Raw genomic sequence first — 114,758 nt, 5'->3', positions numbered from 1 at the left:
GAAAACAAACTTGACTAGTATGCCTAAACAAATGAATACTATTTTCATTGGTTGGAAGCGACCTCGAGAGGGTTGGGTAAAACTCACTGAGCTTTTGTGTGTGCCATCAAGTTCAGTTAACCATTCAGGGTGTGGAGTTCTTCTCCGAGATAGTAGCAGGGTTTGTCTAGTTAGTTATGTCTGCAAACTTGGAACTTGTAATACGCTCCATGCGAAAATGTGGGGAATGTATATCAGTATGGATTTGGCTATGAGACAAATAATTACGCACCTTCAAGTTGATAGTGACGCAAAGATGCTAGTCCACATGGTAAAAGTAAATTGCACCATTAAAGGAAACATTTCTACCTTGGTTCGGCATATTCGTGATCTAAAAAAATATGAACTGGCAGGTTCATATAAACCGTACTTGGCGTGAATGAAACAGATCGGCGGATTGACTAGCTAACTTTAGTCTATCTCTAAACTTTTTTGATTTGCATGTTTTGGAGGCTCCCCTAGAAATCTTTAGAGACTTCTTTTTGATGACATATCTGGCTCTTGCATGCCTCGGAATGTTCATTTAACTTTCTAATTTTCCGTTTTTCTTTTATCCCCTTTGTACACAAAAAAAAATTTAAAAAAATAGCAAAAAAAATAAATTGACACAAAAGAGAAATTTGAACCCTTGACCACTAGTTAACAAAGCATACAACATGCCAACAAGACAAACAATCACTTTATTACTTCATACCATTTGTTATTATTTTATATTAATATTTTGTTATATATTGTTTAAAAAAAAAAAGCCTAAACCTTAAACCTAAACAAAAGAGTTAAAGTATCCAACAGTAAATTTTATACCACATGTTTTGTGGGACTTTGCAGTCTTATAATTTCTTTTAGGGAAATGCTACTTTTTACGGAAGTGCCAAGAGAAGAAAAGCAAGAACAAATCATGGCCATACACGTATACAATCAACTCCCCCATGATTTCTGTTCAAGAGGGACTGTATAACAATTTTGGTTTTAAAATAAAACACACACATGTTTCTTGCTTTTCGTGTGTTACTCTTCCGTAACATATAGCACTGCTCTTTCTTTTAATGTTCTGACTTATTTAGGATGGATGGTTGACTAGTTTCTATTTTTTGGATATCTTATTTTGACTTTACTTATTCAGTTTCTACCAATATGGATGATTGATTATTTAATAAATTTTTTGATAACTTATTATGTTTCCACCAATATGGATGGTTGACTAGTGTGATGAATGGATTTTTTTTATATCTTTTTTTTTTTACTTATGTCTTTGCAAGCTAGTGTGATGAATTGATTTTTATTTTGATCATGAGAATCATGTGTGAGATTGGTTGGATTTTTGTTTTGTTTAGTGAACCGATCATCATATATATGAAGTGTTATTGGTGTGTGATACTGTTAGATTATGGCATGCTTTGACCAAGTAAAGGGTATCATGGTGAAGAATGTAGGCTATAAGTTGTTTGGTAACAGGAGGAAATGGTTGGCATTTGAAGCTTAATTGGATGATCTTTTGTATGGTATATAAATTCATGTATTTGTTATTCTGGTGTATTTTCTGTGAAATCATGTTATAGGCCTTGTTTAGATCTCTTATGGCCTTTATGTGATTAGTCAAATGCCTGGATTTTGGCCTGCCATAAATCATGTTATATGGCAGTGATCAGTGATCTGCAATGTTCACAATTGATCAGTGAGAACATGGAATTCCTTCGCGTTCAAACAAACTACAGTCACATGAAAATATATTTTCCACCTTATCAAGACGAACTGAAATATTCAAATTTGGATTGCAAAATCGATTCATCTTCAACATGACATTATTACCAAGCTCAGTCCGTTCAATGACATTCAATGCACCTGCCCCTTCTATCCGTTTTTTAACTTCCCTAAACTTATTTCTTGTAAAGACCTTGGAAGCATCGATCTCAATCCCTTCTAAAGCATTTGTCAATACAGGCTCATAATATAACGAGTTGAAATCAGACAATAATTCATTATGTCTGTATTCTTTCACTGCTCTTTTAAAATTATGAATGAATTAAACAAGACTGTTTTTCTTTTCCACATACCCCTTGATAAATGAATTGATACCTTCACAACGAGATGTAGTCCTTATACCACAAACAAATTTGTCTCGCATGTACGCACTTGCCCACATTGTCTTCATCTCGTAAACTTTTTTAACCCACTTGTGGTTTGATACATCACAATCATCGGTGATCCTCTTGCACTCAGTTTCAAATTTCTCAGGGAAATAATCAGCATACATCAATGAGTTAAACTCTTCCACAAACTTTGGACTCTTGACATTTTGAATAGTGTTTTGATGTAAATGCCAAGAACAAAGGCGATGAAATGCATTTGGAAATTCAACTCTAATAGCTTCCCTCATTGCACCATCGCCATCAGTAACAACTACTCTGGGATGTTTTTTAAACATTGCATCTGACAAGGTATTTAAAAGCCACTTATATGTCTCAGTCGTTTCATCAGAAATTAAAGCACACCCAAAAATTGTAGTTTCACCATGATGATTCAACCCACTGAAAATAACAAACGGCTTGTTGTACCTGTTCCTTTTGTAGGTTGTGTCAAATGCAAGCACGTCACCAAAACATTCAAAGTCAAATCGGCTAGTTCCATCTGACCAAAATAAATTTTGTAGACGACCATTGTCTATTGTAAACTTCGAATAAAACATCGGTTCATTATCAGCTTTAGACTGGAAATAACACAAAGCAGCAATAGCATCCCCATTTTCCCTTCTAGCCTTAGCTCCATTACTAAAGTAGTTATATAGGTCTTTCTTGATGAATCTCAAACCTTCGTGACCACCTTTCTGAGCCATCATAAAACCCAAGATATGACATGTTCTAACTCCACATGTATGCAAGCCATCAGCGAGCGCTTTATCAGCTTCACAAAGGAAAATCAAACAGTTAAAGAACAAGAAACTTTCTTTGGTCAAGGTCATTTGGAATCAAGCTACAGGAGATGCTACATGGGAATTGGAAGATAAGATGAGGGAGCAGCACCCAGAACTCTTTTCTAGTGTCAGTTTCAACGACGAAACTAATTTAGGTGGGTAGAATGTAAGACCCGAGTATTTTCTTTCTACTACTTTGACATTTAATAAAATTAATATTTAGTAATATGTGTGTGTTCTGATTATTATTATTATTATTATTATTATTATTATTATTATTACATTATAATACTCACAAATAAAGTCTTGGCTAACACGTGTTAGATAGAAGTCAGTCTTTTATAGGTAAAAATTAGATGACTGGTAGTAGCTCAAAATTAGGAGTAGTGGATTCAATAATAGCTGACTCGGCTTGGGAAGTAAAACAATAATCTTCCACCAGTCTCTATTATTTAGGAGGGAGTTATTATAGGAGTTATTAGTACTGGTAAGTTCCCCGTTACTTCACACTTTTGGGAGAAACAAATATTCATACAGAAAACACAGAGAGAGCATAGAAAGAAGGGGGTGAATCAAGGAAAGATCAAATTGTAGGAGTCATCATCTAAGTTTCTCACCACAAGTAAGAACACAACTCATACTCTTAATGTCCCTTTGGATTTAGTGCTATTAAACCGATGGAGTTATATATTTAAATCACTGTAGGTTGATGTCAAACATACCTCCTAATTGTTGGTAACCTTAATTTAGGAAATATAAATGTGCCGAGATAATTTTCTCTCGTTTGAACCCAATCCATGGCCAGGATAATTGTTAGTTTCTAACTAAGCATCAAGGGAATAAGCCTTGTATTAATTGTTATCTTGTTGTTTTAGATATAGTTAAGTGTGGATTAATTGAGTTATTTTTACAAACTAGTAGTTTTAGTGCAGGCTGATGTTAGTGGTTGTGTTAACAGTGAAGCAGTGTTGTATCTCAGCTCATCAAATTGATCGGTTTGTGTTTTAAAATAAGGGAACAGTTGATTTATTGGCTAAACTACCTGCACTTAATTTTATTTACAAACCTATAAAATTAACTAGTGCACTTGTACTGTTAAAAATTGGAGTATATGGCCCTGTTTTAGAAGTAGTACTCTTATATTGTTTAGGGATATTTTAAGAATGTTGGATATTTGGAACATTAAGTAGTAGACTAATAGCAGACTATAATCTAGTAAAGCCCAAGTTTTGAGTCAAAATCTAGAGTTAATGAGATATGAAACTAAGTGAGTTAATATTTAATTATGAAGGTTAATTGAGAGGTAGTGGAGTGAAGACCGCTGTGTTAAGAATTAAGAGCTGCTGCTGCGAAGGTAAGGGACTCCATGCACTTTCCTTACTTGCAATATATAATTTCTTTTGTGTTGTTATGGTGCGGTGGTCATCTTTATTGCGAGTGATTATGTGATTGCTATTTATTGATTACTTGTGCTTAAGGGGATATCTTATGTAAATAGATTAAGGTAGTATTTACGATTGGAACCGATGGTTACCAAAGGTGTTAAATTAGTCTCTTAATCGGGTAGATTTAGAGAGGTTTCAATTATGGAAAATCCTGGTGTGATTAACGGAGAGGTGCATTCATTCATTGGTGTCTGTGTGGTTCGAGATAATATCCAACGGCGGGATATCGAACCTAAAACTCTTCGGAATAATACCCAACGGTGGGGTATTGTGTCCAATGGTGGGACACTGTCCAATGGTGGGACATTTTATTTCACTCGGTGGAGCTGTGATATCCGGATCATTTAGCATGCATTAGTTGTCATGTAGACTGAAAACTAGGACTTGGTGAGTTATTTTTTTTATGTTACTTGTTGATAACAAATAGTCTGAATGCTTGGTTAACTATACCTTTTTCTTGTGTTACAATTATAAATCTATACATGCCTGTCTATATTTATATTATGACTGTTAGCTGGAGATAACCCTTATTTTGGATCAGATGATGACCCAAATTCACCTTCCCGAGATGGTTCTCCTGGTGGGGACTTGGCATGACAGTCTGGGCGGAGATTATGTTGATGTCAGTCATGAAGTATCTTAGAAGAAGCTTTGAGTCTGATGTTAGAATAGAATTTAGATTTGATTAGCTTTAGGATTTGTTTATTTTACGGATTTGACTTAGCTAATTTTCTTCTATCGGAGCCTATGTGCTGGTTTTATTTTTTTTTATGGTGTTAAGACTTAAGTTGTCATTGGTTTTTGGCAAATTCTCTTTTGGATTTTGGACTTAAAACTTGATTCGTCACTCATTGTGTTGGAAGTTGACATGTTCTTTATTATATGCATTCTGACGAAATAATGTGGAGGAAATAACTAAATGTATTAGTTGTGATTAGTAGTTATGTAATGAAAATGCCTTGCATTTTAACAAACATTTTATAAGGTAAAGTTCAAAAAAAAAATATAAAAAGAAAAAGTAGGGATGTTATAATCCAAATATTCTAAATCATCGTATTTAGAATACACCTACTCATGATAAATCATTATTTATCATCATCAATAAATTGAACATCCTAGTTATATTCATGAACAATCACACCTCGTCATTGTGCATAAGCACGAAAACACCGTCATGGTGCATACGCACGAACACATCGCTAATACACCAATAAAATTCATCATTTAGTACACGAATAGAATTCATCAATAATCCACGTCAATGAAACTTCATCAATAAACTCACAAATAAAGTTTATCAATTAAATACATTAACTAACACATCAATTTAGTTTCATTCATATATTCATCGCCATTATCTTTTTGAAGATTAGATAAAATAATTTAGCTAATCTTAACTCCACTCAACTACATTCTCTATATTTCCCAAAATTCTTAATTATTCTTTACTAACTTCGTTTTATTTTCAAAACAACTTTTTCTAATTAACTACTAAGTTTAATTATGAAAAATATAGTGATTTAAACTCCCCTACATTCATCTAATAGTTAGGATTAAATAGTCTAAAGACTAGGGATCAAAAAGGATCAACGAAACTGCACAACAACACAAAACAACACAAAGAAAGGCCCCCTAAGCTGCCAAATTTGCCTCGGCCGAAAATGACAGTCGGCAGAATTTTGCATGTTTTTACTTGCTCACTGCACAAACCATAAATTGAGCTACAAGCATTCAATTGAGACGTGTAAATATGATTTGGAAAGCTGGGGGAAATAGCTACAACTCTCATGTTGAAGCAAAATGTCAATTCAAAACGCAAAGGGGTGAAAAATCACGTTTTCTCTTCAAATTCTATAAAAAAGATAGCTTTTCTTAAACTACAAAAATTCAATCTTTGTTTTTCCAAAAACCCAACTTGAAACTCATTAGTCTTGAGACTTCACTAATCAACACTCATGATATTTGAACCTCAACAAATATCATTCCATCAACAATCAACACCAAATCATCAAGATTCATCATCATTAATTCATTAAATCATATAAAAACACATTTTTCTCAAAAACAACAGACAAATGAACAACACAACAGGATATCAGGAATTTTCTCATATATGATTCAAACATGAATTCTAAAAGTATCAATAAAATTATTCACAACAACAAAAGCAATAACCTACACCCCAAGAGTTTTATCACAAAACCCAAATCTAATGAGAGGGATGAAGGATCTTGGGAGATGAGAATGAATTTCATTCTCTCTTTCAATCAACCAACCTCTACCCATAAACAAAATTCTCCTTACCTCATAAAAGAAGAAGAAGGAAGGTGGAATGGTTTCTTGACTAAGTTACTAGCTACTCTTCATCTTTCCCTTGCTTTTCTCTTTTCTCCACTTTCTCTTCTCTACAAATATTTCTCTTTTCTTCTCGTTCTTTCTTTCTTTCCTCTCTTTCTTTCTAATCTTAGGTCATGAGAAATGACTCAATCCCTCAAAATCAATCTTATATACTCTCAAATCTCAATTAAATTTTCACCAAATTACCAAACTATCCTTAATTTTAATTGGACTTACCATCTACACCTCCCCCACTTAGGTCAAACCACACCAACTCATAAATTCTAATTAATTAATATTCTTATTAACAATTAAAACACTCACCCACACACATAACCACACAACATTATCGATTTCCATCAAAATTAGAATTTGTAGAAATCGGGATGTTACAACTCTCCCCCACTTAAAAAGTTTTCGCCCTCGAAAATTACCATAAAGATACAACTCCAAATTCTATCAATATCGTAATTCTCCTGATAGGTGAACTAGGTATCAGAGTCTGGTTTCAACTCTTTATTTAAGGTACTAACGGTAAACTCTACCGATAACACTCATTCCCTCTAAACCGCACTACTCCTGTTTCCTCCAAAAACAATTCAAGCACAAATTCATTCCAATCAAAAAATCAATTCATCACAAAAGAACTATTTTACATATACCAACTCTACAAACGTAAGTCTAACATTCTATTTGCATAACTAGTTAAGAACATCCATAAACACTATAGAATTCATGCATAATAAAAATATATAGTGCACACTTATGAAAATAGAACATCTAGAATTTAGATCTAACAATCACACGGAAGAAAACAGCAAATATAACAACATACAACAAGAACAACACATTTAGTAAGTGATCTATAGGAAGGAACAAGACATAAGGCCGAGATCAACTTCATAAAATCACAAACTCACATACTAATAACACAGACATCAATAAATTCGTACACACTCACACAACTAGCATATCCGTAAACATGTTTTAGTATCAAACAACAAAGCAACACAAAATTATTTATAACATTATATACAATCACCACAAAATTTTGAATTCACAAAACACAATGAATACGTTTTACAAAATCACATTTTCCATAACCAATCATTTCTTATTTCATAGCAAACTCTACATGCTACTAAAGTTTGACAAAATTAGTTTACTTCAGTCAACATGATTCCGTCTACTATTAACAACAGATTAAGGGTGATCAGATCCTTAATTTGCTAATAGGCTACCGATAATCATGATTGTGGCATAACTCTCTTTATCAAACTAACATACTCATAACAAAACGTTGTATTCAAAATCATATGATGACTAAAAAGAACACTTAAGAAAATGAATCACTCACATTTAAATTCACATTACTTTTCAAAATCCGTCAAAAGAAAGACAACATCATTTATCAACTTTTCGGAAAACATGACGACGTATATCATGCACATTCTAAAGCTCACTTAATTTCCCTATTAATATTTTACTCTTCCTAATTTTATACACAAATTAGTATTCAATTATTCAAGAGAAAAGGTCGACGGCTTTGACTTTGTTGGTTTCGACTGAGATGCCTGTGTAGCACAAGTGTTAGAAAATTCAGGGCCTTAAAACGCACGGTTTTACTTACTTTACAGGGCCATAAAACGCACGGTTTTACTTACTTTACTACTCAAAATAAACAAATGGACGAACCCACTTTCAATCCAACCTTACACTTGACCGGCCCTGCTCACACACCAGTGGCACAAGTGTAAGAAAATTCAGGGCCATGAAACCGCATGAATTTACTTACTTTACTACTCAAAATAAACAAATGGACGAACCCACTTTCGATCCAACCTGATTAAATCACATTAAGCAGACATCATGTATAACAACACTAAACAATCTGAACTGCAAATGCATACTTCATAGCAACAACATGAAGTCATGAACACACAAAAATGGATAACATACAACATCTAGAGAAAGCACACAATGTAACATTCCAACATAATCAGAACAATAACTATTCAGAGCAAGCAAACCGAATAGAATCGAAATTCAAATACAGTTATATAGCCCACAGAAATATTCAAATACAGTTGGTTAATTTGAGCATCCCTAAGCAGCATCACTTAGAACAACAAATTTGCCATAAAATGTACGGGGCATATCAAGACAAGTTATATACATTTCACTTTTCTTCAACAAACATGGATGAAATGGGAAACAACTCATCACTGCATTCAGAAACAAAGAAATAAGCACAAAAGCCTAGATGACCATGAAATTTAAAAAAACAAAAAGGAAATTATTCTTCTCTCATTTGTTTAAACTGAAATTAAACATACCATTCTCTTTCTTTTAACCTTTCTCTTTCTTTTAGCCCAGATAGCTTTGACGTGATCGTCGGAATGCGTAAATTTCTTGTTTACCCACAGCCCCTTATTTACTCTTGGTCCAGTTACAAGATATGATGTAGGAGTCGCCATGCCAGGTCTACAGCGTTTGCGATGCCCCACATTCTCCCCCGCATTTTCCCCGGCTGCATATATCACATTATTTAAACCCGGCAAATCAAGAATATTTTCATAATTAAGAATGTAACTAAAAACATAACATAGTTAAGTATTTTACCTTCACTAGTGTCAAACATAACATGGTCTGATGGTGGAGAAGAATGCACATCACCGTCGGAGAGATGCGGGGAATTGGTTGGAGTAACTTCCAATGTGGCATTATGCGCGGGAGTGGGTGAATGGTGAGTGACTTCTAGCTCAAAAGTGGGTGTTTGGTGAGCAGCTTCTGGCTCGGGAGTGGATTGTTGAGCAGGCTGGAAGTTTTTTGCTAACCGATGCCCAAGGCAAATCAAGAATATTTTCATAATTAAGAATGTAACTAAAAACATAACATAGTTAAATATTGGCTAAATTGCAGTTTTGGCCCCCCACGTTTCATAATTGTGCGATTTTGGCCCCCCACGTCTCATATGTGCGATTTTGGCCCCCCACATTTCATAATTGTGCGATTTTGGCCCCCCACGTTTCAAATGTGTGATTTTGGCCCCCAGGTTTGCCCCCTTTTGCATTTCTTGGTCCCCGTTGACTATTTTGACCAAAACTTACTGACATGAAATATTTTTGACACGTGTCTTAATTGTATTGGCCAACCAAAATTTATTATTATTATTTTTTTAAAAAAAAAAAATTAAGAAAGGTCACTTGACTTTTTTTTTGGGGGGTTAATTATTATTTTTTTGACAAAATAGGTGCAAAAAATGGAACCAAGAAATGCAAAATGGGGCAAACGTGGAGGGCCAAAATCGCACATGTGAAACGTGAGGGGCCAAAATCGCACAATTATGAAATGTGGGGGGCCAAAATCGCACATGTGAAACGTGGGGGGCCAAAATCGCACAATTATGAAACGTGGGGGGCCAAAATCGCACAATTATGAAACGTGGGGGGCCAAAACTGCAATTTAGCCTTAAATATTTTACCTTCACTAGTGTCAACCTGTAACTAAAAACATAACATAGTTAAATATTTTACCTTCACTAGTGTCAAACATAACATGGTCTGATGGTGGAGAAGAATGCACATCACCGTCGGAGAGATGCGGGGAATTGGTTGGAGTAACTTCCAATGTGGCATTATGCGCGGGAGTGGGTGAATGGTGAGTGACTTCTAGCTCAAAAGTGGGTGTTTGGTGAGCAGCTTCTGGCTCGGGAGTGGATTGTTGAGCAGGCTGGAAGTTTTCTGCTAACCGATGCCCAAGGCAAATCAAGAATATTTTCATAATTAAGAATGTAACTAAAAACATAACATAGTTAAATATTTTACCTTCACTAGTGTCAACCTGTTCGGAGAGATGCGGGGAATTGGTTGGACTAACTTCAAAAGTGGGTGTTTGGTGAGCAGCTTCTGGCTCGGGAGTGGATTGTTGAGCAGGCTGGAAGTTTTCTGCTAACCGACTACCAATTTCATCCCATTGTACCACCTCTTTTTTATAATGATCTCGGAAATTGATTGAACAATTTCCTCTATTTGCTTTGAATTTTATCGTTTTCATATCAGATCCAACATCTTGTAATTCAACTCCATCAAGGACCTCAAACTGTTTTGCTACAACATGTGGACAATGACGCTCCACATAGTTGTAGCAAAATAAAGGGGCGACGACTGTACGATATTGGATTTGATCGTGTAGGTGGGGGGGCAACATTTCCAAATTGTATGGATGCCAAGTAATGGGTCTCACATCTGCTTCTATATTATATGTTATACAAAAAAAAAAGATAAAGATTAAAAAATAAAGATATAATTAGTGTTATATCATAATGGTTTGTAAAATTCTTACCTCCTCCTGTCTCAGGAGCTCATGTACCAAATTCAACTGCAACTGTAATGCGCTGTTGATCTTCTTGTGGTGGTTTGCGTCGGTTCTCCCAAGTGACTCTATCAAATATGCCAGTTTTGGCTTATTATGAGCCTGATTTTCCTCCGCAGTAATATTGAAGATCGTATAAAGACCTCTAAAATGGGAAAAGAAGAAGCCCTATGAAAAAAAAAAGTTGGTGAAAAAATTATCAAAAAAAGAGATAAGGAAAAAAAAATGATAAGAAAAAAAATGCTCTTACCATTACAAGCCATGTGAAGCCGTCAATTGCCTTATCTTTGGTCTTCCATTCCTTCATACCTTGATACAAGTATGCTAACATTGCAGCTCCCCAAGCATAAGAGTTTACTTCGTCCAATTTTTCGATAAATTGGACGTAAGAAGTTTTGCAGTTTTGTCCGTTCCCATTTGGAGCAATTAGGCATGTCACAATCATGAGAAGGACAGCCTTGATCCTCTCATCACTATTTCTATTTGTATCGCAACAAATATTTCTCAACTTGACTAGGCTAAGTAAAGATGTCCTTTCTGAAAAAAGTCGATAGAAAGCATCTTGATCTCTATTGTCAGTGGGGACAATGGGCCGGCCTATAATAGGCAAATTAGTCAAAAATAAAACGTCCTCCAATGTGACGTTCATGTGTTGTTGACCACAGACCCTAAAATAAAAATCATTTTCTGTATGTTCATAAAGTGTCATGAACTCTTGCAACAAAAATGTTGAAATTTCCACACGTTTACCGGGGATAAGTCTCAAGAGGGTCAACAGAGAACTTCCATCACCATTATTATCAGTTCTGTTGTTAATTAAGAGTTTAAAGTCTTCATCTAATTCTGACCACAATTTGTACAAACTCATCAGTTTTGAACTTCCTTTAGCTTTTGTTGCCATTTCCTGCATTCATATACCATTCACATAAGAATGAATACTATGAGACATACTCCTAGCATAAAATTAGGTCAGCGTTGAAGAGCAACCGATAAATAAAAATTAAGAGATGATTAGTAAATAAAATTTACAAGTACACAATAAATAAAATTACCAATTAAGAGAATATGTAAAAGTTATAATTCTAAAAAAATCAACAAAATCCTTTACTGTAAAACAAAAAAAAATCAACAAAATCCTTATTTAGTATGAAATGAAGCAGCAACAAGTAAGCAACCATTGGATTCGTACAACAACATCAACATTCAACAACAACGTCATCAATAAAGTATGAAGCATTGAAGCATCACCAACAACAAATTGGACAATAAACAATGAATAAAGGAATTAAGGAAAAGAAGAAATTACCAATTAGAAAAGAAAAACTGAACAACTAACCTAGAACTTTGATTTTTCCTTTTTAGGGTTCTATTTTTCCCTTTTGTTTGAGAGAGAGGGAGAGAGAGACAATCACTGTGTTAGACTAGGCGGTGGCTATGGTTATCACCGGAGAAGCGACGGCGCGGTGGCGTAGCAGTGGAGGGAAGGTTTGCGACTTGCGAGAATCAGAAGGGAGATGATGGTGAAAAGTGAGAATGTGAAAGCGTGAGATGGTCTTGCGTGGAGTGGAGTGGATTTTTTTTTTGTTAGACAATTTTTACTTTGCTGGGCTGTTATTGACTGGGCCTGGTTGAACTGGGTCACATAACTACCAAAATAAAAAAAATTGAGGCCCCTCTTTTTTGGAGGCCCTGGGCTGTGGGCCTGGTTGCCCTGGCCCAAGGCCGGCCCTGCTTACATGCATTTTTTAGAGGAGAAGGAAACTATGAAGTATATGACGGTCGTTTGATAGAGTTGGTAATGGTGATTGCACCGATGAAGAATATGACGGTGATTGCGCCGAAAACTAGCGGCGGTTGAAGTATAGAAAGAAACGAAGGAACGAAGGAAATGAGTGAGTGAGGGTCAAAGGAGTATGCTAACAACAAATTAACAAATAATAGAGGGATTAAAAACACTCAAAAACACTATCAAAATAGAGGGTTCAAACTTCAAACACACTATCAAAATTCACAAACACTACCAAAACCTAGAAAATTAGCAATAGTAAATTAGACATTAAATTTCCGCCATTTTCATCTTCTTTCTCTTTTCTCACTCGTTTCTCTCCACACCGAACCATGAACATTGAACCCAAAATCAAACCCGGTTCACCACCGTGGTCCATTCCCATGAACCCTAACAGGTGTACCCCGTTGAAGAAAACCCTCGTGTTAAAGGACTGTAAAACCGCGTGGTTTATCTGTTGGACTGTAAACCACCGCGGTTTTACTGTTTATTTTCAATAGGTTCATAAACAATGGCGAGAGCTCTCGTAATTTTCCAATTTTTGCAATCACCAGAAGCATCAACACTCAACAAAAAGATAACATCATTCATAATAGAGTGAGGAAGAAGAAGATGAAAACGATGTCGTATCGAAGACAAATGGGACAAAAATGAACATTTTTATATTATTATACAATTAAAGATATTAATCGTCAAAATTATGTATTGGCATGCGTAAAATAGTTAACTGGGTCACACATTGTAAATCAGAAGGAGTACATCTCAATAAAACTGTGGGCTCTCTCTGATCAATAAATGACAATATGATCATTAGAGTTCTAACCATCTAAAGGATTAGTTCGATTCAGTCATATAAATATTTTATGCATGTTATTATTGTTTTACTAACTATTTAATTTTGTTGCAAAAAATTTGATGAAAATATTTGTGATTAATCATTAAATTCATAATACATATAAGAGTAGATCAATCTAAATTTCAATTATTCTTTGATGCATTGTCTACCATTCTTTCTTTCTTTTGTTACTTTCTCTTTTTCCAGAAGAGGCAATATTTTTTCTTTACATTCAACAAGGTTTTATAAATTCTAATCTCATTACCAATTAAAACACAACATTGAGAATCGAGTGAAGTAACATGTCATGTAAAAAATAACAACGAACTTCATAAAGCAATTCACCAACTTGCAAGATAACTAAATGACTAAGGTGCAAGTGTAAACAACAATCAACTCATAAAAAGATCAACCGATAAACAAATACAACCGACTCAATGCACACTTAGCCTGACTCAACAGACCTGCTCTGATCGACACATAACACACACCTAGACCACATAGTCTGATTGGACCAACGGGGCTCTGATACTAACCTTAATACTCGTATTATTCTAGTTTTATAAGAGGATTGTTTTAAAATTTTCGCATTGAATAAAAATAAAACTTTATTGATTAATAGTTAAAGATGGAGATAGAGGAATATTATGAATTAGGGTATTACTATTCCCAAATTACATTGCTATAAATTTAATTAGTATACACGTGCATTAGATGAAAATCTTTTACTAGTGACTTATACATTTTTATGTCTTAACCTAGACAATATAAATAAAATTGAAATACTATACACCCTCCCTATGTGTCCAAATCAGAGCGAGGCTAGACCGGAACACGAACACCAAAACGCAACACCTGAGAAGCTGAGCTCCCAAGTGCCCAGTCAAATAACAAATAACAGGGTGAGTTTATGTAATAGGCAAAGAAAATAGGAAATATACAACAAGGTATAAACATGATTATATCACATTCATAATTCATGCAACATTTATACCATTTAATCAATACCTCAATTTACACATCACTAATCAAATAATTAAATAATCATACAACATGAGTTACTTGGAATATCAGAGATATATTACTAAATATTCAACTCACCATTACACATCATTTAGCACCTGCCAATTAACACACAAATTATCACTTATCATTTAGTGTGCAATTATGCAAACATCAATTAACAATTTATCAGTCACACAACATTTCATCTATTGAAATTAAGTATGCAATGTCTCCTTAAACACGACCTATATGCATGTGGTACCCATCATCATAATTTTGGAAAACTTATTCCAAATGTTTTAGATCATCGTCTCTAAAACAACAGTAAACTAGATCATCGTCTCTATAATACTCATCAATAAACACAACTTATGAATGCATGAATGTGCATATACCAAACATATGGTTTTATCTCAACTATAATATCAACATAATATGGATAACATAATCCAAATATTCTAAATCATCGTCTTTAGAATACACCTACTCATGATAAATCATTATTTATCATCATCAATAAATTGAACATCCTAGTTATATTCATGAACAATCACACCTCGTCATTGTGCATAAGCACAAAAACACCGTCATTGTGCATACGCACGAACACATCACTAATACGCCAATAAAATTCATCATTTAGTACACGAATAGAATTCATCAATAATCCACGTCAATGAAACTTCATCAATAAACTCACAAATAAAGTTTATCAATTAAATACATTAACTAACACATCAATTTAGTTTCATTCATATATTCATCACCATTATCTTTTTGAAGATTAGATCAAATAATTTAGCTAATCCTAACTCCACTCAACTACATTCTCTATATTTCCCAAAATTCTTAATTATTCTTTACTAACTTCGTTTTATTTTCAAAACAACTTTCCTAATTAACTACTAAGTTTAATTTTGAAAAATAGTGATTTAAACTCCCCTACACTCATCTAATAGTTAAGATTAAATAGTCTAAAGACTAGGGATCAAAAAGGATCAACGAAACTGCACAACAACACAAAACAACACAGAGAAAGGCCCCCTAAGCTGTCAAATTTGCCTCGGCCGAAAATGACAGTCGGCAGAATTTTGCATGTTTTTACTTGCTAACTGCACAGACCATAAATTGAGCTACAAGCATCCAATTGAGATGTGTAAATATGATTTGGAAAGCTGGGGAAAATAGCTACAACTCTCATGTTGAAGAAAAATGTCAATTCAAAATGCAAAGGGGTGAAAAATCACGTTTTCTCTTCAAATTCTATAAAAAGATAGCTTTTCTTAAACTACAAAAATTCAATCTTTGTTTTTCCAAAAACCCAACTTGAAACCCATTAGTCCTAAGACTTCACTAATCAACACTCATGATATTTGAACCTCAACAAATATCATTCCATCAACAATCAACACCAATTCATCAAGATTCATCATCATTAATTCATTAAATTATATAAAAACCCATTTTTCTCAAAAACAACACACAAATGAACAACACAACAGGATAGCATGGATTTTCTTATATATGATTCAAACATGAATTTTAAAAGTATCAATAAAATTATTCACAACAACAAAAGCAATAACCTACACCCAAGAGTTTTATCACAAAACCCAAATCTAATGAGAGGGATGAAGGATCTTGGGAGATGAGAATGAATTTCATTCTCTACCTTCATCAACCAACCTCTACCCATAAACAAAACTCTTCTTACCTCATAAAAGAAGAAGAAGGAAGGTGGAATGGTTTCATGACTAAGTTACTAGCTACTCTTCATCTTTCCCTTGCTCTTCTCTTTTCTCCACTTTCTCTTCTCTACAAATTTTTCTCTTCTCTTCTCGTTCTTTCTTTCTTTCCTCTCTTTCTTTCTAATCTTAGGTCATAAGAAATGACTCAATCCCCTCAAAATCAATCTTATATACTCTCAAGTCTCAATTAGATTTTCACCAAATTACCAAACTACCCTTAATTTTAATTGGGCTTACCATCTACACCTCCCCCACTTAGGCCAAACCACACCAACTCCTAAATTCTAATTAATTAATATTCTTATTAACAATTAAAACACTCACCCACACATATAACCACACAACATCACTGATTTCCATCAAAATTAGAATTTGTAGAAATCGGGGTGTTACAATTTACGGCTGCAACAACTTCCTAGGACACATCAATGGAAGCCATAACGAACAGACGATTACCATTAGAGGGATTGCTCCCGCCAACGCCAACAACGTCAAAGCACTTGAAGCACCTGAAAATGAAAGCAAATCGATGGAAGAAGAGTTAGTGGAAGAAGCTGGGTTAGTGGAACAGACCTGCATTATTGATCGCTCCTCTTACTCTCTTGTGTAGTAATTATTGATCCCATCAATATTCTTTATGTTAATTTTAAAAAAAATCATTTGTCACAAAAAGACACTCTTTTCAATATATTCCCCATAGTAGTTAATATAAGAAAAAATTTACTTTTTAGATACATATTAGATTGATGTACCTAGAGTGTATCTAATAATTATTTCTTTTCAATATACTCTCTATATGTTTTGATCGCCCACATAGAAGTCTATCACCTCATTTCAAATCAATTTTCCTCATTTCTTCTTCATCTTGTTTGTTCTTCTTTTGGTTCCACTCCTTCTTCATCTTCCTTAGATTTGCAAATTATACCTTATAAAACTTCAATGGCTGCAACAAAATCTATAATAGGATATAAATTTGACCCAACTGATGAAGAACTTGTAAATTACTACTTGAAACACAATTTTTGGCGATGATTTTATGTTCAGCAACATAGATCATATTCATCTTCTCAACTTTGCATCATCGGAATTATCAGGTATATATCATTAATTTTCTACCACCTCAAAGCAAAAAAAAAAAAAAAGTATTGTTTTTTCTTGTTTAATGGGGTTATATATGAAATGGTGTTTTTTTTTTCTTTTCTTTTTCTCATTCTTGTGTTTCTATAAATGTGATATGTTATAGCAAAGTTGAAGATGAAATCAGATGAGAAAGAAGGATTTTTCTTTACTTGTCTTGATTTGATATCAATATTCTTTATTTTAATTTTTAAAAAAATCCTTTGTCACTCTTTGATTAGGGTTAAAAACCTAATTTTTAACATGTTTGAATAGAAAATAGATTTGTTTACATATTTTTTGATGAAATAGAATGGAAAATTAATTCTAATTATGATTAAACAATTATACAACTCTCTTGAAAATTGACATTTTTATTTCTTAGTCTTTATATCTACCTTTTACTCCCTCTTTTGGGATCGCTGTGACATAAGTTTTGGTGAGTTAAGAAACAACTTGTGACAATTTTCATTAGTGATTTTAACTTACTTTGATAAGTTATCTGATATATCTTATCAAAATAGTTGTAGCATATATAAAAACAATTTATCATTATTTTATTTTTTGTTATAGAATCGTGGCAGTGTGTTTGACAACTAGCACTTGGACCTCAGTTCATAACTTAAGCTACATGTGTTTGACTCTTAATTTTGTTGATGATGAGTGAAAAATACATAAGAAAATCATAAACTTTAATTTATCAAAATCATCGGCCACACGAGAGATATGATTGGTCGATATGTTAATGGTTACTTAAAGAGTTGGGGTTAAGTAAAATCTTGAGTATAACGGTAGACAATTCTATGACAAACATGACTATGATGAAATATCTAAAGACAAGAATGAGATCTTGGTACGTACAATCATGTCTTGAATGGAGATTTTATACACATGCGTTGTTGCACACATGTCTTGAACTTGATTGTGAAATTATGTATGAAAAATGGCAAAGACTTAATTTCAAAAGTTCGTGATGCAGTTAAATATGTCAAATCCTCTCCATCTAGATTGGTTTATTTAATGGACTGTGCAGTGGATGAAAATGTTTCATATAAAGGTGTTGTTGTACTCGATGTTGAAACCCGATGGAATTCAACTTATTTGATGTCAAAGGTTGCAATAGAGTATAAAAGAGCTTTTGACTTGCTTTATACACGAGATGGCTCATTTCAGCATGAAATGCTCCTTAAATTAGTAGATTGATTACAGGAACATGATTGAGATTATGTTATATCGGTGCTTCCCTTGCTTAAGTTGTATTATAAATCCACAACTCGTTTGTCTGGATTTTTATACTATTGTTTCCTATATAAAAGAGGTATTACATTGGTATCAATAAGCACTTAGAGAGTGATGATGCGAACATCGGGGAAAAGATGAAGAAGATGAAAACTAAATTTGACAACTATTTAGGAGATCCTAGTAAAATAAATATCTTCATGTTGATTGCTTTTGTTCTTGATCCAAAGGTGAAAAAGGTCGTAGCGAAATCTTATATTAGCCTTTTGTATGGCTAAAAGGGTGATGATCTAAATAAAATACTAGACTATTTCCTTAAAAAACTTTATGCTCAAATATTCGGTGGCATTTAGTATGAGACAGTTGGAGTTTTTCCCACCATGAAAAAGTTGAGGTTTTAACCATACATATGTTAAATAAAATAATCAACGGTTCAGATCACCTACTAGTTTTTTTAAAGGGTCACCTACTAGTTACTTTTGGATCTTCTACATAAAAAAAAAAAAAAAAAAAGACTCCACTGCCTCCTATATTATATATTATTTATTTATTTTGTTTGAAAAATGTAATAACTAAGACCATTCAAAGCTTACGGTGTCTTCAATTAGAACTAAGGTGTTAACTCGTGTTGATAATATAAATCAATTTATTTAACATCAAACCGCTTAAGACTAGCTTCACAACACTTTATCACACATTCAGGGGCACCTTTTACTCCAAAAATCATCCTGTTAGATATAGTAATACCAAACTTCGTAGCCAACTGAATTTTTTTTACCAGAAAATTCTTTTAATGACTATGACAAAAGAAAAAAGTCACGTATAAGTTTGTTTTTCCACAAAAGATGATAGTGTAAACAAACCTATATTTATACCATGTTAAATGATAGCGTACAACATATAAGTACATGACATTGGTCACATCTAAAGAGTTATGTATTTGTGAATCGGCTGTGCAAAATATTTAATCAAATTATTTCAAATGTGGAGAACGAACTTATATAAATATTATTACTTGACGACAAAATTGGTGCACTTGCCAAGGGTCAATCAGTAACTTAAAATTAGTTTCATTCTGAATAAAAAATCTGACTTCTATCATTAACGGTACAAACACATAATTGTATAATCCATTAAACATCAACAACACAACCTTCTAAACGGATGCACAAACATATAATTGCATAATCAGCCAAAACTTTAAGATACGATGTTGATATATGATGAAGACCACAACATCATCTATCATCTATATATATAAATCATAGATAGTTGTCCAATTGCCTATCTAAACCATAATCTACAAACCAATGAAAACCTTTCATTTAGCCACATCACCCACTTACACCATTTAATGTGTGGTACTAATTTTACTTATTATTGTTATTATTATTACTAGTCCCACACCCGTGCGATGCACGGGTGTTATGCGGTACTTTATATTATAATGTTGAAAAATCATTCGTATAAATTAAAACAATAAATATTGTGAAAATTATAATAATAACATCAACAACAACAAAATAATAATAATAAAAAAGTGATGTAAATATAATATAAATATTAAAGATGTGTTTATACATTTCGAAAAGATTACAATGGATCATATTGCATCTACCAAAATAAGTTGGTAATCCATAAATTATCATGCTACTATGAAAACGGTTTGTAGTCATACTCATACACTGTGGTTAGATAAGTGGTTGCACAATTATTTAGGAATTATATATATAGATGTTTATACATTTAAAAAATTTATTTATACATCACATTTGAAGTTATTTTAGTATCTTCTTCGTTAACATTGATTAGCAATATCTTTAACTCATTCTTCAAAATAACTACGGAAATGACAACATATATTTGACCATGGAAAACAATCGATGTTGAAACATAAGTTTTTTATTTATATTATAAATCTCATTGGAGGATTCTGAGTTGGATAAACTACTTCATTATCTCTTACCAAAAAACTACTGTATTACCGAATTTGACATTTATATTAATTTGAAACTTATTGGAGCAAAGATAAACCAACTTAACTCATACTCAAATATCGAATATGATAAAAATCATACGGGGCATAACAACCATTAGTAAATTTTATTTTATCTTTTTTTTTTACGAACATTAGAAAGTAGTCCTGACAATCGACCAACTTCTTATATTTACAAAGATTGGACAAAAGACTATTAACAAAAACATTAACTTTTTTTGAAAAAAAAAAAAACAATAAAATACATCACAAAATAATAAAATGAACAAAAAAATTTAAAATGAATAATAACTCAAAACAACAACAACAACAATAATAATAATAATAAGAATAATAATAATAATAATAATAATAATAATAATAATAATAATAATAATAATAATAATTACAATTAGTATCCCACATTAAATGAATGTAAGTGGATGATGTGGCTAAATGAAATGTTTTCATTGGTTTGTGGATTAGGGTTTAGATAGCCAATTCCACAACTATCTAGGATTTATATATATAGATTATTGTTGTTGTTGTTGTTGTTTTGGGTTATTATTCATTTTAATTTTTTTGTTCATTTTATTTTGTGTATTTTATTATTTTTTGTTCAAAATAGTTAATGTTTTTGCTAATAATCTTTTGTCCAATCTCTGTGTATATAAGGAGTTGGTCGATTTTCAAAAAAAGGAGTTGGTCGATTGTAATAAAATTTACTAATGGTTGATATGCCGTGCATGATTTTTATCATATTTGATTTTGAGTATGGGTTATATTTAACATCTAAATCACATTTAGATAACTTCTATTATTACTATTATTTTGATAATACCAATTGTTTCAATTTTAAAGTTACTATTTATACAAATAATATTTTGACGTTATAGTATAAAATAGCGCATAAGACTCGTGCACTACACGGGTAAGTGTCTAGTTTAACAATATTCTCAATTATATTCAATGCTCCTAACAACAAATCAACAATAACTCATTTTAATTTCAAAGTATTCAACAACAAATTGATCTGAAACTTCCTAATCACGACAAAATTATCTCAACAACTGAAGAGATAAAGAAGAATGAACTGTCTTTATTGTTTGTTATGACATGTATTTGTAAAGGTAGGTTATCTCTCCCTTTATGATTATTTCGGAATTTTTGGGTAATCAAAAGTTAGGATTCTCTCGTGCTGGTTTTAAATATGACTTTAAGTAATAGGGTTCTAAATTTGGATCAAATAAGAACGAAAAGAGAGAAAGAAGGAACAAAACAAAGAAAAGGGTTGGGTCAAAGGTGATGACGTATTAGGGAGCGAAGAGTTGACCAAGAGAGAGAAACTCACGAGGTTAAATAAGGGTGAATTTACAATTATTAAAAGTTGTATGGTCACAATTGAAAACTAATCATATTTTAATATTATTATAAGTGACATTTTTTCAACCACTATATTTAAAACACATAAGATGGGTAACTGACCCAATTTTATGAAATGGGCAGCTAAGTTGCCATCAATTATTTAATATCATATGTTTTGCATTCATTTTGTGTAAAATCATTAATGATTCAATTATAAATATATTCTATTGCGTTTTTTTTTATTGAAAGAAATTAAAGTGTGTTTATTTTTCTTTCTTTATGTAGATTATTCTGGAAGTTATGGTTTCTTTTTCATTTTTTTCTTTACTTTAGCTTTGTAACCAAATCATGATTATTGAATTTTAATTAAATATATGTTTGGCTCACAAAAAAAGTGAAATCTATAACAATAATAAAGGGAAAACGTTTGTTTGGTGTAGCCTATTTTCTTTCCTATTCTACCCCTTGGGTTATTTGTAATTATTCAAAACCAAAAAGAGAAACTAAAAAGTGGAAATTGAAGTCATATATTTCAAAAACAAAAAGTAACAACAATATGAAATTAAAACACCCGCATCATTATGAGACGGTTAATGGATTTGGAGGAATGACATGAGAAATAAATAGGAACATGATGCATTGCAACCACAATTTTGTATAATGCACTTTTTTTGATTGATTTTTTTTCCCTGTTTTGAGTGATTTTTCTTATTTGCTTTTATGTGTTTTAAATTGCATGGTAACATAAGTGTTATTCTTTATTTTTCAGGGTGAAATTAAAGCATTTGGTTTGCATGGATCAATGAATAATTCTTTTGCTGTATTGGCTATTTTATTTTTTACTTGGTCAATTGTAATTGTTATACATTATATATTTCTATTGATGGTTTATATGCACAACGTGTGTAGTGGGAGATCAAATGAAGGATTGAAATTTTGTTTAAGGTGTAGAGATCAAATTAAAAGTTCATAACAGATCAAAAGAGAGAGGGCATCAGAGGAAAATCACAGGAAGAAAATTACACAAACATAGACAGTTACAAAGGTATGTCATTTGATTTTCGAAATTCTTTTCTATGAGTGCAATGTTGGGATTTTTGTGTGTTACAGTGTGAGTGAAATTGTTTTGCCAATCTTTGTCTACCGTAAAGCGTCACAACCATAACCCTCATGTGGAAGTGGTTATTCCTTTGTCAAATATAGTAACTACAATGTATTAATGTAATGTAACCAAACCATTCTTTATATATTACAAAAAAATTACTTCATTCCATGGATTAGAAACCAAGACATAATGGGATACTGGGTGATGTTTGTCTTGCATGGTTCATAAGATATTATGAAACATACATGGGAGAACTTCTACCATTTTCTCTTTCTTTAACCAACTTATCATCTTCTAATTCTATTGTTTTCTAATTTGTTATTTTATTTTAAACTTTACCTTGCACTTAAATCGACAACTTTACCCGATTGATTAATGTGGTCACCAATTGTTTATGAAAACTGTGTGCAAATCAAACAAGCCATCGCAAGGAAAAAGAGAAAATACGAGGGGGAGATGGAAAATGGTCAATCAAACCATCACAGGGAAAGGGGAAACAGTGATTAATTGTCATCATTGGTAAAACACTTTATATTCTCTCATTTCATTTCCTTCTAAGTGTTTTTTCAGTTTAGATTCAAAACTATCAATTTTGATTTGAATCTGATTTTCTTTTCTTTGCATTTTGTATACTTATATATTCACCTTTCCTTAAATCTTATAAATTTTAATATTATAATTTTTTTTTACTTTTTTTATGGTCGCTTTGTTTAAGGTCCTCATTGAAGCCAAGAGTCGAGAACAAATACAACAAGGGGAATATAAAAAGGATGGCCAAGTTGTGATCCTTTTTCTTTATAGTTTATCAGATTTCATTATAAGTAATGTGCTTACAATTTTTAAGAATATAGGATAAAGTGTTTCATTGTTTCAAGAATCGTGGATTAATAGAAGGGAATATTTGAGAGTTCATATGCCTTGAATATTTGGCCACTAGTAATTTTAAAACTAATATACATTTTTACCCTTAAGAGCAAGAACCAGACAAATTTTACCGCCTCATCATAGAGGTGATAAATTTTGCAAACAAAAGCTTTGTTTGGGAACACAAATAAGCTAATTTATAGCGTATAGCTTATAAGCTAAATGATTTGTTTGATAACAATTTTTTTAAAAAATAGCTTATAGCTTATTTTTCAAACACTATTTCAAGTAGCTTACAAGTTTATAGCTTATCATTTTTTCTTCCAATTTTACCATTTTCATCTTACTTGAAATAAATTAAATATTAATTAAACTTTTTTTATGTCATTTCATACATACGAAGATAATGAGAAATTCCCAAAAGTTCTGCATTAAATACATAACAAGTACCAACCTTTTTGCTGCATATTCAAATATAAACTCTCTCATTGCCTCTAGAGAAACCTCTACATAATGCGTATAACGCAACCCAGTCATTGCCCCCATTTGATTTCAAAGCAACTTCAAATGTATTAAACGACTTCCACTTAATATGATCATAGTTCTTAACACTCTCATGCATTACATCAAGAATTAAAAGTAATAATTTATAAAATTACAGAGACTAAATCCAAACAAAATAATTTATAGGGACAAAAACCAAAAAAACACTATAGTTTACGAGACTAATATATTTTTAACGCCAAAAATCATCAACTAGTTTTTAAACTAGTCAGCTTATTAAAATTTATGTGTTTGGTCAAATTATTATCGAATTAACTTAGAAATGTATAATAATAATAATAATAATAATAATAATAATAATAATAATAATAATAATAATAATAGAAGTTGTTGTGGTGTAGTGGTTATCACGTCAGTCTTGATATAACATGTGTTTGAAATAGTCATGTTTTTCATTTATCCATCCATATTTGTAGGAAGACCGCATTGTGGCTTGATATACTTCATAGTTGTATTTTGTCGGGCTTTTTCTTGGTAGATTATGTCATTATGGTTGAATCCTTTTTGTTCAAAAAAGTTGGTTTTATGATGACTCGTGGTCATCTTCGTAAACTAAATTTCGCCGATAACAAGTTCCCATACATTTCATATGCGTTATTTTTTCCAGCTCATATTATTCACCAAACAAAGCTCTCATCTTTATTATTTTGTTCAACTTGGGTCATCCTTTAGTTTAGCAGAATCCAAAACACAAACAAGAAGAGAGATTTGAATGTTTGGATATTCAACTTGTAACTCTGACTAAGTCACTGTCTTTCACAATTCTAGTCAAACCACGTTTTTTCTCACTTTGATTTAACGTGGAGATAATAAGTAAAAATGAATAAGCAGATCATGGAGGAGTTTGGTGAGGCCATAAAGTGGTTGGGGAGGGGCGTTGATGTTGAGATAAGAAGAAGAAGAGCATAATTCCAGATCGAATTTTTCTAGTAAAATGCATTCTCGTATCCATTTTTTCAAAGTAGTAGGGTGCATTTTCAGATCAATTTTTATCTCCATATAAAAAATATGAAACTTATCAGGTAGAGATAGTAAATCATATGCTTCAGGATTGCGAAGATGTTTAAGAATATTAGAATCGATTCATCACTAAAGACTATTGGGCTAAATTCTTCAGACTTGGTTTACATAATTAGCTCGAGTGGAACATCACAACTAAGAACCTTGGAGATAGTAACACCGATTGACCTACCTTTTTTGGTGTGTCAGTTTGTACTCTTTGGAAAGATCGTAACAACCTAGTTTTTTCTAGAGAGGCTAAACTTGGGAACCACCTTACTTCCAATGTGGTAAATATGGCTTATCAAATCGAGAAAGAGATAAAATGCCCTCTTGCATCTCGGAATGAGAATACATCTAAGAGAAATATTCATTGGATAAGACCTCCTGCTGGTTTTGTTAAAATAAACACCGACGGCTCTTACGAAAATGGAAATTCAGCTTGTGGCGGCCTCATTAGAGATCATCATGGTCATTTTGTGAAGGGTTTTTTTTACGTAATCTCGGAACAGGAAATGTATTGCTTGCCGAGTTATGTGATATTCTATTTGGTTGTCAAATGACTCGAGATATGCGTTTGACTCATGTTATCTTATAAACTGATTCAACTCATGTCGTCAAAATGATTATAAATCGGTTTTCCTCCACATTTTTTTTTACCGGCTAAACTAGAGTTGTGGAGGAAAAAAAAATGTAGTTTTCTTTTTAAAAAAAAAAAAAATGTAGTTAACCTAAGTATAATTGTTTAAAAAACTAATTAATTAATTAATCCGTGGATGAATACAAGTACAGTAGAGAAGTAAAGAATATGAATATCTGAGTAAATAACAGAAACGGTAGTTGCCTTTTGTGTTGTTTGGGTTTTAGGTGTGACGTAGAAGAGAAGAGAAGAAAAGAAAAGATGGACTTAATTGAATTATGGGCAATTTTCGGACCCGGAGTCGCCGGAGCCGTCTTCGGTGCGGGCTGGTGGATCTGGCTCGACGCCGTCGTATGCAGCTCAACCACCGTTCCATTTCTTCACTACCTTCCTGGTGAGTCTCATACATATCTGTCCCTCTTTTAGTATTATTAGGGTTTCGATTAATCGATTCTGCTTTTGATTTTTATTTTCAAAGGAATTTTTGCATCTCTCGCTGGTTTGATGTTCAATTGCGTTAGAAAAGAAGACATTGATTATTCTCCTTATGATGAAGGAGAGTGGAGGTACTTTATTGCTTAATTCCTTGATTTTTTGTTGATTATTTATGCTGATTAATATCGTTTGATTTAGAAATCGGTAAAGAATTTCTATATTTATGATTATGATTACAAGACATGAAGTAAGTAGTAGTGACTACTATTTTGAATTACTCTACTTCGCAAAAGAGTAATGAACTTAGAAGCCCGGGAATGAGTTCATTCTCGAAATAATGCATTCATGAACCGCGCCTTTTGTTATTTTTTACCAACACACGACTCGAGTGTCAATATTTTGAACAGCTTTGTAAAGAATGATGTCCTTGTATCGTATTTGTATGTATGTAAGCTGTCTGTATGTCCAAATTATCGAGTTTAAAGAACAACTATGTTGGTCTTTGAACACTACCGAATTATGTTAAACTCAAAATAGTGTTGCAAAACTTTGTGTTCACCTGAAGGAGAATCCCATTTTAAATGATTTTTCGATATACTTATATATAACCACACCGTAAATTAGCTGAACTGCTATACACAAAACTTTGCTGGCTTTAAACGATCAGCTGGTTAATCAGTTAATGTTTATGAGATATGAGTTTTGCTAGTTTTAAATGACCGAAGGATTTTCCAATAAATTCTATTTATATCTCCCCTCAAATTGATGCTTGTAAGTCTACAAACATCATCATGCTAACTAGGAAAATGTGGTACTAACATTGTTTCGTGCATTTCCATGATTTTAGAGCATTGCTAGAAACATATTCCAGCCACCATAGATTTCCTTGTATCTAGACATCCATCCCAATCAGTATCATTTGATGTTTTGATCTCATAAGACAAACCAGCAGTGAAGAGTAAGCCACACTTGGAGGTGCCAAGGAGGTAATGATTGATGTGGTGCATTGCTAAGAGGGAGATACAGTGAAGGTAATGCATGTACTTGCAAGCTAACTATGCTGAGAGCAAAAGGAATTTCCGGTCAAGCAATGTGTAGGCAGAAGGGATTGCCACCTAGCTTGCACTATGAAGCGGGGATGGCAACAAGGTCACCTTCATTTTGTCATTATTTTCTTTTGGGGCGATAAAAAAGGAATATAATCGTGTTGTTTTATAAATGTTTATAGGCTGGTAATGCACGTCTAACCCCAATAACCAGGTTCTTTCTTCTGAAAGTTGAAAGCGTCAGTTGATTCATTGCTAAAAGGTACATGACAAAACATTCCCACCTTAACAACACTATCATCCACATAAACATGTGATCATACCAGGTCACCACCACAATGCCTTAGAAGTCCTTTGTAGAAAAGTATATCATACAATTGGTGCCTTGATTTGGCTATATAAGTGTTAGTTTGTGGAATGCATTAGGTGATGTTTTGATATTCCAATTTGTAAGCTTCCTTAATCCTCCTCGAATTCACCACCGAACAATGTGTTTTGGACATCTATTTGATGTAATGGCCAGGATTTGAATGTTCCAAGGGAAAGAATCATGCATGCAATAGCCGCCTTGGAAGTAAGTACAAAATTTCGTCGTAATCAAGTCCACACTTATTGATAGAGCACTAGGTTATGGACATGATGCATGCAGTGGAATTGAGCAAAGTATGCACTAGTTATTGTACCGGAGTCTGAGAAAGTTCATGATTTAGAAGGTCTATACTCGCTAGCAAAAAAAGGTGTGGGGGGTAGAGAATTACCTTTCTGAGTTGGCATGTTAATTGTTCCAAACAACATGATTTTAAGGAGAGGATTAGTTGTGGGATATAGGAGGTTAGTCATAAGTATTTCTCTAAGCCGAGGCTTTGGTTTTTTTACTTGTAAGAGCTTAGGCTCTCTTTTCTGTTTATGTAACGGTCTTGCATCAATTTCTTATTTCAAGTGCTGCATCAATTGGTTAGACTTGCCAAATATGGGTCCAATCTGTAGGTTTCAAAATGTCTTTTTATGCCATTATTGATGATAAATCTTACTTTCACTTTACTTTAAAATGTCATGCACATCAAAGCAAGGAGGTGGATAGAGTTTGATCATTGGAAACTAATTTTGCTTTTTTGGAAAACCATCTCGGCCACAAGAAATGAATCAAATGTTGGAAAAACAAACAATTAAGGTTATGTTTGCCTGGTGTATTTTGGTCAAACAATGTGGTTCTAAGGGAGAGTGGTAGTGAGAGAGGAGATTAGTCATTTAGTTGTTTTTAGACAAAGGAAATCTTTCTGAGGAGCTGTGTGGTCTGATCTTGCCTGAGAAAGTTTTTCTAGGAGCTGTGTGGTCTTTCTGAGGAAGTTTTTAGACGAAGGAAGTCTTTCTTGATTATTACCAAGTTAGTATGTTGAATGTTTACTAAGCACATGGTATTGAATTGTGTTTAAGATGCTTTGATTTATTTTTTAAACATCATTTTTATATTAAATAAACTCTTAAAATTTTACGAGTGGAGTTATGGAGATTCCATGAGTTTATGTAGACTCACAAGTTTGACAATTTAGGAGTAGTTATTGAATATGAACCCCAGACAGCCCACGATTTGGAAGATCTATACTCAATAAATTAGAAAACAAAGGCGGGGGTGCAGGCGGGGATATTTTTTTTTTTACATGGGTGGGGAATTAGTTACATTTCTAAGCTGGGAAGTTAGTTAGGCCAAGCAGCATGGTTATAGGGAGGGGAGTAGCGGTGAGAGGGGAGGTTAGTCATGAGTTGTTGTTAGACAAAGGAAGTATTTAGTTGAGTTCTCTCTCTCAACTCAACTATAAGCTTCCCTCAAATTGCCAAAATTGAGTGGTGCCTTCAACACGTTGTTCTGCATCAATTGGAGATACATCAAACCCTCACCATTTCTGCTCATAACCTGGCAAGTTGGTTGATGTATTAAATTTCTTGCTGAATTTCTTACTGAACAATCATATTCAAAGCACAATCAGATTCTTCAAACCTAGCAATTTGTTTATGCAAAAAACTAGGTTGTGATTTTTGAACCCAGTCACATTCAAAACAATTTGTTTATTTCATGGAAACTGTTATTTAGCCTTTGGTTAAACCATTTGCATGGTTATTCTATTTTGTTGATTTTGTCCTGTTTTTATGGTAAATTCTAATATGGACCATTTCATCAAGTGGTCCATGGTGGACCAGTTACGAATAACATTATAACGAATACGAATTTTACAAAATCCACCGTTGAATTGAGTTGAATTGAAAGTTTAAATCATATAGATCATCCATAGAAAAATTTAGAAAAATTGAAAACCATTTGATATGTTATTGAGACACATCAAGATTAACGGTTTATTAAATAACGTAAATCTTGATGTGTCTCAATAACACATCAAATGATTTTCAAAAAAATTTAAAAAATTTATGGATGATCTATACGATATAAACTTTCAATCCAATAGTGAATTTTGTAAAATTCATATTCGGTAGATCACTTGTCCACGGTGGACCACTTGTGAAGGTGGTCCACCATAGCATTAGCCTGTTTTTATACGTTTTGAATTGAAGGATTGTTAAATACATATTACGTATTATTGTTGTTGTTAAAGTGTTATACAACAAATTTAATAACCAGTTTCTGTTGCTTGAGCATTTTCCCCACCATTAGAGTTAACTCTAATGAGTTTATAATTTAAGTGTATGGATGCACCACGAGTTTTGGTAGATTTTTGAGTTGGACAGCTCCACATATATCTATCAACTGGACTATCCCAATTCAAGATGGGATAACAGATTTACAAATTTACAACTGTATATATTTTGCTGACTTTTAATGTCCTGCTGTACCATGCTATGGATTTGGTGGTTTCAATGACCAGTAATTTTTCTAATCTGTTTTCTTGACAAGTTATTGGTCTGACTCTGTATCTTTATTTTCCTAGTTTATTACTTCAATGTTGCACCTTGCTTCAACTCAACTAGACAAAATCCCAGGATTTTTATTCCCCTTAGCTCAAGGCCTTAATAGTCACATGGCTCTCTATTATGTGTTGTCTCTAGAATATATTTTAACCTTTTACTCTTGTTAACAGACTGAAGCTGTGGCTCTTCATTGCATATGTTGTGTCCTTTGTTTCTTTAGCTGGATCAGCGGGTATGCTGATCCAAGATTCACTTGACAAATCTGCCCCATCAGTGTGGACCGGAGTTGCAGGTGTTTTGCAGTGTGTTTTTGTCTTGATCAGGTAAGAATTACAAGCTTATTACCTAATGACAACTTTTTTTTTCCCTTCAGTTGTTATGCAAAAGTGCCTTGAGTTTATTAAAAAGGGAAAATTTTGAATAACCAATAATGTTAGCAAATATTTAAATATCTGTTTGAAAATGATTTTCAAACAGCTAGCATTTCAAATTTCGGTGGAAATATGTCCCTAATTTTTATTTCAAAAAAATGTTGCTCTTGGATAACCTGAAATCATTATTGTACTGATTTCTCAAAGACATTGCTGTAATTCAATACTAATTTTTTTCCATATGGTTTAAAAATGTGACCAAATATACCTTCTCCTAATGTCCTTCTGGCAAATTGAAATTTTAAACCATTCTCAAATGTCTTTCTTTCTTCTAATAATTCCATCACATAAGTCAAAAGCTTGAAAAATATTGACACTTCCCCTTATGTCAGTCAATCATGAAAATTGTTAACATTATACTGCCTACTTGTTTGATTATGGGTTGATGATGACTTGTAATTGAAAACAATATTTTGTTGCTTGCAGTGGACTGATCTATTGGACTGCTCATCCCGAATAAGATGAACTAAGATATTTTTTTTGAACAAAGATGAACTAAGATATGACTTGGCGTTTCAAATTAACCAGGTTATGCTACCCATGTACCATTTTCTTTATTTGATGTGGTGATAAATAGCTGCCTTTGTGTAAATCAGTAAATGTAAATTGTCTTAACAATCTTGAGCCACTGGGTAGATTACATGTTTCACATGATTGATCAAGATCTGCTATCCAAAGTAATTTATTCGTGTGATGTTTAAAAGATGGTTTTCTTCTTCATTTTCTTTATATTTTGAACTCAGAAGAGCACACCAGAACCGAAAAGCTCTACTCAATCCGCAGTTGGCAATATCTAAGAAAAAAATGTGTATTATTCTTGTGATATTAAAAATAAATTTTAAAAAATTGATCTTTTAAAAGTTTTTTTGCAGGCTCTTTTAAACGTCAGGAACATCAATTTAGTGTTCATTTAAACTTTTGGAGAATTAAATTTGATGTCACAAATATTGACAAGAGAAAATCAAGTTTTATTTGCAGAATTTATATTACTCAATGTTTTTTTGGATAACCAATTATAATGCATTAATGCTAATTTACTCTAATAATAAAATCAAGTTTTATTTGCACCTCCTGTATAGGCATATGACGGGGACGGTTTAAAAACGCACATCGTTGTTAATACAACAAATATTGATTCATTTTATGGTCAAATGGTCACAAAGCAAAATTTCGATATCTGCATTATCCGTCAATTTCTTTTTAAGATTTATTATGTATATAGGGTCCGTTTAGATTTGACTTATTTTTGAGCTTACGAAAATTATTTCCATAATTCTTTAACTGCAACTACCTTATCCCTATTATTATATAAATGATTTCCTTTGGATATTTGGGCATAATTCTTCATAAGTCAGATTAAAATATATACCCCTTCTTCTACCAAAATATATATATATATATATATATACCCCTTCTCTCTCTCAAGATTATTTGCTATATATTTTACGAAGAACTAAAAGTTTAAAGCATTTTGAAAGATTGCTCAAAGAAAATGAATTTTTTTTATCATTGTTTATAAAATTCATTTCCATAGTTCTTGAAGAACTTGAAATATAATATTAAAGCGTCTATATAAGCTACTACATTATTACAATTCATAAACGAACAAAAGAAATGAAAGTGGAAATGCTCGCCTAGAGGTGGTGAGCAAAGGCCCTCAGGTTAGCCCACGCCTCCGACATGCACGGGGCAGCAACAACGTCCTCATTCACCCTTACCAGGTCGGTCACAAAGCATGTTGAGGACTTTGCGAGTCTCAAAAATATTGAAAGTGCAGCGCTGGATGTCCCCTTGTAATTCATTTCTTTTTCAATAGTTGGAAGAGCTTCCCTTTCACACGATGAATCTCATCCTCAAGTACAGCCTCGTTGCCCACTGAAATGGCAAGGTCAGCCTCTAACATGGATAAATCATCCCCAACAGCATAATATCGATCAGACACATCATAAAGCGCATTTTGAACTTTATGGTTTGTGTCACCAGTGGACTTAATAAAAGGGAGATATGAAACTAAAAATCTCTCAAACATTTTGGCATGGTTTAGAAACCCTTGTTGCATAGGCGACAGTTACTCGACAAACTTCTCCAAGTCGCCAGTTATTTCATGAAAATCATCGACTAGCCAAGGATTATAATTTATAACAATCCACGATTTTCAAGCACTTCACCCCACTAAAGGCTTCATGCTTGGGGGCAAGAGATGGAGTGCCATATGCCATAGGCAGAAAAGAAAAGGAAAATAAAACATAAACGTAAAATAATTGAAAACAGGAAATCATTAATGCCAAAGTCCAGAAAGCTCATTACAAATCAAGTACGAGGTAGATTGCACTCCAAAATAAAAACAGCCAACATAATTAATCTGCCTACTCGTCGTCGGCGGCAGTCTTGGGTTGATTGGGAATAGGCTCAGGTTAATCGCCAGCAGAGGTATCCTTTTGATAGACCAACTTCCCATCCAAAACCACTTTAACAGGATCAACATCCTCCATAAGCTTATGATCAGCATTAGTTTCGTTTTAATTGCGACAGGTGGGAAGCCTCCGCCCATGAAAAATTGTTCATTAAGCGTCTCATGCTCGAGAATAATCGGTCTCAACGCTTGGGGGCAGAGGGACATGTTAGGAACGAAATCTGTCAAAATCTGAATAAAATAAAGAAGGTTGGTGAGTAAACCAATCACGACGAGTAACACTCTCACAAAATAAAAGAAAATACGGCGAGTAACACTCTCACCTCAACACAATCAATACATACAGTGAAGAATAGTGAACAAGGATAATTCTGTAAAGTAGAGGTACTTCCGAAATATATTCAATAAAGATAACGGCAAGGTGCCTACATAAGTTGTTCTTATCTTGTCACTATCCTATCTTACACACTAAACGAACTCTAATATGCATCAAAATAATCATTTTGCAGTTGGAACGTGTTGCCCTTTTTATTTTCTATCATTTTGCATGTTACAACATAATTGAGTTTCTAAAATACTCCCACACAGATCTATATATTTCAGGATCGGGGTGTTTCTTTCTATTTTTAGAAAAATAATAAATAAGCATTCTGCTATACTTTATGGTGTTCACATTTGATTTTTAAAAAACATACATATTCAACGAATCTATTGTGTTGTGATAAACTATTTCTATAAAAAAAATTCGAAAGAGAGAAGCCAAGACAATCACGTTCTTTACATTTTGGGGATAGATAGTGGTACAATGAACTATGTTTATTTCTCTTTCTCATACCCCACTAGATGTACGTAAACAGTGCATATATGACTAAACGAGTAATTAACGGTACACAGAATTATTATTATTATACCATAATGCTAGGAGGGGGCCTATAGTATAGTGTGTACAGCTATAACTATTGCATTATCCATTTCATGACCATAAAATAGGAATGATTTTTCTAAAGAATAAAACAGAAAACCAAGTTGTATAGAACAGAGTTTATTATCTAGTCCCATCGTTGAAATGAGAGCATGTTTGTAGTGTTTGGGGTAATGACGTTGTAAAACCGAAGACATTTTGACACGTCTAAATCCTAATGTTTATACAATTATATCTATCTTGCTGCTAAAATGTAAAACTTATACAATTATATATCATTGTCTTTTAGAAAAAGAAATGTAGAAAATGACAAAAAGGAAGTGATAGCAAACAGATTTTATTAGACTTATAATATGCATGATGATGTTGTTTGTGTATCAATTTTATTATAGAGAATTTCTACACTGCTAAGGTAAATGAAAGCAATAAAAAAGAGAGCCGATGATAGCAAAAAAGAAAAAAAGAACGCATCCACAAGCACTAAAATTAGATGTAAGCTTTTAATTTCATTTTTTTTTTTTATGTTGTAAATTTACCAAAAACGTCATAAACTTTATCATTTAAAATCAACAAACCCTCTTGAAAGGAAAAACGTATATGAAAATACCCCCAAAGATGCAATTGCCCAGCACCTTCCTGCAGACAAAATAACCCCTAAGCTACTAACCCTACCCAACCAAGCTATTACCTTTATCCCGCCTCAGAACAAAAAAAATTCCCCTGTTAAGCAGGCAGGCTTGAGGCACCTGTACCTTATTGCAATATTTGCAAATGCATGGTTCCAAACAAAACCCAACCTCTTGTTTACCTCCCAAATCACCAGCCTTCTATAAAAAACAAAAGAGAAGAAGAATGTTACTAGCCATCTGCATTGAAAAATGCAACTTGGATCTATCCATGATACAACCCAACATCAAACTTCAGATCCAGAGTCAGAAGAACTCGATCCAGCAGAAGCTCCATTCAAGTTAGTCGCATAAGATTCAAAAAATTTGGACAACTTTGGCTGAATTCCCGGGCATAGCTTTAATTTGGTGGTGCCCAATTTTACGCACTACAAAACATAAGTCAACAAAGAATAAGTTATACTTCTGCCCAACATGATGAATTGATAACACTATTAAATTTAACCAGAGCAAAATCAATCAGAGCAAGTTACTAGAAAATGCCTTTTGCTCAAAAGCATCTAATTTGCTATTATTTATTACAAATCAATTAAGCCTTGATTGACAGAAAGGGTAGTTTTGTACCCATTTCATTCAATGAAGAGAACACGGTCACCTTCAAATGGTCAAAATGTTGATATTAGATGAATCACAAAACTTAGGTGCAATTACTTGAGTGCTGTTTTTACTTTCGCCATCACACTTAACATATGGACTGTGTATCTAATAATATAAAAGTAGTCATAATTTTATCCACATGACATATTATAATTGGTGAACGGCACAAACATCATACAAGGAGGCAAGGAGCAATACCCAAGTTTTTCCTTAGATATTATGCAGAGATTTTAAGCAAATTCCAATTCATAATGATCTCACAATCAATAGAAAACTAGATAAAAGTAGAGTAGATGCTCACCTCCTGATAGAATGCATTGATCTCCTCTTCTGTAAGGCCTTCATCCTCACCAGAATCCTCCTCCCAGCCGAGAGAACGAAGAAATGCAACTTCTTCCTCGTCAGAAGTTGAATCTTTCCATCTGATGTCGGGATGTCTGTGAACCTCGACGTGGGCATTTCCATTGCTAGTCACGTCAGTACTATTTCCAAGATCTTGAGGGATTGCAGGGGATCCAACTGATTCCATATTCACTTCACCAGCTTCTTTGTCAGACGTGGCAGATGAAACAACAGGGCTAGAATCTGGAAGAACTGAGGAGTTAAGAGTTTTCCTCTTAATGAGTTTGAAGAAATCGTGTCGGCTCTGCACTTGAGAAGCAAGCTGTTTCTTATCCACAGTGGAACCTAATTTCAGGTCCAAAGAAGCTGGCTTCCGCTCTGTGGTGGATTTAAGGTTATTGGGATTCCTCAAAGGTGCAGAAGCAACTGCTGAAGCAACAGCCAGATGATTTCCTGGTTTGCTGTTAGAATAATTTGTTGGAGTTGAAGCTTCTTTCGCCGTAGGAGAACCACCATTTTCCCACACCACAGATTTAAGATCAGTAAACTTCCCAGATGTCTTCGGAGCATCACCTTTGGCATTTCCATTGCGAACAGAATGATTAGCAATTAGCAATGCAGAGGGTTGCTGTGGCACACTCTTGGCAGCCATATTCATCTCAGCATTTCTGTGTGTTGTCTTTGGCTTTGATTTTTCAGAATTATTAACCTGAGAAAAAATAACAATACATCACCAAAGATTCAAGAAAAAATCAATCATTTATTAAATAGAAGACAAAACAAAAATGTTCTTATAAATATAACAACTTCCAGTAATTCTGACATACAAAGAAGGCCTGAGAAATATTTTAATGTCATCCACAGACTAAGAACAAAAGGAAAGTATCATATTACATAATCAAATGATATAGGAGACATATCTCACAGTACAAGTGTTGTTTTCTGTTATGTAAGTAGAAGAAAATACAACAAGGAATTATAAATGGTAAATTTCAGCTCAACTAAAAAGATGGAACAAAAAAGAATACAATACAACAGGCTATCTGGTTTCATTTGTTCTGTCAAAACTCAACTCAAAACTCATGCTACTATAATGCTATTAATGTAGTATAAAAGAGGAAATCATGTAGCATTTGTAGTATTAACTACACATTCATAAACATCTGCACATTATACACGCAAGAATTGCTGAAGCAAGAAACCATATGGTTATACAAAACATCGGTTAGTGCACATTATACACCACCAAAAATACAAGTGTTATGCACCGTGATTCAAATTCAGGCAACAAAACCACACCTAAGAAAGAAAATCCTGCAAAACTATCTTGAAATCACTTGCATAGCTAATGAGTCACTTTTAATGCTGCTAAGTTAGTACTAACAATCAAATAGTTAAAGCTTACAAACTGCAATTGTGATTTTACATTCCTGTTGGGATAAAAGTATAACAGTTTAATGAAACAATAAAAAAACAAAGAGCGATGTGAAAATGCCAAACACGTGCCACCGATAGAGGGAGAGCTAAGAGAGAGAGGGTAATAAATAGTAAACAACTTCTGGCTTCTATATATACCAATCTAATCTAATAATAGGAAAAAGCAATAATTAGCAAACAAATAAAAGAGACAGACTATTGAATCATCATGTTGATAAGTTATTTGCGTTTCCAACATGCATTATACACACAGTAAGAAATAAACACTAACTAAAATTAATGTTGTTAGTTCCTTGAGATATTTTGTGTATAAGTCTAATGTCCTCTCTAGAAACCCATTCTCAGTAAAGCATCAATTTTAATATTTCAACTCAGTTGTTTCCCATTTAAAAACACCCCATTAGTCCATAACAAGAAAAGGGAAACATTGAACACAAGTGCAAAATCATATTAGGAATTATGTGCCCTGGTAAAGCCTAATACACAATTTTAACAATTCAAACCAGTAATATAATATTTCAAAAGGCAATTTACTCACCAAAGCCTTAGGCATTGATGGTGTCACTGGAATCAACTGTCTTGACTGCTTAATAGCAAGTTCTTCGAGCCTCTGGGTTTTGACCGAAACCTAAAATTGATATACACATTATAAGTTGGTCATGAAAATAAATAAGATCATTATATTTACAAAAATGATTATATGAAAAAAAAAAAAAAAAAAAAAAAACACACACACACACACACACACAGTTAGCTTGACTACCTGAGGAATTGACTGAGATCGAGATGGAGTCTGCACCAAAGCTTCAGCCATGTTAAGACCAGCTGATGTGCTTGAAAGTACAGGCCCAGAGGTTGGAGTAACAGTTTGTTGCACGGTTAGAGACCCAGTACTACTGCTTCCCATCATAGAAGGTACCTCTGCGAGTGCAGAAGTCCATCCCTCTCCACCAATCATAGGTGAACTGCCAACAGGTAGAGATTGACTAGCAGTAGCACCCAAACCAGGAGATGCAACTCTTCCTATTTCAGCTGACCTTGGCCTTTCATCTCCTCCAAGTGATGGGAAATCCTTATCGAAAACAGATTTCTGAAAGCTGCTAACTATACTACCCCCAGAAAGTATATCGTTGCCGTTGCTCTGGTTGCAGTTGCCACCAGATTTTGTATCTACACCTCTGTGGTTCACAAGCTCACTCTGCTTCCTGGAGACCAATGAATGAGAACGCCGTAGAGTATCCCTCTCTGTCCTTCCAGGGAAGAGGTCAGCTAATGGTTCAGAACAGTTACGATCCCAGTGGTCTAAAAAATTGGATCTATCTTTATCCCTATCTCTATCGCGGTCCTTATCACGATGATTTCTGTTGAAACTACTATATGCATGCTTTGCAGAGCCATTGATAGCGGCCCTCCGAGCATTTGGCCGTTCAGGAAACACAGAACGAGGACTATCAAAATCACTAGTTGTCTTAGAAGATCTATTCCTTGTCTGATGGGATACAGAATGAGAATCTACACAACAATGTTAAACCTATTAATTTATGATTGTTTCCCCTATCTCATGTAGATAACCAAGTTACATAAACAAATAAACATATAAATAAATTCCGAAATTCTAAATCTCTTAAGACATATGAATGCACAAATAAAGAAAAACGATTCTAACTCTACTGAAGAAACATGCATAATATTCTCAATTGACGAACATAAAACATTAAAAACTACGGAAACAAGTGATGACATCCAAATTACCGGTGTGATTAGATGAAGATGCAAAATGGGGGGCTGAACTGGCAACACTTCCAGCACTTCTCAACCATTGTGGAACTAAAGCAGGTTCACTTTTTTCCATAATGAACACTGAACATGATCAGAATCAACCAAATAAAGCAAAACCACCTTCACCAGCCCCAACCCTAGAACAGCACTGTTATTATACTCTGAATACTAAACTAAACTACTCAATCCAATTCTCATCTCATTTTCCTCTGTCTAACCCTAAAAAATTAATCACAAATTCAAGACTCCAACAATGCCGAACTGAAATCAGCACCTTAACAAACCCCAATCTTGTAACAAAAGACAATGCCGTAAAGGAAAAGCTTCTCTAAACCTCCATCTTCAATTAGAAAGATGGATTCAAACAAAACCTTGAAAACTCAGAACGGCATAATCTCTCTCAAAAGAGAAAAGGTATATTCACGAAAACAATCGATTAACCAAACCAAACAAAACCATCCAAGAATTAAGCACGATTGAAAAATCCCCCAAAAAAAAAAAAAGAAAAAATTATCGCTATCGCCCTATATAGGGCGAAGAATGTTTATCGAGAACAGAAACCCTAGAAGTATATACGCACGTGCAATAAAACTATTCCAAAACCTAGGGTTCCAGAGAGAGAGAAATTTGGGAATTGGAAATTGAAAATTGAAAAGAAAAAAAAAAGAGAAAACAGAAAATAATAACCCTAGCCGATGATGATGATAAGGATTAAGGATTAATCGATAATAAGGATTAAGGAAACGCAACCGTTTTCTTAAACAACGTAACAGTGATGATGATGATGATGATGATGATGTTGTGAAATTATTATGATGATTAAGATTTATGATTATGAAGAATGCACAAGAGTTTTAGGCAAAGTGTTGTTGAATTTGAGAGTGTGTGTTTTGGGAATGAGAGATTGAAAAATAACGAAGAGAAGAGAGAAAGAGAGTGTTGTTGGAGAGAGTGGGAAGTTAGAAAAATAGGGTTTTGTTTTTTGATTTGTTTTGTGAGGAGTGGTGTGCGGTGTGTGTGTGTGTGTGTGAGAGAGAGAGAGAGAGAGAGAGAGAGAGAGAGAGAGAGAGAATGCAAAATTTTCTGTTAGTTTGGGTTTGGTTTTAGGATACTCTTTTCTCTCCTCTCAGAATGAAAGAAACGTATCAAGAACAAACACTCTCTTCTCTCTAATGCATACAAATAAATTATTATATATTAATTTTTATTTATATGTGGAAATAATATATTTGTGTTTATTCTTATTTATCTCTTTTTTATTATGACTTTTTTTTATTTTATAGCTGAGCCTCTCAAAATTCTAACCCTGATCTTTCTTTGAAATTTCGGTTTTTTTTTTTTTTGTTGAAAAAAAGTAAAATATGTTGTTTGTTATGTGCGATCGTCTTTTTTCCTGAATGCGGAAATTTTGTTGTATGGTTGTGATATTTGTTGACTACGGATGGACGGTGGGGGTGAGAAGCATCCAAGTAAAATCTCTGGGTTTCCTCTTCTACTTCTATAGTTCTATGTCTACTAGTAACAAACCCGTGCTTCCGCATGGGTCGGGCGGAACGCGCGTCTATTTTTGAGGGGTTCTTGGATCGTGGGGTGTTATGAAGTCTTTTTTTTGGAGATAATAAAGTTAAGCGAAAAACAACAACTTTTTTCCCGTATATAGTAGTTAATTTAATTTTTTTTATCATAAACAACTTGTTCCCCGTATTATTTAATTTTTTTATCAGTTTTCCCATATACAATAGTTAATGTAAATTTTTTCATCAACGACAACTTTGTTTTCCGTATATAGTAGTTCATTTAAATTTTTTACCGAAAACAACTTGTTTCCCATATTATTTAATTTTTTTATCAATCTAATATTCATCCGGTTCTTTTTATAAGGAACATTTTGAGAAAAAAAAATGGTCTTTTTTTATAAGAAACTTTGACATATCCTCGTGAGCTTAGCTCAGTTGGTAGGGACATTGCACTATATGTGCAGGAGTCCGGGTTCGAACCCAGGATACTCCACTTATTCACCTTTAAGGTGAATTTTCTAACTACAAGGCTGCCTGACAAAAAAAAACTTGGACCTATTTTTAAATGTTTAATTTCACTTATGCACTTATTTATGAAATAGAATATTAAAAATAAGTAAATTGGTTGAATTAAGAATAATAAAATAAGGGTATACATGAAATAAATTTAAATATATAAAAGTATTAAATGAAAATAACAATCTAATCTATATAAGAAAGTTAATTGTTTTGGATAAATCTAAACTACTCTTGCTTAAGGTGTTGCCATGTGTCCCAAATCAGGATAATTGATGTCCAAAAATTTGATGATTGAACTAAAAATAACCGAGCCATATGAGCCATTTGGGGCATTTGTGAGTGGAAAAATGTTTTATCAAACCAGATTTTACATCGTAATCAAGCCTCTGAGCCATTTATGTCATTTTCAGTTTGAATGAAACTAAGTCATCTAAGTCACAAACACATGTGACATCTTTTTGCTTCTCCCAATGTCTCACCAAATTTCAAATTCAAATTTTTTTCTGTCATCACTTATTCAAAATCATATATATCTTCACTCATTTCCATATCATTCACTTCTTTCTTCTTTCTAATCTGCATTTTTTTATAGCATTCATCTGAAATTCTAATTGATAAAATTTTTAAAATAATTATCATACGTGAGAAAGTTGTAACCAATTACAATTTTTCTTTTAAAAAAAAAACTATCTTATACGGAATAAGTTTTAACTTATATAAATTTCAAATAACTATCATATACGAGACAATTTCTAACTGATAAAAATTTCAAAATAATTATCAAACGTGAGAAAACTTCTAAATTATAAAAATTTAGAAAAAAAAATTTTATACTGGATAAGTTCTAACTTATATAAATTTCAAATTAATGATCATATACTGGACAAATTCTAACTTATAAAGATTTAAAAATAATTATCATATGTGAGATAAGTTCTAAATTATAAAAATTTCAAATAACTTATTTTATACGGGATAAGTTATAACTTAAATAAATTCCAAATTAACTATCTGTATAGGATAAATTCTAACTGAAAAAATTGAGAAATATTTATTAAACATGAGACAAGTTATAAATTATAATTTTTTTTTTTAAAAAAAAACCTACTTTGTACGGGATAATTTCGAACTTATATAAATTTAAAATTAATTATCATATACGAGACAAATTATAACTTATAAAAATTTCAAAAAACTTATTTTATGCGGGATAAGTTCTAACTTTGTTTTCCGATGTTCTTTTGGTTAACAATAATTATGTAACTATTTAAAATCTTATGTCCTTTAGGTGCATGTTCAAAGTGAATCTTATATCTTTTCACAATTTTACACCATATAATTATTTTTACCTTTAGAACTAATTAAAATTCATGGGTGCGTTTGATTTGCTAAAAAACAGGGGACTGGACAGGACAACTTTTGTTGTACTCTGATTGATTTGAAATTGGTTATTGGACTGGACAAATTAGATAATAAGGGACAGGACAAAAACAAGATTTTTTGTCCTCCACTAAACCACGGGACAACTTTTTGTCCACAGTACAACTATAAAAAATACGAAAATATCCATTTTATTTTCGAATATAAAATTATTATCGTCTTATATTTTTCTGGTACAAGTTTGTCCTGTCCTGTATTATCTTGTTTTGTCTTGTACTGTTCTGTCCAGTCCTTGCTGTTTTACGAATCAAACGCAAATTAACACTTTGCAAAAAATATATTTGTCTGCATATTTCCAACAAAATTCTAAATACTTATTAACTACATCTAAATTTTAAAAACATTTGCTTCCAATTTTGATTACCAAACTATAACTTAAATCGCACGTGTCTATTACTAGTTTATAATGTGTTTCCTTTGTAATTTTTTCAAGATGTTACTTATAAAAAAACCGAATAGAGTAATATAATAAAATCGTGTATCGTCTAATCTACTTCTATCGTTTATTAATTTATCCTTCTGTTGAGTTGGGGTTGAGTTTTTGGAGAAGGGGGAAGGTTTTGATGGTTGAGATTGGAGTCATGGCCAAAGGGATGACGATTGGTGGGGTAATCTGACATGGTGGAGTGTTGGTGTAGGTGGAAGATATAGAGGCTGGGTAAGGAAAACTAGGATAGTGGGTTTTCTAAGGAACAGTAAAAATATCACTAAAATTGGTTAATTAATCGCCACAGTTCATATATATATTGAGTCATTTTTCCTTTGAATCTTGGCAAGTCTAACATGCACAGGTGCAGAAAGTATTCCATAGTGTACAAGTTAGTAATTATATTATAACGAATACGAATTTTATAAAATTCATCGTTAGATTGAAAATTTATATCTTATAGATCATCCATAAAATTTTTGAAAAAAAATTGAAAATCATTTGAAATTTTTTTTTATTGACTACCGTTAATATTAATGGGTCTCAATGACATATCAAATAATTTTCAATTGTTTTATGGATGATCTATATGAGATAAACTTTCAATCCAACGGTGAATTTTCTAAAATTCGTATTCGTTATAGTATAATTGCTAACTTATGTAACGTGGAGGACTTTCTCCAGTTACGCATGTTAGTATAAACCTTGAATCCTAATACATATCATTAGTGCCACTAAAATATGCTACAGGACTTTCGTTGAAAATTTCACCATTTACGGTGCTTGTTTTGTTTGTTTAGAATTTGCAAAATATTTACGAATTTGGCATTACTGAAAATTAGCTCTTCTCCGCTTGTTTTTACTTTTTACCATTAGGAATGGAAAGTGAAATTTCAAAACTGGGAACCAAAACATGTGTGAGCAGTTTTGATTTTATAGTTTTCAAAACAGGATAATTAAAAACAATTTTCAGAACTGCTAATCGAAAATCAATTGAAAATAAATAATATATTAATTTTTTTATATTTTCTATAATTAATATTCATCACACTTAAATTTTTAGATTAAAAATAAAATTCTTAATATCAGAGATATATGTGACATAAATTCTATGAGTTTACGAGTCGAGTTTACGTTTCGATTTCACTTAAACTAAATGAGTTGACGTAAAAACTCGATTCTGACAACCTTATTTGTGTGATAATATGCAGCACTGCCATCATGTTGCTATATTATGGTTGTCCAGAGATAAGCATAAACATATTATAAATATAAACAAATAAACAAACAACTTTATATTAATGGTTATCAATCTGCAACAACCTGTACACGGGCACACATATGACTATTGGCGATGAGAACTAGTTTCTCCAAGTGCCTCTTGTCATTCAGTATAGCTCAAAGTACTCTGTGGTTCATTTCATCTAGTATTTAACAAATTCAAGTTTGACTAAAATAGCATTCACCAAACGACTAATTGAAAAACATTACAAAAAGTTACTCATCATACAAAATGTTAGATTTAATTCTCAATCGGCAATCTCATCTATCTTGGCTTCTATAAGCCTGGTACGTGCAGAACCTGATAAACATCTGTTTCCACCATTTAGCTTCCCCTCTAGGATATTAAAGAATATCCTAGTCGGATGATAATGTTGCATGCCTTGGATTGCGGCGACCGAAGGAGCAAGATTCTCCAAGGTACCAACTACAATAGCAGCATATAACTACACAAAATAGTTATAAAAGAACTTAAATAAAGCTTCATTGTGTAAATTGGCTAATGTGTTTTTGTCAAAGTTGTTAAAATCTCGTTTTAAAATGCAAATTCTATCGATTCTACGTTTTTATGCATAACTAGTTTTGAGTGAAATCACATGTCAAAACAAGTTTATATGCTTTCACTCTATGTAAAATCAGTAAAATCATCTAAACTCGCACGTTTTTACCTACATTAAAATCATTTTTTTAACGCGCAGTAAAATCATTTAAATTCACATGTTTTTACATACTTGAATGATTCAAAATCTCAAAAGACTTTATTATTTTTAATAATAGTATATGTTAATAATATATATAGAGGTGTAACAATTTTTGACACATACTTTTTATAATAATATACTTCATTTGTTTCTTTCTTATAAAGTTAAATGAATAACTATTAATGTATATAGTCTATTTTATAGATCAGTACATCAATTATTCTAAAAGTGAATTTTCGCATATAACGGGGAATACAGGGAGTATGTTAGAAAAATAAGAATTTTTAGTACTCGTGTGTTTTTTTTTTTTCTTTATATCATTTTATAATATATTAAACTAGTAGTACTCGTGTGTTTCGAAAAATATGTCTTATTTTTATGCATGTGTGCCAAAATAAGAAATTAAAAAAAAAATACAAAAGAATATATGAAAAATGTGACATTGAAACATATAAGTAATTATATTTTGATAAAATAAACAATATTATAAAATTTTATGCAATCTAAATATAATAAGTTATTTAATAAATAATAGATACATTTGTGTCAAAAAAAAAATAGATACATAAATGTAATAGGGGTTTTATAAAAATAAAATAACGCGGGTTAAAATTTACAATACAATCACTTTATATTTTTATCATACATAATAGTCATTTTTACATGACATGCATGATTTAAAGAGTCATATTTAATACATAAAAAAAAATTATTCTTTACAAGATATATTGATGGGTATGTAGTTTTTTTTTTTTGACGAAATGATGGGTATATAGTTGTTGGTGGTATTTGTTGAGAAAATCATGACTTTTTGACATGTATATTTTCAACCAATACCAACTATATTAAACATTGAAATGCATGACTATTGTCATAATTAATTCATAAGAATGAGAGAAAATCAATTGAATGTGAATTATCTAATATTTAAAATAGATTTTTTAATTGAAAATAAATAATATATTAATTTTTTTATATTTTCTTTAATTAATATTCATTACACTTAAATTTTTAGACTAAAAATACAATTCTTAATATCAGAGATATATATGACGTAAACTCTATGAGTTTACGAGTCGAGTTTACTTTTCAACTTCACTTAGACTAAATGAGTTGACGTAAAAACTCGATTATGACAACCTTATTTATGTGATAATATGTTGTTTATGTGATAATATGCAGCATCATGTTGCTATGTTATGGTGTCCAGAGGTAAGCATAAACATATTATAAATATAAACAAATAAACAAACAACTCTATATTAATGGTTATCATTTATCAATCTGCAACATTAATATGTTTGTACCTATACACAGACACACGAGTGACTATTGGCGATGAGAACTAGTTTTTCCAAGTGCCTCTTGTCATTCAGTGTGAATTATTAAATTTTTACATCCACTAAAATGCTTAATTGCATGAATTAGTATAGCTCAAAGTACTATGTAGTTCATGTCATCCAGCGATTTGAGTAAAAGTAATGCAGTTGTCTCAAAGTGATTGATTAATCACGCCCTGTGGTAGCAAAATGGATGAGAGAAATCATCATAATATGAGTGAAATTATTAGCATCATCATAAGTAATTTTTTTTTTTTTTTTTAGATAAAGGCTAGTGTAGTGCAAAGGCATCAGTTGTAGAAACTTGACATCCCAACTATGTTGGCACCCCAAGCACCACCAATCATTTGCAGCACCAAAAATCAAAATAATAATGAAAATCATTTTCGGACATTGTGTATACACATAATCATTTTTTATACGCAACTCCGGCCAAAAATCTTTTATGAAATCGAAATTGATTCCATCCGGTCCCGGACTCTTGTAACTCTCGCAGTCCCATACCGCGTCCTTAACTTCTGTAGTTTGACTTTCGCTATCTATCGGGCTCAACCTTTTGAACTGAAGATTATCCACCCTAGGTAATTTCCTGATGACTAGTCTGAAAGTGGGTTGCAAAATGCGAGACAACCGCATGACGGATAGGAAGCACACCCTCCGTAATGACGTCATCCACTTGAATGGAAGAAATAGCGTTTCCCCGTCTCCGACTTGCTAAAACCGAATGAAAGTACTTAGAATTTGCATCCCACTCCTTCGGCCACCGAGAGCGGGACTACTATCAACAGATGCTAGCATTCAACCGAGATAGCGAGTGAATATCAGCTGAGATCCCACACCCTTCCTCAATCCCGGCTTCCGACAAAACCGCATCTTCCCCGTTGTTGTCTAAAGCAGATAACTGTAATTTCAAAGACTCAATCTTACTCGGCAGGACCTTGTTAAGTTGTTTTTCTTGCTTTGGGGATTTTAAATTGAACCATGGTGTTTATCTTCGAGACCTTGGTAATTTGAATTTTCGGTCATTATAGTTTTAGTTTTATGAGTTACTTCCGCTAAATTATTATTAATTAGTTGATGTGTAGTAGCGTGACACTCCTCGTAACAGAGACATTTTATAAATAAAATTAAAGGGTAAAATTAAGAGTGTTACATTAGTTGTTATGTTAGATCGAGTTACTATTTTATTAGAGTGAGGGTAATTTTCCCTTTTTGAAATATTATTAAAATTGACGAAGACAAATTATGTTTTTTTAGTAGTTGTTCCTTTTAATATATTGTTATAGTAATTTTTTTTTTCTTCCCATTTTTATGCATAAGATTCATTTGTAATCTTAATTATTTTTTTCTTATTTTTCTGCATAGATTCATATATAATTTTTTTTTGTATTTATCTTATTCTTTCTATATTTTGTTCTATAATTTTTTTTAGTGAAATTATAATGAAGAATACAAAATTTAGAATATTAGTATTAAAAGTGATAAGGACAAATTAGTAAATTTGGTAGTAATAATTAATTTTATTATATTAGAATTAGAATTAGAAAATTATAGGGCCCGTTTGATGGTCAGAATAAGATAATGACATGAGGGCCCGTTTGGTGCACAAGATAAGAAACAAGATAAGATAACTGCATCATATCCCGCCGCAATCCAGTGTTTGGTGATACAACATGATATGATAAACTAACCCTGAAGCTTATCCTATTCTGTCTCTCTAGTTATAATTCTTATCCTGAATTTGAGTTGAGTTACCAGTAGGATAAGATAAGAAAAAAAAATTACTGATTTATTTTATAAAATATATTTTAAAATACATAAAATAAAATTAATAAAATATAAATAATAAAATAATTAATTTTTAAATATATGTGATTTTCTCACATGGGTAATTTGTAATTTATATATTCTAAAAAATCAAAATTTTACTAAAATTACAATATTTTAAATTGAAATGATTATTAAAAAAATTGACAAATAGGGATATTAATTTAAATTTTATAAAAAATTAAATATAATTTTTTTGCAATAGTAGTTTTATTATCTACGTATGAGATATATCATATATTTATTTAGCTTATCTAACATGTATATATTATTGAGTTATTTATTTGATCATGATTCATATAAAAAATTAAAATTGATTATTTTCTCATGATTTTTATTTTAAATTATATAAAGTTATTTGATTACTTATTTATATTTTTTATTTATAAAATTCAAAGTATTACAAAATAATTTTTTAAAAAATAACAATTGTTTTACAAGAGTAATTTTGTCAATTAAATATGTTATATATCTTATCATATTATTATGACCAAATATGTATTGAAAACAAAATATAATAGTTATCATGTTTGTTATCCTGTGTGCACCAAACACAAGATATGATAACTGAGTATAACTGTTATACTGCTGTTATCCTATCCTGTTTTATATCTTATTCTGTCACTATACTATCCTCCGCACCAAACGAGCTCTGATAGGATACAAAGTTGGATAGAGACATGATATGATATAAACATGATAATCATTTATCATGTCATGTGTTCAATGTGCATATATGGTAACAAATAAAACATGATATATATTATAATTAAATGACAAAACAATCCTTGTAATTCAATTTATTTTTTTTAAAGTGCAGTGATTTTTTTTTCTTTCAAATTAACTTGTGTTATTAATTTATTATTATTATTTTTTACTAAAACATGTATTATTTTTTTTTTTTTTTTGACTAAATAAAAGATATTCATTCATTCAAATTGATAAGAGTACATCGATGCAATACAAATCAAAATCGCTAAAAACAAAAAGGATGAATCTGAAACAAACTCACATCATCCGTGTTAATAGCATCAAACGACATATTGCAAAAGCCTACATATTTGACTATATTGAAGTTTCCGGAACATTCATGTCGCCGGATCTGTAGCGTTGATGGTACAAAAGTCATTGATTGGATCTGCACTGGATCAACCTTAATCTTCAAACCTGAAATAAATTAACACCGCACAAAGACGGGACAACAATACTCCGCACTAAAACGGGACAACAATACTCCGCACTAAGACGGGACAACAATACTGAAAATCAAAACAAAGGATAAAATCGCAAAGATAAAAACAAAACTATAAGACTTAAACTATGTGAAAATCACTTATTTGTATTAAAAAGCAAGAAGAAAAAAATGTAAAGGGGTGATTTTAGGCCAAAAATTGACCTAAAACCACCCCTCTATGGGTGAGAGAAGAAGAAGAAAATCAAAAAGAGTTTTAGGGCCGGCGGTGGTTAAAGACCTCTACTCTAAACATGTATTATTTTTTAATCAACGTAAAAATGTAAACTTGTAACCCAACACCACCATTAACATCAGCTACCATAAAATTGAAACCCTCAAACACCATTACTAACAAACAATTCCAAACAAATTTTCTCGGAACTCTTCCTTATACGGTGGACCATAGCTATTCCGCCACCAAGTCGCAGATCCAGGTATGAAATTAAGTTTGGAATTAGGTTTGAGTGGTGAAATTGAAGATTGAGGAAGGAAGATTCGAATCGAAAGAGAAGTGAAAGGATCGATGTGAATATTTTGAATGTAACCCTGAATATTTGAATTCATTATATGGTTTTTGATTGAAGAAAGTGGGGATGGAAAATGGGTTTCAATTTTATGGGGGTGTTGGTTGAAGTTTTGAGATTGGGATTTTGATTGGATTGGAAAAAGGGTTTATGTAAAAGAGAAATTTGTTTGCTTGAATCCGTGAAGGGTGGTGGTTGAATTAGATGAAAAAGAAACTTGTGAGAGAGATATGAAATAGAAGAAAAGGTTATGAGTTGTGCTAAAGAGGGTGAAATAGGAAAAACAGTTGTTAATTACGTGGGTGTGTTTGTTTCAAGGTTTGTAATGTTATTTCTGGGAATATGAGATATGGATTGTAACATTGCTATGTTTGTTTCAAGTTTTGAAAATTTGTTCCCAGGAATTTTTTAATCCCAGGAATGTTAATTACACATAACTTCTACACTTGTTATTCCCATACTAATAGGGTGGGAATATAACATTCCCATGGGAATAAAACTCAACTTCCTATAACTTCTCATAACTTCTCACTACCACTCACATTTATTTGCATTTTTATTTTTTTGAATTTTTTATTTTATATAAATTTTAAAAACATTCCCAGGAAATCTAAATTTTAACCAAACACATGAGTAGGAATGTTATTCCCGAAAATAATATTCCTAAAAATATCATTTCAAGAAATGCAATTTCATACCTTGAAACAAATACACCCGTAGGTTATTTTTAACCCAGCCTATACTCAGGATAGAAAATACAAATGCCGGTCAGAATAAGATTAAAAATAGAATTAAAATATCATATCCAATTGGTGCATTAAATGAAAATTACGAGGAGAATTTAGAAGAATTAGATGTAACGTAAAAATGTAAAAAAAAAAATATAACATAGAAAAAACCAAAATAAATAAAATAAAATAAAATAAAAAGCCCCGGAGTAATGCATATGCGTTGGTTTGGTCGTCCATATATGGCAATGGCACCGCGTTTTGTCATCCCTTACCTGTTCAACCTTGCTTTCTATTTCTATCAAACCAAGACTCCTTCACTTCTCTTTCTTTATTTATTCATTCTCCTCTGGTCAGCCCCGTTTACTTTTCTTTTCACACCCCCTCAAACCCATTTCCAATACTACAAAAATCTCCTTCTAAGTTCTAACTTCCACCTTCTGTTATTACTGTTTTAGATTAGATAGATGGATCAACGTTTAAATGATTTTCGATTATTATAGCAACATAACTAACGCCATGGATTCTAAGAAGCTTAGAAGAAAACCTAAACTCGAGCGTCGTAATGCTCTCAAGTACTTCGATTACGACGCTGGATCGTCTTCTTCTTCTTCTTCGTTTGATGATTCTTCTGGTTCACTTTATACTCGTTCCATGGAGTTGTATGATCGTACTAGCTTCCGTATTGAAGGAATTGAAGGCGAGTTAGATCGAATTTGTAAGAGTTTAGGACTTTCTGGACCTGAAGATTTTGCAATTCCTGCTGCTGCTTGGGAAGCTATGAAGTTTCGATCGTCTTCAGATATTCTTCCCAGTTTGAAGATCGAGGAGCTGAAGGAGGAGGATGAATTGAGTGAGAAATGTGAAGATAGGGATAGTGTTAGGGTTAATGATGAGGTTGCTGAGACTGTTGTTGTTGGTAGTGGTGGTGGTGGTATCAATGGAATTCGTCCACCTATGATTAAGCCGCCACCGGGGATGAGAGTTCGGGTTGTTGATAACACGTGTTCAACTTGGGACCTTTTGAAGGAATTGGCTCCAGTGGTGGAAGGGGAAGAAGGGGTTTTCAACAGGGAAATGGTGGAGAAAGAAAGTGAGGAAGTTGATAGGGTAAGTCCTAAGAGAGAGGAGGAAGATGTGGTGGTGGATAATGTGGCAATGATTGCTGAGATTGTTGATGGTCTTTCGGATTTTAGTACTTCGAATGAAGATGATTCTTCTAGCACTGGCACGGAACCTAGGTCTAATAATGTATCTCCTAATGGGAGAATTAAGCGGATTATTACCCCTGGATGCTGGCAAAAGGGCGAGTTTTTAGGGGGTGGTTCGTTTGGATCTGTTTATGAAGGAATTTCTGAGTAAGTGTCATCATTGATCAATCCCTTTTCCTGTCAACTTTACTTTAGTAGTTGTGTTTGTGGATTTTGATTCCTATTTTATTTGTTATAATTTAGCACATGTCACATGCCAGTTAGGAAAATTCCATATTCGAATCATGAATGATAGGTGGATAGAATTAGAGACGAGTTTAATGCTTAAGTAGTTGAGGAATTTATGACCGGGAATATTATTTCGTTTCAAGAATATTGCTGGGTGGGTTTTTTGGATATGAAAACAAAATAGGCAAACGCTTTGCTGTTGTCAGTTGCTACCTCTTTCAATATTCTGGAATGATCATTTTCAGTAAAAGGAGGAGGTAAGAAATACTCTCATTTTTAAGGGTAGGTAACCGTTATAATGTGTAGAATAATAAGAAAGGGAATGAGCTAGTTGAATCTGACAGGACAATATATGTTGACTAATTACTTAGAAATCCTCAGTTTGTGTCCTGTAATAGAACTGTTTTTATTTTTTCGGGGGTGGGGGTTGCTCTGAATTTGCAGCACATAGGATTACACTGTCTATTATTTCATTTCTTTGTCTTTTATAACAGTTTATTTGTTGGCCATAATAAGGGTTTTTGAACCCTACATATTCTGGTGCTAACCGGGCACACCATGGATATCCAGACTAACAATTTTGGCGTTTGCCGGTTGAGCTAGGACTTACGAATCTGGATACCAGCTTCTATCAGCACTGTTTTAATAAACTTTTCTTTTAGGCTTTTATTGACAAAGATAATTTCTGAAGTGAAATTACATTAATGTCCATTCGTTCATCCTGATTAGGAAATGTATTTGAGCTTTAACACCCCTTAACTGAATGGTGAATTAGGCTGTCCCTGCACAAAATAGATTCAGTGATACAGACGGCTTCCGTTAAATAGGCAATATAGATGTATTTAAAAACCATAGTAAAGGAAAACTTTAGGAAAATGTAATATGGTTAGGAGCTACATTTAATGCCAGTTTTTTTTGTCAATATTAATTAAGTCTCAAAAGATAATTTTAAATTCGGCACCTTCCTTAGCTGCTTATAATAGGGCATAAGCTATCATTCAATAGTTTTCAATCAAGTTGAAAGGGAGCCGTGATGCAATGATTAAAGTTACTGCCTGCCTCTGTGACTAAGATGCCACAAATTTGAGTTGTGAAATCACTCTATGGCAAATGGGCTTGACCCTTCTTTGAATCCCACCATGGTGGGAGCTTTATTGCTCCAAGTTGCCCTGCCCCCATTTTCATTTGAGTTGCTGCTTCTTTTGGATTTTTTCTGTATAAAAATCAAGAACAGAGCTTTTTTCAGTGTGATGATTGTACTGATTATTTAATCGTCTATTTTATATTATGAAAACTATTAACGTGTTATTCATATCTTCTGATTCACTGCAGCGATGGAATCTTTTTTGCGGTAAAAGAAGTTTCACTGCTTGATCAAGGGGATCAGGGAAAACAAAGTGTCTATCAACTAGAGCAGGTGACAGGCTTACACTTATTGCTTTATCACATTATACTTTACTTTTCCAATGTTGACCATTCTTTGATGAAGAATAAATAAGAAGTTTTCTTACATAAATATAATATGCTATTTTATGCAATATGTCAAATTGTTTGAGAAGTTGTTGTCTCCTTTATGTTTCTCTTACTATATTTATTTTCTCTCATTATTCATTCTCTTTTCTCTCAGGAAATTGCACTTTTGAGTCGTTTTGAACATGACAATATAGTTCAATACTATGGCACTGAAATGGTACTTTCTTCTTTTCCGGTCTTTTCTTTTACTTATATGTCCAATTTGATTTTTTTTTCTTTCAAAGGCTTATTCGTTCATGCTCATTTTTGTATTTTCTTGTAGTTAACCATTGTTGAATTGAATATGTATTGAGCCATCACATCACACATTAATTTAAACTTAAAAAGGTCCTTTATGCATCTCAAACCTTTTGTATTATTTTCAACACGTAAGTAAAATGTTTGTGGACAGATACATGGCGCCATGATAGGTATGGCCGTCAAATACTTAACTCATGGAGTTAAATGAGTTTATGACACTAGACATTAAAATCGAGTTAACACGTTTGCAAATCGTTTCTATGTAAACTTGAGTAGACTCATGTACATGAGTTTGGGGACAATTGTACACAACAAAATGGTTATTTTCCCTCAGGCATGACTAGACAATGGTTCAGTGTCAAAAACAACCGAAAATGAAACAGCTGAGTGATAAGGCTCTATAGTGCACAAAATATTAACATCACAGTTATTTCACTCTACTTATGCATCTATTTGCCCAACTTAAACCCATCTGCGAAAGACATGAAAGATGTTGTATTGAGTCTTGAACCCATAGCTCCTAGAATAATAAAATAATTAGTTAGAAAATGTCAACAAACAAACCCATCATTGTTGAATGAACCCAACATGCTAACACAGTGAATGAATCCAACTCTAAGGAGTTGAAACCTAACTATACCAAGCTGAATCCAGATCCAACAAAGAAAGTCCATTCCCATCATCCTTCTTAAGTGATTTTGAACCTCGTGATATCAATATGTGTATTGATTTTGAACTTGTTGTACTCTATTTCTTACCTAAATTGCGAACATATATTGTGATTTATGAATTTGTTCATCAATTTTAAATTGTGATGCTATGTTTGTGGTTGGTCTGGACCTATTGCACTATCTTAGTTTAATTTACACGCTGCCGTTGCGTACAAAATATTTAAATTTTGTATTAAGTAAACTCTTACAAGTTACAAATTTATGAGTCAAATTTATAGAGATTCCACAGGTTTACGAAGACTTTTGAGTTTGACAACCTAGATAATAGGCAGGGAATTGTGGTCTGGACTAGAGCTATGTGCCCATCTTAATTTAGCTTATAGTTATCCTACAAAATATTTAAATTATGTATTGAATAAATTCTTGAGTTTGACAACCTTGATGGTAGTTAATGAAATGTAGTTTATTATTTGTCCCACAAAAGATCCACATGATGACAAGCTATGAAGCCCTGATACGTGACCCGATACGATACGACACCGATACGGCGATACGGGAAAATTTTCAAAAATCCCGATACGATACGGCCGGGATACGTTATTTAAAAATTAAATATATATAAATGCACAATATATAAATATAACTAAAATCGATAATGATAAAAAAAAAAATTAACATTCAAATTACTCAAATTGAGCAAACAAGTGACAATTACATATCTTTAAGTTAAGTACTACCCAAAAAGGGGAAGAGATGGGTAGCTCAACTGGTTAAGCTAGTTGAGCTAAAGGTTATGGAGTTGGAGATCCAGAGTTCAAGTCCTGGTAAGGAGAAAAACTAACATAACAATATAATATACTAACAATTTGCTTATAAAAAAAATATGTACTATCCAAAAAAGATATAGTTGGTAACATCATACTCTAACATTCAATACTTAGAGGAAACACGAATTGTATCAGTCTCATTTCCTTCATTTCTATGATCAAAGAACATTAATTGCCCGATATTTTTCCGATACACGTATCAGAGAAGTATCGGACACGTATAGGTTATTTTTTTTTTAAAAAAATAATATTAATTGCCGATACTTCTCCGATACGTGTATCGGAAAGTATCGGACGAGTATCGGTATCGAATATGTATCGGACACGATACTTTGCCATTTTTGGAGTATCGGGGCTTCACAGATGACAAGGCTGCAATAATTAGTACCATGAAACTTGAGACCAGACACTAAACCATTTTTGCAACATCTTAACCCCTTATCATTATTATCATTTTGCAACATGTTAGGAAAAATGGATGTTAGCATGGCTGCAAATCCCTAGCCCAGTATCCAATGGGTTTGTGCTAGAACTAGAAGGACTAGGAAATAGGTTAGTGGGTTTGTTGTTAGGATTATCCACGTGGCAGAGAGCCAGAGGGAAAGACAAACAGTGCAGTAGGATTCTGTTTTATGGGTGCTGAGTAGAGAGAGGTATGGATAAGAATCATTCAGTTTGTTAGGGCAGAAAACAATAAGATCTGTAGACAATAAGATCTTCAGTATTGCTGTAGTCTCTTATTTTTTCAGTATTGCTGTTAATTTCATCTTTTCTGCATTTTATGATGTTGGGTTCGCATCAGTAATTGTACATCCAATAGAGTAAGCTCATCATTCAAAATTAGATTTTTACTTTACACCTGCTTGATGTTAATGTAGGATGAATCCAAGCTGTATATCTTTATTGAGCTTGTGACCAAAGGTTCTCTTAGAAACCTCTATCAGAGGTATACTCTTCGAGATTCCCAAGTATCTGCCTATACAAGACAAATTCTGCATGGTTTGAAGTATCTTCATGATCAAAATGTAGTTCACAGGTGACTCCAGTTTTTTTTCTTCTTAATATACTTTTGCTTTCCTTTATGCATATATGATTACTGAGATTCTGTGTTAATTCTGGTCTTGCATAATATGGCATGGTTCCCATTTCTGGAACAATGCTTTCAAGAGTCCTGTCTATGGTTCTTGCTTTCCTTGTTTCAAATGAACTTTCACTTTTGATTGCTGTCCCATCATTTTAATAAAGATATTCTTTGTAAACATTTCAGTTTTGTTGCTCTCTCGTAATTGCAATACAAATATTCTTTGCAAATAACTTGCTGTATTTGTTTGTTTTTTTCTTGTTATTTGGATGTGTCTTCCCCCACCCCCTTTTGGGCAATATTGCTTCATTTTCATTGCTCATTATGCATTTAGCTTACTTTGAGCGTAAAGTTTCTAATGATTAAAGAAGGAAAATTATGTTCATCAATATCAGATTTAGGTAAGGTTAAGACGTTGAATGGTTACAATGAAATTAGGATTTTCAGTTTTGGAAAGTTTAATTGGTATTTTTCTTTGGGTTAACCCCATGATGTCTTTAACATCTTCTCTGCATTCCTGTATCAATAAAATTCCTGTATTAATCTAATGTAATTATATCTCTCTCCAATTTAAGGGACATCAAATGTGCAAATATATTGGTGCACGCAAGTGGATCTGTCAAACTTGCAGATTTTGGGTTAGCAAAGGTATTCCTCAGTTTATACTTCTCTTTCTGGTGCTTATATTTCTTCAACATTTAATTTCAGTTATAGTTATCTGAACAATATGCAATTACTTACACTTCCCATTTTATGATATTGCTCTGTGAATTGCTTTTCAGGCAACCAAATTGAATGATGTTAAATCGTGCAAGGGGACAGCATTCTGGATGGCGCCTGAGGTTTGCCTTCAATTTTAACCTATGAGCGGAAATACTGAATAACGGTTCAACTGTTTACTAAATAATTTAATCATCAGTAATTATATTAATATCCTTGATGCAAGAATCTAGCTTCAGTTCTACTCTTTTGTCAGCTGAGGACTGAACATATTAAATGAAATTTAATTGTCTTACAATTGTCATAAACTATGAGCATCTATTGTACTACTTATCTAAAACAGTAAATGCTTCTACTTACCTGTGAAGTTGGTGGTATCCCTATGTAGAATTCAAGGAACTTATTAGAGCGCCACAAAAATAAACTGCATAGCAACATGAGATCGTGTTGCACTCAGTTAATAGGTTACTAGATAAGTTGAAACAATGAAACTTTTGAGTGTTGAATTTATACAATTCTCTCTTGCTTTGTCCCATTTATTTGCAACGAGACTTGATCAGTGTGATGAACAGATTGATATAATTAGTGATAGTGATGTAGTGATCACGCATTAAGATATTCCTGCCATTTTAAACCAATAGAAAATGAAATTAAGGGCTACCTTTCAAAACTAGAACCATATACTTGTTAAAGTTCTCTGACTTTTGGTGTTTAATCTTTTAATTTTTTGGCAGTATAGCTATTGATTATTGTATATAGTGAAACTAGGGTTTTAGAGAAGTGTATTTAACACGGACGTTTTGTTTATATATACATGATTGATATATTAGCATAGTAACCACATTCTATCCACCATCAATGCAATGCTCACGCGAAGAATGAGTTTCTATTCTAACACTTCTCCACAAGGTGGAACATGTATGTCATATGCACCAAGTTTGTTAAATAAATTCAATCTGAGATCCCCTATGAGACTTAGTGAATATACCCACTAATTGGTCGTTGAAGTTGACAACTAATTTTGATTTCTCTTGAATTTGAAGGACCCTTTTTATCATAAAATTTCACCGACTTTCTATGTTTGGTATTTTCGTTAAGAACAAAGTTGGGAGCAATATGTAGAGAATATTGATTATCACAAATTAATTTCATACTCATTATGACTCCTAGTTGAAGTTCTTGAAATAACTATTTTAGCCGCACAATGTTTTCCTCATGGCACTGTATTCTACCTCGACACAAGATATACTAATCTTTTGCTAGGATTCTTGAGATTGTAACATGAAGAATGTGCTTATATTCTAACGATTACTAATTATTGATCGGGAATATGCAGGTTGTGAAAGGAAAAAACAAAGGTTACGGGCTTCCAGCTGATGTTTGGAGTCTGGGATGCACTGTGCTGGAGATGCTTACAGGCGAAATTCCATACTCCAATTTAGAATGTGTACGTCTCATATTATTTCTATTTTTCTTCCCATTACCATTGGCTGCTATCTGTAAGGGTGATTATGTAACACCTGATTATGTTTCTCTTTTCTGTCTCAAGGGAGAGCTCTTCAATTTTCATAATTTCAGTTAAGATTTTAGTTCCACTCCTTAGTATTTTTAGGTTCACGTGTTTGCCTCTACAGAAGTTCTAGCTTTTTGCAGTTTTGTTAACAATTATTGAACAGTTCAGGCTACCCATTCTGATCCAAATACCCAGTTTTTCATGCTATTTATTTGTAAATTAAATTGTGGCTTTTGTTCATGTTCTATGTCGTGTGTTTCCTATAACATAGAAATGTTGGTTGATTCATATAGTTATATAAACAAAATGTATGCTTTTCCATGAAATTTTGAAATATATTCATAATACCTATCAAAATTGTATTAATGCTGTTTATGACTTTCGGTTTTTTGATTGATCTCTTCTAACAACAGATGCAGGCAATATTTAGAATTGGAAAAGGTGAGCCACCTCCTATTCCTGACACTCTTTCAAGAGATGCAAAGGATTTTATCTTGCAGTGCCTTCAAGTTAATCCCGATAATCGTCCTACTGCTGCTCAACTCTTAAACCATCCATTTCTCCAAAGGCCACTTTCCCAGTCTTCATCTCCTTACGTTCATGGCAGAAGAGGTTAAACTTTGCCATCTTCAACTATGAAACAATGAAGGTGAATATGGTTACATGGCATCTCACTTTGATACACTGTTTTCCTCTTTATCATCATGACACTGGAATCATATAGAAAACTTTTTTCATAGCTTTCATAAGAATTCCCATTGATAACTAATGTGGACGAAAAAACAGCTAAGATGCTTAAAATGCCAATTTTGGTTTCCAGGTTGCACATAATTTTTCTATATTCAAATTGGGTGGGGTTCAAGTGTGATTTCACTCTTATTTGAGGGTAGATTTTCTTGCAATCATAACTGACAAACTATGAAACAGGAAATGTTTTAACTTTTAAGAAGTCTGTGGCAGAATTCTGAAATGATAAACTATATTATTGGCATTGCATCCATTTGGGAAAATCATTGTAACTAGGGTTGACTTTCTTGTTCAAAAACTAGGGTTGACTTTACCTATTTCAGCGGTTTATTTGATTATTTTAATCTTGCATATTATATTTAGTCAAAAAAAAAAAAATCTTGCAAATTATATTACATGTAACAATGTAATATTTCAAATTTTCACTCTTAAAATTGCTGAAGTTGATCCGGGTCCATTTTTGCAGCAATTTTTCCCCATGTTGTGGCATTCAGAGTTTGCTTGTTTGTAACTCAAGTAGATTTTTAAGCACTGCTTCGGATCATGTGATATGGAGCTGCACAGAACCAAGTTATCAACTTGGCAATGTGGTTTTGGATAATTATTATGCTCAATAATAGTCTATTTACTCCATGATGATTTCTCCAATGTAGCAAAGACAAATTATCAACGTCAAGCTGAAAAAAGTTACCCCTGCCTTCTCCTCAAATGAGCTAACTGGTGAAAAAATATACAGGGCTTAGCTTTCGAAACAATAGTAGCACGGATCCAATAACCATTCTTATTGTACATATTTATTAGCATGCCATTATTTGTGTATATTTATATTTCAAAGTTGTGATTTTTATATATATATTTTTTCCTTTTTGAATCTATGTTTCATGTTTCTCTGTGAAAATTTGGTCTTTGGTTGAATCTAATGAAATGTTGAACTCATATGAATATGATGGACTCATGTAGCAAGAAAAATCTCGGTTGTTTTTGGGTAATTTGTGTAATGCTTTATCACTTCGTGGGACCTCTTAGACTGTAGTTGTAATTCTGTTTATATAAATAAAGCTTTTAAATGCACTCCATTGACATGTTGTCTTTGCCTTGACTTTGAATATTTGCCTTGACTTTGAATATTAGTTTCTGCCTTTTTTGAATTTCTGGTCGATAAACTCAATATTCTTCAGTAACATAAAAAAAAACCTTCATAGTTTCACTGAGTGATCAGGTTTAGATTTTGAAAGTGGGGTGTTACGTTGAAGTGAAATACGAGAGTGTGAATCGAGATTGAATTCAAGTTTATATTTAAAATTTGTAATTAATTGATTTTATATTTTTTTAAATGTTTTTTTTTTGTTGTTGTGAATTTTGTTAATTTTCAATGAATTATTTTAATTCTCTAATATCCAACTTGGCCATACTACGTCATAAAAAGTCACCTTGCAAAATTAGATCCAGAAACAAGTAAATTTGGGGTTAAAATTTACTCGAGAAACTAGAGGCTAAAATCGAACAATATAAAAACTAGATGGGACAAAAGTTTAATTAAACTTATATTAGAATACACGAATTCAATTTGCATACAGGCGAATGTAATTCTTTCTTTATACATGCATTGTAATTCGAAACCCGACCTCTATATATATAATATAATTTCCTTAAAGGCTAAATTCGTGAGATGAAATATTTCATTTTTTGAATCAGTCATGTTAACTTTTTCCTTTATTTATTTATTGAAGAATTTTTTGTTTTTTGGCTGCAATATGCGGAGATCTTATTTTCAAAATGTTGTCATGACGTGAGAGTTTCTTGGCAATGGCAATGGCAGTGGCACCGCGTTTTCCTGTCCCTGTTCAACTACAAGTCTACCAGTCAACTTCCATTGCATTGCATTGCAATTTACCTAATTTGGAGCAGTCTTCTTCTTCTTTCACATCTTCCATTATAAGAAGCAAACAGCATCACACAAACACAACACCATGCTTTTCCTGTTTCCAACGCCATGGATTCCAAAAAGCTTCCAACAAAACCTAAACACGAACGCCGTGATGCTCTCAAGCTCTTCAATTACGACGCTCAATCATCGTCTTTCTCTTCGTTCGATTCATCTAGTTCAGTCTACACTTGTTCCACCGACTTATACGACCGCACTACTAGCTTCCGAATTGATGGAATCGAAGACGAGTTCGATATAATTTGTAGGAGTTTAGGACTTTCTGGACCTGAAGATTTTGCAATTCCTGCTGCTGCTTGGGAAGCTATGAAGTTTCGATCGGCTTCAGATATTCTTCCCAGTTTGAAGATGATAGAAACATGGATCAAGAGTTGGGCCTTGACAGTGGGCCTAAAGCCTAAAGTTTGGAGAGTGCATACAAGGAAAAAGAAGAAGCATGACGTGTCTAATTGAGGGGAGGAATGCATGTGTGTGCATGAGAAGCATGAGTCAGTGCTATATATGTGGCTAGAAGGAATGAGAAAGAATCATTGAGGAATTCTGTTATTGAGTGGGATCACTTTTAGTGATTTGGGGCACTTAGTGCTTTGGGGCTAGTAGACTCTCTACTAGTTTGTTATTTCCTTTATTCTGTTATCTTCTATCTTGTAATTGAAACTCCATTAATAGCAATTGCAAGCTTTTCTTCCATTCTACTTCATTATTACTGTTACATTCATTTTCATAATTCATAAACCCATCAATTGGTCCGACCTGCCGGATCAGCATAGCCTTACCAGAAATTGTTGATGCCACGAAAACCTGCAAAACCTAAGATGGGTGAACGCATTGATGTTTTAGAAACTCAGATGGAATCAGTTAACACAACTCTTGAGGGACTGGTTCGCCAGATGCAGCTGCACGCTGATCAAATGAAACAACAGAGTCTGGTTCTTGCTGAATTGAGTAAGATTGTTGGTAAGAAAGCAATAGACGATGGTGGTGGAGAATCATCTGCTGGAAATTCTTCGCAAAATGAATCTTGCTTGGCTAGTAAGAAGGTGAAATTACCGGTGTTTGAAGGTGAAGATCCAGTTGCTTGGATCACAAGAGCTGAGATCTATTTTGATGTTCAAAACACACCGGATGATTTACGAGTAAAGCTGTCACGATTGAGCATGGATGGTCCAACTATCCATTGGTTTAATCTTCTCATGGAAACAGAGGATGATTTATCTTGGGAGAAATTGAAGCGTGCGTTGATTGCACGCTATGGAGGACGACGCTTGGAAAATCCGTTTGAAGAGTTGTCGACGTTGAGACAAAAGGGAACGGTGGAGGAATTTGTTGAGTCGTTTGAGTTACTGTCTTCCCAAGTGGGAAGGCTTCCTGAAGAACAGTACCTTGGGTACTTTATGAGTGGACTCAAACCTCAGATCCGGAGACGCGTCCGTACCTTGAATCCACGCAATCGCATGGAGATGATGCGAATAGCGAAGGATGTAGAAGATGAAGTGAATGAAGAAGACGGTGAGGTTGAGAAGCGTAGCAATACTAAGAAGAATGGGTATGAGAGATTGGGCCTAAGTGATTGGGCTTCAAAAAATGGACCAAACTCTAAAGATCTAACCCGTTTCTCCAAACCGGGTGGGTCTTACCCGAATCAGAAAACGGGTATCGGTGGATCTAACTCAAAACCTACATCTTCTATGGCTTCAACGGCGCGAAAACAGGACAATGATCAGCGCAACAATTCGTATGAGAAATGGAAGGGAGTACGCAGTTTTCACAGTGATGAGGTAGAAGAAAGAAGAGCAAAAGGATTGTGTTTCAAGTGTGGTGGAAAGTGGCATCCTACCAACCACAAATGTCCTGAACGTGCGTTGAGAATCCTCATTCTTGGTGATGGAGAAGTGCTAAATGAAGAAGGAGAAATTGTGATGTTGGAAGAGGTAGATGAGGAGGCGAAGGAAGAGGAGGTGGAATGTAGATCCATGGGTGTTCTGGGTAGTATGGGGGAGTATCAAACTATGAAGGTGGAAGGAAAAATTGCTCATGTCGATTTGTTAGTGTTAATTGATAGTGGAGCAAGTCATAATTTTATCTCACCTAAAGTCACCACTGCTTTAGGTCTTGCTATCACACCTATGCCTAGCAAGAGCATTAAATTGGGAGATGGTCACAAAGTAAGCACAAAAGGAGTTTGTGAAGGTGTGAAAATGAAGATGGGAATGTTAGAAATCGTGGTTGATGCCATGGTCTTGGAGCTAGGAGGGTTAGATATGGTGTTGGGAGTATCATGGTTGAGTACTCTTGGAGAGGTGGTCATGGATTGGAAGTTACTGACTATGCAATTTGTTCATAATGGACAACATGTGAAATTGCAAGGGATAGGAAATAAAGGCAGCAACAACAGCTACTTGAATGCTTTTTTGAGAAATTGGCAGGGAAGGGAAGGAGTGGAATGGTGGTCACAATTTCAATCTATTACAGCTGACAAAATTATAGTGTCTCACGACATCAATGCTTTGTTAGCAAAATTTCATGACGTATTCAAAGATCAAATTCAACTTCCTCCCAAGAGGTCTAAGGTGCATCAGATTAAGTTGAAACCAGATCATGGAAGTATAAATGTTAGGCCTTATAGGTATCCTCACCACCAAAAAGAAGAGATTGAAAGGCAAGTTACTGAGTTGCTGGAAGCAGGCATCATCAGACCAAGTATGAGTGATTATTCTAGTCCTGTGATTTTGGTCAAAAAGAAGGATAAGAGCTGGCGCATGTGTGTGGATTATAGAGCCTTGAACAAAGCAACAATACCAGATAAGTATCCTATACCTATTGTTGATGAGCTGTTGGATGAATTGAATGGAGCTTCTTTATTTTCTAAAATAGATTTAAAATCAGGATATCATCAAATTAGGGTTCATGAAGATGACATTCCTAAAACTGCTTTTCGTACCCACAACGGCCATTATGAATATCTTGTTATGCCTTTTGGTCTAATGAATGCACCAGCTACTTTTCAAGGTATTATGAATGATATTTTCAGACCTTATCTGAGAAAATTTGTATTGGTTTTTTTTGATGACATTCTAGTCTATAGCAAAAATATCCAACAACATCTGCAACATTTAGAGGTAGTTTTGAATGTGCTGACCTCAAACTGTTTTGTTGCCAATCAAGCTAAGTGTAAGTTTGGATGCACTCAAATTGATTATTTGGGTCACATCATTTCTGGAGAAGGGGTTTCTGTTGACCCTGAGAAAGTGAAATGTATTCTAGCATGGCCTGAACCAAAAAATGTCAAAGGCGTGAGAGGTTTTCTTGGTCTTACTGGGTACTACAGAAAGTTTATTAAGGATTATGGTAAACTAGCTAAACCACGTACTGAACTCACAAAAAAAGATAACTTTGCATGGGGTGTTGAAGCTAACAATGCTTTCCAGCACTTGAAGAAAGTTATGACATCTCCTCCAGCACTAATCCTCCCTAATTTTAACATCTCTTTTGAGGTTGAATGTGATGCAGCGGGGAGAGGAATTGGTGCTGTTCTGATGCAACAAAGACAACCAGTTGCATTTTTCAGTAAAGCTCTGTCTGATGGAAATCTCACGAAATCTGTGTACGAGAAGGAGCTGATGGCCTTAGTGTTGTGTATACAACATTGGAGGCATTATTTACTGGGAAAGGAATTTGTAGTGTACACAGATCACAAAAGTCTCAAACATTTTCTACAGCAGAGGATCTCTTCACCTGATCAACAATGTTGGTTGGCTAAACTTCTTGGCTACCAATTTGAAGTGAGATACAAACCTGGATTAGAGAACAAGGCAGCTGATGCGTTGTCTAGATGTTATGATGAAACAGAGTTGAATTCTATTGTGTCTTATCCTACATGGGATGAGAAGCAGAAATTACTTGATGAGATTGCTACAGATCCTTACATACAAAACATGATCAAAAAAGTTCAAGATAATCCTAACGACAAGCCAGGTTTTGTGGTAAAGCAGGGAGTACTTTTATACCATGACAGGTTGGTGATCTCTCCACATTCACCCTCTATTCCTTGGTTACTAGAGGAATTTCATTGTACTCCTGCTGGAGGGCACTCTGGGTTTTTGAGGACATACAGAAGATTAGCAGATTCCTTATATTGGGTGGGAATGCAGAGGAGCATAAGGAATTTTGTTCAATCTTGTGATGTCTGCCAAAGACAGAAGTATAATGCTACTAGTCCGGGTGGGTTACTTCAGCCACTTCCCATCCCTAATGCCATATGGGAAGAATTATCTTTAGACTTCATCACAGGTTTGGTTCTGTTTTTGAAGGAATTTCTGAGTAAGTGTAATCATTGATCAATCGCTTTTGCTTTTCTGTAAACTTTACTTTAGTATTTATCCGTGTTTGTGGATTTTGATTCCTATTTTATTTGTTATGCTTGTTTGCTGTAATAGTAGTAATTTAGCACATGGCACATGCTAGTTAGAAAATTCCACATTTGAATCATGAATGATAGGTGGATAGTATTAGAGACAAGTATAATGCTTAGGTAGTTGAGGAATTTATGATTGGGAATATTATTTCATTTTCAAGAATATCGCTGGGTGGGTTTTTTGGATATGAAAACAAAATAGGTAATGCTTTGCTGATGTCAGTTGCTATCTCTTTCGATATTCTGGAATGATCATTTTCAGTAAAAGGAGGATGTAAGAAATACTCTCAATTTTGTAGCTTTACTAACATTTATTCTCTTGAATTGTCATTTTCGAAATTAAGGGTAGCTAACCATTATAATGTGTAGAATAATAAGAAAGGGAATGAGGCAGTTGACTCTGAAAGTTCAATGTATGTTGACTAATTACACAGAAATCCTCAGTCTGTATCATTTAATAGAACTGTTTTATTTTTTCTGGAGGGTGGGGGTTGCTCCGAATTTGCAGCACATAGGATTTCAGTGTCTATTATTTCATTTCCTTGCCTTTTAAAACAGTTTATTTGTTGGTCATAATAAGGTCGCAAACCAGGGACACCACAGATATCCAAACTAACAATTTCGGCATTAACCAGGGACTCACGGATCTTGATACCAGCTTTTATTGACAAAGATAATCTCTGAATTGCATTTACATTAATGTCCATTTGTTCATCCTGATTAGGAAATGTATTTGAGCTTTAACACCCCTTAACTGAATGGTGAATTAGGCTCTTCCTGCACGAAATAGATTCAGTGATACAGACGACTTCCGTTAAATAGGCAATATAGATGTATTTAAAAACCACAGTAAAGGAAAACTTTAGGAAAATGTAATGTGGTTAGGAGCTACATTTAATGCCAGTTTTTTTGTCAATATTAACAAAGTCTCAAAAGATAATTTTAAATTTGGCATCTTCCTTAGCTGCTTATAATAGAGCATAAGTTAACATTCAATAGTTTTCACTCAAGTTTAAAGGGAGCTGTGATGCAATGATTGAAGTTACTGCCTCTGTGACTAAGATGACACAAATTGCCCTGCCCCTATTTTCATTTGAATTGCTGCTTCTTTCGGATTTTTTCTGTATAAAACTCAAGAACAAAGCTTTTCTCGTTGTGTGATGATTGTACTGATTATTTAATCGCCTATTTTATATTATGAAAACTATTAATGTGTTACTCATATCTTCTGAATCACTGCAGCGATGGAATCATTTTTGCTGTAAAAGAAGTTTCACTGCTTGATCAAGGGGATCAGGGAAAACAAAGTGTCTATCAACTGGAGCAGGTGACAGGCTTACACTTATTGCTTTATCACATTATACTTTACATTTCCAATGTTGACCATTCTTTGATGAAGAATAAATAAGAAGTTTTCTTACATAAATATAATTCTATTTTATGCAACATGTCAAATTGTTTGAGAAGTTGTTGCCCCCTGTATGTTTCTCCTACTATATTTATTTTCTCTCATTATTCATTCTCTTTTCTCTCAGGAAATTGCACTTTTGAGTCGTTTTGAACATGACAATATAGTTCAATACTATGGCACTGAAATGGTACTTTTTTCCAGTCTTTTCTTTTACTTATATTATATATCCAATTTGATTTTTCTTTTTCTTCAAAGTCTTCTTTCATGCTCACTTTTTTATTTTCTTGTAGTTAACCATCGTTGAATATGTGTTGAGCAATGACATCACACATTAACTTAAACTTAAAAAGTTCCTTTATGCATCTCAAACATTTTATATTATTTTCAACACGTAAGTAAAATGTTTGTAGGCAGATACATGGCGTCATGATAGGTATATGGCTGTCAAATACTTAACTCATGAAGTTAAATGAGTTTATGACACTATACACTAAAATCAAGTTACCACCTATGCAAATCGTTTCTATGTAAACTTTAGTGGACTCATGTACATGAGTTTGGGGACAATTGTACACAACAAAATGGTTATTTTCCCTAAGGCATGACTAGACAATGGTTCAGTGTTAAAAACAACCGAAAATGAAATAGCTCAGTGATAAGGCTCTATAGTGCACAAAACATTAACATCACAGTTATTTTACTCGACTCTACTTATGCATCTATTATCCCAACTTAAACCCATCTGCGAAGGACATGAAGATGTTGTATTGAGTCTTGAACACATAGCTCCTAGAATAATAAAATAATTAGTTAGAAAATGTCAACAAACAAACCCATCATTGTTGAATGTACCCAACAGGCCAACACAGTGAATGAATCCAACTCTAATGAGTTGAAACCTAACTTTACCAAGCTGAATCCAGATCCAACAAAGAAAATCCATTCCCATCATCCTTCTTAAGTAATTTTGAACCTCGTGATTTATCAATATGTGTATTGATTTTGAACTTGTTGTACTCTATTTCTTACCTATATTGTGATATATGAATTTGTTCATCAATTTTAAATTGTGATGCTATGTTTGTGGTCCGGTCTGTACTTATTGCACCATGTTAGTTTAATTGATAGGTTGCCATTGCTTACAAAATATTTAAATTTTGTATTAAGTAAACCCTTACAAGTTACGAATTTACGGGTCAAATTTATAGAGATACCACAGGTTTACGAAGTTTTTTGAGTTTGAAAACCTATATGATAGGCAGTGAATGTGGTCTGGACTGGAGCTATATGAACCCATCTTAATTTAGCTTATAATTTGCCTACAAAATATTTAAATTATGTTACATTTGAGTAAATTCTTGAGTTTGACAACCTTGATGATAGTTAATGAAATGTAGTTTATTATTTTTCCTACAAAAGATCCACATGATGACAAGGCTGCAATAATTAGCAACATGAAACTTCAGACCAGATACTAAACCATTTTTGCAACATCCTAGCCCCTTATCATTATTATCATTTTCATTTGGAGGTGTTCATTGCCTGTATTTGTTAGGACCCCATATGAGAGATGTGGGCCAAATGGGCTGTTAGCACAGCTGCTAATCCCTCGCCCAGTATCCAATGGGTTTGTGCTAGAACTAGACAGAATAGGAAATAGGTGAGTGGGTTTGTTGTTAGGATTATCCACGTGGCAGAGAACGAGAGGGAAAGGCAAACAGTGCAGTAGGATTGTGTTTTATGGGTGCTGAGAAGAGAGAGGTATGGATAAGAATCATTCAGTTTGTCAGGGCAGAAAACAATAAGATCTGTGGACAATAAGATCTTCATTCTATTTTATTTTCTTTTGATTTCTATAAATAATACTGTACACTCTTATTCTTCCATTATGCTGTTAATTTCATCTTTTCTGCATTTTTTGATGCTGGGTGCACATCAGTATCAAATTGAGTAAGCTCATGATTCAAAATGAGATTTTTACTTTACACCTGCTTGATGTTAATGTAGGATGAATCCAAGCTGTATATCTTTATTGAGCTTGTGACCATAGGTTCTCTTAGAAACCTCTATCAGAGGTATACTCTCTGAGATTCCCAAGTATCTGCCTATACGAGACAAATTCTGTATGGTTTGAAGTTTCTTCATGATCAAAATGTAGTTCACAGGTGACTCCAGTTTTTTTTCTTCTTAATATACTTTTGCTTTCCTTTATGCATATATGATTACTGATATTCTGTGTTAATTCTGATCTTCCATAATATGGTATGGTTCCCATTTCTGGAACAATGCTGTCAAGAGTCCTGTCTATGGTTCTTGCTTTCCTTGTTTCAAATGAACTTTCACTTTTGATTACTCTCCCATCATTGCAATAAAGATATTCTTTGTGAACATATCAGTTTTGCTAGCTCTCTCGTAATCGCAATACAAATATTCTTTGCAAATAACTTGCTGTATTTGTTTGTTTTTTCTTCTTGTTATTTGGATGTGTCTTCCCCCACCCCCTTTTGGGCAATATTGCTTCATTTTCATTGCTCGTTATGCATTTAGCTTATTTTGAATACCGTGAACTGTTCCACATATTGGGGAAAATATGACAGTTGAGGAATGAAGAAAAAGTATCCAAGGGAAAAAAAGGATGGTTTTTCATCTAATGATTGCCATTGCCATTCCTTTCTTGCCCCAAACAAATGCGTTTTGATACTACTATGAAGTCTCGTATTTGTGGAAAACTTATTAGGTTTTTTAAGTTTTTGATTACTTTGAGCTCTGAGTGTAAATTTTCTAATGATTAAAGAAGGAAAATATTGTTTTTTTTTTAAAAAGTAAGGAAAATAATGTTCATCAATATCAGCTCAAGGTAAGGTTAAGACATTGAATAGTTACAATGAAATTGGGATTTGCAGTTTTGTAAAGTTTAATTGGTATTTTTCTTTGGATTTAAGCCCATCATGTCTTTAACATCTCTGCATTCTTGTATCAATGAAAGTCCTGTATTAATATAATGTAATTATATCTCTCCAATTTAAGGGACATCAAATGTGCAAATATATTGATGGACGCAAATGGATCTGTCAAACTTGATTTTGGGTTAGCAATGGTATTCCTCAGTTTATACTTCTGTTTCTGGTGCTTACATTTGAACAATATGCAATTGCTTACACTTTCCATTTTATTATATTGCTACATAAATTTCTTTCCAGGCAACCAAATTGACTGATGTTAAATCATGGGAGGGGACAGCGTTCTGGATGGCCCCTGAGGTTTGCCTTCAATCTTATGAGCGGAAATACTGAATAATGGTTCAACTTTTTTCATCAGTAATTATGTTAATAGCCTGGATGCAGACTCTAGCTTGAGTTCTACTCTTTTTTCAACCAAGAATGATCATATTAAATGAAATTAAATTGTCTTACAATTGTCATAAACTGTGTGCATTTATTGTACTACTGATCTAAAACACTAAATGTTTCTATTTACCTGTGAAGTTGGTGGTATCCCTATGTAGAATTCATGGAAATTATTAAACCGCAACTAAAATGAACTGCATAGCAACATGAGATCTTGTTGCACTCTGTTAATAGGTTCCTGGATAAGTTGAAATAATTAAACGATTGAGTGTTGAATTTATACAATTATCTCTTGCTTTATCCCATTTATTTGCCATGAGACTTGATCAGTGTGATGTAGTGATCAAGCATAAAGACATTCCTGCCATTTTAAACCAATAGAAAATGAAATTAAGGCTACCTTTGGAGTGGGACATTATATTGTGTCGATGTAGCGATTAGATGCTTTCACAACTAGGATCTTAAACTGTCTAAAGTTCTCTTAGTGTTTAACCTTTTCATTTCTTGATAGTATAGGTATTGGTTATTGTATATAGTTAAAATAGGGTTTTAGAGAAGTTTATTTAACAGAGTCACAGATGTTTTGTTTAGATATACATGATTGGTATATAAGTATAGTAACCACATTCTATCCAATGTGAAGAATGAGTTTCTATTCTAACACTTTCCACAAGTTAGGAAATGTATGTCATATGCACCAAGTTGGTTAAAATAAATTCAACCTGAGGTCCCCTATAGAGATTTAGTGAATAGGAGATTTAGTGAATATACCCACTAATTGGTCGTTGAAGTTGACAATCAATTTTGATTTCTCTTGAATTAAAAGGACCCTTTATATCATAAAATGTTACCTAATTTCTATGTTTGGTATTTTCATCAAAAACAAAGTTGGAGCAATATGTAGAGAATATTGATTATCACAAATTAAGTTGAATTTCTTAGTTCTTGAAATAACTATTTTAGCCACACATGCTTTATTGTTTTCCTCATGGCACTGTGTTTTACCTTGACAGAAGATATAATAATCTTTTGATAGGATTTTTGAGATTGCACACATGAAGAATGAACTTCTATTCTAATTGATTATTAATTATTGATCTGGAATATACAGGTTTTTGTTAGAACTATGAACAATGAATGGATGAATGTGAATGAACTAATTGTGAGAAAGAATGAGAGAAAAAAGGGGTTAATTTCATTAATGATCAATTGGTGTATCTTTACAATGGTGTAGTATGGTTTTTATACACAAAACCAATGAGTTAGCATTAACCAACTATGGTTACTTATTAACATAGCAGTTAACTCAACTAACTAACCTACACACTAACTAATTCTGTTTTACTTGTAAAGCAAGTAACAGCTTTTGCAACAACCAAACTAACTCAATTTTAACTAACTTTGAATTATTCTTAACACACCCCTTTAATTCAAAGTCTCAAGGCTTTGAACATTCATCATTCTTCTTAAATCCTTGAATCTATCAATCTTCAATGGCTTAGTGAGCACATCTGCCATTTGCTTTTCTGTGTTGCAGTAAGTCATTTTGATCTTCCCCTTTGTAACTTGATCTCTCAAAAAATGAAACTTTGTTTCTATATGTTTGCTTCTTCCATGAGCTATAGGGTTTTTGGCCAGATTAATGGCTGATTTGTTGTCAACCATTAGCTCTACTTCCTGTTCAATATCAATCTTCATTTCCTGCAGTAATGCTAGCAACCAAATTCCTTGGCAAGCAGCATTGCAGGCAGAGATGTATTCTGCTTCACATGTGGATAAGGCAACTACACTTTGCTTTTTTGAACTCCATGAGATTGGACAATTGAACAATGTGAAGATGTATCCCATTGTGCTTCTTCTTTCCACTTTATCACCTGACCAGTCAGAGTCACAATAACCAACAAGCTTCTTTTGGTTCTCATCTGTTTTGGTGTACAAGACACCATAGTCAATTGTGCCCTGTAGGTATCTTAGGATTCTCTTCACTGCTTGCATATGTGACAGTTTAGGTGATTGCATAAATCTGCTAACAATCCCTACACTATGACATATATCTGGCCTTGAATTGCAAGCATATCTAAGGCTTCCTACCATCTGTTTATAGTGAGTACTATTCACAGATTTGCCTTCATCATCAGTATTCAAATTTGATGCAGTTTCCATTGGAGTGTTGGCTGGATTACAATCCATCATGTTGAATCTCTTTAGTATATCTGAAGCATACTTCCTCTGATGTATCAGCATACCACTGCTTGTCTTAGTGAATTCCAGCCCAAGAAAATATTTCAAACCTCCTAAATTGGTCATGTCAAATTCTGAGCTTAGCAGACTTGTTAGCTTCTTAACTTCATCTTTACTGCTGCCAGTTATTAGTAAGTCATCAACATATAGGCACACTATGCAAAGTCTATTCTGTGATGTACCTTTGACATAGATTCCATGTTCAACAGTGCATTTTGAGTATCCATTTTTGCTGAGAAACTCATCTATTCTCATGTTCCAAGCTCTTGGTGCTTGTTTTAGGCCATACAATGCTTTGTTCAGCTTCAACACATGATCTTCCTTTCCTTTAACTATGAAACCCTGAGGTTGTTCAATATATACTTCCTCCTCAAGTTTGCCATTGAGAAATGCAGACTTGACATCCAATTGAACAAATTCCCAGTCAAAGTGATTTGCAATAGCAACTACTAGTCTCACAGTTTCAATCCTTGCCACAGGTGCAAAGATTTCAGTAAAGTCAATACCTTGTTTCTGTAGGAATCCTTTGGCAACCAATCGTGCTTTGTACTTTGCTATAGTGCCATCAGGTAGGTATTTCAATTTGTATATCCATTTGACTGCTATAGGCCTCTTGTTTGCAGGCAGATGGACCAAGTTCCATGTGTTGTTCTTTTCAATTGAGGCTATTTCTTCCTCCATTGCTCCCCTCCATTCTTCATATTTTGCTGCTTGTTGGTATGTCAAGGGCTCAGTGTCTACATATAATGCAAAATGCACTATATCACCATCTGGTGTGATCATGTCATCTGGGATTGTTTCATACCCTTGCAGATTTCTGTTTGGAATACCTCCTCTTTCTGATCTTCTTAGTACAACTGGCTCATTTGCAGTTGTTGGAGGTGTTAGCATAGTGTTTTCTTCAGTTGCTTCTTCATCAAGTAACTGAAATGGAACATACTTTTTATCTTGTGCTGTATTTCCATTCCAATCCCAGCTCTTATCTTCTTCAAAAGTGACATCTCTACTGCTGGTTACCTTTTTTGTGATTGGATTGTAGAGTTTATAGGCACCTGCAGTGTGATATCCTATCATGATCATCATTTCACTTTTATCATCAAGTTTCTTCCTCTTTTGATCTGGTATGTGTCTGTGACAAAGTCATCCAAATACCCTAAGATGCTTCACTGATGGTGTGTGACCTGACCAAATTGCTTCTGGTACCTTATCCATTTGTTTTGTAGGACATCTGTTCAGAACATAGCAGGCTGTAACTACAGCTTCACCCCAAAAGCTGTGAGGTAGATTCTTTTCTCTTAGCATGCATCTGGTCATATTCATGATAGTTCTATTCCTCCTTTCAGCCATTCCATTGTGTTGAGGAGTGTATGGAGCTATTATTTCATGCTGAATTCCATTTTCTGAACAAAATGTCTTGAATTCATTTGAGGTGTATTCACCACCACCATCACTTCTTAGAATTTTAATCTTCTTTTCTGATTGCTTTTCAACTAACAGTTTGAATGATTTAAAATTCTGAAGCACTTCATCTTTGCTTTTCATTAAGTGAATCCACATCATTCTGCTGAATTCATCAATGAATGATACAAAGTACCTGTTTCCTCCTAAAGATAGTGTGTCAAATGGACCACATACATCTGTATATACTACATTAAGTACCTGCTTAGCTCTCATTGCAATATCATTGACAAAAGACTTTCTTGCTTGCTTGCCTAACAAGCAATGTTGACATAGATCTCTAGGGATCTTAATTGCAGGTAATCCATTGACCAGTTCATTGTTTTGCAGATAACTCAAGCTTTTGAAGTTCAGATGACCATACCTCAGATGCCATAACCAAGCTTGGTCATTGATCTTTATTGTAGCCAGACATTTGGATTGATTTGCAGTCAAGGTGACTTGGAATGTTCTATTCTGAGATAGAGGGGCTCTCAGAATAGTGTTGTTCTGAGAATCATACACTTCCATGATGTTATTCTCCATATGCATAATGAATCCCTTCTCTAGTAACTGTCCCATGCTTAGTAAATTTGTTTTCATGTCTGGTACATATAGAACACCAGTGATGATGGCTTGATTTCCTTTCTTGCCTTTGATCAATACATCACCTACTCCTTCAGCTGGAATTGTTCTATTGTCTGCAAACCTTATTTTAGTTTTTGATGAACTGTTGAAGTTGATTAGCCAATCTCTATGACTTGTCATGTGATTGCTGCAACCTGTGTCAAGATACCAATGTTCTTGATCATCTTCAATATCTGTAATGGTTGCCATGTACAGTGTTGGATCAACCTCTGAGTCACTATCTTCCTGAGCAATATGTGCTTCAGCCTTATTCTTTCCTCCATACCTTGGAACCTTCTTGCCTCTGCAATCTTTTGCAAAGTGACCAAACTTCTGGCAATTATAGCACTGTATGTTCTTCAAATTGAACTTCCCTTTCTTATCTTGATTTGATGCAGTGCCTTGAGATGAAGATTCAGCTTGATCATTGTTTTTCTTTGAGTTATCTTGTGAACTATTGTTCTTCTTAGACTTATCTTTCCCCTTCCACTTGCCATTGCCTTTCTTTTCTGCATGAGCTTGCAATGCTTGATCAGTGGCCCTATCTTTTGTTCTTTCCATGATTCTTTGTTCATGAGACTCCAGTGTACATTGTAATTCATCCAATGTCAATGTTGACAAATCTTTGGTTTCCATTATCGCAACAGTGATATAATCAAACTTAGGAGATAAAGTTCTCATAACCTTACCAACAATGGTTTGATTGTCACAAGTATCACCACAGCTCTTCATCTGATTTGTGATGTTTGTGATCTTGTTAAAGTAATCTGCAATGCTTTCATTGTTTTCCATCTGCAGCAGTTCAAATTTTCTTTTCCAAGTTTGTAATCTAACCTGCTTCAGCTTCTCATTCCCTGAGTGTGCTTTCTCAAGAATGTCCCAACATTCCTTAGCTGATGTTGCATTCTCAATCTTCTGGAAATTCACCAAATCAACACATTGGTGAATGAAGAACATTGCTTTGAAATCTTTTTTCTTCAATGCACGATGTGCATTCCTCTGATTGTCTGTTGCATCTGCTGCTAATTCAGTGATAGCAGTTTCAATCACATCTTGTACTTCTTGAAACCCAAATATCACTTTCATTTGCTTATTCCATCGATCCCAATTACTTGCATCAAGAATTGGCAATTTTCCACCAAAACTGTTGCTGAGTGTTTCTAGTTGGCTTGTCATCTTCTTCCTGAGTTAATTGATCAAATTGCAGTGAATCTTGATCAATTCTTTAATGCCACGAACCTTGAGGCTCTAGATACCAGTTTGTTAGAACTATGAACAATGAATGGATGAATGTGAATGAACTAATTGTGAGAAAGAATGAGAGAAAAAAGGGGTTAATTTCATTAATGATCAATTGGTGTATCTTTACAATGGTGTAGTATGGTTTTTATACACAAAACCAATGAGTTAGCATTAACCAACTATGGTTACTTATTAACATAGCAGTTAACTCAACTAACTAACCTACACACTAACTAATTCTGTTTTACTTGTAAAGCAAGTAACAGCTTTTGCAACAACCAAACTAACTCAATTTTAACTAACTTTGAATTATTCTTAACAGTTTTGAAAGGAAAAAACAAAGGTTATGGGCTTCCAGCTGATGTTTGGAGTCTGGGATGCACTGTGCTGGAGATGCTAACAGGAAAAATCCCATACTCCAATTTAGAATGTGCATGTCTCATATTAATTTTGTTCCCATTACGTTGTCTGGTAACAGTGAGGGTGATTATATACCCCTGATTATGTTTCTCTTTTTGTCTCAAGGGAGAGGCTCTTCAAATTTTCCGTTCAAATTTTAATTCCACTCCCAGTCTTTTTTTGTTCCCGTGTTTTCCTCAACTGAAGTTTTTGCTTTTGCATTTTGTTAACCATTATTAAACAGTTCAGTCTACCCATTCTGATCCAAGTACTTAATTTTCCTGCTATTTATTTGTAAACAATGGATAATTTTCCATGAAATATTGAAATATATTTATAATAACTATAAAAATTGCATTAGTGCTGGTTAGGACTTATGGATTTTTGATTGATCTCTTCTTTTGTAACAACAGATGCAGGCAATATTTAGAATTGGAAGAGGTGAGCCACCTCCTATTCCTGACACTCTTTCAAGAGATGCAAAGGATTTTATCTTGCAGTGTCTTCAAGTTAATCCTGATGATCGTCCTACTGCTTCTCAACTCTTAAACCATCCATTTCTCCAAAGGCGACTATAATCCTAGTCTTTATCTCCTTACATTCCTGGCAGAAGGGGTTAAACTTTGTTATCTTCAACTATGAAACATAATGAAGACGAATATTGTTTGATGACATCTCACTTTGATACTGTTTCCATCTTTATATTATGATGATACTGAAATCATATAGACAACTGTTTTCATAGCTTTCGTAAGAATTCCAATTCATAACTAATGAGCCATCAGGTGTACAAAATATAGCTAAGGTGCTTGAAATGTCAGTTTTGGTTTTCATTTGTTGCACATAAATTTTCTAATATTTAAATTGGATGGGGTTCTACTGTGATTTAATTCTTATTTGGGGGTTAATTTTCGTGCAAGCATAACCAGAAAATTATGAAAAGGAATAAAAGAAGTGTTGGTTTGTGAAAGGAATATGGTAGTAAAATAATGTGAAACTGATGTATAGAAAGGCAAAGAGTTTTGATTATAACTTATATGTATGTTATTACAAGTACTTCACTACCCTATATATAGAGTTGAAGTGTAACTGAACTTGGGAAATAAATTCCCTAAACTTATTACCCATGAAAACAAGTCATTATTGAAAAGAGCTCCAAAGTCTGTCTTAAAGACTTATTAATATTATAACCGAAGCACTAAGGCAATTTCTACAAATCTCCTCGTTTTGCCTTAGTTACTGCAAAGTCCCAGCTTGTCTCTTAATATTTCAAATCTCGCTTTCGGAATTTCCTCCTTTGGAGCATAACACGAGACATTGATTGACAGAATTTTTAAGATAAACCTGGACATATGTTTCCTAGTTGATGCTGCTGATGTTACTATCCGGGTAACAATATCCTTGGAGCTTTTGTCTCACCCGCGGAAAAAAAATAACATAACATTGTAATATACTAATAATTTGTCATTTAAAAAATAGAGACTGGCGGATGTACATCCGCTCATCTCTCGAATAATCAATCGTTTAGCGTACGTTTTGCCTACCGATTATTTGTCTTTCACAAATAAATTCTGATAATAAATTTGGATTAAAAAGAAGACCGACAGATGTACATCCATTCATCTCTCGAATAATTGATCGCTTAGCGTACGCCCTACCTATTGATTATTTGTCTCTCACAAATAAATTTTAATAAATAAAATTGGATTAAAAAAGACAGACCGACACATCCGTTCATCTCTCGAATAACCGACGCTTAACGTACGCTTTGCCCAAGATTATTAGTCTTCCACAAATTAAAATCAATCTCAACTCACCAAACTTCATTCTTTTCGCGTCCAAGCACGCTTTAATTATTTTTTCTCAAACGGATACCATCGTCCAACTGTGATCCGTCTTTTCATTCAAGCAAACTTTTTCGTTTAAACACAAATCATTTTCACAAATAAAATCAACCAACCAATCTACTATTTTCTACCCATAACTACATAGCTTTGAGTTTCCCATCGCATTAGGGAATACGTAGGAGCAAGATTCAACATATTGTCAAACACAATAATAAAAAATTAATTTTTTCCCTTCTTATAAAACTCCAGTGATCAATAAAAAGCATGCAAACGAATTAAAACACTTTTTTTAACCCTAAAATTAATGAGAAGGTTCCCGTTGAATACAACGGGTGTGAGGGACGCTAATACATTTCCATTCTTTCAAGGTTTTATCGATACTTTCATTTTCCTTCGAGAATAAATAAAGTTCGGTGACGACTCTGTAGTCTTTTCGAGCGTCAGTACCCACAGACATTTTTCGCTGCATGACGACCTGAAATACCACGTTTATCAATGAAGCCTTATGACGACCTGCAGTGCCGTCATGACTAAACCAAGTGAATTGCTACCCCGCCACTAGAATATACTACCTCCATTAAGTCAAAAAAAAAGAGAGAAATCCACCCTTTCACTTTGACTGCATCCCTTATTACTACCTCGTCTTTCCCCTCCATTCAGTCTTTCCCCTCCATTCAGAATTGCATTGAAATATTTTTTTAAGTACATGCATAAATATTTCTTTTGCTATGCAATTAATGCATGTACTTAAACATTTGAAAGGAATCTTCCAAAAAAAAAAAAACTTAGTACCAAATACTCCTTTAAATGGAATATAAACAAAAAAAATATCTAGAAAGTCAAATGTAATTAATTTGACACTTTTATTTTCTAATAAAATTTGACACACGTTTTAAAGTCAATAGATTACTTTTTCTTTTTTTGCTCATATTAGTAACTTGCTTGAATATGTAAGAGTTACAATGTGGTCCTCACTCCTTAATGCTGATCAGTTTCTCATTCACACAAATGGTTGTCTACTTGTCTTCATTGCCTTAAAAAGAAATAACGTACGTTTACATATATGATAATTATATTAATAATTTGTATGAACCTTTCGTCAAAAAAAATAATAAAAAATTGTATGAACTTATAAGCATTTCCTCAACTAAAAGCAAAGGAGATCAAGAAGAAGGGTAACAAGTGATTATGAAAGGAAAAAAGCCATATGTGGTTGTGTTTATGATACAAACTATATGTGCAGCTATGGTTCTACTTTCCAAAGCTGCATTTGATCATGGCATGAACAATTTCATCTTTGTTTTCTATAGACAAGCATTAGCAACCCTTTTCCTCATACCTTTTGCTTTCATCTTCGAATGGTACGTGTGTGAAAATTAATATAATGTCTTAGATATTTAACTTATTAATTTGGTTCATGAATTTGAATTATGTTTTTCTTTGATGCAGGAAACTTGCACCCCCTTTGTCTTTCAGGACCTTTTGCAAGATTTTTCTCCTTTCTTTCTGCGGGTATATACATCCAAATATTAGAGATTATACTTTACTGCTCGGTCCAAAATATAAGTAAAATTTGGTTAAATTATATCAACTTTCTTTAATCAATTTTTGGTTATGTTTTGGTAATACATTTTTACAAATGATATTAATTATAATTATAGAACAATCTTTAAACTTTTAAAAAGTTTGAATGCATGCACGAATTCCAGAAATCAATTTCCTCGATACTTAAAATTTAGTAACATATATTTTAAAGACACATATTAACATATGTCTAAATTAACACGTAATATCCCTCTTAATTAAATTTCAGGATTACTTTGGCCATGGAGATAAATGGTATTGGTTTGATTTACACCTCTCCAACTTTGGCATCTGCTACCACAAATTGTCTTCCAGTTATCACCTTCTTTTTAGCACTCATACTTAGGTAAGGAACACAGGGTTTTATTTTAGTCAATTTATCATAATTTCACTTTTTAAGATAAATAGGTAAAAAAAAATCGGATTTAAATTCCGACTTTTATATATCGCAATATTCATGTTAATTAAACTATGTTCATAACAGCTCATGTTTCAAAAAAAATATATTATGTTCATAACGACAACCCCAGACCTTAGTACGGAACATAGTTCTTAATTAAAACATGATAATATATATAGCTTTCCATTTTATTAAATTATACCCTAAGCATGTTGAAAGATTAGTTTCCATGTTCTATCCCTTGTCAGAACTAACTTTAATTGATTTCTTCAGCTGATTAACATTCCAGTTTTTAGCTATATATTGCACATATTTTAATATTAATTTCTATGAATAAGATTCCGAGTGCACGTACCACCCTGGTTTTTCTAATAGGAATTTATGGAAAAGCATGAATTATATATATATATATATGAGTTTTGCTATAACACACCCATTCAATTTTATGAAGGTGTGCTATAGCATCATTCACCTTTTCATTTGGACACAAAATGCCCCCATTTTCCACTTTTAAAATCAATAAAAATAAAAGGTCATAATTGTAAATTGCATTAATTAATTAAAAAAAATCATAATTCCTAAAAAAATTCATAATTCCTTTTTGGCTTAAATATGTGATAAGTCCCTGCAGTTTCACCTAGTTTTGGTATTAGTCCCTGCAGTTTTTTTTGTTGGTTTTTCATCCCTGCTGTTTGAAACAATTTTGGTATTAGTCCCTCTGTTACTTCCAGGCGTTACAAAAAAGAGCACTTAACGGAGTGCCATGTGGCCCAATCAATATAAGCCACGTGGCACATTAAAAAATACAACTTTAAAATTTTTTTAATGTAAAGAAAGATAAATGATTGCATAAAAGAGGGGTTTGGCTTAGTGTCTCCTTCTACTTCGTGAGTAGCAGCCATGGCCATGGGAGAGAGATTTTGTGACCTTCATTTTCTTCAACAACAACCAACTTCTTCTTCTTCTTCTTTCACACCACCATCCAACTTCATCTTCTTCATCAACCACACCACCACCACCACTACGAACACCACCACCACCACGCTTAACTCTGTCATTTTTTAAGCTTCAATTTAAAGCTTCAGTTTATTCATTATCCTTTATTGTCTATGTTTAAATCAAAATGAAATTACTTAAAATAAAATTAGATTTATATAACTCCTTCAGTATTTAAAATACACTAATAGTTGGTAACATATAGCCATTAATACTCAAAATACACCAAGAGTTGGCATTATAAGCCACTAATACTCAAAATACATCAAAAGTTGACATTATAAGCCACTAGTACTCTATACACTGAAATTCAGTTGGCAACATAGGCCACTATAATACATAATACATCAAAATGAAACTTAAAAATCACTTGTCTTGTTCACATTGCATCATTTTTGGAGTTTCACCTTCTTCTGCGGTGTTTTTTAATGTGCCACGTGGCTTATAAGGATTGGGCCACGTGGCACTCCGTTAAGTATTCCTTTTTGTAACGGCTGGAAGTAACAGAGGGACTAATACCAAAATTGTTTCAAACTGCAGGGATGAAAAACCAACAAAAAAAACTGCAAGGACTAATACCAAAACTAAGTGAAACTGCAGGGACTTATTACATATTTAAGCCTTCCTTTTTTCACTTCCTGTTGCTGCGCCATGCTTCTCACCAAAATCCCTCCACACTATTCATTTACCAAGCTATTTTCTTAACTTAAACTAAACCGTGAACTAAACTCTTGTCTTATCTTCATGTTTGACTTGCCTTGCTCATGTGGTTGGTTTGTTGAGAGAGAAAAACATCACTCCATGTATAATGCAACAAAACTATCTTCTACAAATCAATGCTAAAGCTTTTTTCTCCTTTTTATATATAATTTCATTTCAATCTCTTTTATTCCAATATTCTTCTTTTCAATTTCTCCATGGATGGTAATGTATTTTCATTCCAATTTTGCTCATTCAAATTTCTCCATGGATGAATGTATTTTCATTTCAATTTCTCTTTTATTTTTAATTAACAAAATTTAATAACAAAATTTATTTCATAAATATGAAAGGTATAGATTTAAATTTAAGCTAAGTTCAGTATGACATTTGAAGAACAAATGGTGTTAGTGATTAACACTTGAAGCTTCTTAAAGTTGAGCTTCTTTACTTGAAGAAGATGAACACGTGAGAGAGAGAATGGGCATGGGTATGAAAATGACTTTAAAAGACATTCAATTATTCATAATTTAAGAGGGAGAAAAGGGCATTTTGTGTCCAAATGAAAAGGTGAATGATGCTATAGCACAGCTTCATAAAATTAAATGGGTGTGTTATAGCAAAACCCTATATATATATATATATATATATATATATATATATATATATATATATATATATATATATATATATATATATCATTTATCATTTAGTCAATATGTAATATTTTAGACAAAAGAACTAGACAGATAGGTATATACTTTAAATATAATATGAAGGTCTCTTGATAATTGATACCAAAAGAATAAAAAGATAAAGATATGAGGCAATTGTAAAGTACACATATCAGATTAAGATTCCATTCATATATTTTCAACAGCTCTTTCTAGTAAAGTTTTCTAATAATTTTTTAAAGCAATTTGGTCATGTGTTTTTGTGTCAAAATGTGTTTATTGTAAAGGTGTCAAAATTATTCGCCTTTCCTTCACTAGGTTGATCGGACTCTTGTAACATTTGAGATTTTAATATTAAGTTTGTATTGAAATTATTATAGAAGAATAGTTAGATGCATCACAAAAACTACATAAAAAACACGTGAAAATTTCATGCATTTAAGCAAATGAAAATTAGTTAACTATTTAACATTTAAAAATATTTTTTTGTATATACTATATTTAAAGTTGCATTGATATTTGACCTTTTCTATATTTGAATACTATAAGTGAGATATGATGTATGTATGCCCATCCTAACATTTATATTAAGTAAGATATGATTATAATGTCTAGCTTACAAAGATAATTGTTGCAAGAAATTTTGCTAATGATTAGCTTACAAAGAAATTTACCGTAAAAAACCTTGTGAAATACTCCCTCCGGTCCTTATTATAAGAAACACTTTGACAAAATCACACTGACTAAGGAAGGTAAATTTTCTCATTAATGATTCTAACATTTTATGTTATATTCCAAAACTAACCTTTGACCTAACATGGGAAATATGTCTCTCTAATTAATGCACTAACATTATAATGAATTACTCCCTCCGGTCCTTTTTATAAGAAACACTTTGAAATTTTTATTTGGTCCTTTTTATAAGAAACACTTTGACACAATTCCATTTGTACCCTTATTAAATACAATCAAATAATTCATTATAATGCTAGTGCATTAATTAGAGAGACCTATTTCTCATGCTAGTCAAAGGTTAGTTTTGGAATATAACATAAAATGTTAGAATCATTAATGAGAAAATTTACCTTCCTTGGTCTGTGTGATTTTGTCAAAGTGTTTCTTATAATAAGGACCGGAGGGAGTATTTGATTGTATTTAATAAGGGTACAAATGGAATTGTGTCAAAGTGTTTCTTATAAAAAGAACCAAATAAAAATTCCAAAGTGTTTCTTATAAAAAGGACCGGAGGGAGTATTAAACCTAAGTGCTATGCAATTAAGTTACTTTGATATGTGTGGAAGTGATGTTTTGCGGGAAAGGTTAATTTGAAGAACTACTTAGCATTTATATTAAGTAAGATAAGATAAGATGTGCATGCCAGCTTACAAAGACAATTCTTGCATTGTCAGAAACTTTGTGACTCATTAAAAGGGAGTGCTATATATACATGTAATTAAGTTACTTATGCATATGTGTGGAAGTGATGTTTTGGAGAAAAAGTTTATTTGAAAATTAGGGTTTATCAAATGGAGAACTACTCAACATTTATATTAACATAAAAAAACACAATTAAAAACAAATGAAACGTGTTGATTTTTAAGCAAGTTAATTGGCTTGTCAATTTTTTTTTTAAAATTATCAACTAGAATTCAACTTATTCCAACAATGATTCACAAGAATTCAACCTAGTCTGGCAGTTGGCTATTGACTTCTATGTGCCCGCACTATTCTAGTGTTGAGGAAATGCCTCTTTAGACCATCTTCAATGGTGTAGTACCTATTAGGTACTCATGGTACTTATTAGGTACTACCATTGGAGCACAACACATTTTATTACCTAATAGGTACCACTTCTAATATAAGAACTCTCTCTCTTCTTTTTATGGACCCACTTTATTTAATATATTCAAAAAAATTTAATTTGGCAATATTATTTTAAATTAAATTTTAAATTTTAATGATGTGGAGTTATTGATGGGACCAATTTTAGAACTTTTTAAGAAATGCTCCATTGGAGAGGTTGAGTACCTATTAGGTACTATTATTAAAAAAATAATAAATTGATGATGTGTCTATGTGGGACCATTTAAGTACTCAAAAATGGAGTGCTCCATTGTGGATGCTCTTAGGTATCTTTTGGGTCTGATATGCAGGCTCAGTTGTACTCTATTAATTTCTCAATTCTTCTAGTCGGATGGGCGCTGGCCGGTCTTTCGACTTGATTTAGGAGTTCATGCCCGCGATATTTTTAAATGAAAGCACTTTACCTTCAAGCAGCAATGAGAGCAAATGCAAGGAAGTGACGCGCCTCGAAGAAATGGGGCGAGTCGTAATTGATTTAGTTGGTATTTTCTTTTATGGTTCATATTCCGGATTGGAATCATCCATGTAGTAATCAGATGAATTTTGTATTCGAAATGTTAAACCGAAAGAACCAACTTAAAATATGGTAAAATATGGTGTCGGGTGTCCAAAAATCTCAACTTGTTCAGTCTAAATATTGGATTAAATGTATTAAGTATTAACACGTTGAGTTGAATGCGTTTTGTCACTAGAAGCATTTCACTTTTCAAACATAATGAAGGTTACTTTGAAGAAATGATGCTAGGAGATTTTGAAATTGCATTTATGATTACTAAGTATATGTTTGATGAAATACAAAAGCAAGTATTTTCGTTATATCGTATCCACAGGGACTAGTGTGATATCAATTGTACATACACAAATTCCATGATTCTAAGTGCGGGTTTGTTTTGATTTGGTTTCGTAACATAAAATTGCGATAAAAGTGCGTGATAAACTTTTAAGATAAAAACTTGTTGGAATTGGCTTTCATCAAATCATTCACATGTATCAGTTAACTATTGATATATATATTTCATTTACCAATCAATATCGTCACGTATTACTCGTTGATCATATCCGTGTCCGGAATATGTCTTGAAATCTATTGTATCTATTAACTTTCCGATGTCTCGAATCATTAATCGATAAAATAGCATTAAGCTCTTAATACTTTACGTGACTATTAAATCTCAAAATCTATGTCTAAACTTTGAACTTTAACAAGTGATTATCCTATCTTTGATTCAAATAACATATGTCTATATCATTTAAATCTTTTAATAACAGCATGAAAACAAGGACATCACTAATAATGATTGATAAATAAAACACATATAGCAAGGTTAAACTAGATTCATGATCATAATTTAATTACATCCAATCCCAACAAAAGAGATTTAGCTATGAATAGCCATGATAAACTTACAAAAGAGTGAAGATGAGAAGGATTGAAAAACCATTGGGCTTGATTTCTCAAGTTGTGTGGAATCCACCTTCAAAGCCTCACTAACAGGATATATCTATGAAAATAGTGTTTTTCTATCTGATATTATCTAACTTGATATATTACAAAATGATCTGAAATGCTATTTATAGACTTCTGGAAAAGGCCTATTCGCTACGCGAATCCTTGTTCGCTGCGCGAAGAAGTTGCTTAGTTGAAGAGGTTTGCTGACACGTGTATTTAGCTGTGACTCATCCTATGCTCGCTAGGTGCTCGCTGCAGCGAGCTTATTCGCTGCATGCTCGCTGGGTGTTCGCCAAGTACCTTGGACTCCCTGCCTTCGTTCGCTGTGTGTTCGCTGTGGCTTCGCTGTAGCGAGTTTGTTCGCTGCAGGTTCGCTGGGTGTTCGCCAAGTACTATGAACTCTCTGCCTTTGTTCGCTGCATGCTCGCTGCAGCGAATGCTTCAGAATTTTGTTTCTTTTCTTTAATATCAGCATGAACCTAACAAAATGGTTGGATTTGATAATTCTTGCACAATTTCTTAGTACACACTATATTTACATCAAAAGTGATTTATATTCCAAGGATTTGTATTCAATAAGTGCCTTTTAAACATGCATTTTAACCAATATTTAGCACTTATCAAATCTCCCCAACTTAAGACTTTGTTTGTCCTCAAACAAAAGGTATTTTAACAAGCTCAATATTCATTCAAAAGAGTGGGTTTGTAATCAATCAAAGTTTTCAAAATCTCAGAGCACAAGTAAAGCAATGTCATCTCAAAGACTAGTTCTCAAAACATTCAAAGAAAATAAAGCATGATCATGAAATGATTCCTATGCCTAAGCAAAATTCTCAACATTCTTATCAAACAATCAAGACTCAAGTGTTATCTCAAATTTCTCACAATTATTTCTCTCAAGGGTAAGTGTTTAACTCAATCCAAGCAATGTGCATGCAACAATTCAACTCAAACATTTATCCAAGCAATATCACAAAACATGCTATCAGTTGTGGATCACTAAGGACTTTATCAAGCTTGTAATGGGGCTGGGCTACAAAAATTCGTTGTTTTTCTATGGATTCAAAAAGCCTCAAGGATAAGAGAGCACAAAATCTGCAAAATTCATCTCATGATTCATTCACTCCCTTTCTTTTTCCCCCTATTTCCATTTGTGGTGATTTCTTTTGTTTTGACACTTTTCACAGAATTTTGTTTTCTTTTCTCATTTCCTTTTGACTTTCAATTGTGTCAAGCAACTCACTTATCAATAACATTCATTTTTTTCTTTTTCAATCACCATAACACTACCTTTTTTCAACCAATTTATTTATCTATTTTTCAACCTACTTCTCCCCAACTTTATCATATAACCCTTATAAAAATACACTTGCTCTCCTATCCTAAGACAAGGGTAGAGTAGTTGTTTTTCTTTTCTTCTGGTTTCAGGGTTTATAAAACAAACAATTTTCAAAATTTAAGGCTCAAATGGGGACACAAAAGATCACTATCTCACAGGGTAGGTTAAATTTGGCTAAGTGGTTATCACTCAAAAAGAAACAAGGCCTTGATCATATCCACAACATCAAACACATTAGTGACAACAAGATTAAGCTAAAATCAAATGAGCATACACAATTGCCGGCACTCTCATATTTATGTAAACAATGGAAAGTTCACACATTCTCACCTGGCTAGATTGGATAACACAAGTTTCAATCATGTTCAACAAAAATGGTGAGAATCATCTTAGGACAAGTAACACATTTCAAAAACATGTTAAGTTTCTAAGCCTATTTTGAACACTAATCAAAGAAGATTGACAAATATCTCTACAAATTGACTATCATGCTCAACACATTGATTTATCACAAACCTATCTTTCGATTTCAAACATATGTGAGCTTGTTCTTCAAAATGCTATTCACAATATTTCACATTACTAGACTATCATACTACTATATTAAATTACTAATTATCATGCATTAAACTTCAAACATTCATCATATGTTCACAACAAAACACAAAACAAGTGACACACATTCATACTTCCACATGTTCCACATAGTCAATACAAAAGATAAACTACTAAAACTTAAACATTAAATGACTGAAAGCTTTTTAAAGTTCACTCATTTTGGCGAGCTTTTCAGCCATCTCCTTGCTTTCTTCACTCGGATTCAGAACCGGCTTCCGAACCAGATTCGGAGCCAGCATCACTTTCATCTCCTTCTTGCATAGATGCATCAGAACCAGCTTCTCCTTCACTTGCATTGTCTCCTTCATTAGCAGCTTCAGCATCTGCTACATTACCCCCTCCGAGAAAAGTAGGCCTGACCTCAGGCCATGCAACATAGGCTTCGAAATCTTGTGGTGTCATCACCGACTGCCCGGTGTGCTGATTATAGAAAGATTGCTGCATTGCACTCATGGCTCTATACCCTGCATCATTCTGATCATACAAATAAGTAAAATGGTTATAAAAATTCTGATCATGAACAGCAGAGGTGGAGGCCTGGGGTGGTGGGGGTGGTGGTGGTTGTTGTGCAGCTCTTCTCTTCTTCGGTTTGCAGTACCGATCCACATAATCATCATCAATCTTCCCAATCTCCTCACGTCCAATTTCAGGAATGTGTATCCTATTAGCTGTACACAATCCCATAATTAAGCACGGGAAACCCAAAGGACTGTCGGATCGCACAGCAGTGGACTTAAGGTTTTTGTCAGGGTGGCCACACAAGGTAATCTCTTTCATCCAACCAGAGATGATACCGGCCAAATCCACTTCAAGGCCTTCATTTATGTAATGAATGAGGCCAAGTATATTCATGACAGCATCAGAAGTGTGAGAATTAGGTTGGATGTTATATAAAACAAGTAGGAAAAGGAGTAGGGTGAAGGTGCGCATATCATCTCTAAGGGCCCTCAAAGGTCTGTTGGTTGTGCCATATACGAAGTCATGGTTAGGCCTAAGAAGTTTTCTTCGCATGGTGTCAATGTCCCAAGTCTTGCGGGCTCTTTGCTTCTGAAAATCACACAAGGTTTCATGGGCGGGTAGGGTGAAAGGGTTGCCAAGATACTCATTGATGGCATTGCGGTCAAAACAGATGGTTTTTCCGCGTACCATAGTGGTAAAAGAGAATGGCTCACCCTCAGATGGGTAAGCATTTGCATAAAATTCTCTCACAAAGGTAGTATTGAAATATTTTGGTGGGTCAATAATTCTACCCCAACGCCTATCATTGATGATTGTTGCAAACCTCTCATAGCTGCCATGCTCAAAAATCTCGAATTTCCTTTCATTCCAAATCTTTTTCTTTTCAAGTATTTGGTACCGCTCAAATTGCTCCAGTCCACGAAACCTGCTGGGGTCAAAGGCTGTGTGCGATGAACTTGCCCCAGTCTTTTGCTTCTTTCCGGTGCTAGCTGCGGGTCTTTTTGGTGCCATTCCTGAAATTACTTCGAAAAACCACATAAGTCTTTTGCTCAGATAATTAGATAATTTATATTACAGAGCATGAATGTCAACTTTTGAAAGTTCCTGTCGCAAATTGTTAGCGAAAATTTCCGGTTATGAAGTAACAATTAACACAAGGGTTTTGCAAGATGCACTTTAGCAGACAACAACTATACACACACAGAGAGTTTAAATTTAGGGTTTAAAATTTCAATTTCTTGAAACAAATTTGTAGCATGTGTGAACAAATTTACACAAAAGAAATTCAAAAGCAACTTATTTATTCACAATTGTTCACAATTTTGTCAAGAAGAATTTCAACATGAAGAGATTTAAATTTGTGTACCCTAATTCATTGAAGAACATACATGGCTACCCACAATTTCATCAAAATTTTCAAACTATCTATACAATTATGCATCTTTCTACCCATAATATCATGCATCTTTCACTATGAACAAAAATGATAAAAATTGAAAATTGAAGTTAAAATTCTGCATACCTGAGTGATGGAGATGCACAAACTGAAAGTAGAAATGAATGGGGTAGTGGGTGTTGTCTTAGATTTGAGATGGTGAAGGATGGAGATGGTGGTTTTGAGAATTTTGTGAGAAAAGGGAGTTAGAAAAGTGGAATTAGGGTTGAAAAGGGGGAGATTCGTACTCCCCTCTGATTTTGTGGAAGTGGGGTGTGAGGTGGCATGTGAGGTGGCCAAAAATGGCCAGCTGTCACTTAATTATAAAACTGCAGATTTCGCACTGTTCGCTTAGCGAATGGATTATTCGCTTAGCGAACACACACCAGAAAAATTTTTCTGCATAATTGGCCTGCTGTGTCTGGCCAACTTGCTTCCTTCATAACAAAAGTGTTTAATGCATGCTAAAACTCATAAATACTTACAAAATTGGGTTGCCTCCCAACAAGCGCTTGTTTTACGTCATTAGCTCGACGTTCTTTTTGGAGCTTCAAGGATCGGAAAGTGGGATTTTGGTAGTGCCACGATCAAATTCACCACCAAAATAGAGCTTCAATCTTTGACCATTCACAGTCCATGTGTCATTGGTAGCTGGATCTTCCAACACAACTGCACCATATGGTTTCACTTCACGGATTTTGAAAGGACCGGACCATTTGGATTTAAGCTTTCCCGGAAATAACTTCAATCTTGAGTTGAAAAGCAAAACCATTTGGCCTGGCCTGAATTCTTTGTTGACAAGCCGTTTATCATGATAGCTTTTGACCTTCTCTTTGTACAGCTTAGAAGATTCATAAGCTTGGCATCTCAATTCATCCAACTGTTGAAGCTGAACTTTTCTTTGCTCTCCGGCTTGGCTTTCATCAAAATTCAAAAATTTCAAAGCCCAATAGGCTTTATGTTCAAGTTCGACCGGAAGATGACATGCCTTACCATATACCATCTGAAAAGGTGTAAGGCCTATTGGTGCTTTGAAAGCAGTTCGATATGCCCATAATGCCTCGTCTAACTTTAATGACCAATCTTTTCTTGATGCGGATACAGTTTTTTCCAGAATTTTCTTTATTTCACGATTCGAAACTTCTGCTTGTCCGTTGGTCTGAGGATGGTATGGTGATGCTACTTTGTGCTTGACTCCATAATGCTCAAGTGCTTTGGCTAGTGGAGAATTGCAAAAATGTGATCCTCCATCACTAATAAGCACACGAGGAGTTCCAAAACGAGTGAAAATGTTTCTTTTTAGAAATTTTATCACCGTTTTGCCATCGGCTTTTGGTGACGCACTTGCTTCCACCCACTTAGACACATAATCTACTGCCACAAGAATGTATTCATTTGAAAATGATGATGGAAAAGGGCCAACGAAATCAATACCCCAGCAATCAAATACTTCAACAACATGCATGTTTTGAAGTGGCATTTCATTGCGCCTTGAAATTCCACCAATTCTTTGACAGTTATCACATCTCCGAGCATGTTCATAAGTGTCTTTGAACAAACTCGGCCAAAAGAATCCTGACTGCAAAATTTTTGCTGCTGTTCTCTCTCCATTATAGTGACCTCCATATGGTGAGTTATGACAATGCCACATGATGCTTGTGGCTTCCTCTTTGGTAACACATCTCCTCAACAGGTTATCTGCTCCAATCTTAAACAAATAAGGATCATCCCAAACATATTGATTTGCTTCACGGAGGAACTTTTTCTTTTGGTGCCAATTGAAATCATCCGGTATTAATCCGGATGCTTTGAAATTAGCCATATCAGCAAACCATGGCCTTTCTTGCACCATAAGCAGTTTTTCATCGGGGAATTCTTCAAGAACCTCACGTTCATGTTTGGTCACCTCATTGTTTACAAGTCTTGATAAGTGATCAGCTACCAAGTTTTCTGTTCCCTTTTTATCTTTTATCTCAAGATCAAACTCTTGTAGTAAGAGCATCCACCGAATGAGTCTCGGCTTAGAATCAGCTTTTGTAATCAAATACTTGATAGCTGCATGGTCAGTGTACACAACAATCTTTGAACCAATTAAATAAGAACGAAATTTCTCAAGTGCATACACTATAGCAAGCAATTCTTTCTCGGTTGTTGCATAGTTAACTTGTGCATCATTTAATACTTTGCTTGCATAGTGTATAGCATGAAAATTTTTGTTCTTTCTTTGTCCAAGGACTGCACCAACTGCATAATCACTAGCATCACACATCAATTCAAATTCGAGTTTCCAATCGGGTGCTATGATTATGGGTGCAGTCACCAATCTTTCTTTCAATTCATCAAAAGCAATTAAACATTCATCATCAAATTTAAAAGACGTACCTTTGTTAAGTAAATTGCTTAATGGTTTGGCAATTTTGGAGAAATCCTTGATGAATCTTCGGTAGAAACCGGCATGACCTAGAAAACTTCTGATTCCTTTGACATTTACCGGAGGAGGGAGCTTTTCAATGACCTCCACCTTTGCTTTATCCACTTCAATACCCTTGGAAGAGATTTTGTGACCAAGAACAATACCTTCGGTCACCATGAAATGACACTTCTCCCAATTAAGAACCAGATTCGTTTCAACACACCGCTTCAGTACGGTGTCCAAATTCTTCAAGCAATGTTGGAATGACGGACCGAATACGGAGAAATCATCCATGAACACTTCGATGCATTTCTCGATCAAGTCAGAAAAAATTGCTTGCATACACCGTTGAAATGTTGCTGGTGCATTGCACAATCCGAAAGGCATTCTTCTATAAGCAAAAACACCGAAAGGACATGTGAAAGCTGTTTTTTCATGATCCTCGGGGTTGACTGAAATATGATTGTACCCCGAATAACCATCCAAAAAGCAATAGAATTCTTGACCTGACAATCTTTCTAACATTTGATCCATGAATGGTAATGGAAAATGATCTTTTCTGGTTGCTTTGTTGAGTCTCCGGTAGTCTATACACATCCGCCAACCTGTGACTGTTCTTGATGGTATCAACTCATTCTTGTCATTTGTGATTACCGTCATCCCACCTTTCTTTGGGACCACCTGGACCGGACTAACCCAAGCACTGTCGGAAATCGGATAAATCATACCAGCTTCAAGTAATTTCACCACTTCTTTTCTTACAACCTCCTTCATCGTTGGATTCAAACGACGTTGGGGCTGTGCAACTGGTTTATAATCATCCTCCATCATGATACTATGCATACAATAAGATGGACTAATACCTTTTAAGTCGGATAATGCCCATCCTATTGCTTCTTTGTTGTTTTTCAGCACTTGAATCAGACTTTCTTCTTCACCTTTTGATAGAGAACTGCTGATTATTACAGGTTTTTGATTGTCATCCCCAAGGAAAACATACTTGAGGTGTGATGGTAATGTTTTCAGCTCAAGTTTTACTTCTACCGGCTTTCCATCCTCCTTCAACTCGTCAATCTCTACTTCAGGTTGAGGTAATTCTTCAAAAGCATCAAGTTGCTTCAAGAAGTCCTCAATCTCTTCTTCTTTCTCGGGGTCAAGTGCTTCGAAAGCATCTGTCAAGGCCTGTTCAAGAGATGAAGGTCTATGTGCTTGCTTTCTTACATCTAATATGGCTTCTTCAGTTGCATCAAGTTTGAAGCACATATCTTTCTCATGTGGATGCTTCATAGCTTCCCACAAATTAAAACTAACCTCCTCATCTTGAACTCGAACTTTCATCACCCCGTCATCAATATCAATCATCATACGAGCTGTTTTCATGAATGGCCTTCCAAGAATTAACGGAACATCATCATCCTCTTCAATGTCCATCACCACAAAGTCTATAGGGAACATAAACTTATCAACTTTTACAAGAACATCTTCAGCCATTCCCGACGGACGAGTGATGGATTTATCAGCAAGTTGCAATGTCATTCTTGTACGTGTGATGTCAAGACCACCAACCCGTTTAATCACCGATAAAGGAATAAGATTGATGCTTGACCCTAAATCAATAAGGGCTTTTCCAACATTCACATTACCAATGGTGACCGGCAACGTGACTCTCCCCGGATCTTTTTCTTTTGTCGGAAGAGTTCGTTGAATAATGGCACTACAGCTTGCATCAAGTTGAATAACTTCATCATCATTGTACCTTCTCTTCTTGGTAAGGATTTCTTTCATGAATTTTGCATATGTTGGCATCTGCTCCAAGGCTTCGGAAAATGGAATGTTGATTTGCAATCTTTTAAAAATATCCATAAACCTTGCATACTGCCTTTCTTTATCTTTCTTTGATGGAGCATGTGGATATGGCAGATGTTGAGGTAAACTACTCTTTTCTTTTCTCACTTCAACCTCCTTCTCTCCCTTCTCTGCAATATTTTCATTTTTTTCTGTTTTTTCATTTTTTTCTTTTTCAACTAATTCTTCCGTTTTATTCTTTTCTGCTTCATTCTCACTTTCTCCTTCCTCCTCTTCATCTGCTCGTCTCACAACCTCCTCTTCCTTCCTCAAATTATCACCTATTCCCTTGCCAACTTCCTTACCACTTCTTGTTGTAATTGACTTGCATTGTTCTTTTGGATTCGGTTCGGTGTTGGCTGCAAATGATCCTCCTTGATTTTTGTTATTGGCCATTTCTTTTGCTATTTGACCAATCTGAGTCTCAAGATTTCTTAACACCGCATCATTGCCTCTTTGGTAGACTTGAGTTTCTTGCACAAACTGATTTTGTTGTTGATTCATCAAATTTTGTTGTTGATTCTGTTTGGTCTGCGTCTCTATGAATGATCTCAAAGCTTCTTCCAAACTTGAATTTTGAGTTTGTTGTACCGGTGGTTGACTGTAGCTTTCATATTGTCTTTGCCTATTTGATGAGCCAACATCTTGTCTCCAACCTTGACCATAGTTTGAGCTGTTTCCCCTTTGATAGCCAGCATTATTCGGATACTGACTCTGTCTTTGTTGATTTGCCATGAAGTTCACCTCTTCATGAGATGGAGGACAATGACCAGTTGGATGATCTCCGGTGCATAATTCACAAGATGCTACTTGCTTTGCTTTCCCCGATCCTTCTTGAAGAGTCATCAACTTTGACATTTGTTTGGATAACTCCTCCACCGTGTTGGTAAGAAGCTTATTTTGAGCCAATACAGCATCTGATGGATCAAGTTCAAGAATCCCAGGCTTCCTTTGAGTTTTGCTGCGTTCACTTTGTCGATCACTAAGTGACATTTTTTCAATGATAGTCGTAGCATCTGCAGCACTTAATGATAAAAGAGAACCACCTGCTGTTGCATCTAAAAGGAGCTTTGAATCCTGCAAAAGACCATTTCTAAAAATATGAATTTGGGTTAGTTCATCAAATCCATGATTAGGGCATTTACGCAGCATTGCTTTGTATCGATCCCATGCTTCACATAGAGTCTCATTGGAACCTTGAGAAAACACTGCGATTGATGTCTTTGACTCCATGAACTTGTGATGCGGAAAGAATCGATCAAGAAACTTTTCTTCCAAAATATTCCAATTTGTCATGACTTGAGCTGGTAAATCAAGGTACCAATCTTTGGCTTTTCCTATCAATGAATGTGGAAACATTCTCATGAACACCGCTTCCTCCTCCGCTTCAGGAGCACCAAGTGAACCGGCAATTTCATAGAATTTGACCAAATGGTTGTATGGATCTTCATGTGACAAACCTGTAAAAGGGTTAGCATATAACAATTGCAAGAGTCCGGTTTTCATCTCCGTTTGTCTTGCACCTCTGGGAGGCCTTGCAAGATGAGCAAGCCTCCGCGGACTATTGTGACATGGCCTTATACCGGCACCTTCACCTTCGTTACGTGGCGGATCGTCAGCCATCTCTTCGGAGATTGAGGATGTTGAAGAAATAGAAGCAGAATTTTCTTCTTGCAGCCTCTTTTGTTTGGCTAATTGTTTCCTTTTCTTTCTTTGACTGTTATTCCTTCGAGCTGTTCTTTCGATTTCTGGATCAAAAAGTAAATTTTCTGCAGAAATCTTTCCTCGCATAAACAGGACAACAATCTAACCAGACAAGTTAGCGTGCACAAAAGATAACGAATAGTAACTGAAATTTAAAAAGTACAAAATTGCTTAAAACGATAGAAATTGCGACTAAACAACTAATATCAAACGCCAGTCCCCGGCAACGGCGCCATTTGATGAAATACAAAAGCAAGTATTTTCGTTATATCGTATCCACAGGGACTAGTGTGATATCAATTGTACATACACAAATTCCATGATTCTAAGTGCGGGTTTGTTTTGATTTGGTTTCGTAACATAAAATTGCGATAAAAGTGCGTGATAAACTTTTAAGATAAAAACTTGTTGGAATTGGCTTTCATCAAATCATTCACATGTATCAGTTAACTATTGATATATATATTTCATTTACCAATCAATATCGTCACGTATTACTCGTTGATCATATCCGTGTCCGGAATATGTCTTGAAATCTATTGTATCTATTAACTTTCCGATGTCTCGAATCATTAATCGATAAAATAGCATTAAGCTCTTAATACTTTACGTGACTATTAAATCTCAAAATCTATGTCTAAACTTTGAACTTTAACAAGTGATTATCCTATCTTTGATTCAAATAACATATGTCTATATCATTTAAATCTTTTAATAACAGCATGAAAACAAGGACATCACTAATAATGATTGATAAATAAAACACATATAGCAAGGTTAAACTAGATTCATGATCATAATTTAATTACATCCAATCCCAACAAAAGAGATTTAGCTATGAATAGCCATGATAAACTTACAAAAGAGTGAAGATGAGAAGGATTGAAAAACCATTGGGCTTGATTTCTCAAGTTGTGTGGAATCCACCTTCAAAGCCTCACTAACAGGATATATCTATGAAAATAGTGTTTTTCTATCTGATATTATCTAACTTGATATATTACAAAATGATCTGAAATGCTATTTATAGACTTCTGGAAAAGGCCTATTCGCTACGCGAATCCTTGTTCGCTGCGCGAAGAAGTTGCTTAGTTGAAGAGGTTTGCTGACACGTGTATTTAGCTGTGACTCATCCTATGCTCGCTAGGTGCTCGCTGCAGCGAGCTTATTCGCTGCATGCTCGCTGGGTGTTCGCCAAGTACCTTGGACTCCCTGCCTTCGTTCGCTGTGTGTTCGCTGTGGCTTCGCTGTAGCGAGTTTGTTCGCTGCAGGTTCGCTGGGTGTTCGCCAAGTACTATGAACTCTCTGCCTTTGTTCGCTGCATGCTCGCTGCAGCGAATGCTTCAGAATTTTGTTTCTTTTCTTTAATATCAGCATGAACCTAACAAAATGGTTGGATTTGATAATTCTTGCACAATTTCTTAGTACACACTATATTTACATCAAAAGTGATTTATATTCCAAGGATTTGTATTCAATAAGTGCCTTTTAAACATGCATTTTAACCAATATTTAGCACTTATCAATGTTGGGATATGAGTATATGTTGGGATATGAGTAGTAACTTTCAGCTATGTGTGACATGTCATATTCATCTAATTAATTAATACACTATTAATCCACATGACAACATTTGTATATATTCAGGGTTGAAAGTTTGAAAATAAAAACACAAGCTGGGATTGCTAAGTTGATTGGCATTGTGGCATGTTTGGGTGGTGCATCTACCCTTGCCTTTTATAAAGGTCCTCATTTAAAACTTTTAAGCCATCACATTCTTGGATACAATAAACATGATCAAAGTCATATTCCATCTGGTACATGGATAAAAGGTTGCTTCCTCATGTTGCTCTCCAACATATTTTGGGGTCTATGGATGGTGTTACAGGTAACTTTAATTAATTAATTAATTGTTCCTCATTTTGTGATCCATCAACTCTTAATTTTAATTATTTCATCTAATTAATTTTCAATTTCACCAATCGATTTGATTAGGCTTTTGTACTAAAAGACTATCCATCAAAGTTGATCTTTACGACTCTTCAGTGTTTTTTAAGCTCAATTCAATCTTTAGTTATCGCCTTGGCCATAGAATGGGACATTGAGCGGTGGAAATTGAGTTGGAATATCAATCTTCTTGCTATAGCTTATTGTGTAATATTACTTACTTTCAATTTAATTTGGTTATACTTACTTTCAATATTATACGCCATAATACCTCTCCGTCCATATTTTATAAACTTATTTTTTGAATGATGCTTATAAAAAGGGACGGTGGGTATTACTGGTCAAGAGAATAATAATTTTATAATAAAGTAATGACTAATAATATAATGTATTTGTGTTGGTAGGGAATTATTGTGACAGGGGTGACATATTACTTAATAACATGGGTTATAGAGAAGAAAGGACCAGTGTTTCTTGCCATGTCAACACCACTAGCTCTTATTATTACAATTATCTTCTCTGTAATTCTGTTGGGCGATATAATAAGTCTGGGAAGGTAAACGCCATCCACTTTCTTCCCCTGTAATGTTGAAATGGGTTTATTATTAATTATTAATTAATGCACAAAATATGAATATAACATTGTCAATTTTAAATTAGTACCAATTTAAGTTGGTGATTGCATGTGTTTGGTGTTTGATCAGTGTTTTAGGTGGGATCCTGTTAGTTGTAGGACTATACAGTGTGATGTGGGGAAAGAGCAGAGAGCAGCAAACAACACAAGTTTCTCAAGATTTGGAACAACCATCAATTTAGAATAAGCTACATAAAGCATAAGACATGCTAAGGTTGGAGGTACAAGTATAAATAAAACTACCACATTGTAGAAAGGAGGCAATGACATGAGACAAACTCAACACCTGCCAAACAACACTCTTGCGATATACTATATTATGATTCTCTTATTATTATACTTTCTATTGTAATTATAAATAAGAGCATTTGCTTGTACTCAAATAAAACAATGTATATACAAATATTATCTCCTATTTTTCTGAGTTTCTACATGGTATCAAAGAACTTAGGTTTTTTAGCTGCTTCTTCCTTCTAGTTTTTCTTTTTCTTACCGGGTCTTTCCGTCGCCTTTCGCTCGACAAATTGTTTTCCCCTTCGCATACACCTTTTTGTTGTTAAGAACCAGAGATTATCCTTTTTATCACTTATATTCACTTGTGATCCCACAATTTGTTTGTATTTGTGATATCATATCCCACTAACACTAGTCAAAAGTTTTTTTTGAAAACTTGGTATCCAGCCTTAGGATCGACTAATTCAAGAGGACTAACCCCACCGCCCACTTGCGGGGGTCTCATTTAAAGCTAGAGTTTTTTTTGCTCTGGACTTAGCCCACCGAAATAACACTAGTCAAAAGTTGGTGTCACTTGCAACCTCAATTTGTATCACACTTGTCTTTGTGTTCGTGACATAATCAACCACCAACACTAATAAAATCAGTATATTTCCAGAAAACAGAATTATTTTACAGTGTCATATTTGTGGAATTAAATTACGTCCTCTAGTGACTCAAGGTTATTTAGGAATCGTCACCAATGAGTTTTTTGACAGTACTGTTTGTCAAACTGCTAAACAACCGGTCTTGTCTTTTAATAAAAGTACTTATGTTTTAGCTTCACCATTTGATCTTGTGCACTCATATTTGGGGTCCTGCTCCCACACCTACTATGGAAGGTTATCGGTATTTTATTATTTTTATTGATGATTATTCCCGTTTTACATGGATATATGTATATATGATGAAAAATAAGCATGAGCTTCCTCAAATTTATGTCAACTTTACCAAAATGATCCAAACACAATTTTCTAAAGCCATTAAAGTTTTTCGACGAGATAATGCCATGAAATATCGTGATTCTAAACTGTTATCTTTTCTTCATGAGCAGGGTATCTTGTCTGAGTTTTCATGTCCTTATACATCTCAACAAAATGGTCGTGAGAAAGCATCTTCATATTCTTGACTCGGTCCGTGTCATGCTAATCTCAGCCTCTTGTCCGGAACGCGCTTGGGGTGAAGCTGCCCTTACCGCTGTCCATATAATCAATTGTTTCCCTTCCTATGTCCTTGGGAATGTCTCTCCTTTTGAGCGTCTTTATCTCACTACACCAGATTATAACTCACTCAAGGTGTTTTGTTGTACATGTTTTGTCCTCCTTTGGCCACATGAATACACTAAACTTAAGCCTCGTGCACGCTTATGTTGTTTTCTTGGTTATGGAACATAACACAAAGGTTATCAATGTTGGGACCTAATATCTCAATACATTCGTATCTCGTCATGTTGTCTTTTGGGAACATATAAATTTGAGAGAAAACTCCAAAATAAATCAATATATCAACATAAAAATTGTGTTTTTGTTAAATATATAAAAGATCTTAACTTGTATAGAGGAGCGTAAACAGTTATGCTATTTGATACACACTTTCAAGAAATGAGATCAAAATATAAAAAAGACACATTATATAATCGGAGCTTACTTAATCCTTTATCATGAACAATATTGTCAGCAAAACATAAATGCCTCAAACAATCATATATATATATATATATATATATATATAAACCCACCAATCTACTATAAATCTATACAAAATTTCATCTTTTTAACAATCATCTTATTATTAATATTTAAACATAATTATGCCATATTTTAAAATATTATTAATTATTTAATTATAAGTGATTATACTTTATCATAATTAATAATTTTTATTCTCAAGCCTCCATTTTTCTTATATGATATGCTTTAAAGCAGTGGACGTTATAAAAAAAAATTTATTTATTTTTTATTTTGGTAAATTCGGATAGGGTGACAAAATAAATATTTTGATAAATAAATATTTTGGTAAATTCATCGTAATTAACATTTTGATGTGAGGCTTAGCAGCATGTTAATGGGCTGATAAGCCCACAAAACTCTTCATTTTGATGGCAATCGTAAAGACGAGAAAAAATAGCAGCAACAATAGCACACACACAGCACTGCATATAGGGGTTAGGTGTTGCAGCACACGTCACCCGAGGCAGTTTTTCCGGATTGTTGGAAAACCTGAACGTGAACGTGAACATCGCTCTCTTTCCCCGATTTCCTTTCATTCCATCCAAACAATTTCTCTCTAACAATATTTCCAGATTTTCCAGTTTCAGGTATTCCTTTCTCGATTCATTTTCCTCTTTCGATCGATCCTTTTACATACTCTTCCATTTTTCGATCTCTGATATTGTTATTGTTTAACGTTTCGCTTTTTCTGTTTTTCATTTTTTGAACGATTTCGTTTAATATTATATATTAGTAGATATTATATTAGGTTAGATCTAGCTGGTTACGATATTTGAATCATCAGCGATCTAATTCCTTAGACTAAATTGCATTCATCATTTTCAATTTCTCCAGCTCGATAAATATTATTTTGTGTTTTATTCTCACTCTGTGTTTTCCTCTAGTGGCGGAAAAATCTGTTTTTAGTGACGAGGATTCAAAGTTCTTGAGAGAATTTCTAGAGTACTATGTATTGCTAGATTAATTGTGTTTTGAACAATTTGATTTGTGTGGACGGTTAATTTTTGTCCTGTGCGTGATTACCTGTACCGGAAAATATGTGTGCTTTGTTGTTTTTTTTTATAGAAGTAAATAGGTGGACTTTTTTCACAATTTTGCAGATATTCTGAGATTTTTCTGTTTTTGGTATCATGCCTTCAAAAGATAATAAAAAATTTCAAGTAATACAGTTGACTTAAAAACATGGACCGAACCTACTGACTGAAAACTTTTGAAGGACCATTGTTTGTAGAAAAAATTTCGAGAGACTAAGGGTGTGTTTGGTAAGTCCAATAAGCTAGCTTATAGCTTATTGGACTAGCTTATAAGCCTGTTCGAAAAAAATGGTAAAAAGCTTTTCTCATTAGCTTATAGCTTCTTTTGAGATGCTATTTCAAGTAGTTTGAGGTTATAGCTTTTTACAGTTTTTTCTATTTCTAACCTTTAATTTAATTTTATTATTTTTTATGTCTTTTTATATTTATCAATCATTTTAAAAGCTAATTTTACCAAACATTTTAATTTTAACCAGGTAGCTTTTCAGCTATCAGTTATAAGCTAGCTTATAGCTTAATTTTGCCAAACAGAGCCTAGATATTATATAATTATAGCTACCAAAAACTTTTTTAACCCAAAAAAACATTGATGCTTTGTTTTTCTATTTCTTTGTGGAAATTGGGTATTTGTAGATGGCTATGAATCAATTTGGATGTGATATTGCTTTACATCGGTTTACCTCCCAAACAGTTAATTGTACTTGTAGACAGTACTATTTGTGAAAAAGTGGTGTTTCAAGTTTTAAGTTGAGTCATTAAGTTTCACCTTTCCACTTTTTGCAATCATTACACGACATTGTGAATGTGTGCAATGGCCCTTAACTTGTTGCTTGTTATCTTCTTACCTGCATGTCTTTACGTTTTTAAGGATACTTCACTTTCTTGAGAGATGTTTAAATTGTAGTGACTTTTTGAATTTTAAAAACGTTAATCCTCTGCACTCTAGCTTCTTTCTGTACCGTCCCAATGTCTCTTCTTCCTGCCCACTCTCTCCCTCTCACTATGTTTAAATTGTAGTGCTCTCCTTTCAGATTTTAAAAAACGTTAATCCTTTTGGGATGAATATGCTAGAAGAAAGCTCAAACTTTTTGTTGACGAAAGACCTAGGCATAGTTCATACTTTGCACTCTAGCTTCTCTATGTACCGTCTCAATGTCTCTTCTTCCTGCCCACTCTCTCCCTCTCACTCGTCAAAATCATTTTGAACCCCTACAATCAACCGTGAGACTTTAGGAAATGTAATTAAAATTTCAGGTGGAGTTCCAAAGCTGATAATAAGGGCATTTGAAGCTTCATTTAATCTTCTGAAACTAATAATATGGACTTTATCTCTCTTAATGATTCTACCCATGTTGTCATTCATTCAGTGTTGTCAATCATTCTGGGATTTTGTATCCCATTCAGTGTCATCAATCATTTAACATGTGCTACAGATTGATTGAACACGTGCTAACTTTGTTAGTTGCAGAAAACTCTTCTATAGTTTATTTTGATTGGCTTAAACATCATATGTAGAAATTTGTTGATGGTGCCTCTTAAGGCTGGCTACTGATGAATACTTCTGGTCCTGCTTTCTCTGAATGTAGTTGTAAAATTATGTAATTTATTTATGTGTGCCTAAAAGTTCACACACCTTCTATTTATAATGATGCTGCAATAATTGCATTCAATGTCTAGGAAGTTGTAATGACTAAGAATACTACTAGCCTAGGATGCTGTAAAGTCAAAGAATTGTAAAAACACAATTGACTTTTAACAGTAGTTAGTGCATTTAAACTCACCCTAAACACTTAATGGCATATTTGTGCAATCTCCACTGAGTCTGGGTTCCAAATATCGTTAGTTTACTGTCAATTGAGATGATTGATGTTCCTAGTTTCTGGGAAATGTCCTGGACCGTGGATTATTAGTAGTGGAGGTCACAAAGTTTTGTTTCTACTTTCTATACACCTCGAAATTGTGCTGTACCCATTTCATAGGTTAAATTGTCATGGTTTATAAATCTGAAGTGGTAAATTGTAAAGATAAATTGTGTTCTATTTGTTTCATTAATTTATGATGTTTATCTATGCCTCAACATGACTACAAATTCTAATATTCTATTGAGTTGTTATTTGTTAGAAATGTTTTCCTTTTTTGAGGGGCATGTCAATCAACTTCAATGAATGTTTATGTTCGTAATAAAGCTTACTCTTATTTCTCCTAATGAGTATTAAATATAGTTATATATGCGTTTTTTTAAATAATTTTATTTTTGGTTTCATTCATTTATTTATTCTTCCATTGATATAGTTTTATTTTTCAATTTGAAATTATTTTTGGCTGATTAATTAATATCTACCCTAAAGCATGATTGCCTGGTTATGCCTACACTAAATATATCGGTGAGCAATATTATCATCAATATAATTGTACCTTATGTGAAGGAGCATCAGATATAATTTGCTTTAAGTGTGTTCGTAAATTACATGTTAGTCAACATTCAGAGTCAACATTGTATCATAGATAAAGTGATGAGCATATGATTGAGTTTTATCTTGGTTGTGCCTTCACAGAATCATATGATTAATGCTAACTGCTACGAGAAACGTTAAAAGTATTTTAGTAGTTCTACAAATGAATTAGAACGTGCTTCACATGTTTTTCGTCTTTAGTACTGCTGTTTGTGACTTAAGTGTTTTACATGAGCTGCAGATAATAAATGTATTGATCTTTTTACATGCATTTTTGGGGTTAGGCTTATGACAAAGTCATCTAAATGATATCACATCAAAAATGTACTTTAGAGTTAGAGACTTGATTTATTTTGTTTTGAGAAGACCATCATTTTAATTTGTTGTGTTTAAATTTCTTTATTTTTTTAATATATGTTTCTCTTCTGATTAGTTTCAGGTTCAATTTTTAAATGGCTAAAATTGGTAAGATGCAGTGCAAGTCCCGATCTCAAGGTCACAGGGAAACCCCATATCTTTTATCTTGTGCAAGGAAGAAAATGAAAAACGTCAAGAGTTTTTCAAAAGAGGTAGAAAAGAAAGACTGGAAAGGGGCTACCTGTTCAGTCTGTATGGAGGTTCCTCACAATGCTATCCTACTCCTCTGTTCATCTTATAACAAGGGTTGTCGCCCTTATATGTGTGCTACTAGCCATCGCTATTCTAACTGTTTTGAACAATATAAAAAGGCTTACACAAAAGCAACTTCTGTTCAGAATCCGCAGGAAGAAACAGACTATTCGAATTTTGATTCTAGTGCGGGTGAACGTAAAGATGATACAAAAGTTCCTGAGCTTCTTTGTCCCCTTTGCCGCCGGCAGGTGAAAGGTTGGACTGTAGTTGAAGCAGCCCGGAAGTCACTGAATGCCAAGAAAAGAAGTTGTATGCAAGATGACTGCTCTTTTGTGGGGAGTTACAAGGAGCTCAGGAAACATGTTAGATCTAAGCATCCATTTTCGCGACCACGAGAAGTGGACCCTGTACGTCAAGAAAAATGGAAAAGACTTGAGTGTGAAAGAGAACGGAGTGATGTGATCAGCACAATTTTGTCTTCAACGCCAGGGGCTATGGTACTGGGGGATTATGTGCTTGAGCCAAATGATCACGCGTTTTACAGTGACGAGACTGATTCTGATTCTGATGATGAATTTCATGAGGATGATGGTGATTTCTTTGGTTCACTTGGTTTGGGCAGTACTCGCAGGTTTTTGTCAAATATCAGGTATAATAATCAGGGCCGTGTTGCAGATCCTTTTGATGATCATTTTGGTTTTCGGAGTGTTGCACCTACAGGTTCTGGACGTGGACTCCACAGGCTACTCTTGGGAAGGTCTAGAAGAGGACGGAGGCATAGGATAGTGAATGCGGGCCGCCGGTAAATTAAGAGAACTACAGAAATGTGGGGAAGGAGACACTCTTCAATAGTACATCAATGACCTCGGCATGGCTTGTTTTGTTGCTATGCAAGAGCATTATTTTATTTAATTGGGAGAGTAAAGCGGTGGGCCCACTTTCTAGCTATGTACCATCCTCATCCTAACTTATAGATTGATATGGTATTTGTTATTTTCCATCTTTTCAGTTTTCAAATAGACTGTACAAAAGGCAATTTTAGAATGCTCGTTGCCTCTCTTATTTTTAGGTTTAGGATATTCAGGTCATAATTATTGTCATTGGGTCATGCAAATTGGTGAATTAAACAGGTGATTAGGGACAACGAGGATGTCCCAAATAATTTCGTTTTGAAATGATGCATTATTCTTTCTATGACGATTTATTACTGTACAGTTTGACGTATTGTTTAACAATTCATCTTTGATAGTATGTCTTCAGAGTACTGCATGTCCTTTGTCTCACTATTGGCATTGCTAGTGGTTTTGTTGATGTGGTTAGGTAATTTGACTTCGTTTCAGATGCTTCTGAGAAATCTGGACAGTTGCATTTAAGTTTTCATGCATTCATGCATTTGAGTTGATCCGGACAGTTTGTGCAAGGTCCAGTGGCTCACAACACATCAATAAAATGTTAATTTTTTGAATGGTCATGATTAACCCTGCAGTTACTTCCGACTGCAGGGAATCGAAATCCGAATGGGACTTGTATATGGTCTTTTATTAAATGAATGATATGCTTACAAAAAATACTATGCTTAATCATTTGAGAGATTTGGGCTCCCATTTCAACTCAAAAATTGAAGACTCTGTTCCTTCATATTAATTATTATATACAATGTATGGAGATTTCTTCAAACAAAGAAATGTATGGATATTTGCCAAATCATGGCCTATTATTATACAGTTTTGAACTTTGTCAGTTCATGGCCTACAGACTTGACTCATTGGTGTTAGTTACCCTACTATATCAATGCCACGATGCATGTGATTACTACTTAATATGGTAAGCATTGGTTTAAATCTGTAGTGATTAGTGATTAGAACCCCAGCGGTATTGCTTTGGATGAGATCATACAGCTCTATTATAGACTGTTTATTTTTCTTCAGAGGTTACTATAGTAGCATTTCTTTATCTATGTATACTGTAGTCTGTAGGTACACACCCTACGTTTTGCTCTAATTTTAGGATTCAGCTTTCTGAAAGTTAAGAGTGCATTTTAGAGAGCAAGTGCATTGAAAAATAACGAAATGAGACCGATCAAATATATGCATATGTATATGTATAACTAGTGTATATGCATATGGCCAAGGTAGGGTGCACAAACAAGACATGTTGCGCAATGTGCGAGAGTATTAATCATCTTTAGAAGAATTATCTAGTCTCCAAAATAGCGCCCAACTACATAATCCATATTGTATCCTTTGCTATTACTCTCTTTTCAATCCACAATCCATATTCTCTGGCATTTTTGGCGGTAACTATTATGACAGACCAAAGAACCGCATCTTCGCACAAGTAAGCACAACCGTCACTTTGGTAGTGTTTTACTTGATACCATAGGGACCAAAAAGTATCATCATGTGCCCTTGGAAATGCATGGTGTTTTCTACCTCCATGTTTTCGCAGTACTTGAACTGTCTCAAAAATCCCATCAAATCACTCGCAACTTAAATGTAAAGTATAAAAGACATACACAGAATGTTTACACTTAAAGCTTAGTAAGGTTTAGTCACCTACTTGTACAGAATATTTATGTGCATTAGAAGCTAAAATGGTCACTGTAAATTATGATTTGAAGTTACCTAGAAATCTCTACTATCCCGTTTCAATCCATTCTCAGGTATTCTTATATGCAAACTTCCGTTTATTTATTGAGTAACAATCCCAACAAATGTGCTGATTTCATAGCATCTCTACTCTATTAGGCTGATTTTATCTGACATTTTTATTTATCTTTTCATTTATTAGATGATTTTTTTGGAGATGAAAGATAGTATTGTTAATTTAATTTCCTTTTCATCAAAAAAATAAATATAAAACCCTATTCAAATATTTTCACTTAGAAGTTAGAACTTCCACATTATTTTTTCGTAAGCTATAATTCAACTAGCAAATACGGATATTGTTGGATTAGACATCTTTATCTGTATTCGAAACTGAAAATTTTGCAGTGTATAAGTTTATAATGATAACTTCGTCTGAGAAAAACAAAAATTTCACAATCATCGGGCCTAATAAAAACTTCCACTGGTAATCTTTTGAGATAATAACGTATCTAAGGCAACCAATCTTCAACTGATAAATGACATTATTCATATACAAATCTCCACACCTAATTATTTTAGCGCCCATCAGTTTTAAACTGGAGAATTCAGCTAGAGAAAAGGAAATATGAAAAAAACCATGGTATTGAAATTTATGGATACAATACAAGACCACAACCACTATGTCTTTTATACAACTATATTTCTTTGCATGATAGCTGTCTCAATATCTTCTTCATTTTATCCTGCAAATAAATTAAAACCAAAGCATAAACAAAAATCAAGGAATTCATATCCAAATCAAAATAGTGAAATAAGCAATCAGTCTCCAATGTGTTACCAGGAAAAGGGGAGAGTATTTCTCACTGGACTTTCTCTTCTCGTATTGGTTATCTTCTTTTTTCTCTTTGAGTTCATTTCTGCCCCGGATAGTTAAGCTTGGAACCGTTTCCATTGACGGTGAGCACGAGCAGATTCGAACTGGTTGATAAGATATAATCTGAAAATATGTTTATATAAGTGAAATGTATCTCTCACTTGTCGAGTCTTGTCGGACTCAAATTTTTAGATATCAAAGCTTTTAAAGATTAGTTGGGTAACACACATAAACATCTCAATTACAATAGTAAATGGGACATAAACCTCTCCATTTCTTAAAAGAAATAATCATCTCAATTACTATAGTTTCAGTATATAAGTATTTGAGTAAACAAATAATGTGTAAACATTTCATATCACCATTTTTTAAAACGTGTGTATTTATAACTTTTATCTACTTTTTTCTTTGACAAAATATCATATAAATCATTGTAATAGAGGAAATGAAGTTTTGAGAAATGAGGAGAATTCAAACTCAGCCTAAGAGTTGGGTATAAGGAAAATGTCGAGAGTCTCACACTTCTAAGTCAATATCTCTCTATTTCTCAAATAAATAGAGTTCCATTTAGTGACTCAAATATTTAACTAGACTCCTCGGACTCATCAAACTCTTTAATGCTTATTTCTCTCTCGCATTTCACATTTCTCATTTTTTATTGTCAAATAACCTAGTGGTTGAGAATTTATCTCTTGAAGTGAATAAAAGAGAATTCTGAGTTCGAACTCATCCTAAAAACTGAACTATGTTCACAAGAATTTCGCATCCCTCACTTTACTACCTCAACTTACAAGCCAAATTTTAGGAGAAGAGAAAACACAAGAAAACTTACCTTGCTTTTAATTTTAGGGCTTGATTGAACAATGGGGAATGGCACCTTCAATGGAACCTTTTCAGAAGCTGATTTTCTAAGATATCGAGAACGACCAAGAAGCAAAGCACGACGATCATGTTCATATCGCATTGTTTCTTCATTTCTAAGATTTTCGCGTGATTTTGTTTTCTTCGTGGAACGAGTTTTCACTGATTCTACGTATACTCTTATAATCACCCCATTGACATTGGTATTTTTCTTCTCTTTTGATGATGATGCAGCCATGCGATGGATTCTTCAGAAATTATTTTATATATGATTTTGCAATAATGAATTGAAAATGATGAAACGGAAATTAATTTGTAGATTTTTTAATGCCACTGAATTTTGTTTGCCGTTCACGTCGGGATGCAATGTGAATTGTAAGAAACGATGTGTTTTTATGATTGGAACATTTCACAAATATTCCGATAATTACTTTATTGATTTTTTTGTAATGAAATAATTTACTTTATTGTTTACTACTTTTTTTTTGGTTACATGTTTACTATTTTTTTTTAAGAGGCCAAAATGAATTATATATATATATATATATATATATATATATATATATATATCTAAAATAAAAAAAAAGAGAAACAATAAGTGATTTCTTCGGTAAGGTGTGCTAATAGAGACCACAAAGGTTTACAAAAGCATCAATGAAAAACAATTAGTCAATGGAGTCGACCATCAACCATGAAAATTTGAGACTAAAGTAACATTTATCGACTTCAACCACCAATAAAAAAATAATTTGACATTGTCCAACATTTGAGGCAAAGAAGAATGTTCCTATTAAAAAAATATCAATATTCCAGTACTACCCTAAAATAAAAATCAAGGGTACCGAAGAATTTATAGTGATTTATTTTTGAACAAATAAGTGAATTATTTTTTTAGACAAAGCAAATAAGTTAATTGTTGAAAATAATTATAAACGTTAATTTTTTTTTATGGAAATTGAATTCTTATAAAAATTAGTATTTGACCTTTCCAAAAATAAGTGATAGCTTTTGAAAATTATAAATTAATTTAGAAGAAAATTTATTTCAATGTAGATTTATAAGTATTTTATTGTGAACTTTGTTGACTGAATAAATAAAAATTATTAACTATAATAGTATATAATAAAAAAGACTTAATTTTATAAGAAAGTTAAAAGATTTGTAATAAAAAATGAAACGAAAAATCCCCATTTGCTTAACTCAGTTGGCAGGGACATCACACTATATGTGCAGGAGCCGGGGTTCGAATCCCGGAGACTCCACTTATTCACCTTTAAGGTGGATTTTTTAGCCACTAGGCTACTTGACAAAAAAAAAATGAAAAGAAAAATTAATTGTAGAAAATGAAACGAATTTTATCCGTAAAGATTTTTTAATTGCGAATTTAGCTGTAAAGATGAAGATGTGCGAAGCTATTCGGAGTTTTTTGTTTTGACAAAAATTATATTTAGAATTAAGAGGGTGTCAATAATATTCAAAAAGAAGATCCAAAGTCCAAAATGTGATGGTTAATGATGACAAAATGATGTTTTCGGATAATGATGGTGTTTACGTGAAAATTTGGTAAACAACCGCTAGTTTAAGTATTTAAACTCACGAGACCAACTAGTAAATCTCAGGACAATTTTGTGTTTTGTTTACTTGGAAAAATGTTTGAATGTTCGTTTTAGGAGGAAAACCAACACTTAAAAGTTGAATCGTTTTCAAGTAACACAAGAAAAAACTAGTTCGAATCGCCTCGAAACAGTAGTTTCTCAAACAAGTATTCAAATTAAACTAAAGAAAATCGCTGGAAAGTAAATTGCATTGAATGTAAAACAATTACAAATAGATGGTTCACAAAACATACATTTCTTCTCAGGTATTCCTTTCGTTCGAACGCTGAGTACTCAGAATTTCAGAGAGAGTTTTGTATAAAATTTTGTGACCCTTGTTCTGAATGAAAAACTGCTATAAATACTAAGACAAAGTAGTAACTGCTTCTTGATCATCTAGACGGTCTTCGATTTGCCACGTCGACCCACGTTCTCCACTTTCGATCTCCATTCCTTCAGCGCGCGCCAATGTTTATTGGGCCTTTACCGCTCCTTTTGGGCCTGGCCCAACTAGCCTTTCGATTCGATTCTGTGCTTTCGACAAGTTCCTGACAAAACCAAAACCAAATGTGCCTTCCAAAGCCTTCGAAGCGCTCCTTTGCTTCGATATAATTAGACCTCGACACACAATTTGAAAGTTTTATTTTGACAATATAACCTTCAAATAAATGTTGGACCCACCAATTATATTTAATTGATAAATACCAAATTTATATCCAACAAATTGCCCCCCAAAAATGCCATTTTCGACTGTGTCTATCGAAGGAGGAATTGGCATTTTTGAAAGTGTTAATGAATATTCAGTTAAAGCTAAAGCCCACTTCCCAATTCGACTATGCAAAATTGGTTTTAATAACATATGCTTAATGATATCAAAGTGAGAATAAACATAAACATAAACATTAACTGGCTTGATATATTGCTTAAGTTTGGTACAAGAGAAATACAAACACAGACAAAGTTTTTCAATTGAACTATATCTAGTTTCAGCATCATTTAAAATTCTACTTAGATAGTAAATAGCCTTTTCTATGCCATTTTCATCCTCTTGTGCGAGCATGCTTCCAATAGTCGAATCTGATGCTGCGATATACAACTTCATTGCTTTATTTCGAATAGGAGGCATTAAAGTTGGAGGCTTCGACAAATACGCCTTAATATCATCAAATGCCTTTTGTTGTTCTGTTCCCCATTCGAATACATCATCTTTCTTGAGCCTTAGCAATGGAGAAAACGGTTGAGCTTTACCACTTAGGTTTGATATAAACCTTCTCAAGAAATTGATCTTTCCTAGCAAAGATTGAAGTTGTTTCTTCGTTCCTGGAGGCTTCGTCTCCATGATAGCCTTTGTCTTGTTTTGGTTAATTTCTATGCCCTTTTTATGCACAACAAAGCCAAGGAAATCTCCTGCATGTACACAAAAAGCACATTTTAGTGGATTCATTTTTAATCCACATTTTCTCATTCTTTCGAATGATTTTCTAAGATGCTCTATGTGTTCATCCTGAGAAGAGGATTTCACAACAATGTCATCAATATAGACTTGCATAAATATTTCGATAAAATCGTGAAAAATCAAGTTCATGGCTCTTTGGTATGTTGCTCCAGCATTTTTCAAACCAAAAGGCATTACTACCCACTCATAGGTGCCTAAAGCACCAGGGCAACGAAATGCAGTTTTTGACACATCATCCTCATCAATAAAAATTTGATTATAGCCTGAATATCCATCTAACATGCTTAAATACTCATGTCCTGCTGCTGAATCAACTAACATTTCCGCTACAGGCATAGAATATTCATCTTTTGGTGTAGCATTATTCAAATCCCTAAAGTCTATACAAACCCGAAGTGATCCATTTTTCTTAATGACAAGGACAATATTGGCTAACCATTCTACATACCTGGTTGTTCGAATGAACTTGCACTTGAGCAACCTTTCAATTTCTGCTTTGATCTTTGTCATGATTTCTGGCGCAAACCTCCTTGGAAGCTGCTTCACAGGTTTCTTGTCTGGTCGAAGAGGTAGCCTATGTTCTACCAAATTTCTGCTTAGCCCGGGCATTTCGTTGTAGTCCCATGCAAAGCAATCTTTGTAGTTCTTAAGCAATTCAACCATTCTTTCTCTTAAGCTTGGATCAATATTGGCGCTAATATAAGTTGGCCTTTTAACAGAGCCATCTCCAATATCAACTTCTTGCAAGGGATCTTGGGCTTGCATTCTTTGAATCGAACTATGTGGATCTTTTTCAAAACCCAAAGGTTCATCATCATATATGCAGTCTAACCTTTGCTTTTTTCCATCATTCACCTCACTAGCCTCTAAGGCCAGTTTATCTTCTACGTTACCATTGGCTTCGACAGCCATATCTTCTTGTGAACTAATGGCCTCAAGAGACATTTTTATTCTATTTTCGGTTGCGTAAGCTGTAATTCGATCCCACGTTGGGGACTTAATCATCATGTTCATTGTAATTGACCCATCCAGAAACTGGTGGGTATGCATCCTCAGACAAGGGCTTCTCTATGTCTTCCCTTTCCCAACAAAAGCCATGGGTTGAATGCAGTTTGACTGAGTGGTATACATTTTTTGACACCACTTCATTTGGATCGAAGGCATCATCCTGCTCACCACAAGGAGCAATTGAAGCCAGGTTTTTATCGAAGTTCTGCAAAGTCACAGTGCCTGTCTCTGAAACATATGCACTCTGATCTGCCTCCACATTTTCGACCAAACCATCTTCTCTCCAGATGATTAATCTTTGATGCATGGTTGAGGGGACAACCCCAACACCATGAATCCATTCTCTGCCCAATAGAAAATTGTAATTGGGTTTAGCAGCTATGACCATAAACAAGGTCTTTCGAACAGTGCTACCAACACACACTTCTAATTGCACTGCCCCCAGAGAATGGCCAGTTTTGCCTTCATAGTTGGCCAATACCACATTGTGGGAATGAAGGTCTGTATCATAAAGACCTAATTTCTTCAACATGAAATGGGGCATGATATTCACCACAGCTCCACCATCAACTAAAACTTTATTTATTCCCACATTATTGACTTTCGCTCTGATAAATAGAGCCTTCAAGTGGTTATGCATTCCCAAGTCTGGCTTCTCGAAGACAGCTTTTTGTTCTTCGACACAACCATTTTGCATAACATAGTAACACATTGGCTTGTGATCAGCCAAATCAAGGGCCTCGAAGTCCTCCTCCAACTCATTGACTTCTGTAGGCACATCATACTCCAAAGGCAAGATGGACACCACATTAACCATAACGTCGAAATCTGATCCCTCATCCAGGAGATCATCATCCTCCATGTCATCTTCACCTGCTGCCCCTTCTTGGGCATTTTCAGCTGTTGGCTCCTCCAACACTATGGAAAGCCTCTCTTTCGCTGGCCTTTTGGCCACTTCAGCTTTCTCAGCTTTCTGGGTTGCAACAGTTTTGCCCCCAGCCTCAACATCCTTTGCTGCCAACTTATGTTTCCTCTGAAACCTTCGCCACTGAGTGCGGGTCATAGGATTTTTTCCCTTATAGTTGTTTCTATAAGAGTATTTGTTGACTTCCGTGGCAGCATTCACTGTTTCCTTTCCAGCTACCACTTTTGAACCCTTAGGTTCAGACACAATGTTCACATTGACATTGCTGGAACTTCCATTTTCCATCATTCTTCGATTGAAAGTCACATACTGCCCACTTACCCATTGGTTAATGGGTGCTCTCCCAGATGGTTTGAAAGTGTTCTGGGGCCTAGCCTTTGCTGGATCGAAAGGCCTTTGGTGATGGGCTTACCCCAATTGGCTCCTTTGTAGGGCCAAGCTTTTTGGTTTGGCCTAGCTTTTGGCCATTTTCTCTTGTTTTCAGCATAAGGTACAAAATTTTGAAGGCCTGCAGTGACCTCTTTGTCGCACACAGCACTGCACCTGGGGCAAAGCATCACCTCAGAGTTCTTCAGCTTGCACCTATTTAGGAAGTCCACCAGTTCTTCCTCAGCATTGGGGTACACTTCACGCACCCTCTTTTCATATTCCTCTTCAGGCACAGCCTAATTGGAGCAGCAGCATCTACAACTTCAACCATGTTGCAGTCATAGACT

The 114,758-nt window shown here is 33.9% G+C and overlaps 12 protein-coding genes, 2 long non-coding RNA genes and 1 other non-coding gene across 16 annotated transcripts; 8 read left to right on the top strand and 7 right to left on the bottom strand.

The window, feature by feature from the left end:
- Positions 1 to 1,711: 1,711 nt before the first annotated feature.
- Positions 1,712 to 2,998, bottom strand: LOC123895838 (protein FAR1-RELATED SEQUENCE 5-like). Its single transcript, XM_045946315.1, has 2 exons — positions 2,116 to 2,998; positions 1,712 to 2,037 (listed from the first exon to the last, which is right to left on the bottom strand). Exons 1-2 carry the CDS (start codon positions 2,996 to 2,998, stop codon positions 1,712 to 1,714), a joined length of 1,209 nt encoding a protein of 402 aa, XP_045802271.1.
- Positions 2,999 to 8,808: 5,810 nt separating this feature from the next.
- LOC123896913 lies at positions 8,809 to 9,557 on the bottom strand. Its single transcript, XR_006804683.1, has 3 exons — positions 9,355 to 9,557; positions 9,087 to 9,262; positions 8,809 to 8,957 (listed from the first exon to the last, which is right to left on the bottom strand). It is a non-coding gene; the product is annotated as an uncharacterized LOC123896913 (long non-coding RNA).
- A 670-nt stretch (positions 9,558 to 10,227) lies between these two features.
- LOC123895837 lies at positions 10,228 to 11,111 on the bottom strand. The gene is made up of 2 exons (XM_045946314.1): positions 10,560 to 11,111; positions 10,228 to 10,478 (listed from the first exon to the last, which is right to left on the bottom strand). The coding sequence occupies exons 1-2, from the start codon at positions 10,939 to 10,941 to the stop codon at positions 10,228 to 10,230; spliced, it is 633 nt and encodes a 210-aa protein (XP_045802270.1). The 5' UTR covers positions 10,942 to 11,111.
- Positions 10,974 to 12,060, bottom strand: LOC123895836 (protein MAIN-LIKE 2-like). The gene is made up of 3 exons (XM_045946313.1): positions 11,357 to 12,060; positions 11,077 to 11,274; positions 10,974 to 10,985 (listed from the first exon to the last, which is right to left on the bottom strand). The coding sequence occupies exons 1-3, from the start codon at positions 12,014 to 12,016 to the stop codon at positions 10,974 to 10,976; spliced, it is 870 nt and encodes a 289-aa protein (XP_045802269.1). The 5' UTR covers positions 12,017 to 12,060.
- Positions 12,061 to 14,362: 2,302 nt separating this feature from the next.
- Positions 14,363 to 16,604, bottom strand: LOC123896912. The gene is made up of 2 exons (XR_006804682.1): positions 16,447 to 16,604; positions 14,363 to 14,590 (listed from the first exon to the last, which is right to left on the bottom strand). It is a non-coding gene; the product is annotated as an uncharacterized LOC123896912 (long non-coding RNA).
- Positions 16,605 to 26,523: 9,919 nt separating this feature from the next.
- LOC123896910 (transmembrane protein 50 homolog) lies at positions 26,524 to 31,881 on the top strand. The gene is made up of 4 exons (XM_045947333.1): positions 26,524 to 26,741; positions 26,826 to 26,913; positions 30,918 to 31,070; positions 31,605 to 31,881. The coding sequence occupies exons 1-4, from the start codon at positions 26,609 to 26,611 to the stop codon at positions 31,636 to 31,638; spliced, it is 408 nt and encodes a 135-aa protein (XP_045803289.1). The 5' UTR covers positions 26,524 to 26,608; the 3' UTR covers positions 31,639 to 31,881.
- Positions 31,882 to 34,999: 3,118 nt separating this feature from the next.
- On the bottom strand, positions 35,000 to 40,550 carry LOC123896909. Its single transcript, XM_045947332.1, has 5 exons — positions 39,328 to 40,550; positions 38,339 to 39,087; positions 38,114 to 38,203; positions 36,098 to 36,847; positions 35,000 to 35,567 (listed from the first exon to the last, which is right to left on the bottom strand). Exons 1-5 carry the CDS (start codon positions 39,425 to 39,427, stop codon positions 35,427 to 35,429), a joined length of 1,830 nt encoding a protein of 609 aa, XP_045803288.1. The 5' UTR covers positions 39,428 to 40,550; the 3' UTR covers positions 35,000 to 35,426.
- Positions 40,551 to 49,304: 8,754 nt separating this feature from the next.
- LOC123896908 (mitogen-activated protein kinase kinase kinase 1-like) lies at positions 49,305 to 60,745 on the top strand. The gene is made up of 9 exons (XM_045947331.1): positions 49,305 to 52,250; positions 53,664 to 53,748; positions 53,959 to 54,021; positions 56,481 to 56,638; positions 57,259 to 57,331; positions 57,466 to 57,525; positions 58,740 to 58,850; positions 59,330 to 59,565; positions 60,130 to 60,745. The coding sequence occupies exons 1-8, from the start codon at positions 51,376 to 51,378 to the stop codon at positions 59,531 to 59,533; spliced, it is 1,629 nt and encodes a 542-aa protein (XP_045803287.1). The 5' UTR covers positions 49,305 to 51,375; the 3' UTR covers positions 59,534 to 59,565; positions 60,130 to 60,745.
- Positions 60,746 to 61,656: 911 nt separating this feature from the next.
- Positions 61,657 to 62,296, top strand: LOC123896907 (mitogen-activated protein kinase kinase kinase 1-like). The gene has a single exon (XM_045947330.1). It carries the CDS (start codon positions 61,657 to 61,659, stop codon positions 62,059 to 62,061), a length of 405 nt encoding a protein of 134 aa, XP_045803286.1. The 3' UTR covers positions 62,062 to 62,296.
- Positions 62,297 to 62,364: 68 nt separating this feature from the next.
- LOC123896906 lies at positions 62,365 to 70,697 on the top strand. The gene is made up of 6 exons (XM_045947329.1): positions 62,365 to 65,928; positions 67,265 to 67,349; positions 67,558 to 67,620; positions 69,441 to 69,598; positions 70,461 to 70,530; positions 70,634 to 70,697. Exons 1-2 carry the CDS (start codon positions 62,397 to 62,399, stop codon positions 67,285 to 67,287), a joined length of 3,555 nt encoding a protein of 1,184 aa, XP_045803285.1. The 5' UTR covers positions 62,365 to 62,396; the 3' UTR covers positions 67,288 to 67,349; positions 67,558 to 67,620; positions 69,441 to 69,598; positions 70,461 to 70,530; positions 70,634 to 70,697.
- A 5,670-nt stretch (positions 70,698 to 76,367) lies between these two features.
- On the top strand, positions 76,368 to 77,304 carry LOC123895835 (mitogen-activated protein kinase kinase kinase 1-like). The gene is made up of 3 exons (XM_045946312.1): positions 76,368 to 76,377; positions 76,650 to 76,798; positions 77,140 to 77,304. Exons 1-3 carry the CDS (start codon positions 76,368 to 76,370, stop codon positions 77,302 to 77,304), a joined length of 324 nt encoding a protein of 107 aa, XP_045802268.1.
- Positions 77,305 to 79,761: 2,457 nt separating this feature from the next.
- LOC123896905 (WAT1-related protein At5g64700-like) lies at positions 79,762 to 98,936 on the top strand. The gene is made up of 7 exons (XM_045947328.1): positions 79,762 to 79,934; positions 80,023 to 80,085; positions 80,387 to 80,503; positions 97,700 to 97,940; positions 98,048 to 98,206; positions 98,404 to 98,555; positions 98,704 to 98,936. The coding sequence occupies exons 1-7, from the start codon at positions 79,762 to 79,764 to the stop codon at positions 98,813 to 98,815; spliced, it is 1,017 nt and encodes a 338-aa protein (XP_045803284.1). The 3' UTR covers positions 98,816 to 98,936.
- LOC123900189 lies at positions 95,472 to 95,577 on the top strand. Its single transcript, XR_006805840.1, has one exon. It is a non-coding gene; the product is annotated as a small nucleolar RNA R71 (small nucleolar RNA).
- A 1,987-nt stretch (positions 98,937 to 100,923) lies between the features above and the next one.
- On the top strand, positions 100,924 to 105,932 carry LOC123896904. 2 transcript variants are annotated; one of them, XM_045947327.1, is made up of 2 exons: positions 100,924 to 101,223; positions 104,563 to 105,932. In XM_045947327.1, the coding sequence occupies exon 2, from the start codon at positions 104,576 to 104,578 to the stop codon at positions 105,539 to 105,541; it is 966 nt and encodes a 321-aa protein (XP_045803283.1). In that variant the 5' UTR covers positions 100,924 to 101,223; positions 104,563 to 104,575; the 3' UTR covers positions 105,542 to 105,932. The 2 variants fall into 2 exon arrangements, with proteins under 2 accessions (XP_045803283.1, XP_045803282.1); XM_045947326.1 differs by having other exon boundaries at positions 100,997 to 101,223; positions 104,557 to 105,932.
- A 1,921-nt stretch (positions 105,933 to 107,853) lies between these two features.
- On the bottom strand, positions 107,854 to 109,327 carry LOC123896903. The gene is made up of 3 exons (XM_045947324.1): positions 109,030 to 109,327; positions 108,162 to 108,320; positions 107,854 to 108,066 (listed from the first exon to the last, which is right to left on the bottom strand). Exons 1-3 carry the CDS (start codon positions 109,294 to 109,296, stop codon positions 108,019 to 108,021), a joined length of 474 nt encoding a protein of 157 aa, XP_045803280.1. The 5' UTR covers positions 109,297 to 109,327; the 3' UTR covers positions 107,854 to 108,018.
- Positions 109,328 to 114,758: the final 5,431 nt, after the last annotated feature.

This window comes from Trifolium pratense, linkage group LG7 (genome assembly GCF_020283565.1).
Source record: "Trifolium pratense cultivar HEN17-A07 linkage group LG7, ARS_RC_1.1, whole genome shotgun sequence".
In the NCBI taxonomy this organism is placed as follows: domain Eukaryota; kingdom Viridiplantae; phylum Streptophyta; class Magnoliopsida; order Fabales; family Fabaceae; genus Trifolium; species Trifolium pratense.
The sequence above is the reverse complement of the archived record's forward strand: the minus strand, read 5'-3'. Positions and strand labels throughout refer to the sequence as shown.

Excerpts from the sequence above, each read along its gene's own strand:
- LOC123895837 (XM_045946314.1), bottom strand. The coding sequence starts at position 10,941 with ATGTTGCCCCCCCACCTACACGATCAAATCCAATATCGTACAGTCGTC. Across the intron at positions 10,479-10,559 it reads ACAGGTTGACACTAGTGAAG|CAGAAAACTTCCAGCCTGCT; the intron begins GTAAAATATTTA and ends GGCATCGGTTAG.
- LOC123896910 (XM_045947333.1), top strand. The coding sequence starts at position 26,609 with ATGGACTTAATTGAATTATGGGCAATTTTCGGACCCGGAGTCGCCGGA. Across the intron at positions 26,914-30,917 it reads TATGATGAAGGAGAGTGGAG|ACTGAAGCTGTGGCTCTTCA; the intron begins GTACTTTATTGC and ends TCTTGTTAACAG. Across the intron at positions 31,071-31,604 it reads TGTGTTTTTGTCTTGATCAG|TGGACTGATCTATTGGACTG; the intron begins GTAAGAATTACA and ends TGTTGCTTGCAG.
- LOC123896904 (XM_045947327.1), top strand. The coding sequence starts at position 104,576 with ATGGCTAAAATTGGTAAGATGCAGTGCAAGTCCCGATCTCAAGGTCAC.
- LOC123896907 (XM_045947330.1), top strand. The coding sequence starts at position 61,657 with ATGGATTCCAAAAAGCTTCCAACAAAACCTAAACACGAACGCCGTGAT.
- LOC123896908 (XM_045947331.1), top strand. The coding sequence starts at position 51,376 with ATGATTTTCGATTATTATAGCAACATAACTAACGCCATGGATTCTAAG. Across the intron at positions 54,022-56,480 it reads AATACTATGGCACTGAAATG|GATGAATCCAAGCTGTATAT; the intron begins GTACTTTCTTCT and ends ATGTTAATGTAG. Across the intron at positions 56,639-57,258 it reads GATCAAAATGTAGTTCACAG|GGACATCAAATGTGCAAATA; the intron begins GTGACTCCAGTT and ends CTCCAATTTAAG.
- LOC123896905 (XM_045947328.1), top strand. The coding sequence starts at position 79,762 with ATGAAAGGAAAAAAGCCATATGTGGTTGTGTTTATGATACAAACTATA. Across the intron at positions 79,935-80,022 it reads TTTGCTTTCATCTTCGAATG|GAAACTTGCACCCCCTTTGT; the intron begins GTACGTGTGTGA and ends TCTTTGATGCAG. Across the intron at positions 80,504-97,699 it reads TTTTTAGCACTCATACTTAG|GGTTGAAAGTTTGAAAATAA; the intron begins GTAAGGAACACA and ends GTATATATTCAG.
- LOC123895835 (XM_045946312.1), top strand. Across the intron at positions 76,799-77,139 it reads TGTTCCCATTACGTTGTCTG|ATGCAGGCAATATTTAGAAT; the intron begins GTAACAGTGAGG and ends TTGTAACAACAG.
- LOC123895838 (XM_045946315.1), bottom strand. The coding sequence starts at position 2,998 with ATGACCTTGACCAAAGAAAGTTTCTTGTTCTTTAACTGTTTGATTTTC. Across the intron at positions 2,038-2,115 it reads GACTACATCTCGTTGTGAAG|TGAAAGAATACAGACATAAT; the intron begins GTATCAATTCAT and ends TTAAAAGAGCAG.
- LOC123896903 (XM_045947324.1), bottom strand. The coding sequence starts at position 109,296 with ATGGCTGCATCATCATCAAAAGAGAAGAAAAATACCAATGTCAATGGG. Across the intron at positions 108,321-109,029 it reads GCCCTAAAATTAAAAGCAAG|ATTATATCTTATCAACCAGT; the intron begins GTAAGTTTTCTT and ends ACATATTTTCAG. Across the intron at positions 108,067-108,161 it reads AATACTCTCCCCTTTTCCTG|GATAAAATGAAGAAGATATT; the intron begins GTAACACATTGG and ends ATTTATTTGCAG.
- LOC123896906 (XM_045947329.1), top strand. The coding sequence starts at position 62,397 with ATGCCACGAAAACCTGCAAAACCTAAGATGGGTGAACGCATTGATGTT. Across the intron at positions 65,929-67,264 it reads GTTTTTGAAGGAATTTCTGA|CGATGGAATCATTTTTGCTG; the intron begins GTAAGTGTAATC and ends GAATCACTGCAG.
- LOC123895836 (XM_045946313.1), bottom strand. The coding sequence starts at position 12,016 with ATGCAGGAAATGGCAACAAAAGCTAAAGGAAGTTCAAAACTGATGAGT. Across the intron at positions 11,275-11,356 it reads GCTTCACATGGCTTGTAATG|GGCTTCTTCTTTTCCCATTT; the intron begins GTAAGAGCATTT and ends TTTTTTTCATAG.
- LOC123896909 (XM_045947332.1), bottom strand. The coding sequence starts at position 39,427 with ATGGAAAAAAGTGAACCTGCTTTAGTTCCACAATGGTTGAGAAGTGCT. Across the intron at positions 38,204-38,338 it reads GATCTCAGTCAATTCCTCAG|GTTTCGGTCAAAACCCAGAG; the intron begins GTAGTCAAGCTA and ends TATCAATTTTAG. Across the intron at positions 35,568-36,097 it reads TCAATGCATTCTATCAGGAG|TGCGTAAAATTGGGCACCAC; the intron begins GTGAGCATCTAC and ends TATGTTTTGTAG.